This window comes from Lepidochelys kempii, chromosome 3 (assembly GCF_965140285.1).
Source record: "Lepidochelys kempii isolate rLepKem1 chromosome 3, rLepKem1.hap1, whole genome shotgun sequence".
NCBI classification, from domain to species: domain Eukaryota; kingdom Metazoa; phylum Chordata; order Testudines; family Cheloniidae; genus Lepidochelys; species Lepidochelys kempii.
Window position 1 is genome coordinate 31,740,178 of NC_136382.1, and position 113,215 is coordinate 31,853,392.

The 113,215-nt window shown below is 45.9% G+C and overlaps 2 protein-coding genes, 1 long non-coding RNA gene and 1 pseudogene across 17 annotated transcripts; 1 reads left to right on the top strand and 3 right to left on the bottom strand.

Moving 5' to 3' along the window:
• The first annotated feature begins 1,910 nt into the window (after positions 1 to 1,910).
• CYS1 (cystin 1) lies at positions 1,911 to 48,509 on the top strand. 13 transcript variants are annotated; one of them, XM_078852071.1, is made up of 5 exons: positions 1,911 to 2,808; positions 21,185 to 21,236; positions 42,635 to 42,723; positions 43,650 to 43,710; positions 47,017 to 47,094. In XM_078852071.1, exons 1-4 carry the CDS (start codon positions 2,413 to 2,415, stop codon positions 43,695 to 43,697), a joined length of 585 nt encoding a protein of 194 aa, XP_078708197.1. In that variant the 5' UTR covers positions 1,911 to 2,412; the 3' UTR covers positions 43,698 to 43,710; positions 47,017 to 47,094. The 13 variants fall into 13 exon arrangements, 12 of the variants coding, with proteins under 12 accessions (XP_078708197.1, XP_073192132.1, XP_073192135.1 ...); XM_078852067.1 differs by lacking the exons at positions 42,635 to 42,723; positions 43,650 to 43,710; positions 47,017 to 47,094 and adding exons at positions 19,543 to 19,656; positions 25,067 to 25,161; positions 27,049 to 28,925 and having other exon boundaries at positions 2,720 to 2,808; positions 21,185 to 21,240; XM_078852068.1 differs by lacking the exons at positions 42,635 to 42,723; positions 43,650 to 43,710; positions 47,017 to 47,094 and adding exons at positions 19,543 to 19,656; positions 25,067 to 25,161; positions 27,049 to 28,925 and having other exon boundaries at positions 2,720 to 2,808.
• Positions 48,510 to 59,192: 10,683 nt separating this feature from the next.
• KLF11 (KLF transcription factor 11) lies at positions 59,193 to 78,197 on the bottom strand. 3 transcript variants are annotated; one of them, XM_073336039.2, is made up of 4 exons: positions 77,937 to 78,197; positions 69,988 to 70,248; positions 66,684 to 67,680; positions 59,193 to 64,213 (listed from the first exon to the last, which is right to left on the bottom strand). In XM_073336039.2, the coding sequence occupies exons 2-4, from the start codon at positions 70,129 to 70,131 to the stop codon at positions 63,918 to 63,920; spliced, it is 1,437 nt and encodes a 478-aa protein (XP_073192140.1). In that variant the 5' UTR covers positions 70,132 to 70,248; positions 77,937 to 78,197; the 3' UTR covers positions 59,193 to 63,917. The 3 variants fall into 3 exon arrangements, with proteins under 3 accessions (XP_073192140.1, XP_073192141.1, XP_073192139.1); XM_073336040.2 differs by lacking the exon at positions 77,937 to 78,197 and adding an exon at positions 73,154 to 73,305 and having other exon boundaries at positions 67,053 to 67,680; XM_073336038.2 differs by lacking the exon at positions 77,937 to 78,197 and adding an exon at positions 73,154 to 73,303.
• On the bottom strand, positions 72,226 to 73,005 carry LOC140908189 (uncharacterized; annotated as a pseudogene).
• An 18,317-nt stretch (positions 78,198 to 96,514) lies between the features above and the next one.
• LOC140908592 (uncharacterized) lies at positions 96,515 to 108,291 on the bottom strand. The gene is made up of 3 exons (XR_012157925.2): positions 107,971 to 108,291; positions 104,505 to 104,780; positions 96,515 to 97,833 (listed from the first exon to the last, which is right to left on the bottom strand). It is a non-coding gene; the product is annotated as an uncharacterized LOC140908592 (long non-coding RNA).
• Positions 108,292 to 113,215: the final 4,924 nt, after the last annotated feature.

The following is a 113,215-nucleotide window of genomic DNA, read 5'->3' on the forward strand; positions in this document are numbered from 1 at the left end:
TTAGGGGTCTATTTCAGAAGTGGGGTGAGGTTCTGTGCAACGTGCAGGTCAGATTCACTAGATGATAATGATGATCCTTCTTACCTTAAAGTCTATGAGCAACACTCTTATGTGAGTCAATGGGTGTTTGGACAGAGAGAGAGAGCTATAGGATTTGGCCACATAAATAGAGGTCCACTTTCTACCCTTATAATTTATACATTGACACAAGTTAGATCTTTCATTCTACTTCTATATTCTAAATAGAGATTTTATCAATAGCGACTTTCTATATCATTATGTTTGATCTCATATAAGATCAGACTAAGGAGAGAGAAGGTAGGAAGGGCTGCCTAGCCTAAAGAAACTGACCCAACCCAGGCCTCTTGTGTCAGAACAGACTAAGCAGAGTGAGTTCTGGATTTTGTTGTTTTTCAAAGATTCTGTAACTCTCTCATGTGTTTTATTAAGGCTATGTCTACACTAGCACGTTTGTTGGTAAACCTTTTTTCGATCAGGAGTGTGTGAAAAAAATACACCCTGACCGACATAAGTTTCACCAAGAGAAGCGCAGGTGTGGACAGTGCCATGTCGGTGGGAGACGCTCTCCTGCTGACATTGTGACCACCACTCACTGGGGGTGGTTTAATTATGCCGACATGAGAGCTCTCTTCCGCCAGCATAGAGCATGTGCGTGGGAGAACTTACAGTGGGGCAGCTGCAGCGGTCCAGCTGTGCCGTTGTAAGGTCTGCAGTGTACACATAGCCTAAGAGTAAAGTGTCTGTGGTTAAGAAATTCCTTTGCTAGGCCTGTGTTCCCTTGCTTTCCTGCCATGTTGGCCCTGAAGGTTTTAACGAGAAATCAGAGTTCCCAGAGCCAGGTGATCAATGGAAGGGAACATATCTAAATAATTGGGGACTCAGGAGAGCTGGGTCATTGGCCTGGAGGACAGAGGTAGCTGAACTGTGGGATCCCACTGCTCTAAAAGGGTGTCAAACATGGGGTGTGCTCCTGGGAGTATGCCTGACAGACCCATAACTGGGAACCATACCAGTCACTACTCAGACTCAGAGGGGCTTAGAAGCACCTGGGGCAGGATTTGGGTCTGTTTATTATGGACTGGTGTCTATCCAAAAGTGAGAACGGGGCCAGGTTGTAATAGGATTAGACATTGTTTTGTGTAGTGTAAGCCCATTTTTTATACCAGTTCAGAGGAGCTGCTACTGAAAACCATTTTTCGTAATGGTCAATTTGCTAGGGCAGATCAGGCTTAAGAAGAATTTGTATGACTAGCCCGTACACTATCCATCTGGAGATCTATAACAGCCATATGAAGCCAAAGTATGAGGTTTTGGCTAGATCTGATGCATCTGGGGTGTGAAACACAGCACATATTTAAAAGGAGATAATATGAAACAATTTATTGTCCCCTGGAGAAATGTGAACCAAGAATCAATGCATATTTTGATTTGTAATTTATACTACACTCTTTTTATGAGTTACTGTGTGATCTTATTTTCTCAGTCTGTTTGGCTTTTTAGTAATTATCTGATTCACATTTTAGAAAGGGCAATTTCGAAAGAGCTCCTTTCTTACAGTCTAAAATCCATAATTATTCTGCAATTAATCTGACCAGTGTCCTGGTTATGTTCAAGAGTCCAAATATGTTGTATAGACAGCTTGATTTTTGTCCTGCCCTTAAAGTAACTGAAATTGAAAGCATCAGAGAATATGAAAACATTGTGCTGGGGGAAGAGTGAAGAGGAAAGGGCCATATTTCTCTGGACTAAGTTTAAGTTCGAATCTAAAGTTTTTGCTTTGAGTTCCTCTCTCCTTTCACTTTATAGTCCAGGCTCTCTCTCTCTCACTCACTCTCTCTCTCTCTCTCACACACACACACACAAATAAAAAAAAATCCATGTTTATTTGTCATGGTTTCCACAGACTAAGCTCAACAGCAGATTGAGGTTGTGAGCACTGCTTTGTGGTATTTCCTTTTTTGAGATTTTTTTTCCAGGATGTTTTTGAACTGGCTCCATGTTCACACACACACACACATTCACAGCGAGGTTACACCCAGTTGGTTCCTTCTTGAGGGTAAATTCTTGGGATTCGCAGCTTCCAAACAGCCGATTTCCTTTCCTCGCAGCTGGGAGGGCAGGTTCCCAGGCTGCTGCTCCTGTGCTCACTGACTGCCACTGCTGGACCGTCCCCAGGAGGAGTTAGTCGCTTCACTTCTAAGGTCCCTCAAAGCAAACAAGGGGGAGGCGGGGAGGGGAGAGAGGGGATCCGGGATCAGCCTCTCCTGCCCCAGCAGCAGCCAGGATGCTCCGAGGCAGCGGCAGCTGCTGGCTTCTGGAATCCCGGCCAGGCGAGTCACCCCGTTAGGAGGCCCCGCCAGCACCCCCCGCCCGGAGGGCAGCGGCGGCAGCATGGGCAGCGGCAGCAGCAGGAGGAAGCGGAGCTGCAGCCCCGCCGCGGATCGTCCTGGCAGGCGGGGCAGAAGCAGCAGCGCCCCCAGCGGGCAGGGCGAGGAGGCCAGGGGCAGCCAGGCGCCCGCCCCCACGGAGCTGCCCAGCACCAGCCTGCGGCGGCCGCAGCCGGGCGAACCGGCGGAGGACTCGGACTGGGAGCTGCTGGAGGAGGTGCTGGCTGAGTGCGAGGAGCCGGGCGCGCTGCCCCCCACGGCCCGGGGCCCGGCTGCCCCCATCCCGGGCCCGCCCCGCCGGGGGCCCGCCGGGGACTCCGGGGCCGGCCACGACCGGCACCCAGGGGCGGCGGCAGCAGGGAGCGGCCGGGGCAGCGGGGCCGCCGGAGGGGACCAGCCGGTAAGTGACACCCCCATCCCGACAGGGGGGCGGGAGCGGAGCGGAGCCCAGGCAGCAAGATGGAGGCGAGGCAGGGCCCGGCCCGGGGCCCAAGTAACCCGTCCCCCCCGCTCAGCGCCTTGCCCCCCGGCCAGCCCGTCCCCCCCCCGGGGGCCCATCGCCCTGGGATCCAGCCAGCCCGTCCCCCCCGGGGCCCATCGCCCTGGGATCCAGCCAGCCCGTCCCCCCCGGGGCCCATCGCCCTGGGATCCAGCCAGCCCGAATATCAGGGTTGGAAGGGACCTCAGGAGGCCATCTAGTCCAACCCCCTGCTCAAAGCAGGACCAGTCCCCAACTAAATCATCCCAGCCAGGGCTTTGTCAAGCCTGACCTTAAAAACGTCTAAGGAAGGAGATTCCACCACCTCCCTAGGTAACGCATTCCAGTGCTTCACCACCTTCCTTGTGAAATGTTTTTCCTAATATCCAACCTAAACCTCCCACACTGCAACTTCAGCCCATTATTCCTTGTTTTGTCATCTGGTACCACTGAGAACAGTCTAGAGCCATCCTCTTTGGAACCCCCTTTCAGGTAGTTGAAAGCAGCTATGGAATCCTCCCTCATTCTTCTCTTCTGCAGACTAAGTAATCCCAGTTCCCTCAGCCTCTCCTCATAAGTCATGTGCTCCAGTCCCCTAATCATTTTTGTTGCCCTCCACTGGACTCTCTCCAATTTATCCACATCCTTCTTGTAGTGTGGGGCCCAAAACTGGACACAGTACTCCAGATGAGGCCTCACCAATGTCGAATAGAGGGGAATGATCACATCCCTCGATCTGCTGGCAATGCTCCTACTTATACAGCCCAAAATGCTGTTAGCCTTCTTGGCAACAAGGGCATACTGTTGACTCATATCCAGCTTCTTGTCCACTGTAACCCCTAGGTCCTTTTCTGCAGAACTGCTGCCTAGCCACTGTGTCCCTAGTCTGTAGCAGTGCCTGGGATTCTTCCCTCCTAAGTGCAGGACTCTGCACTTGTCCTTGTTGAACCTCATCAGATTTCTTTTGGCCCAATCCTCCAATTTGTCTAAGTCCCTCTGTATCCTATCCCTATCCTCCAGCGTATCTACCACTCCCCCAGTTTTGCGTCATCTGCAAACTTGCTGAGGGTGCAATCCACGCCATCCTCCAGATCATTAATGAAGATATTGAACAAAACTGGCCCCAGGACCGACCCTTGGGGCACTCCGCTTGATACCGGCTGCCAACTAGACATGGAGCCATTGATCACTACCCGCTGAGCCCAACAATCTAGCCAGCTTTCTATCCACCTTACAGTCCATTCATCCAGCCCATACTTCTTTAACTTGCTGGCAAGAATACTGTGGGAGACCGTATCAAAAGCTTTGCTAAAGTCAAGGAATAACATGTTCACTACTTTCCCCTCATCCACAGAGCCAGTTATCTCATAGTAGAAGGCAATTAGGTTAGTCAGGTATGATTTGCCCTTGGTGAATCCATGCTGACTGTTCCCAATCACTTTCCTCTCCTCTAAGTGCTTGAGAATTGGTTCCTTGAGAACCTGCTTCATGATTTTTCCAGGGACTGAGGTGAGAGGCTGACTGGCCTGTAGTTCCTCAGATCTTCCTTCTTCCCTTTTTTAAAGATGGGCACTACATTAGCCTTTTTCCAGTCATCTGGGACCTCCCCCGATCACCATGAGTTTTCAAAGATAATGGCCGCTGGCTCTGCAATCACATCAGCCAACTCCTTTAGCACCCTCGGATGCAGCGCATCCGGCCCCATGGACTTGTGCACGTCCAGCTTTTCTAAATAGTCATGAACCACTTTTTTCTCCACAGAGGGCTGGTCACCTCCTCCCCTATACTGTGCTGCCCAGTGCAGTGAAGGTTCCAGACAGCTCATCCCACCCCTGGTGTCCCCTCTGGCCCACACCCTAGGGCCCAATGCCCTTGGGATCCAGTGAGCCCCATCCCTCCAGGATCCCATCTAGCCCATTGCCCTGAGGATCTACCTAGCCCCATCCGTCACTTGGACTCCCATTCTAACCCAATGCCCAGGGATCCAGCCAGCCTGATCCCCTTAGGACTTCCCCTATAACCTATCACTCAGCTAACCCATTTCCCTTGCAGGTCCCTTTCTATTTAATCCCTTCTGGGAGTCCCAGCTAGCCTGCCTCCTTGGGAGGGGTGTCCCAGCCCGCCCAGTTCTTTGAGTTCAATACAGAACTGGTTCCTATAACGTTTACAGATCAGCATCCCAACCTATAGAGCTCTCCCTTTTCTGTGGAGACAGTTGCATAGCTTAATTCGTCCTTTCTTTTAATTTTATCCTTTTACTCCTAGCTATAGCCCCTTCAGCTAAAGTTGTGGGGTAAGCCCTTGGATAGTTCTCTTTCCGTTGCCGGTTCTCGACCTAGGCCCTGTGTACGTTAGAAAAGTCTATCACTGTAATATCAATCTACGTAGCCAGTGGTTGCCAAGCTATAGCATAGTCAGTTCTTTTTATCTTTCCTGACAAATCATTCCCTGCAGCCCTTTTATCATTTCTGTTGCTCTTCCCCGAATTCCTTATCTCTTTTAGGGGAAATATAATCATGAAAGGGTCATGCGAGTCTCAGTTTTCTGTGCTCCATTAAAGGTTTTTTCCTCCTTCGATTAATTCCTTGTAAAAGTATCCCAGTGTCATTAAATAAAGCATCTGGCACAGCTCAAATTTTTTCCTTTGTTTAGTCATGTAAGCAATAGTTTGAAACCTGACCATATATATAGATACAGGACCTTTTAATGTTTGCCAGTTCACTGCAGTAACAATGGTGCCATCTGAAAAAAAAACAACCAACACCTCAGTTTTATTCTATACAGCAACTAATGACTTTTCCTGTGACTAGAACTGTAATTAGCAGGGCTTTCTTCCTATCCAACGAAGACAACATTAACTTCAACTTCTGTTTCACCTTAGTAGGATACCAAGGGCACCAAGAACAGTGATCTGTCTGTTAGATGCTGCTGCAGGAGGGACTACAAAAATTGTGGGAATACACTGATAGATTAAAAAATAGTAACAAATATTTAGAATTCAGAGGACTTTCCCCATCAGATGCCTAACAACTTTTAGGTTAGGTTAAATGGAAGCTTAAAGCCCTGACAGTCTCACTTTAAGATTATATTTGTATTTCCATTGTAAAACTCTGTTTTTGCAAGGGATAATGATAACTTTGATATAATTTCTTAACAGAGTAATTATTTTGTCAACGATCAGCATGGGCACATATAAAAAAACAAACCTCAAAGCGAAGTCGTATTTAGACATCATGAAAAAATAGAGGTTTAATATCTTTTCTTTGCTCTTATAACTCAAACACACTCACTTGATCCTAGAACTTTTACTCACCTAAGTAATTCTCACTCTTGAGCAATCCCACTGACTTCACTAGTTAATCTTTACTTATGTAAGGGCTAGAGGATACGACTCCACATTTTTGTTCCAACGTGCACTCAAATATTGATTGTGGTGTTTTTAAAAATAAGACAGCTCAGTTGAAATTTGGCTGCTATGTGTAGGGTTATTTTTAAGTAACTAAATTTTTAATATTCTGTATATTCTTATTGATAACATAAATTGGCAAACTACAGTAAGTCATGACAGGTGACAAACAGGGTTACTTTTTTAATAAAGATAAACCAGAGAAAGTTAATCCATAAGAGTAGATATTAAGAAAATGCTGAACTGACAAATCAATAAAGGTCCAAGAATTGAAGAATTAAGGTTGTAGCAGACATGTCTGAATTCATCTAACTAGGTCTAAGTGGATACAGCACATACTGATATGTGATACCATGCACTATTTTTAGCCTTTTACAAGATGCTGCTGAAACTCCTTGCAGGATTTATCTATCAAACCCAGTAGCTTTCTGCCCTCTCCAACCCACTTTTGCCAGTACACCTCTCCTTCACAGATATGTTCAAGTAAGGTGTATTCTAAAGGTATTAGCCTTTTTCATATCTTTTCTAGAATTTCTGATATCCAGCCCTAGTGGCTATTCATATCAATTGGATATTTCACTTAAATATTAGTGAAGAATGTTGACATCTACACTATCATCATTAGGCTTCAGGGTTAGCACCACACTGAGATAAATCAGGGTCAGTTCACATCTCTCAAAGCAATAGTTTCAGGTTAACTCTCTACAGACTCACAATAGGCAAGATTCTGATCCTCTGACTTATGATGAGACCTGCATGATGACAACACCTTGGAGAGTAAGGTGGTACTCAGGGTAGGAGAGGAGGGCACAGTCTAGCCCTAAGACAGATCTGCATTGGTTCAAACAGAACCAATTAAATTACAGCATACATTCTGCAGGAAGTGAGGAGCCACAAGAAACACCCCAGTCGGCTGGAGGCACCCATGAACAGAGGCTTGTGCACCATTGGCTTAGACTAGTCGGGAGGCTAGGATACAACATGATCAGCTACCAGGACTTCAAAGATGTCAGCTTGTATCTACACAGGTGGAAAGAAGGGTTTTCAATTATGTTAACCTAACTCAATTGAGCTAACACAATTGACAAAAGCACTCTCATCCCCTCCCAAGTCATTTGAAGAGAAACAAAATTACAGGGGCTTTGCAAAGAGAATTAACTCACAGGTTAGGTCAGGGTTTTTTTCCTTTGGAACCTGGAGCACGAAGCATTTTCATCTGAAATTTCAAAGCAGTTCTCATACATGGACTGGTATTATCCTGATTATACAGATGGAGAAACTGAGGCTAGCAGCAGAGTTAGGAATAGAACCCAAATCTCCTGAGTCTTATTCTTTTGGGACCCCTGGATCGCTCTGACAGCAGTCACCATTTCTTTTGAAACTTCCATTTAATTTCAGCCACCCACTCACCCATCTAGAGCCTGAGCAATCACTCTTGTTTTTCTGTCTCACTTTTCTTTGCTCAGCTCAAAAAGAATATTTGTGGTTTTACAAAAGATGCCATAGTACAGTACATGGTGGCCGCTCTCTATGGAAACCAGGAAGGACTGTGTTGCCGTGGCCTCATTCATCACGCTCCTGGCTTCCTAACATGGAAAAATGTGCAAGCAATCTGGTTTTTTAAATAGCTTTCAGCAGAGTTGTAGTAGCACCTACTTAGTAGAGACATAAAGTGATTACATTATAGCACTGCATATGGGATGGTATAGTTAATAGTAGTATACAATACTTAGTAGTTATAGTCCAATGGATTGTAATGTACTTTTAAAAATCTGATTTAGTCAGAAAGGTAGTGTATACTTTTTACATCCAGATAAGTGCCCTTTCTTTAAATTTGTGTGAAACAGTGTCACCTTGTGGCTGGTTAGCTGAATCTTATTTATGCTCCGTATTTCATATGGATAGTCCAAAGAGACATTTTTCATTGCACATGTATACACACACACACACTTTTTATAGATACTTTTACATTGGTACTAAATAGTGTTCTTTTTCTTGTTGAAATACTTTTTAAAGTGGAAATAAACAATGTCTTTTATTCAGGTTTCAGAGTAACAGCCGTGTTAGTCTGTCTTTGCAAAAAGAAAAGGAGTACTTGTGGCACCTTAGAGACTAACCAATTTATTTGAGCATGAGCTTTCGTGAGCTACAGCTCACTTCATCGGATGCATACCGTGGAAACTGCAGTAGACATTATATACACACAGAGATCATGAAACAATACCTCCTCCCACCCCACTGTCCTGCTGGTAATAGCTTATCAAAAGTGACCACTCTCCCTACAATGTGCATGATAATCAAGGTGGGCCATTTCCAGCACAAATCCAGGTTTTCTCACCCCCCCACCCCCATACACACACAAACTCACTCTCCTGCTGGTAATAGCTTATCTAAAGTGATCATTAAGTTGGGCCATTTCCAGCACAAATCCAGGTTTTCTCACCCTCCGCCCCCCACAGACTCACTCTCCTGCTGGTAATAGCCCATCCAAAGTGACCACTCTCTTCACAATGTGTATGATAATCAAGGTGGGCCATTTCGAGCACAAATCCAGGTTCTCTGTCTCACCCCCTCACCCCCCTCCAAAAACCACACACACAAACTCAATCTCCTGCTGGTAATAGCTTATCCAAAGTGACCACTCTCCCTCCAATGTGCATGATAATCAAGGTGGGCCATTTCCAGCATAAATCCAGGTTTTCTCACCCCCCCCCACCCCCATACACACACAAACTCACTCTCTCTCTCTGGTCACGCAATCACCGACATGAAGGTCACTATCTTACAACAAAAAAACTTCAAATCCAGACTCCAGCGAGAAACTGCTGAATTGGAATTCATTTGCAAATTGGATACTATTAATTTAGGCGTAAATAGAGACTGGGAGTGGCTAAGTCATTATGCAAGGTAACCTATTTCCCCTTGCTTTTTCCTACCCCCCACCCCCCCTACGTTCTGGTTAAACTTGGATTTAAACTTGGAGAGTGGTCAATTTGGATGAGCTATTGCCAGCAGGAGAGTGAGTTTATATGTGTGTGTGTGTTCCCGGGGGGGCTGGGGTGAGAAAGCCTGGATCTGTGCTGGAAATGACCCACCTTGATTACCATGCACATTGTAGGGAGAGTGGTCACTTTGGATAAGCTATTACCAGCAGGAGAATGAGTTTGTGTGTGTGGTTTTTGGAGGGGGGTGAGGGGGTGAGAGAGAGAACCTGGATTTGTGCAGGAAATGGCCCACCTTGATTATCATACACATTGTGAAGAGAGTGGTCACTTTGGATGGGCTATTACCAGCAGGAGAGTGAGTTTGTGTGTGGGGGGGCGGAGGGTGAGAAAACCTGGATTTGTGCTGGAAATGGCCCACCTTGATTATCATGCACATTGTAGGGAGAGTGGTCACTTTGGATAAGCTATTACCAGCAGGAGATTGAGTTTGTGTGTGTGGTTTTTGGAGGGGGGTGAGGGGGTGAGAGAGAGAACCTGGATTTGTGCAGGAAATGGCCCACCTTGATTATCATACACATTGTGAAGAGAGTGGTCACTTTGGATGGGCTATTACCAGCAGGAGAGTGAGTTTGTGTGGGGGGGGGCGGAGGGTGAGAAAACCTGGATTTGTGCTGGAAATGGCCCAACTTGATGATCACTTTAGATAAGCTATTACCAGCAGGACAGTGGGGTGGGAGGGGGTATTGTTTCATGGTCTCTGTGTGTATATAATGTCTACTGCAGTTTCCATGGTATGCATCCGATGAAGTGAGCTGTAGCTCACGAAAGCTCATGCTCAAATAAATTGGTTAGTCTCTAAGGTGCCACAAGTACTCCTTTTCTTTTTGTCTTTTATTCAACACTATTAAATATTATTTTCAACATTTAAAAATGATTGTTAATGGTCAAAAGTGCCCTCACGTCAAGTCCATTGTTGACCAAAAGACTAGAAAACATACTGAAGGGAACAATCCTGCGATGGCAGGGAAATGGACTAGATGACCTAATAAATAGATCTTTTCCAGCTCTAACATCTGTGAATCTATCAACTCCTAGCTACAGCTGGGGGAATGATTGGATGGAAAATCCAAACAAATTGAGATTTTGTCAAACTGTGCAACTCCCCTCATTAATTTCCAGAGTTGGATCTTGATGATCCCAAGCTGAACATTTCACTTTTTTTGTGTGTGGATCACAAGCCACTAAAATTTTAACACAAGTTTGCAGTTTGGCCAGTGGACGAACAAACCGGTAGTCGTGTTGTAATCTTAACTAAAAAGAATGACAAAGAGTTTATGTAATCACAGCACAGCTGTGCTGCACTCAAACTGACAACTGAACAGAATGGCCACCAGGACGCAGAGGTGTGTTTTCTACCAACATCACTTTCTGGTCTTTACAGAGAGTTTGGTTCACTTTGCTGCTTCTGTACTGTAAATGATTGCTGATCTAAAGCAAAAAAATGGAGCGTGGGGAGGAGGATGTTTACCAGAAAAAATTCTAGATCTCAAACATTTTAGAGAATCCTTCTTCTGGGAGCTCCCCATAGTCTTCTTCATTTCCTGAGCGACACTCCTGTCAGCATCTGTCGTAACACTCCTGGGTTGGCCACAGGATGCTGCTGCAGATTGGTGAGACATGCCCCTCTCCAGGCCTTGAGTGCCTTACTTATTGCCTAGGATTCCATTCCACAATGTCACATCTGGTTACATACTAGGCCAAATTCGCCCCTGCAGTAAGTATGCTGACTTTAGTGGAGTTTCACTGCAGGGATGGATCTGATCTGCTGAGTTCTAATGATTTGTATCCCCGCCAAACTCAGCACCATGTGCCAAAACCTTCTTCCCAACCTGGAAATAGGATGGAAAGAAAACAAGGAGGAGGCTCTGCAGTCTGGCTGAGAACTAGAAAGAGGCTGAAAGCTGCATCATAAGATGCTGACATGATTTAATTTTTCACTTCATTGTAATAGAAGAGGTACCAAACAACCCAGTGATTATTCATTTAGCTCCAGGACAGGGACCCACTGATATTCAAGCCTTGTGCATCACATTAACCCACATAAAACGTTAATGTAAGTTACCTGCTGCATGTGCACCATACAAATTACAACTAACATGAGCACACCAGGGTGGAGTTAGATTTCATTCTATGTCTATTCCATGCCATACTCGATGAGACATCTCATGCCATATGACCTGAACTGCTGCTAAGATCGTATCCTTCTCCTGGTCACTCTGACCATGTCATCTTGCCCGTCTGGGATGAATTGAGAGCAGACAGAAGTGTGGGGAGAGACCTGAAGGTGTAGACTATACCTTCCTCTCTTTTCAGTTTCCCAGAGCTTTTCTTGAGGCAGTAGATTACAGAGTAGTAGATACCTACATATACTAATACGCATTTCTCTTCGGAAACAAGTGTTGCTGCTGAAAGAGGTCCTTACAGAAGGTAGCATAGGTGCTGGGGGTGCTGTAGTACCCTCTGGCTTGAAGTGGTTTCCATCATATAAAGGGTTTACAGTTTGGTTCAGTGGCTCTCAGCACCCCCATTATACAAATTGTTCCAGCACCCCTGGAAGGCAGCAGCTAATTTTGCTTTGTGAAGCAGGTTTTACTAACCAGAGACAGTCCTGATGACTAATTAATTCTCTCTTCCGCCCACATAACATGTACAGCTCACAGTGTGGAGGAGTTAGCCACAGGGGGAAAAATCTGTTGTATAAGTTAAACACACCCTTAAAACATCCAGCATCCTCCTGCCTAGAAAAATGTTGGAAACTGGGAATGTTGGCTACATTCTCCCAGAGCTAAGAGCAGAGTCAAATGCCCCTAGAAGTGTATATTCCCATTCAGTGCTCATGATTAAGGCTATCCCTACACTGCAAACCTTACAGTGGCACAGCTGTTCCACTACGGCAGGGCCGCTGTAAGGCACTTGGTGTAACTGCTCTTTGCTGGCAAAAAAGAGCTCTCCTGCCGACAAAATAAAACCACCCCCCAACAAGGTGGGTGGTAGCTTTGTCAGCGGGAGAGCATCCCCCGCGGACAAAGTGCTGTCCAGACTGGCACTTTTCATCAGTAAAAGAAGTTATTTTTTTCACACCCAAGTGACAAAAGTTTTACCAATGAAAGTGCAGTGTAGACATGGCCTAATACTGTTGTTGGAATAAAGTGCTCATTGCAGCTTTACCACTGGGGGCGAGATTCATACCTGCTTGTGCAAGGAGCTGCACCCTCTCTGTCCACCAAGGGAGGGATTCAGCCTGAGGGAGAGCAGCCCGTGTTTTCAGTACTGCCTTCTCACAGGCGTTACTGCAGGGGATGCCAGCTTTGTGCTATTGTGGGGCAAGTCACAGGGCCCTTCTGCTCCCCATCCCTGAACAGTGCTGTCTATTCTTTGGGTGCTATTCTGGTCCTCTGTAGTGGAAGGGATGATGTGATGTGAGACTGTCTTCCTTCCGCGGCCCTGCACCAGGAGTTCAGCGGGGATGGCTATGGCCCTTTGTGTCTAATGAGAATCTCCTGCATGCTAAGATGGTATGTTCCACAGCAGCAGAGATAGGAAGGGTTACTCTGGTTCTCCACTCTGAGATACAGCTTCCTGTCAGACCATGGGTGCCGACTCCATGGGTGCTCCGGGCTCAAACATGCACTGAAAAAAAAAAGAAGGTTCTCAGCACCCGCAGGGCCAGATTAATCTTTTGTGGGCCCTGGTGCCTGGACTGTGGCCCCATCCCCAGCTCCGCCCATGCTCTGCCCTGAGCCCTGCTTCCATTTGCCCTCTTCCTTCCCCCCCCCCAGCCCAGAGGCCTTGCCTGTGCTCTGCCTGAGGCCACACCCCTGCTCGGCCTCTTCCACCCAAGGCACCACCCACCACTCAAACCAGCGGGGGAGAGGGGGAGGCAGAGAGGAGAACCCACCGGCAAAACCAAAAGTCAGCACCTGGGTGTCAGACTGCTCCTTACACCATTCCCACCAATACGTCGTCCCTTTGGAGAGTCAGGGGGGAGCAGGTTTCTCTTTTCTTCAATAAATTGTGTAGATGGTGCCAAAGTACCAGAGCAAATTCTCAATTTCTCCACACAACCCTGCCGATGGGCCTCTCGCTGACTCATGCGACTGCTTCGTATTAGTCTAGGAAGTCTTCTCAGTCATAGAATCATAGAATATGAGGGTTGGAAGGGACCTCAGGAGGTCATCTAGTCCAAACCCCTGCTCAAAGCAGGACCAATCCCCAACTAAATCATCCCAGCCAGGGCTTTGTCAAACCTGACCTTAAAAACTTCTAAGGAAGGAGATTCTACCACCTCCCAAGGTAACGCATTCCAGTGTTTCACCACCCTCCTAGTGAAAAAGTTTTTCCTAATATCCAACCTAAACCTCCCCCACTGCAACTTGAGACCATTACTCCTTGTCCTGTCATCTTCTACCACTGAGAATAGTCTAGAACCATCCTCTTTGGAACCACCTCTCAGGTAGTTGAAAGCAGCTATCAAATCCCCCCTCATTCTTCTCTTCTGCAGACTAAACAATCCCAGTTCTCTCAGCCTCTCCTCATAAGTCATGTGTTCCAGACCCCTAATCATTTTTGTTGCCCTTCGCTGGACTCTCTCCAATTTTTCCACATCCTTCTTGTAGTGTGGGGCCCAAAACTGGACACAGTACTCCAGATGAGGCCTCACCAATGGCGAATAGAGGGGAACGATCACGTCCCTCGATCTGCTGGCTATGCCCCTACTTATACATCCCAAAATGCCATTGGCCTTCTTGGCAACAAGGGCACACTGTTGACTCATATCCAGCTTCTCGTCCACTGTCACCCCTAGGTCCTTTTCCGCAGAACTGCTGCCTAGCCATTCGGTCCCTAGTCTGTAGCAGTGCATTGGATTCTTCCGTCCTAAGTGCAGGACCCTGCACTTATCCTTGTTGAACCTCATTAGATTTCTTTTGGCCCAATCCTCCAATTTGTCTAGGTCCCTCTGTATCCTATCCCTCCCCTCCAGCGTATCTACCACTCCTCCCAGTTTAGTATCATCCGCAAATTTGCTGAGAGTGCAATCCACACCATCCTCCAGATCATTTATGAAGATACTGAACAAAACCGACCCCAGGACCGACCCTTGGGGCACTCCACTTGATACCGGCTGCCATCTAGACATGGAGCCATTGATCCCTATCCATTGAGCCTGATAATCTAGCCAACTTTCTACCCACCTTATAGTGCATTCATCCAGCCCATACTTGTTTAACTTGCTGACAAGAATACTGTGGGAGACCGTGTCAAAAGCTTTGCTAAAGTCAAGAAACAATACATCCACTGCTTTCCCTTCATCCACAGAACCAGTAATCTCATCATAGAAGGCGATTAGATTAGTCAGGCATGACCTTCCCTTGGTGAATCCATGCTGACTGTTCCTGATCACTTTCCTCTCGTGTAAGTGCTTCAGGATTGATTCCTTGAGGACCTGCTCCATGATTTTTCCGGGGACTGAGGTGAGGCTGACTGGCCTGTAGTTCCCAGGATCCTCCTTCTTCCCTTTTTTAAAGATGGGCACCACATTAGCCTTTTTCCAGTCGTCCAGGACTTCCCCCGATCGCCATGAGTTTTCAAAGATAATGGCCAATGGCTCTGCAATCACAGCCGCCAACTCCTTTAGCACTCTCGGATGCAACGCATCCGGCCCCGTGGACTTGTGCACATCCAGCTTTTCCAAATAGTCCCTAACCACTTCTTTCTCCACAGAGAGCTGGCCACCTACTCCCCATGCTGTGTTGCCCAGTGCAGCAGTCTGGGAGCTGACCTTGTTAGTGAAGACAGAGGCAAAAAAAGCATTGAGTACATTAGCTTTTTCCACATCCTCTGTCACTAGGTTGCCTCCCTCATTCAGTAAGGGGCCCACACTTTCCTTGGCTTTCTTCTTGTTGCCAACATACCTGAAGAAACCCTTCTTGTTACTCTTAACATCTCTTGCTAGCTGCAGCTCCAGGTGCGATTTGGCCCTCCTGATTTCATTCCTACATGCCCAAGCAACATTTTTATACTCTTCCCTGGTCATTTGTCCAATCTTCCACTTCTTGTAAGCTTCTTTTTTATGTTTAAGATCCGCAAGGATTTCACTGTTAAGCCAAGCTGGTCGCCTGCCATATTTACTATTCTTTCAACACATCGGGATGGTTTGTCCCTGTAACCTCAATAGGGATTCTTTGAAATACAGCCAGCTCTCCTGGACTCCTTTCCCCCTCATGTTATTCCCCCAGGGGATGCTACCCAACAGTTCCCTGAGGGAGTCGAAGTCTGCTTTCCTGAAGTCCAGGGTCCGTATTCTGCTGCTTACCTTTCTTCCCTGTGTCAGAATCCTGAACTTGACCAACTCATGGTCACTGCCTCCCAGATACCCATCCACTTTTGCTTCCCCTACTAATTCTTCCCGGTTTGTGAGCAGCAGGTCAAGAGAAGCTCTCCCCCTAGTTGGCTTCTCCAGCACTTGCACCAGGAAATTGTCCCCTACATTTTCCAAAAACTTCCTGGATTGTCTGTGCACCGCTGTAGTGCTCTCCCAGTAGATATCAGGATGATTAAAGTCGCCCATGAGAACCAGGGCGTGCGATCTAGTAGCTTCTGCAAGTTGCCGGAAGAAAGCCTCATCCTCCTCATCCCCCTGGTCTGGTGGTCTATAGCAGACTCCTTCCACTACATCACTCTTGTTGCTCACACTTCTAAACTTAATCCAGAGACACTCAGGTTTTTCTGCAGTTTCGTACCGGAGCTCTGAGCAGTCATACCGCTCCCTTACATACAGTGCTACTCCCCCACCTTTTCTGCCCTGCCTGTCCTTCCTGAACAGTTTATAACCATCCATGACAGTACTCCAGTCATGTGAGTTATCCCACCACGTCTCTGTTATTCTAATCACGTCATAATTCCTTGCCTTCACCAGGACCTCCAGTTCTCCCTGCTTGTTTCCAAGGCTTTGTGCATTTGTATATAGGCACTTGAGATAACCTGCTGATCGCCCCTCATTCTCAGTATGAGGTAGGAGCCCTCCTCTCATAGACGTTCCTGCCTGTGCTTCCTCCCGGTATCCTGCTTGCCCACTTACCTCAGGGTTTTGGTCTCCTTCACCCGGTGAACCTAGTTTAAAGCCCTCCTCACTAGGTTAGCCAGCCTGCTCGCAAAGATGCTCTTCCCTCTCTTCGTTAGGTGGAGCCCATCTCTGCCCAGCACTCCTCCTTCATGGAACACCATCCCGTGGTCAAAGAATCCAAAGCCTTCTCTCCGACACCACCTGCGTAGCCATTCGTTGACTTCCACAATTCGACGGTCCCTACCCCGGCCTTTTCCTTCAATGGGGAGGATGGACGAGAACACCACTTGCGCCTCAAACTCCTTTATCCTTCTTCCCAGAGCCACGTAGTCCGCAGTGATCCGCTCAAGGTCATTCTTGGCAGTATCATTGGTGCCCACGTGGAGAAACAGGAAGGGGTAGCGATCCGAGGGCTTGATGAGTCTCGGCAGTCTCTCTGTCACATCGCGAATCTTAGCCCCTGGCAAGCAGCAGACTTCTCTGTTTTCCCGGTCAGGGCGGCAGATAGATGACTGAGTCCCCCTGAGGAGAGAGTCCCCGACCACCACCACCTGCCTCCTTCTCTTGGGAGTGGTGGTCGTGGAACCCCCAACCTCAGGACATCGCATCTCATGCCTTCCAACCAGCCGAGTCTCCTTCTGCTTTCTCCCCCGAGACGTATCATCTGGTCCACTCTCCGCAATGGTACCTGTGGAGAGAACATGAAAACGTTTACTTACCTGTGTCTGCGTTGCTGGTACCCGGACATTCCCCCTTCTTCTTCTGGAGGTCACATGTTGCCAAGCTTCTTCACTGGCCTCTTGGCTCTGCTGTGCAACCTGCTCTAAATCTTTAGAGCTTTGTGCCCGTAGAAGCATATCCTGACTTTTGTCCAGGAAATTCTCAGATTCTCGTATGCAACGCAGGGTCGATATCTGTTGCTCCAGACCTTCAATCTTCTCTTCCAATATGGATACTAGCTTGCACTTTGTACAGACAAAGTCGCGTCTGTCCTGTGGAAGAAAGACAAACATGGCACATCCAGTGCAGGTCACAATAGCTGAACACCCCCACTCCATATCATCTTTCTACTATGAGCTTCCTCAGAGAAGCTGGCAAGATGTAAGCCTCACTGGGCTCACCCCAGGCGAACTCCCAGGCAAACTCCTGCTGTGTGCTGCTCTGCTGTTCCCCGCTGCTCAGCTGGTCCGCCGCCGCTCAGCTGGTTCGCTGAGCTCTGGCTATTTTTAAACAGCCAGGCTTCCCTGAAACATACAAACAGACACTCCCAATACCCGCCACCCGGAGGCTACCACCCAATCAGGCACTCGCTCAGGCTTTCAAACTGCCCTCCCAGCAAACACACACTCGGATACTCACCAATCCCAGGCAAACTTCAAACAGAGCATTGCAAAACAAACAAAAAAACAAAACAAAAAACTTTAACTTTCCGGTGGCCTGTATGAAAGAAGCTGGGGCCGGATTTGTAAAGATCTTTAGACACCTAAAGATCTTTACAGGTCTGGCCCTTGGTTGCTAATGGACTAGTGCCACCATCACCAAAGCCACCATCACCCAACTGCCTACTTTGTAAACAGCTATAACAGAGAGGCCAAGGATTTGCAAAGTCACAGGTACCACACATCCGTCCCAGCCTCGAGGCAGCCATTACTCACAACTTATCTGCACACACTTTTTTCACTGGTGTAAGTAAATCAGTATAAAAAACAGCTGTAGTGAAGTCAGTGTAACCCCCTCGCATGGACTCAGCTATATCCACATGGAACTGCCTTCAGGCTAGGGGGTTGCACAGATATAACTGAATTGGGGTTGAGCTCAATTTAGTTAACTTGGTGGAAACCAGTATGTAGAGCAGCCCTTACTGGACTGGAATTAAACAGGTGGCTAAGGGTATGTGTGATTACACTATCAGGGTAGCCGTGTTAGTCTGTATCCACAAAAATAACAGGGAGTCCGGTGGTACCTTAAAGACTAACAGATTTATTTGGGCATAAGCTTTCGTGGGTAAAAAAAACCACTTCTTCAGATGCATTGGAGTAAAAATTACAGAAGCAGGTATTATACTGACACATGAAGAGAAGGGAGTTACCTCACAAGTGGAGAACCAGTGTTGACATTCCTGGACATTCTATAACAAATTTAAAAGTAGATTCCTGGACATTCTGTAACAGATTTAAAAGTAGCTATATTTGAACAAAAAAACTTTCAGAAACAGACTTCAAAGAGAAACTGCAGAACTAAAATTCATTTGCAAATTTAACACCATTAATTTGGGCTTGAATAGGGACTGAGAGTGGCTGGCTCACTACAAAAGCAGCTTTGCCTTTCCTGGAATTGACAGCTCCTCATCTATTGTTGGGAGTGGACTACATCCCTCCTGATCGAATTGGCCCTGTCAACACTGGTTCTCCACTTGTGAGGTAACTCCCTTCTCTTCATGTGTCAGTATAATAATACCTGCTTCTGTAATTTTCACTCCATGCATCTGAAGAAGTGGGTTTTTTTACCCATGAAAGCTTATGCCCAAATAAATCTGTTAGTCCTTAAGGTGCTACTGGACTCCCTGTTGTTTTTATGATTACACTGCAATCACGGCGTGTGAGTGTAGCTCAAATGGCCATAATGCTAGCTGGGCTAATCTAGCTAGCTTGGGCACCAGAACAGTTGTGCAGTGCCCGCTTCAGCGTGGGTTAGTCCTGTGAGTAAACTACCCACGCTTCTGGGCAGGTTTGTACAGCCCGTGCTTCTGCAGCTTCACTGTTCAGGTACCCAGGCTAGCTAGATTAAAGGTACAAGTGCTGCAGTGGCACAGTGTAGACACCTACTGCAGCGACAGAAAGGGTGGTTCCATTGCTGTAGGAGTGGAGGGGTGGGCTCCCCTCGATCTAGCGGCATCTACAGAGGGGGTGAGTCGCCCTGTGCCGCACAGGGCATGACATTTCTCACAGTCCTAGGTCAAGCTAACGTTTTAGCTGTAGACCAGGCCTAAAGGTAGCTCAGGTTTGTCTCCCTGAGCTGCAGTCCCACCCACTGTAGGCATACCCTCATGTAAGGTGCTGCACCCCATTGAGTAATCTCTCAAGCTATCTCGGCCTGAAAAAGCCAAGCAAAGCTGAATCACAGACTGTAAGCTGGGCAGGAGGCTTTAATGTTATGCTATATATTTTTTTTCCCCTTTGCAGTCTCATTTTTCCAAGGAAGGCCTTTTCTCTTTCTTTCTCTGGAGACAAAGCTACTTTTTCATTTTCCTGCAAAGAAAATAAAAGCCAAGGCCAAAGTCTGCTCACCTTATGCAGGTTTGTCCATTTCATGTCAGCTGGACCCTTCCCCTGAATCAGGGTAACTCCTGGGAAACAGGGTTGGCCGATTCAGGACCAATATTTAAAAAAATTAAATTAAAAATTCAAATTAGCCTGGCTGGGTGTGATTGTTATTGGAAGCCACCCTCCTGTGAGAGCAAAAAGACAGAAGGAATTGGGGTGAGGATCCCTCAAGGAGCAGGTGCTAGTTCTGGAAGCCCTGTGCATTGATTGAAGTGACAACAGGGCATGTGGGGAGGAATCACTAGAAACACAGGCAGCTCAGAGAGACAGGGCCTCTGCTTCAATGGTATTGATTCTCCCAGGATCCATTTAGATTCCTGGGGACCCCAGGATTTAGGCACTGGCCCTACAGCCTGTTCCATAGGGGAGCAAACCCTGGCCCCCCACAGAACAAGTGGGAACCTTGCAGAGATTTCCTTCCCTTTGTCCTTCCTTGTAGGTTTCCTGTGGAGGATGGGGCTCCAGTCTCTCTCTAATTAAAGAAAAGATGAACTGAGAATGGGAAACACTACCACCCCCATTTCGTTTCTTGTCTCACTGAAAACATGAACAGTCAGCGTAGCCTTCTTCCTGCAATCACTGTGCGACGAACACTCTGTAACAGCAAAAATGCATAGTCAGTAACACGGATGGAAGTGCTTCCATTTAAAAAAAAAATAAATGGAAATGCACTGTGAGACTGCAGCATTGCAGAGGGTGTTCTGTACTACTCCTGCATTCCTTGGTTCCACCCTACTCTCCACTTGCTCTTTGCAGTAACATCCCCAAAACGTATATTAACCAAAGCAGGAAAACAAGGAGAAAAAATATTTGTAAGTGGGATTTCCCCTCACTTGCATCCAGTGTCCTTTTAAATTGCTTTAATTTAAAAATTAAAGCTTTTCATGAAGATTTCTGTAAGCCAAGTTTCATGCTTTGACAGAAAATGAATGTTGGGCCTGGGCCAAGATTTCTAAGGGTCCCAGATAAAAGTCAGCTCTCACCAAGACAGTCGGTGCCAGCAAGGGGCACAGCGATACCAACTGTAATTACAAGTGCCAGTTGTAGGAGCAATTCCTGGTTTGTACGTGGTGGGAAGTGCTTCTCCTCAGGGATATGTTCAGACTAGTCAGATGAGAAGAATCAGGGCATCTTTCTTTTAACTTCTCTTTAATACATCACCACTCTAGGCCTCAATTTACTCATCTTTGAACTAGGCATTATAATGTTCACCTGCCTCACAGGGAAATTAGGAGGCTTAATTAGTTAATATTTAATGATTTCAGATCTGCAGATCAAAGACAGCCAGGCTCCTTAGATGCTGAAGGTGACCTAGCGAGGCTTTTATAACTAAAAAACAACAGGCCTGTTTCTTACATCTTGGGCACCTCGATTGCCTTCATTGAGGTTGCATAGAATGCTAAGGCAGAGCCAACGTGGCTCTGCACATGCAAAGGTAGCTATATATTTGCAAATGTTTTATTTCAAATATGACAGCACTGCTCCGTTTATTCTTTTCTAGGCCTCCTTAACAAGAAGTACACAGGACCCAGAGAACAACAACAACTCCGCGAGTGAGTAAGTAGCATTCAGTGTGACATTTGACAGAAAGGTACATCTTCCTTTCACATTACATCTTTAGCATCAGGGTGTGACAGTAGCAAATCATTTTATCACATATTGTGTGTCTCAGGGTAGAGAAGGCCCCTTCCTCTTCTGTACCCCACCACACGTCCCTTTGGAGCCCCCACACCCTCACTGCTGCTTCCCAAGTACCTCAGGTTAAAGCCCTAACTGAAGAAGGAAGGGGACAGTCTTGGTAAGTGATGAATTGTTGGCTAGTAAAGTTTGTGAAAATAAGCCTGAAAAAGGTAGAAATGATTTGTTTAAAGCAGCTCAGTGTAGCTTGCAAACTTAACACCATCAAATTAGGCCTGAATAAAGACTGGGAGTGGCTGGGTCACTACAAAAAGTAATTTTCCCTTTGTTGATACTCACCCCTTCTTGTCAACTGTTGAGAATGGGCCACATCCACCCTAATTTAATTGGCCTCGTTAGCATTGACCCCCCACTTGGTAAGGCAACTCCCTTTTTTTCATGTGCTGTGTATTTATACCTGCCTACTGTATTTTCCACTCCATGCATCTGATGAAGTGGGTTCTAGCCCACGAAAGCTTATGCTCAAATAAATTGGTTAGTCTCTAAGGTGCCACAAGTACTCCTTTTCTTTTTGCGGATACAGACTAACACGGCTGCTACTCTGAAAGATCTCAGAGAATTTAAGGCCAGAAGGATACCAGATCATCTAGTCTGACCTCCTGTATGTCACAGGCCACCAACACCAGACAGCACCTGCACACTAGATCCAACAAATGAAATGAGGTCGAAGTATCACAGCCCACCAGAGACTAGACTGTTGTGTGCCACAGGCAGAGAATAGGATGGACTGAGGTGCACCAGTGCACAAGGCCCTGCAATGGGAACTTCTGCAGGGAGGGCATAAGATGGGAGTAGAGGTTGTAATGGATGCATGTGGAAGGGAGCAGAGATCAGCAGGAAGAGAAGACTATCCCTGCACACCTCCTAGGTACACATGAGGAGGGCTCCTGTGCTGTGAATATCTGGAGGTCTGCAGGAAAGGGGAGTGGAGTCAGAAGAAATTCCACACACACACTCCCCTGCACCCCACAGGACATGTTCCCTTAGGAGAGCCAAGTTTCAGCTGGAGCACAGCACTGAGTTTCAGTCCTGGACACTCTGGGGTGCAGAAGAAGGGAGATGGGTCATGTGGCCTTTGGAAGGTCCTCATCCTTAGGACGAGCAATCCATTGGACCTTCCAGCGTCTGGACAGGGCCCTGGGGAGGAAGCGTGATATAGGGAGTAGTGCACTAGACCAGGGCACAGGAGACGTGATCAATTCCTGGCTCACTCACAGGCTTCCCGGGTAATCAGAAAAACCTCCAGTCTGTAAATGGGCTGATAACCTTTCCTCTGTAAAGCGGTGATAAAGCTTTGAGAACAGAGGCTGCTAATAAGGAGTTTCGAGAGGGAGTTTGGAAGGGGAGTGGAAAGGGTACGAGGTACACTTGCCATTCTTTAAAACCTTTAAACTAAACTATAATCAAAACTTCTTGATTTAAACAAAAAACCCTATCATTAACCTAGGTAGCTGTAGGAAAGAATGCAGGCAGAAGCCCAGCAGCAGAGTGGGGGCTATCCTGTTTATTGCACTCAGTGTAGCATGTATGATTACCTGCCTGTGGGCGGGTGGTGTATGTGTGCATTTGGTGCAAGGAGCTCCTGGTCCTCAGAGACTGTGTACGGGTTTTGGAGGCCAGGGTGGTGGAACTGGTGGAGCTAAGGGAGGCAGAGAAGTATGCTGATGAGGCTTTCCGGGACACTGTAGATTTGTCCCACCTCTGGTCAGACAGCCCCTGAGCTGTTAAGGAGGATGAAAGGCCCAGAGAAGGAGAGCAGTCAACTGGAACAGAGGGAAACCTTCCCATAGTTGGGACCCTCCTTCCAGATGATGTTGGGGTCTCCTCTCGCACTGAGGTTACCTCTCCGGGGGAGGGAACTCCAGTCATTAGGAAAAGACAGGTGTTAGTAATGGGAGATTTGATCATTAGAAACATAGCTGGCTGGGTTTGTGATGACTGGGAGAACCATATGGTGACTTGCCTGCCTGGTTTGAAGGTTGTGGATCTCTCGAGGCATCTAGATAGACTTATGTGTAGTGCTGGGGAGGAGCCGGTGGTCATGGTACATGTAGGTACCAATGACATAGGGAAGGGTAGGAGAGACGTCCTGGAGGCCAAATTTAGGCTGCTAGGAAAGAGACTGAAATCCAGGACCTCTATGGTGGCATTCTCAGAAATGCTTCCAGTTCCAGGCGCAGGGCCAGGTAGGCAGGCAGAGCTTCAGAGTCTCAATGCATGGATGAGACGATGGTGTAGAGGAGGGGTTTAGATTTATTAGGAACTGGGGAAACTTTTGGGATAGGGGGAGCCTATACAGGAAGGATGGGCTCCACCTAAACCAAAGTGGATCCAGACTGCTGGCACTTAACGTTAAAAAGGTTGCAGAGCAATTTTTAAACTAAGAGATGGGGGAAAGCCAGTTGCTGTAAAGGCGCACGCGGATCGGACAGAGACTTCTCTTAGAGGAGAGTCTATTGATAGAGATTTGCTAGGTTTTAGTCAGGAGGTGAGGATGGAAGAGGATAAAGTATGGGCCAGATCAGACGAGAAACATTCACATAAAGAATCTGACACCTCAGAAAAGGGCAGACAAATAAACAGTGACAAGTTTTTAAAGTGCTTGTACACAAGTGCTAGAAGTCTAAATAATAAGATGGGTGAACTAGAGTGCCTTGTGTTAAAGGAGGATATTGACATAATAGGCATCACAGAAACCTGGTGCAGTGAGGACAATCAATGGGACACAATCATTCCGGGGTACAAAATATATCAGAAGGACAGAACAGGTCGTGCGGGGGCGGGGGGGGGCGGGGGGGAGAGTGGCACTATATGTGAAAGAAAATGTAGAATCAAATGAAATAAAAATCTTAAATGAATCCACATTCTCCATAGAATCTCTATGGATAGTAATTCCATGCTCTAATAAGAATATAACAGTAGGGATCTACTATCGACCACCTGACCAGGACAGTGGTCGTGACGATGAAATGCTAAGGGAGATTAGAGAGGCTATCAAAATAAAAAACTCAATAATAGTGGGGGATTTCAGTTATCCCCATATTGACTGTGTACATGTCACCTCAGGACGGGATGCAGAGACAAAATTTCTCGATACTTTAAATGGCTGCTTCTTGGAGCAGCTGGTACAGGAACCCACAAGGGGAGAGGCAACTCTCGATCTAGTCCTGAGGGGAGCGCAGGATCTGGTCCAAGAGGTAACTATAACAGGATTGCTTGGAAATAGTGACCATAATATAATAACATTTAATATTCCTGTGATGGGAAGAACATGTCAACAGCCCAACACTGTGGCATTTAATTTCAGAACGGGGAACTATGCAAAAATGAGGACGTTAGTTAAACAAAAATTAAAAGGTACAGTGACTAGAGTGAAATCCCTGCAAGCTGCATGGACACTTTTCAAAAGCACCATAATAGAGGCTCAACTTAAATGTATACCCCAATTAAAAAACACAGTAAAAGAACTAAAAAAGAGCTACTGTGGCTTAACAACCATGTAAAAGAAGCAGTGAGAGATAAAAAGGCATCTTTTAAAAAGTGGAAGTCAAATCCTAGTGAGGTAACTAGAAAAGAGCATAAACACTGCCAAATTAAATGTAAAAATGTAATAAGAAAAGCCAAAAAGAAGTTTTAAGAACAGCTAGCCAAAAACTCAAAAGGTAATAACAAAATGTTTTTTAAGTACATCAGAAGCAGGAAGCCTGCTAAACAACCAGTGGGGCCCTGGATGATCGAGATACAAAAGGAGCACTTAAAGTCATCGCAGAGAAACTAAGGGTATGTCTACACTACGAAATTAGGTTGAATTTATAGAAGTCGGTTTTTTAGAAATCGGTTTTATATATTCGAGTGTGTGTGTCCCCACAGAAAATGCTCTAAGTGCATTAAGTGCATTAACTCGGCGGAGCGCTTCCACAGTACCGAGGCAAGCGTCGACTTCCGGAGCGTTGCACTGTGGGTAGCTATCCCACAGTTCCCGCAGTCTCCGCTGCCCATTGGAATTCTGGGTTGAGATCCCAATGCCTGATGGGGCTAAAACATTGTCGCGGGTGGTTCTGGGTACATATCGTCAGGCCCCCGTTCCCTCCCTCCCCCCGTGAAAGCAAGGGCAGACAATCATTTCGCGCCTTTTTTCCTGAGTTACCTGTGCAGACGCCATACCACGGCAAGCATGGAGCCCGCTCAGGTAACCGTCACCCTATGTCTCCTGGGTGCTGGCAGACGCGGTACGGCATTGCTACACAGTAGCAGCAACCCCTTGCCTTGTGGCAGCAGACGGTACAGTACGACTGGTAGCCGTCATCGTCATGTCTGAGGTGCTCCTGGTCGCCTCTGTGAGGTCGATCAGGAGCGCCTGGGCAGACATGGGCGCAGGGACTAAATTTGGAGTGACTTGAGCAGGTCATTCTCTTTAGTCCTGCAGTCAGTCCTATTGAACTGTCTTATGGTGAGCGGGCAGGCGATACGGACTGCTAGCAGTCGTACTGTACCATCTTCTGCCAAGCAGCCATGAGATGTGGATGGCATGCAGTCCTTCTGCACCGTCTGCTGCCAGCCAAAGATGTAAAAGATAGATGGAGTGGATCAAAACAAGAAATAGACCAGATTTGTTTTGTACTCATTTGCTTCCCCCACTCCCCTGTCTAGGGAACTCATTCTTCTAGATCACACTGCAGTCACTTACAGAGAAGGTGCAGCGAGGTAAATCTAGACATGTATCAATCAGAGGCCAGGCTAACCTTCTTGTTCCAATAAGGACAATAACTTAGGTGCACCATTTCTTATTGGAACCCTCCGTGAAGTCCTGCCTGAAATACTCCTTGATGTAAAGCCACCCCCTTTGTTGATTTTAGCTCCCTGAAGCCAACCCTGTAAGCGCCCCTCCCAGCGTCAGAGCAATGGCAAACAATCGGGCATCTGAGAGTGCTGTCCAGAGCACTCACAATGGAGCACTCTGATGGGGCTAAAACATTGTCGCAGGTGGTTCTGGGTACGTGTCGTCAGGCCCCCGTTCCCTCCCTCCCTCCGTGAAAGCAAGGGCAGACAATCGTTTCGCGCCTTTTTTCATGAGTTACCTGTGCAGACACCATACCACGGCAAGCATGGAGCCAGCTCAGGTAACCGTCACCCTATGTCTCCTGGGTGCTGGCAGACGCAGTACGGCTTTGCTGCACAGTAGCAGCAACCCATTGCCTTCTGGCAGCAGACGGTGCAATACGATTGGTAGTCGTCCTCGTCGTGTCCGAGGTGCTCCTGGCCACGTCGGCTGGGAGCGCCTGGGCAGACATGGGCGCAGGGACTAAATTTGGAGTGACTTGACCAGGTCATTCTCTTTAGTCCTGCAGTCCTATTGAACCGTCTTATGGTGAGCGGGCAGGCGATACGGACTGCTAGCAGTCGTACTGTACCATCTTCTGCCAGGCAGGCAAGAGATGAGGATTGCTAGCAGTCGTATTGTACCATCTTATGCCAGGCAGGCAAGAGATGAAGATGGCTAGCAGTCGTACTGTACCATCTTCTGCCAAGCAGCCATGAGATGTGGATGGCATGCAGTCCTTCTGCACCGTCTGCTGCCAGCCAAAGATGTAAAAGATAGATGGAGTGGGTCAGAACAAGAAATAGACCAGATTTGTTTTGTACTCATTTGCCTCCTCCCCTGTCTAGATCACACTGCAGTCACTCACAGAGAAGGCGCAGCGAGGTAAATCTAGCCATGTATCAATCAGAGGCCAGGCTAACCTCCTTGTTCCAATAACAACGATAACTTAGGTGCACCATTTCTTATTGGAACCCTCCGTGCAGTCCTGCCTGAAATACTCCTTGATGTACAGGCACACCCTTTGTTGATTTTAGCTCCCTGAAGCCAACCCTGTAAGCCGTGTCGTCAGTCACCCCTCCCTCCGTCAGAGCAACGGCAGACAATCGTTCCGCGCCTTTTTTCTGTGCGGACGCCATACCAAGGCAAGCATGGAGGCCGCTGAGCTCATTTTGGCAATTAGGAGCACATTAACCACCACACGCATTATCCAGCAGTATATGCAGCACCAGAACATGGCAACGCGATACTGGGCGAGGAGGCGACGTCAGCGCGGTCCCGTGAGTGATCAGGACATGGACACAGATTTCTCTGAAAGCATGGGCCCTGACAATGCATGCATCATGGTGCTAATGGGGCAGGCTCATGCTGTGGAACGCCGATTCTGGGCTCGGGAAACAAGCACAGACTGGTGGGACCGCATAGTGTTGCAGGTCTGGGACGATTCCCAGTGGCTGCGAAACTTTCGCATGCGTAAGGGCACTTTCATGGAACTTTGTGACTTGCTTTCCCCTGCTCTGAAGCGCATGAATACCAAGATGAGAGCAGCCCTCACAGTTGAGAAGCGAGTGGCGATAGCCCTGTGGAAGCTTGCAACGCCAGACAGCTACCGGTCAGTTGGGAATCAATTTGGAGTGGGCAAATCTACTGTGGGGGCTGCTGTGATGCAAGTAGCTCACACAATCAAAGATCTGCTGATATCAAGGGTAGTGACCCTGGGAAATGTGCAGGTCATAGTGGATGGCTTTGCTGCAATGGGATTCCCTAACTGTGGTGGGGCTATAGACGGAACCCATATCCCTATCTTGGCACCGGAGCACCAAGCCGGCGAGTACATAAACCGCAAGGGGTACTTTTCGATAGTGCTGCAAGCTCTGGTGGATCACAAGGGACGTTTCACCAACATCAACGTGGGATGGCCGGGAAAGGTGCATGATGCTCGCATCTTCAGGAACTCTGGTCTGTTTCAAAAGCTGCAGGAAGGGACTTTATTCCCAGACCAGAAAATAATTGTTGGGGATGTTGAAATGCCTATATGTATCCTTGGGGACCCAGCCTACCCCTTAATGCCATGGCTCATGAAGCCGTACACAGGCAGCCTGGACAGTAGTCAGGAGCTGTTCAACTACAGGCTGAGCAAGTGCAGAATGGTGGTAGAATGTGCATTTGGACGTTTAAAGGCGCGCTGGCGCAGTTTACTGACTCGCTTAGACCTCAGCGAAACCAATATTCCCACTGTTATTACTGCTTGCTGTGTGCTCCACAATATCTGTGAGAGTAAGGGGGAGACGCTTATGGCGGGGTGGGAGGTTGAGGCAAATCGCCTGGCTGCTGGTTACGCGCAGCCAGACACCAGGGCGGTTAGAAGAGCACAGGAGGGCGCGGTACGCATCAGAGAAGCTTTGAAAACCAGTTTCATGACTGGCCAGGCTACGGTGTGAAAGTTCTGTTTGTTTCTCCTTGATGAAACCCCCCGCCCCTTGGTTCACTCTACTTCTCTGTAAGCTAACCACCCTCCTCGCCTCCCTTTAATCATTGCTTGCAGAGGCAATAAAGTCATTGCTGCTTCACAGTCATGCATTCGTTATTCATTCATCACACAAATAGGGAGATGACTACCAAGGTATCCCAGGAGGGGTGGTGGAGGAGGGAAGGAAAATGCCACACAGCACTTTAAGCACAGCACTTTAAAAGTTTACAACTTTAAAATTTATTGAATGACAGCCTTCTTTTTTTTGGGCAATCCTCTGTGGTGGAGTGGCTGGTTGGCCGGAGGCCCCCCCACCGCGTTCTTGGGCGTCTGGGTGTGGAGGCTATGGAACTTGGGGAGGAGGGCGGTTGGTTACAGAGGGGCAGCAGTGGCAGTCTGTGCTCCAGCTGCCTTTGCTGCAGCTCAACCATACACTGGAGCATACTGGTTTGGTCCTGCAGCAGCCTCAGCATTGAATCCTGCCTCCTCTCATCACGCTGCCGCCACATTTGAGCTTCAGCCCTGTCTTCAGCCCGCCACTTACTCTCTTCAGCCCTCCACCTCTCCTCCCGGTCATTTTGTGCTTTCCTGCACTCTGACATTATTTGCCTCCACGCATTCGTCTGTGCTCTGTCAGTGTGGGAGGACAGCATGAGCTCGGAGAACATTTCATCGCGAGTGCGTTTTTTTTTCTTTCTAAGCTTCACTAGCCTCTGGGAAGGAGAAGATCCTGTGATCATTGAAACACATGCAGCTGGTGGAGAAAAAAAAAGGGACAGCGGTATTTAAAAAGACACATTTTATAAAACAGTCGCTACACTCTTTCAGGGTAAACCTTGCTGTTAACATTACATACATAGCACATGTGCTTTCGTTACAAGGTCGCATTTTGCCTCCTCCCACCGCGTGACTACCCCCTCAACCTTCCCCCCTCCCTGTGGCTAACAGCAGGGAACATTTCTGTTTAGCCACAGGCAAACAGCCCAGCAGGAATGGGCTCCTCTGAGTGTCCCCTGAAGAAAAGCACTCTATTTCAACCAGGTGACCATGAATTATATCTCACTCTCCTGAGGATAACACAGAGAGATAAAGAACGGATTTTGGTTGAATGCCAGCAAACATACACTGCAATGCTTTGTTCTACAGTGATTCCCGAGTACGTGTTACTGGCCTGGAGTGGTAAAGTGTCCTACCATGAAGGACGAAATAAGGCTGCCCTCCCCAGAAACCTTTTGCAAAGGCTTTAGGACTACATCTAGGAGAACCGCAAATGCCAGGGCAAAGTAATCCTTTCACATGCTTGCTTTTAAACCATGTATAGTATTTTAAAAGGTACACTCACCAGAGGTCCCTTCTCCGCCTGCTGGGTCCAGGAGGCAGCCTTGGGTGGGTTCGGGGGGTACTGGCTCCAGGTCTAGGGTGAGAAACAGTTCCTGGCTGTCGGGAAAACCGGTTTCTCCGCTTGCTTGCTGTGAGCTATCTACAACCTCCTCCTCATCATCATCTTCTTCGTCCCCAAAACCTACTTCCGTATTGCCTCCATCTCCATTGAAGGAGTCAAACAACACGGCTGGGGTAGTGGTGGCTGAACCCCCTAAAATGGCATGCAGCTCATCATAGAAGCGGCATGTTTGGGGCTCTGACCCAGAGCGGCTGTTCGCCTCTCTGGTTTTCTGGTAGGCTTGCCTCAGCTCCTTCAGTTTCACGCGGCACTGCTTCGGGTCCCTGTTATGGCCTCTGTCCTTCATGCCCTGGGAGATTTTGACAAAGGTTTTGGCATTTCGAAAACTGGAACGGAGTTCTGATAGCACGGATTCCTCTCCCCAAACAGCGATCAGATCCCGTACCTCCCGTTCGGTCCATGCTGGAGCTCTTTTGCGATTCTGGGACTCCATCATGGTCACCTGTGCTGATGAGCTCTGCATGGTCACCTGCAGCTTGCCACGCTGGCCAAACAGGAAATGAGATTCAAAAGTTTGCGGTTCTTTTCCTGTCTACCTGGCCAGTGCATCTGAGTTGAGAGTGCTGTCCAGAGCGGTCAGAATGGAGCACTCTGGGATAGCTCCCGGAGGCCAATACCATCGAATTGTGTCCACAGTACCCCAAATTCGAGCCGGCAATGTCGATTTAAGCGCTAATCCACTTGTCAGGGGTGGAGTAAGGAAATCGATTTTAAGAGCCCTTTAAGTCGAAATAAAGGGCTTCATTGTGTGGACGGGTGCAGGTTTAAATCGATTTAACGCTGCTAAATTCGACCTAAAGTCCTAGTGTAGACCAGGGCTAAATGAATTCTTTGCTTCAGTCTTCACGGCTGAAGATGTTAGGGAGATTCCCAAACCTGAGCCATCTGTTGTATGTGACAAATCTGAGGAATTGTCACAGATTGAAGTGTCACTAGGGGAGGTTTTGGAATTAATTGAGAAACTTAACAGTAACAAGTCACCGGGACCAGATGGCATTCACTCAAGAGTTCTGAAAGAACTCAAATGTGAAATTTCGGAACTATTAACTGTGGTTTGTAACCTGTCCTTTAAATCAGCTACTATACCCAATGACTGGAAGATAGCTAATGTAACACCAATATTTAAGAAGGGCTCTAGAGGTGATCCTGGCAATTACAGACAAGTAAGTCTAACGTCAGTACTGGGCAAATTAGTTGAAACAATAGTAAAGAATAAAATTGTCAGACACATAGGAGAACATAAATTGTTGCGCAAAAGTCAACATGGTTTCTGTAAAGGGAGATCATGTCTTACTAATCTATTAGAGTTCTTTGAGGGGGTCAACAAACATGTGGACAAGGGGGATCCAGTGGACATAGTGTACTTAAAAAGAAAAGGAGTACTTGTGGCACCTTAGAGACTAACCAATTTATTTGAGCATGAGCTTTCGTGTAGCACGAAAGCTCATGCTCAAATAAATTGGTTAGTCTCTAAGGTGCCACAAGTACTCCTTTTCTTTTTGCGAATACAGACTAACACAGCTGCTACTCTGAAACCTGTCATAGTGTACTTAGATTTCCAGAAAGCCTTTGTCAAGGTCCCTTACCAAAGGCTCTTACGTAAATTAAGTTGTCATGGGATAAGAGAATCATAGAATCATAGAATATCAGGGTTGGAAGGGACCTCAGGAGGTCATCTAGTCCAACCCCCTGCTCAAAGCAGGACCGATCCCCAATTAAATCATCCCAGCCAGGGCTTTGTGAAGCCTGACCTTAAAAACTTCTAAGGAAAGAGATTCTACCACCTCCCTAGGTAACGCATTCCAGTGTTTCACCACTCTCCTAGTGAAAAAGTTTTTCCTAATATCCAACCTAAACCTCCCCCACTGCAACTTGAGACCATTATTCCTTGTTCTGTCATCTCCTACCACTGAGAACAGTCTAGAGCCATCCTCTTTGGAACCCCCTTTCAGGTAGTTGAAAGCAGCTGTCAAATCCCCCCTCATTCTTCTCTTCCGTAGACTAAACATCCCCAGTTCCCTCAGCCTCTCCTCCTAACTCATGTGTTCCAGTCCCCTAATCATTTTTGTTGCCCTCCGCTGGACTCTTTCCAATTTTTCCACATCCTGCTTGTAGTGTGGGGCCCAAAACTGGACACAGTACTCCAGATGAGGCCTCACCAGTGTCGAATACAGGGGAACGATCATGTCCCTTGATCTGCTGGCAATGCCCCTACTTATACATCCCAAAATGCCATTGGCCTTCTTGGCAACAAGGGCACACTGTTGACTCATATCCAGCTTCTCGTCCATTGTAACCCCTAGGTCCTTTTCCGCAGAACTGCTGCCGAGCCATTCGGTTCCTAATCTGTAGCGGTGCATTGGATTCTTCCTTCCTAAGTGCAGGACTCTGCACTTGTCCTTGTTGAACCTCATCAGATTTCTTTTGGCCCAATCCTCTAATTTGTCTAGGGCCCTCTGTATCCTATCCCTACCCTCCAGCATATCTACCTCTCCTCCCAGTTTAGTGTCATCTGCAAACTTGCTGAGGGTGCAATCCACACCTTCCTCCAGATCATTTATGAAGATATTGAACAAAACCGGCCCCAGGACCGACCCTTGGGGCACTCCACTTGATACCAGCTGCCAACTAGACATGGAGCCATTGATCACTACCCGTTGAGCCCGACAATCTAGCCAGCTTTCTATCCACCAAGAGGGAAGATTCTTTCATGGATTGAGAACTGGTTAAAAGACAGGGAACAAAGGGTAGGAATAAATGGTTAATTTTCAGAAAGGAGAAGGGTAACTAGTGGTGTTCCTCAAAGGTCAGTCCTAGGACCAGTCCTATTCAACTTATTCTTAAATGATCTGGAGAAAGGGGTAAAGACTGAGGTGGCAAAGTTTCCAGATGATACTAAACTGCTCAAGATAGTTAAGACCAAAGCAGACTGTGAAGAACTTCAAAAAGATCTCACAAAACTAAGTGATTGGGCAACAAAATGGCAAATGAAATTTAATGTGGATAAATGTAAAGTAATGCACATTGGAAAAAATAACCCCAACTATACATACAATATGATGGGGGCTAATTTAGATATAACTAATCAGGAAAGAGATCTTGGAGTCATCGTGGATAGTTCTCTGAAGACGTCCCTGCAGTGTGCAGCGGCAGTCAAAAAAGCAAACAGAATGTTAGGAATCATTAAAAAAGGGATAGAGAATAAGACAGAGAAGATCTTATTGCCCTTATATAAATTCATGGTACGCCCACATATTGAATACTGCGTACAGATGTGGTCCCCTCATCTCAAAAAAGATATACTGGCATTGGAAAAGGTTCAGAAAAGGGCAAATAAAATGATTAGGGGGTTGGAATGGGTCCTGTAGGAGGAGAGATTAAAGAGGCTAGGACTTTTCAGCTTGGAAAAGAGGAGACTAAAGGGGGATATGATAGAGGTATATAAAATCATGAGTGGTGTGGAGAAAGTGAATAAGGAAAAGTTATTTACTTGTTCCCATAATATAAGAAGTAGGGGCCACCAAATTAAATGAATGGGTAGCAGGTTTAAAACAAATAAAGGGAAGTTCTTCTTCACTCAGTGCACAGTCAACCTGTGGAACTCCTTGCCTGAGGAGGTTGTGAAGGCTAGGACTATAACAGGGATTAAAAAGAACTAAATAAATTCATGGAGGTTAAGTCCATTAATGGCTATTAGCCAGGATGGGTAAGGAATGGTGTTGCTAGCTTCTGTTTGTCAGAGGGTGGAGATGGATGGCAGGAGAGATATCACTAGATCATTACCTGTTAGATTCACTCCTTCTGGGGCACCTGGCATTGGCCACTGTTGGTAGACAGGGTACTGGGCTGGATGGACCTTTGGTCTGACCCAGTATGGCCTTTCTTATGTTCTTATGTTTGATAATGCTTCCAGACTTCCTGGATAAATTCCACAAATGACTGGTTGTGAGGAGCTCAGATACTGCGATGACAAGACCATACCAGTATCTGGCTAGAACAGACCACAGAGAACTGTGGACTAGATCCCCACAACACAGGTGCAGGAATGCTGGGTGCTACCGTGCTACTCTGTTGTGCCCAGGGGAGATATGGCTACTTGCACCGGTGCAGTCACACAGGGGCAAACTGCAGTGGCCCAGCTCTCTTGGGTTGATAAGGCTTGTGAGATAAGTACCCTTTCAACTGCATTCAGGTGAGCCAAGCCGCCCTCCTCTTCTCGCTTCAGGGAGATTCCTTCCCTTTGGTTCACAGTCACACAGAGCAGACACAGGACACTGTGGCCCAATCAGCCTCTTCCGTGGTTTCGTGAAGGCTGGTTGGATTAAAATGGTGCGTGTTTGTATAGCAATAAAGGAAAGAAAATCTGAAACAGTATGTCCACTAGCACGAGCAATGGCTCCCAGACTGTTCTCCTATGACTGCCTACAGGAGGAGCACTGGGAGCAGTAAGATAGACGTGTGAATGGGGCACTGATGAAAGATTTTAAATATCATTTTCTTACGCCAAACAGTGACTCTCTTGATTTTAAGCAGCTTTGTCTCTCCAGAAGGAGGTGTAGATCAGTCTGAGTGAAAATTCTGGTTATCAGGCTGTGACCTATTAACCATAGACATCACTGATGGATATGACATGAAAGCACATGTTGGTGGCATAATCCTTGCTCCCTGCCAGCTCGCTCCTTTGCTTTTGAGCCAGTAGGGAATTGAAATTGACGAGAATCCCACTTTCTGAGCAAGCTTCTCGTCAGCTCCAGTCCCTTGACAGCTAACAAGGATGGTGGGCAGTGGTTAGGCAGAGTGGTCATACAGGCAGGCACTCTCAGTAAAAAAATCCACCCTCTTCTGATATTTCCCAGCACCCTCACTGGCCTTTGCACCATGATTACAGTTATTCTGTTTTGTCTGGAAAGGGTTGCTGCAGAGCCTTTTGGTGAATCTGATCATGCCAAAGAGTGAGTCAAAAGATTCCCAAACTAACCATAGCAGCTATAGGCTCTGGCTAATCTGTACCCCATCTTGCGCCTCTATGAGGAACTTGCTTATCTCTGCCACTTTGAAATGCAAAGGAAACAATTGTGATTCTAATATAGAAAGTGGGTCACCGCTGGAAAATTCATACTCTCAAAAGAAAATGTGGAGAATATTTGGAAGGACATCTGGATTAAGGAGAAAGCAAGCTGGAGACAGCTACAGGTCTATGATGAAGAAGCAGAACCTTAATCTCATTTACACTAAGGCCACTTTGCTCTGCCAGTTTTAAGAGGTTTTAAAATGGGAGTAAATATAGACTTACTCCCACTTTACACTGTCTAAAGTGACCTTAGTGTAAATAACAATCAGGACTATAGTCTTTAGCATCAAGAACTCTATGGGAACATCTGTTAAACTAATCATTCTGTCAACAGAATTTCAGTTTTTGGAAAAGTCAAACCAACTAAGTAACGTTTCGTTCCTAGAGTTGTCTCATCTTTCACTGGATCAGATTCTGCTCTGTCACACTGGTATAAATGGACATTTGTGGAGTTACTCTGGTGTGCCTGAGAGCAGAATCAGTCCCAGGTGGACCAAATCAGGTCCATCACTGATAGAGCCAATCACTGAAGAAATAACAAAACCAATAAAACAAAGGAAAAGAACGAAAAGAAGAAACAAGAAAAGTGGAAAAGCTTTAAAAAAAAAAAAAAGAAGAAGAAGATGCAGCCTCATTTGCTGTATTTCTTCCTGGAAAGCAGTTCCGCAAAGGCAGTAAATCTACTTTGAATCCTGTCCTGCATCAGTCTGTACCCCATAACCACAACTGTCGGAGATGAGATCCATCCAGATAGTGACACATCCACAAAATAATTAAGCGAGTTCTGAGAACTTTTAGCTTTGGAGGCTTGGTTTGACGTAGGATAATCACAGCTGCTTCTTAGCATTTTGGCGAAGATCCAATCTTAACAGGGCAGACAACACCATAAAGCAGTGGATGTTTCTTCTCCAGAGGGACAGCAATGAACTGGTGTACATCTCACTCAGGCAGGGTGGCACCAACATCCCTCAAATGGGTGATCTATATGACGTTGCGGTAATCACTCATGCCTTCCGACATGCCTGGACGCCTTGGTGAGGAACATCGCAGCGAGTGCTGTGCATGACGTCATCAGGAAGCGAATCGCCAGGACCTCTTCCAACCAAGATGTTGCCACCTACCTGAGCGGACCTCTGGAAAGCGACTTTGGAAGAGATGGGGGAGACTTTGCTTCACTTTGGACTCATGCCCGAAGTGCTACGCAACGGCTGGAGAAGCGTATTGGTTGCCACTGGACATGGTGTGAAGAACGTTAGGAACTGGGAGTCCTGGTGCCACAGGTGAAGAATACAGAGCACACAATCATCACTCTGAGAGCTAGAACTATGCTGGAGAGGATCTTGAAGGATGCCATCCACTGCCAGTATGTGGAAAACCTGAAACAGAAGCCGGACCAGGGCAAGGCCTTCAAAGTGACATGCAAGTGGGATGCCAGCAACCACTTCCTCCCCAGGGACAGGTTCACCCGATTTGCTGACTGGAGATTCATCCACAGGGCCTGGCTCAACTACCTCCCGCTGAACGGAGCTGTCCGTCCCGGAAATTGGGACAAGCGATGCAGAAAGTATGGCTATGCTAATGAGACGTTACCTCATGTCTTGTGTAGTTGCAAGCCCCATTCCAGAGCCTGGCAGCTGCGCTACAATTCCATCCAAGATCGCCTAGTCAGAGCCATCTCACCACCCATGGGGTAGGTTGCCGTGAACTCCGCTATCCCTGGAACGGACAGCCAATTGCAACCGGATGTCATCATCACTAACGAGAAACAGAAGAAGATTGTCGTGGTGGATGTCCCCAGTTTGAAAGGTGAAGAAATACACCTCTCTGTCTGATGCCTTGAGAATTAGGGGTTATGAAGTTCAAACACATGCATCGATCATTGGAGCCCTAGGCACATGGGATCCCAGTAACGAGCGAGTGGTGCAGGAATGTGGAATCAGTCAGTGCTACGCTCAGCTGATGCAGCAACTCATGGTATCAGATGCCATCAGGAGGTCAAAGGACATCTATTTAGAACACATTACCGGACATTGGCAATACCAGGAGAGATGAGCCAGAGTGCCACCGAGAAGTGAAGTTGGGAAGGTAACCAAAATACTTTTCTGATGGATTGTATTTACTGAGGGACAATCTATCCTAAATTCTCAATTATTAAGGGACACTATACACTCATTGCTGTGTTTGTTTTCCAGAAGCTATTCTTAATATCTTTTTATGAGTGATGTACCCAAATATTTGGATGCTAATATTTTATCTGTATTGTTAAATTTATTAACCTTAATTTGGGATATTGCATAGTATATACAATATGTATTTTATGACTTTTAAACCAAAATCTTTGTACTTTTGGATAATTTAAGCATTATGCCCAGATGTATAGGCACTCTTTCCTTAACCTGTGTATTAGATCATTTTAAAGTTAGCTTTAATAAAAATTTTAAATCAGTTTAGTATTTCAGACACCCTCTGTCAGGGCACTGTGACCTAGCAGCAGGATGGACCAGATGACCTAATATATCTTTTCCCTTTCTAATTACTGAGATCTTATGACCGCCCCTAAAGCTTGTATTTCTAGTACAGTGTTTAAGCAAGGCATTGATCTGGTCCTGAGTCAATAGTCACATTTGCTTTAAGAAGGAACGTTAACAATTTATTGTTTACTTTCCTATCCTCAGAAAAAGGATAAATCTGTCTTAAAAAATCCGACATTTCAATTCCAGATTTCCTGCTACGTCTTCTCTGCAGTGACCATCAACTACCCCACTGGACTGTGGCAAGGGTCATACAGCAGGCAGTAACCCTAGTAAAAAGGGGTCTCCTTAGTTCTGACAACACAAAGCAGAATCATGGACGTTAAGGAAAAGGCCTTGTGGAGCCTCTAGCCCATCCCTCTGCCAGGGCAGGATTTCCCATGTTGTACGTTGCCAAGTGTAAAAACAACGAGGAGTCCTTTCTCAAGCAAAGGAACTCCCACCATTGTTCCTTGTGGGAGATTAATTCACAGCCTAATGAGTCTTGATGACAAGAAATTTTCCTTGTATTTAGTTTAAATTGTCCCATCTCACATTGTATCCTATTTACTGTATCCTATGGCCTCTCCATAATTGTTTTCCCTCCTTGGCATTAACACCCTTAAAACAGATGTAGTCTCCTCTCCTGTTCCCCTTCCTCAGTTATATTAAATGTTTGCTTCTTTTCAGCTTCTCTTGCTTCGTCAGTCCACTCTGCCCTGTAAGCACTTTTGTTGCTGTTCTGTAAACTCCCTCCAAGCTGTTAATATTTTCCTAGTAATGAGGTGACTAGACATGAGCACAGTATTCCTGGTGGAGTTGCGCCTTTTTGTGCTGCTCTGCTCCACTGAAAACTCCTATCTTGTGTGTTGTACACTATTGGCCCTTTTCCGTTCTGCATTATTGCTTTCCAGATTTCTCACTCCCACTGAATAGCTGTGTTTTGAATTATTTTCCCCCAGAAGTGTTGATTTGCTATTTTCTAATTCAGTGGAGCCCACAGCGGTGTGTAAATTATCCACAGTGCATACCATTGGCAGGGGTGCCAATTGGGGAGTGGGGGCACGGCCCCATGGGAGGAGTGGAAAAGGGGCAGTTTGTCCCAGGGTGCCTGTTTGAGAGGGCCCCCAAAGTAAATGGCATTGTGATCTGGCAGGGTTGTGATGGAGAGCTGCAGGGCCAAGTTTCATTGAGCGGCTCCTGCCGGGCCAAAGCTGAGTGGGGCTGCGATCCCATTCACCAGATCACAATGCCTGGAGTCGTGAGCTGTGCCCGGCTCCATGGGACAGGAACCAAACAGTTGCTGAGGGGCAAATGTGGTTGTGCGTACCAGGTGAAAAATTTCTGGGGCTTCCCCGTTCCAAGTCAGGAGGAATATTGGTTATCACTGCAACGGAACAGGCTGAGCTCAGACAGTTACAATTCCTGATCCTCAGCCACCTAGCCCCAGGGTAAATTAGAGCAGCTGGGGACCTACTTTAACTCTGCACCACCAGTTACAGTGCGGGATCAGCATAGTAGAGCTCTGCTTCAGCAGACCCAGTCCCACCCATGCCCTGCCCCCCGAATTCCCCTGACACACCCCATCTCTTGCTTAACACTGGGACTGGCTGTTGCTAGAGCAGCCAGCTTTCTTACATCCAAGAGTTCTCCTATGCAAGGGGGATTCTCTACCAGCTATCTCTGGCTGTTTTAAGCATTACAAAGTGGCCTTAGGAGACCAGAGAACTCAGACATTTAGAGTCAAGTAATTTCTGAGGAACCATGTTCTGTTTCTCTAGGACAGTATAGGTTTCATCCCTGTTAAATTCTAGAGCATATTTCCATGAGGTTTACAGGAAGAAATGAAAGGCTATGGGGCTGTTTGCTTTTTTCCAGCCATTGTCCTAGCCCATTAGCGTTACGCGTCACCCTGTTCATTCATTCATTCATTCATTCATTATTGTTTAAAAAGAAAAAGTTGACAGCTGATGTATTTTGCAGTACGTTGGGTTTTTTATTTAGAGAGCGTCTCTCATCCTAAAGGTCACCATGAAGACTAAGGCCAGGTTACCCTACCACTTATGGCGGCAAAATGTATGTTGCTCAAGGGTGTGAAAAAACACACCCTGAGCAACATACATTTTGCTGGCATAAGTGGAAGCGTGCACAGCACTATGTCAACGAGAGAGCGTCTACCACCAACATAGCTACCGCCACTTGTTGGGAGTCGCTGGGCAAGCTCTCTCCCATTGGCATAGAGCAGTTATGTGAGAGACCTTCCAGCGGCTCAGCCTGCAGCGGTAGAGCTGTGTCACTGTAAGTTGTCTTGTGTCGACATAGCCTCAGCCGTCAGGAATAATTAGAAAAAATGGGTTGTGTAAGCGCCAATGGAAACAATTAATGTTTTGTAGATTTCGAAATGGAGTCTTGGAAATTTTGCCACGGGCTGTTTCTTATCCATCATTCAACATTCCTGTAAAACTAGCAGAGGGCTGGTCACATGATGAGCTATAATCAATAACTCACATGCCAGTTGTGAGTTTAAGTCATGTTTCTACATTTCCTTTTCCTATTATGAAGTATTTGGGCCCTACACCCTGCTTTTAAGTGTTACTCCCATCTCTTATTTACTATATGAAGAGAAAAAAATCATTTCCTCTCTGTCAAAAGAAGGAAACTGAATGAAGGAATCAAGTGAAGACTCATTTGCTAGATACCTCTTGGTGCCCATAGAACTTGCGGTTGAAGAAATTGTGCAAAGTAAATTAGCTGCCTCTCGGGTAGGAAATTCACATGACATCTGCCATGCCAGTTGGCCGGTTTGAAAAAAAAAGCCATTGTTGACATCTGCAGCTCCTGACATTTACGCAGACAGATCAGGATATTTTTTTTTCAAATGGGCAACTAGACAGATGAGAATGTTTTATATTATAAGGATTGACATACAATCAGTGCAATGCTGTGGGCAAAATTCTTCCAAAGCAATTACTGCAGGACTGTGATTGCCATCAGGTGTATGTCCCTTTCAGAGACACCAGGGATGAATTCTTGTACATATGAAGAATATTCACCTGCAGGTATTGTCAGAATTGGGAACTCTGGAAAATTTTAGTTTAGTTTATTGAGAACAAAGTCTCGTGTGGATTAAACCATTTTACTCGTGTAGTGACATTCTTTTGCAGCACAGCACTAGCGGTAACGTAGGGTCACAGAAATAGTCACTTCAGACAGCATTGTACAAACGTTTATGAACTAACGTCCCCAGCTCTGCTGTGGGCTAGATACATATTATCCCTCATTGACAAATGGGGAAACTGAGGCACAGAAGCAAATGGACTTGCCTGATGCCACAGAGGGAGATAATGCGAGAACAAGGATTAGAATACAGGATTTCTTGATTAATCCAGTATTGTTGACCCGAAGAGTTCAAAATCATGCGATTTTTTTCAGTCTTTTTATTTTACCACATGTGCACCAGCCCCCTGACAGCGTCCCACAGTATCCCCATGCCCCCAGAGCCCTAGAAGGTTCCTGTTTCTGGCTGCAGGGAGGGGGCTCCCTGCGCTCTGGTAGAGGGCTGAGGCCACTACTCAGATAAAGAGGGCATGGGGGAAGAAGTTGTTTCTGCTGTGCTGTACGTGATCCTAGGCTCTGCCCCAGACAAACACCTCCCTCCCCCACTGGACATAGGCATTGTGCCCCTGAATCACTGGGCTAACGCAGCATGCAATATTTGGGGAGACAGTTACTTCTGTATTTAATGATGTGTGTGCTGTTAACACTATTAGCAAGATGGAGCTAAAGTTGGCCCCATGTCCTCCTATGCTTTCTGGGGGCAAGAGGACACAGGGAGTGCAAGATTGTGAGCACTTAAGCGAACACAAGCCTAGAGACCCAGGGTCTTTGCCCTCCAGCTCTCCACAGCTTCAAAAGAGTGTGTAGACCTGCAGCCTGGAGAGGCTCCAAGCAACCCAACAGGCTGCTGTCTGCTTGGCGGAGTGGTAAAACAGACCTACCTGGTAGAGTTAACTGTTTGTGGTAACATTTGCAAGGTCAAAACCTCTCCGCTGCTCTCCCACCCCTCCTAGCTCAGGCAGGAAAGGGCAGGATTGAATTCTAGGCCCTGGTCTACACTATGAGTTTAGGTCAAATTTAGCAGCGTTAGATCCATTTAACCCTGCACCCATCCACATGATGAAGCCATTTACTTTGACTTAAAGGGCTCTTAAAATCAATTTCTGTACTCCTCCTCCGACGGGGGGATTAGTGCTGAAATCGACCTTGCCAGGTCGAATCTGGAGTACTGTAGTCGCAATTTGACGGTATTGGCCTGCGAGAGCTATCCCAAAGTGCTCCATTGTGACCACTCTGGACAGTTCTCTCAACTCAGATGCACTGGCCAGGTAGACAGGAAAAGGCCTGCGAACTTTTGAATCTCATTTCCTGTTTGGCCAGTATGGTGAGCTCATCAGCAGAGGTGACCATGATGGAGTCCCAGAATCGCAAAAGAGCTCCAGCATGGACCGAATGGGAGGTACGGGATCTGATCGCTGTATGGGGATATGAATCTGTGCTATCAGAACTCTGTTCCAAAAGACGAAATGCCCAAACATTTGAAAAAAATCTCCAAGGGCATGAAGGACAGAGGCTATAACAGGGACCTGCAGCAGTGCTGCGTGAAACGTAAGGCGCTCAGGCAAATCTACCAAAAAACCAGAGAGGCAAACGGCCGCTCTGGGTCAGAGCCCCAGACATGCCAGTTCTATGATGAGCTGCACGCCATTCTAGGGGGTGCAGCCACCACTATCCCACCCCTGTGCTTTGACTCCGTCAATGGATTATCACGCAACAGAGATGCGCATTTTGGGGATGAGGAAGATGAGGAGGAGGTTGAAGATAGCGCACAGCAAGTAAGCAGAGAAACCGTTTCCCCCGACAGCCAGGAACTGTTTATCACCCTGGAGCCAATACCCCCCGAACCCACCCAAGGCAGGCTCCCGGACCCACCAGGCGGAGAAGGGACCTCTGGTGAGTGTACCTTTGTAAATATAATACATGGTTTAAAAGCAAGTGTGTTTAATGATTAATTTGCGGCCAGTACCACTACTGGAAAAGTCTGTTAATGTGTCTGGGGAGGGAGTGGAAATCCTCCAGGGACATCTCCATAAAGCTCTCCTGGATGTACTCCCAAAGCCTTTGCAAAAGGTTTCTAGGGAGGGCAGCCTTATTCCGTCCTCCATGGTAGGACACTTTACCACGCCAGGCCAGTAGCACATAGTCTGGAATCATGGCATAACAAAGCATGGCAGCGTATGGTCCCGGTGTTTGCTGGCATTCAAGTAACATCCATTCTTTATCTCTCTGTGTTAGCCTCAGGAGAGTGATATCATCCATGGTCACCTGGTTGAAATAGGGTAATTTTATTAAGGGGACATTCAGAGGTGGCCATTCCTGCTGGGCTGTTTGCCTGTGGCTGAACAGAAACCTTCCCCGCTGTTAGCCACGCGGTGGGTGGAGGGGTGAAGCCATCATCCCAGAGAATTGTGGCGGGGAGCGGTTAGTTGAGTTTGTGCTGCACGTTAACCCGAAAACTGCAGCCCCTCCTTTTAAATTGCCAACCCATTTCAAATGGCCAACCCAATGGGTGCTTGGTATGTGAAATGAGGGTGCTGCTGTTTGAAACCATTCCCACATGTTATGAAGGTTAAAGAAGCCAAAAGACTGTGGCTTACCAGGGCTGTCTGCAAGCCAAATTCTGTTGCCCGCCAGCCCTGCGTGTGTGATCTCTCACACCAAACCTGCAGACCCTCAATATAAGAGGCAAAATGTGACCTTGTACTGAATGCACATGTGCTATGTAGTGTTAGCAGCAAGGTTCACCATGAAAGATGTACCCATTGTTCTCTAAAATGCATCTTTTTAACTACTACTCTCCCTTTTTTTTCCTCCTGCAGCTGCAAATGTTTCAACGCTTCCCCTATCATCTTCATCCCAGAGGCTAGCAAAGATTAGAAGGTGAAAAAAACACACTCGCGATGCAATGTTCTCTGAGCTCATGCAGTCCTCCCACACTGAAGGAGCCAGCAGAATGCGAGGGGGCAGACAATGTTAGAGTCCAGAAAAGCACAATATAAACACGAGGATAGGTGGCAGGTTGAAGATGATAGGTGGCATCAGCTTGCTGACATAAGGCAGGAGTCAATGCTGAGGTTCCTGGAGGATCAAACTGATATGCTCCGGCATATGGTTGAGGTGCAGGAAATGTACTCCCATTATCATGCTGGATAATGCAGTATGAGCACAGACCCCCACTTTAGCCCCTGTGTAACCAACCGCCCTCCTTTCCAAGATCCATAGCCTCCTCACCCAGACACTCAAGAACGCGGTGCGGGGGCCTCCGGGCACCCAACTACTCCACCCCAGAGGACTGCCCAAGCAACAGAAATCTGGCATTCAATAAGTTTTAAAGTACAGTGTGGCCTTGTCCTTCCTTCCTCCCCCATCCCTCCTGGGCTACCTTGGCAGTTATCGCCCTATTTGTGTGACGAATTAATAAAGAATGCATGAATTTGAAGCAACAATGACTTTATTGCCTCTGCAAGTGATGATCGAAGGGGGAAAGGAAGGGTGGTTAGCTTACAGGGAAGTAGAGTGAACCAAGAGGTGGGGGTTTTCATCAATGAGAAACAAACAGAACTTTCACACCGTAGCCTGGCCAGTCATGAAACTGGTTTTCAAAGCTTCTCTGATGCGCACCGCGCCCTCCTGTACTCTTCTAACTGCCCTGGTGTCTGGCTGCGCGTAATCAGCAGCCAGGCGATTTGCCTCAACCTCCCACCCCGCCATAAAGGTCTCCCCCTTACTCTCACAGAGATTGTGGAGTGCACAGCAAGCAGTAATAACAGTGGGAATATTGGTTTCACTGAGGTCTAAGCGAGTCAGTAAACTGCGCCAGCGTGCTTGTAAATGTCCAAATGCACATTCTACCACCATTCTGCACTTGCTCAGCCTATAGTTGAACAGCTCCTGACTACTGTCCAGGCTACCTGTATATGGCTTCATGAGCCATGGCATTAAGGGGTAGGCTGGGTCCCCGAGGATAACTATAGGCATTTCAACATCCCGAACGGTTATTTTCTGGTCTGGGAAGAAAGTCCCTTGCTGGAGCTATTGAAACAGACCAGAGTTCCTGAAGATGCGAGCGTCATGTACCTTTCCCAGCCATCCCACGTTGATGTTGGTGAAATGTTCCACCAGTGCTTGCAGCACCATTGAAAAGTACCCCTTTCGGTTTATGTACTTGCTGCCTTGGTGCTCCAGTGCCAAGATAGGGATATGGGTTCCGTCTATCAGCCCATCACAGTTAGGGAATCCTATTGCAGCAAAGCCATCCACTATGACCTGCACATTTCCCAGAGTCACTACCCTTGGTAGCAGCAGCTCAGTGATTGCATTGGCTACTTGCATCACAGCAGCCCTCACAGTAGATTTGCCCACTCCAAATTGATTCCCGACTGATCGGTAGCTGTCTGGCGTTGCAAGCTTCCACAGGGCTATCGCCACTCGCTTGTGAACTGTGAGGGCTGCTCTCATCTTGGTATTCTGGCGCTTCAGGGCAGGGGAAAGCAAGTCACAAAGTTCCATGAAAGTGCCCTTACACATGCGAAAGTTTCGCAGCCATTGGGAAGCATCCCAGACCTGCAACACTATGCGGTCCCACCAGTCTGTGCTTGTTTCCCGTGCCCAGAATCGGCGTTCCACCGCATGAGCCTGCCCCATTACCACCATGATGTCCACATTGCCAGGGCCCGTACTTTGAGAGAAGTCCGTGTCCATGTCCTCGTCACTCTCCTCACCGTGCTGCCATTGCCTACTCACCTGCTTTTGCTGGTTCTGGTTCTGCATATACTGCTGGATAATGCGCATGGTGTTTAGAATGGTCATAACTGTCGCAGTGATCTGAGTGGGCTCCATGCTTGCCGTGGTATGGTGTCTGCAGAAGAGCAGAGTGGCAGCGGAAGCGGAAGCGGCGGGTGGATGACGATGCTGACAGCAATATGGCGCCCGCATGGAAAAAGGCGTGAAACGATTGTTGGCCATTGCTTTCACGGAGGGAGGAGCAAGGGGTAGGCTGGCAGCAGATGGTGCAGTACGACTGCTAGCCGTCATCTTCTCTGGATGCTCGCGGTGCTGCTGGCTGGGAGAGCAGCCTGAGGCAGAATGGCCCCCCCCAAGGATTGAACTCACAACCCTGGATTTAGCAGGCCAATGCTTTAAACCACTGAGCTATCCCTCTGCCAATATTCTAGACAGGACTGAATCTCCATTAGACAAAACTTGAAGAAGAGAATGACCTGAGTCACTCCCCTTTATGTCCAGGCGCCCCGACAGACCTCACCAAGGTCTGCCAGGAGCACCCATGTCTGCCAAGGCACCCTGACCGACCAACCTCACCGAGGGCGGCCAAGAGCGCCCAGGAGATGACGAGGACGGTTACCAGTCATACTGCACCATCTGCTGCCACAAGGCAATGAGTTGCTGCTGTGTAGCAATGCAGTCCTGTGTCTGCCAGCACCTAGGAGACGTATGGTGATGGTGAGCTGAGTGGGCTCCATGCTTGCCATGGCATGGTGTCTGCATGGGTAACCCAGGAAAAAAGGTGCGACCCGATTGTCTGCCATTGCTTTTATGGGGGGTTGAGGGGGGGCCTGACAACATGTACCCAGAACCACGCGCAACAATGTTTTTTGCCCCATCAGGCATTGGGATCTCAAACCAGAATTCCAATGGGCAGCAGAGACTGCGGGAACTGTGGGATAGCTACCCACAGTGCAATGCTCTGGAAGTTGACGCTAGCCTCGGTACTGTGGACGCACTCCGCTGACTTAATTGTCTTAAGTGGGGACACACACAATCGACTGTATAAAATCGATTTCTAAAAAATTGACTTCTATAAATTCGACCTAATTTCATGCTGTAGACATAGCCTAGGATTGTCATGCGTAACATGACAATGCGTAACATGAACATTCCACTTCCGATTATACCAGCGAAAATCATTCCAGTTTCTTCTCGGTGCTTGCTTCAGAAATCACTGTTACCCAAAGATCACTAATGAGCACCACATGTCTTTTGGGTCGGAAAACTATGAGGCCTGCTATTAAGGAATCCATGATTCAGTAAGATCGGTGGGTTTGTTTTGACTTTTGCACACACAAATAATGCTGTTTCTCATTCCCTGTTGGAGATAAGGGGCTTACTATATCTCAGAGAGCTTGACTTTCTTTTACAGTAAAGATACTTGGTTGTCTCGTCCTCCAGGTTTCCAGTCAGAAGTAACAAGAAGCCTGAGATGCAATCCCCAATATCGTACGATTACGCTGAAGAAGAGCTCATGGCGAGTATTGAACAAGAGTACTGTCGCTGAGACCCAGTGCTGTATGATCATAGCTGACAGGGGCACATATGAGCAAGGGTTCTGTGAACAAAATAACCCCGCACACAGTGAGATTGTTCTGAAGAAATGGAAAAGACGAGAATGAAATGGGAGAGAATGTTACCACTCAGGAGGCTGTTAGTATTGTAGGACTTCGAAGAACTCCTCTTTGGCAAGTGCTGAGCAAGAGCACTGATTAACGAAGGAACCCTCGCTGAGCAGTGAACAAAAGCAATGCGGTGGAAAAAAATAAGATCTTATTACTTTCCTCTTGTAAATTAATATTTAAAAGCTAGTTTCTAAGTAATACTTGTGTATGAAGACTTAAATGTAGTGTAAGGTTGAGATGTGCCATTTTGACAGTGTGATTTCAGTCAGAGAAGTGCAGCAAATCATTTGAATAAATACTTACTTGAGAGGAGATATCCAAAATTTACCTTTCCTGGCACTTAGTTATGGGTCAAATTCAGACCTATGGTAAGCAGCTTGCAACTCTTTACACCAGATATGAATTTGCCCCCACATGTTTTTTTTAAATATTCCACAGCACAGAAAGAGGGAGGGAAGGGAGTCAATCATTCCAAACTTAGGCTGCAGGATCTAAGAGTTGAAATCCCAGTTCTCTATCAAACAACAGGTGTGGGATTTGTTCTGATTGTGCACATGGCTCTGTTCCTTCTAGCTCCCCTTTTCCAGAGAGGCAGGGGACTGAAATTGTCAAGAGTCCTGCTTCCTTAAAAGGCAAGATTCTCGTCTAGTTTCTTACCTGCTGGCTTACAGAAATGGAAGCTACAGGGAAATCAGAAGGACAGAATGACGTGCACATACCGGTCCAATGCCACATGTACGCGCCTGTTGGGTCACCCACTTTGAGATGGGCTTTAACATCATTGAAAAGCAGTAGTTCACAAATCAGCACTCCAGCACTGGAGTTAGATATAAATTGACACTTTGGGCTTACACAGGAATTTTCATTAGTGCTTAATTTAAAATTCACCACATTTATCACTAAGGTCAGAAAAGTAAAACAAAAAATCCTATAAGCGCAAAGACTCAGAGGTTTTCAGTATGATTGACAGTGAAGCCTTATACTTTTTAATTAAGGTTTCTGTGCGTTTGGTTGGTTGGTTGGTTGGTTTGGAGCCTGATATACTTGGAGTAGCTGCTTATCAGAATTAGAAAAAATAACTTCTTTCTGTCCTCTGATGGAACATAACACGTCAGATGAAATCTCAAGGGCAAATCAATGAGGCACATGTTAATGGAAACAGTGGGATACACCTTAAGATGTCAAGGTTTGACTTTCCCTTTGTATTTTGGTGTAGATTTCACAAATGTCTATGTTCCAGATAATTCTCAATAAAAGGCAAAAGTATCAGTTTGAGAGAGACTGGGTGATCAATCTTCTGTCCCTCCAACTGTTATTTTTTCATGGAAATATCCAGTAGGATTTTTAATGTGGTCTCACTGCATATGATTTTTTCTTCCTAATGAGGCATCTAGTTTTAGTTTTTCCTCCAGATTACATAATGAGGAACCTGTGGCTATCTCCAGGTTGTCATGTTCTCGTAGCCAATGTGACTGAGCACATACGTCTCCATGCTGGTTCATAGTCCTCCCCTACTCAGTGCTTCTTCAGCACACTGATAGCCTTTTAATGAATCTTCCAGGAATATGAAGATAGTAGAGACAAAGTGCATCTGTAAGGGGACGTGCACAATTCTAGAAGGATGGAGAGGATCATGCAGATAGCACAAAAAACCCTACTGACCAGTTTGGATAAGAAGCAGTGTTCCAAAAGATGTCCTGCTTATGTACTCAGATGGTGGGTATCATTGTGGTGTGAACTTTGCATAGAGAAGGACAGAAATGTTCCTGTTGGAGGTCTGGTGTGGTACCCAATGAGATGGAAGTTATACTTAGGGCATGTCTACATGGGGATGTTAGTGCTAATATGCTAAATAAGCTAAAATGTGACTTTAAAGTGTACTAGGTACTCAATTAGCTACTCCACACTAGCTCGCCATGTGGGGACACTGACTGCGCACTAAGAGAGCCTAGCTTGGTATATCCAGAAATATCCTGCTGTCAGTCAAAAGATATATGTGCAGTGGTTGGGGGAGGTAGCTTAACGTATCAGGAGTAGAACCACACACAAAAATAGAAAATATGGTAATAACTGGTTCTTGAGTAGAAACAACACGTTCAATAATATTACCATGTCTGAAAATTATACAAAAGTAATAACATGAATTTATATGGCCAAGGTCCATATTCTATTACATTGGCCAGAATTAAATTAAACGAAATTAATCTCCAATAACCTGCCATAATAGCAAGCAAAATTATATCAGTGTGAGCAGAATACATAGTGCATTTTTTGTAGAGAACATAAAAAATATCTGAAGATTTCTAAATCTAGTGGCTGTACCTACTCATGATGCTGCATGCATGGTGTGTCCCCTTTTTGTTCAGAAACTAGCCAACTTTTAGATTTCTACGCTATCCAGGTTTCTTCCTTTAGATTGAGCCTGTTCTTGGACACAGAGGGCCAGATTCTAAGGGGTGCCCAGTTTGTGTTAGGCACAGATGAGGGGAAGGAAGCCACAGAGGAACTGCTTGTGGCTCTCTGATTCTGGGGCCAGTTATGTGCTGGGGCCTGCCTACTTTAGGATGACAACCAAGATGCTTTAAAATATGGCAGCTGGCTGTGGCCTCCAGGGTTCATTTTACCAGCCATGAATAGATGGATGAAAGTACCCCTCTGGCCACACCCCAATGTAACACTAGGGAGGCTGGAGAAGGGTGGCACACATGTCAGTTGAGGACCGCTCAGCTGGAATCCCAGGCTGGAGAAATCTACCAACTTTCCAGACACTTTGAGCTGCCAGACCTTCCTGTTATAGTGTGTAGGCAGGGAGATCACAGCCTCCTTCAGTATCTGAGAGCTTCCCCTGCTCCAGGCTCTGCCTTCAGGGCCGTCCCTAGCCATTTTGGTGCCCTATGCAGCCCCCCAGGCCTCTGTGGTGGGGGGGGGGGGGACTGCCCCCGGCCCCAGCCCGCTCCACTCCCCTGGCTCCCAGCCTTGGGGGGCAGGGGAACCACCCCCCTGCACTCACCAGCGGCGCGGCTGGGAGCCAGAGGAGCGGAGCAGGCTGGGTCCGGGTTGTTCCACTTACCACACGGTGAGTGCACGCCCGACCCCTGTAGCAGTCCTCTGGGGAGTGGGGGCAGGGCAGGGGCAGAGGCTTGGGGAAGGGGTGGAGTGGAGGCGGGGCTGGGGCGGAGCAGGGGTTGGAGCAGCACGCAGCTGCGCAGGGCACCAGGAAATGTGGTGCCCCAAATGTCCTGGTGCCCTCCGCAGCTGCGTGCTTTGCGTATGGGTAAGGACAGCCCTGTCTGCCTTGCTGAGGTCAGAGTTCAGTTTCTCTCTCTGCAGCTGTATTCTATAACTGCTCCAGCTAAGAATGCTTTTCAGGTTGTCTTAAAGAAAAGACTGTGTTCTGGGAATTTTATAGAAAGAGAAAATATTAAAATAAAAAGCATGAAGAAATAGTCATCCCTGACTGATTATTAGGAAATGTACCTGGAGGTCGGCACTAGGCCTGAACATTGAAATCTAACCTGCCTGGCAAGATGATTTATTTTCTCCCCATTAGCATTTGGGGTGACATCATACTTTAGTCCTGTCTGTGATGGCCATTTCCCCTGTGTGACAGCCAGTTGTTCATAAGATGACAAAATTCATTCCTATTTTAAAAAAGCATCTCATCTAGCCTGTCCCTAAACATATGGGACTACACTGAGATACACCAGCTGGGTAGCTGGCCTGTCATTTCAGTCATTACCCTTCTACATGACATATACAGCCTAGTGTACTGGAGCAGGGCATGGTATTTAGTGCAAAAAACTTTCAGTCCTCTCCAAGTAAACAATAAAATATTTTCCACAATTTAGCATGGTATCTTCCCTTGTCTAGAAGCAGCACGTAAATACAAAATTATACAAATACAGTATGTTCTGAACTTTGCACAAACTAACTACCTTATGTTTAGTGCCGTGCTGGCTATTAACCATTCTACACACAGCCACTTCTTAAAAAACACCAAACCAAACCACCGTTGGTCAGAGGGTTAAGGAAAGGGTCACATTTTCCATGGTACCACTTAAATAGATTATCAGCTCCAGCCACTTACTTAGCTTTCACTGAGTGTAGTGTTTAAAACAAAAACAAACAAAAAGTGAGCTTTCAGAGCATGCCATGCAAACTAAAAAAACTAGATCATAAGAGATTTTTATATAAATATTAACCAAAAGGCAAATATCTTGGCTTCTGACTGACCATCTGTCTCGTGAAAAGCAGTCTTGTGCAGAGGACAGCAGGCCAAAAAAACTGAAGACCTGGCCAGCAGCATGACAACTTAGCAGAAGGCAATTTGGCGTTCATAAGATTTACTAGTTGGTCTGTAAAAAGATTAACATTGAAAGACTCTGTAATGGTAAGAAATTTAAGAGCCTGAAAAGAATTCTTAGAAGTTAGTTAACTAGGCCAAAATCTTCCAAAAACAGAACAAAAGCCACTTTTGTGCTTACGCCATTTGCATCTACTCAACTTCTGAGTTACATGCAAATTGGGGTTTTGCAAATGCAGAACTGCACCTTTGAAGATATAATACACAGAAGAATTTTTTCTTACCTGCGGATTGCTTTTCATGACATTACTACCATGATAGGCGCATGCCTTGCCACTGAACAAGGAAAACAAATAAAAAGGGTGTAGTCACTGTTGTAGCATTCTAGCCTTTCCTGGAGTATGTACATACCTGTACAGGAAGGAGCACAAAGACAGCAAGACCTTTAGAGAGGAAACCACTGGTTGCTTTGTCTCCTAAAAACAACTAGAAAAAGTGGTTACCTCTAGAGCAGTTTTAAGAAGGGAAATACCCTCTCATAGGCTGGCTATGGGCCAGCAGACCTTTTTACAGGGCTTTAAAAACTGGTCAGGGGACAAACTGAGCTAGAAATTGAAGACTCAAAATGGGAGGAGCTGTGACTTACTGTGTGGGCAGGTGATAGGAAAGATTAACATGGAAATTGCCAAAATCAAGCAATGAGGACTCGCTTGTTATAAGCAGCAATATTTGCTCTGTATTTATCTATATGCTTGGTGTGGTAATAAACAGTCTTTGTTGGCAAACTAAAGTGTGTCTTCTGTACTCTGTTAACCAATACTCACAGCTCTAATAATACAGCCTACTGTACAACCTCGCAGCTTTCACTCCGGTAGGTTACTCAGATGAAGGCTTTTCACAGCCAGTCTCACTCTCTTCCCATCACCTGGATTATAATACCTGAGACGACTTCCTGACTCCTCAGGTGTGCCTGTCTCCATCAGGGTGGAACTCTGTACTGGTGTTGCTATGTTACAGAAGACAACTAGAAAGTAGGAAAATTTTGTTTTCCACTGAAACCGCTGCCACCAGTGTAGATCCAGCTTGAGTAGTAGTGCCCTGCCCAGGGGTGGGCCCATAGGCGCTGACTGCATGGGTGCTCCAGCCCCACCAGCCACAGCTGTTTGGCAGCTCGCGGAGGGGCTTAGGAAAGGGCAGCGAATGGCGGGAAGGCAGGGGCCTTAGGGAGAGGGCAGAGTGGGGGCGGGCAGAGGCAGAGTGAGGGTGGGGCCTTGGGAGAAGGGGGTGTGTGGGGGCAGGGCCTTGGGGCAGAATTGGGGTGGAGCACCCCTGGGAAAAAGTAAAAGTCGGCACCTATGGTATGCTGTATGCATGTATACATGTATGCTGAAATGTAAAGAGGATGAACAATCCAGCCATGAAGGAAATGGAGTTGGGCTGGGAAAACAGCTCCCTCCTTCTAAAAAGATAGCAGCCCTCAAGCTGCTGAGCACAGTGGATCCTGACCTCTCCATTTGGCTGCTGCTGGAGTTGACTATGGTTCTTGGTACAAGTGGGGCAGCACACCAACCAGCTAGTATTGACTTAAGCCACTCTCTTTCGGACCTGCAGGTGGCAACTACTTCAATGGAGTTCAACTGGACAGAGACATCCTGCAGAAGAGTCAACAAAACTGGATACAAGAGAAGATCCCACGGGGAGAATAAAATCTAGAGCTTTATCTTCCTTTTGAGGTCCCTCTCTCAAAAAGCAAGGCAAGATCAGACTTCCTATTACCATTAGTACAAGCAAGATTCACTGAGAGCCCTTTGAGCACATCAAATGAGTGCTGAGGAACTTCCTCCTAAAGCTTCAGAGTAGCAGCCGCTTTAGTCTGTATTCGCAAAAAGAACAGGAGTTCTTGTGGCACCTTAGAGACTAACCAATTAATTTGAGCATAAGCTTTCGTGAGCTACAGCTCACTTCATCGGATGCATTCAGTGGGAAAAGGCTGCGGATCCAGGCAAAAGTTAGGAAGGGAGATGCCATGGCAGAGAAGGAAACTACATGGAGAAGAAAATTAAGATGAGTTTGGATCACTAGTTCATCTGGGATAGAGAATTGCAGGTAATGGCAATACTCGCTCCTTCTCTTTCCCCACCCAGGTGACTGTCATGAGTAGAGATGTTCAAGATTTTTTAAAATTTTCATTAAAAGATTTTGCTGCTTTTTTGACCCACTTGTAGAGATGATCAGATTTCTCCAAGTACTGACCTTTTTGTGAATTTTCTGTGTGTGTGTGTGTGTGTGCGCATGCCATTTTTGGACCAGACTCTGGCCACAAGTAAGGCTCCCTTCCAGGAGGGAAAGCAAAGGCCAATGAACATTAATGGCCCCAAAGATCAAACCTCAGAAATAAATTGAGGCTCCAGAGAGCAATGGGCGTCTTAACTAGGGGCTCGGGTAAGATGCTGGTTTAGAGTGCGGTTATACTTTGAAGAGTTCATATGTAAAAAGTGACACTTTTACTCAGCAGATCTGCTTCTTGGGAGCCTTTTCATCTCTACTGACTACAGTAACAAAAGTAAGTTCTAACTGCTTTTTATTGCTGCTATTCATAGAATCAACAGACCAGTACAGTGGGAGCTAAATTCTATTCCTTCTTGTGCAGCATCTCTGGAATTGCTGAGTAAACTTCCATCAGCTGCACTCTTATGGAAATCTATTTATGGCACAGGTGTCCTTGAAGGCATAGGTCAAAGACAGTGGCCTAGCATGCTGACCTAACCTGTGTAACAGGTGATTATGTATGAGATAGAAAAAGCTCAATCAGGCTGAGTTTGCAGTTAAGAAAAAATTATCATTCTACTTGTAAATTGAGCACATTTGATAGAGAGAAATTACTGATACACAACAAACATGGAAGGCCTCATGTAAAGAAAAAAAATGACCTCAGTTCATCTTAAAGAGTAAATTTGCACGTTCAGGAACATATTCCCTGATGGGCACTCCTCAAGTTGCAGCAGAGGGAGCCCGAGTTACTGAGGTCTGAAACCTGGACCGTTAGATAAGGGTCTAGATAAGAAAGTTGCAGATTTAATTAAATGTATGATTTTTAATTAGTCAAACTAATGCAAACCTTTTTTGCTTTAAAAGTCACTTATTCCAGTTTAAACTAATTCATTAACCGACTTAAACTAAACTAAAATAGGCCTGGTTTAAATCAAAGTAAGTGGCTGAGAGGGGTTTGCACCAGTTTAATTAAATCAGGAGGAGGATGACGAGGAGTTCTGTCAGTATAGGAACACCACCTCCCCCGAACGATGTGCTATACCCAGAAAAGCATTCTGTTGGTGCAGCTGCATTTACACTCGGAGTTTGGTTGGTACAGCTATGGCGTCAGGGGTGTATGTTTTTTCCCCCCACACCCCAAGCAATGTAGCTATGCCGCTATAGGCTTTATTTTTTAAACTTAGTATTTATTGTTTTTATATTAAATATAAACACATAATGAACCAAAATATATAAATACATGAAAAGGGAAATAGCATATAACTAACAAAATTCAAGGTTCATTATGACGCATGGCCAGAACGGGTTAAACATCCTGCAGGATGAATGACTCAAATTCAACTCTTAAAGACATATGGGGAGATGATGTTTGTGTTTCTGTGTATTTACATATATACGGGTAGTGGTCAACAATGTAATCAACAGTCCCCTATGCTGTATTCTGTTAATTCAGAAATCAAAAGAACATCCTAGCATTTAAATGAAGTATAAACACGGGATACCGCTGTATTCATCTCTTTGAAGTGTATAGCAAATCACCTGTAAATGGTGGAAAAACAGGCAATTGCCTTTTGTTAATCTGTGTGAACAATTAATGATGATGCTTAGGAAATGAGAGCCCATTGTTTCCCAAGGAACTCCAACCTGGCAAAGAAGGCTTGAAATTGTATAAAAAGATCCTTGGGTCCCAATCCTTTCTATCTCAGATCTGCTTAAGCTTCATCAGGGGATGTTTGAGTCGTGAGACTGAGGTCCCAGTTAAGCTGGAGACACCCTGAATATGATGTTGGACATTGGACTATAACCTATGGACTAAATTCTAAAAAAACTCATTGCAACTACAAAGCTCACCATCTCTGCTATATATCTGAACCTCAAGAACTGAACTCGTCTGTATATATAGTGATCTTTTAAACCATACTCTCTCTCTTTTCTCTTTTAATAAAATTTAGTTTAGTTAATAAGAATTGGCTGTAAGCGTGTATTTGGGTAAGATCTGGAATATTCATTAACCTGGGAGGTAATAGGTCTGATCCTTTGAGATTGGTAGAAGCTTTTCATTTATATGATGAAAAAGATTTTCAGTATTCTTCATCATTCTTGACTTGGGTATCTGGGGGGAGGCCTGAGGCTGGGTTACTTTAAGGGAACTGTGTTGTTGGCTTCTGGGCAACAAGTGAAGTAATAAAGAAGCTGTTTTGTGCTGGCTAGGTAACTCTAAGTATTGAAAATATCCACCAGCTTTGGGGATTGTCTGCCCCATTCTTCGCAGTTCACCCTAATTGAGTGACCTCAGCTGGCTCCCCCCCAGGAACCCCGGTCACAGTATTTGTAAAACCTGGGAAAAAACAAAAACAAATAATCAAACTAGAAAACCCTGAACCGATAGAGGTCATGCAGGGGGTCAATTAAAGTGACCAAAATGATAAATGAGAACATAACCTGAGAGTATTGGGGACGAATATATACTAAGCTGCAAAAGTTTGCAATGTATGAGCAGACAGCCTCATTTTTTTTCCCCCCAGTCATTTCTATTAGACAGTCATTTTTTCCATTAATGCAGCAGTAGAGAGCTCTCTAAGCCTATCTGTGTATGAGGGAGGGCTTGCAGATTTCTATTTTCTCAAAATAACTCTTTTGGCCACTAAAATAGTTACTGCAACCCCATTTTAGTCACTATAGGTTTTAAGTGTAGACTAGGCTTTAGTTAAACTAGAGCAACTTTATGTGAACATTTAAGATAATGAAGTCTGATTCTACACCAACATTGTGAATTACACAAGCCTGTCCCCTTGTTAGTAGGAGCAGGCTTAGGGCAAGCTGTTACAAAGTCTGAGGAAAGAGTGGGCAGGTAGCTTCTTAAGGTCTGACCTGCCATTAAGAGACTCCTGAAAGAGGTGGCACAACATTTGCCCAAGGGGTGGAGGGGTTAAAGTGGCTAGGCAGGCCAATTAACTGCCCAGGCTACACCCGAGGAAGGAAACAGGGCACAGGCCTCAAACTGGAAATGGGTGAAGCTGGGCAGGAACAGGAGGGGGCCTGTATAAAGCCCAGGAGCTGTGAGCAGCAAGAGGCTGCAAGGAAGTAGTCTGCAGCCACTCCCTGCGGGGAGGGAGCTTGTGCTGGCAGAAAGAGGGGGAAGCCAGATAAGTAGGAAGAAGCCCAGGAAAACAGCAGCAAGGGGTAGGACCATGCAGACCTGGGCTGCTTTTATAGGGTTACTGGGCTGGAACCCAGTGTAGAGGGCAGGTCTGGGTTCCCCTACCAGCCACTGGGAAGTGGTGCAGGGCATTGGAGACGCCTGCCGGACAGTTGATCCAGAAGGATTTTGACTTCCCTGTAAGGGGAGGATCTCAGTGACTCAGCCAGAGGGCCAAACCACGAACAGGAAGCTGCAGGTCTGGGAAAGAGAGGGGTCACAGAGTGAAAGAGATGACGGGTAGAGACACCACCAAAGGTGGGCAGCACCTGGCAAGATCTAATCCCCTGAGGTGCCAGGGGGAAGCACCATGTGCAATGGGTGGATCCCGTGACAGAAAGACTGAGAAAGGCATCAGGAAAAGCAGAAGAGTTCATGCACACAAGATGCTGAATTAATTACAGAGATGGAGCCCTTAATGCAGGAATCTCCTCCTCTCCTCTTCCATCGAGAAGACAGAGTTCTTGGGAGGGAACCCTATTTCCATGGATCTTTTCTTCTTCATGGTCTTCCTCCTCCAATGGCTTGTGAGGAAAATCTGCTTTTTGTTGTGGGAAGGGGTTGCTGTCAGGTGGTGCACATACGTAAGAACAGCCATACTGGGTCAGACCAATGGTCCATCTAGCCCAGTATCCCATCTTCCAACAGTGGGAGGTGCTAAATGCTTCAGAGGGAATGATCCAGCCCCTGTTGTCCAGTCCCAGCTTCTGGCAGTCAAAGGCTAATTGCCATTGATGGACCTATTCTCCATTAACTTATCTAATTCTTTTTTAAACTCAGGTTATATTTTTGGCCTTCACAATAACCCCTGCTGACAAGTTCCACACGTTGACTGTATGTTGTGTGAGGAAGTACTTCCTTATGTTTGTTTCAAACCAAGTGCCTATTAATTTCATTGGGTGACCCCGGGTTCTTGTTATGTGGGGGAAATAACACTTCCTTATTCACTTTCTCCACTTTATAGACTCATATTCCACCTTGTTCCTTTTCTAAGATGAAGTCTTTTTTAATCTCTCTTCATATAAAAGCTGTTCCATACTCCTAAATCATTTTTCTTGCCCTTCTCTGTACTTCTTTCAGGTTTTTTTGGGTTTTTTTTTTTGTTTGTTTGTTTTGAGATGGGGCAAGCAAAACAGCACACAGTATTCAAGGTGAAGGCGTATCATGGATTTATATAGGGGCATGATATTTGCTGTCTTATCTACCCACCCACCAGTACAGCTTTGCTCGTCTTCCCAAATTCAGGGCATGCTGCCAGTTGTAAGGGGCTAGGACGATGAGTACAGCCAGGTGTCACAGCAGAAGGCTGCAGTGAAGAGCTGAAGAACACTGCCTCTATTTTCTTGCTTTAAACTTATTTTGTTTGTTTCTACACTATTGTTCTCTAGTCCAAGACAAACCCAGACTTTTTAAAGTGACTCAGCTAGAAATAAGTGTTGCTGCAATTTGGTTGGTGGGAAGGGCACAGTAAAGAAATAGCAGAAATATTCTTCCATGTTATTGGACAACTCTTGCCTGACGGACCACTAAAGACGATATGCCCAGATTCTGTTCAAGTAGCATCCACATCACAGAATAAGTGCATAGGGGAAGGAGAAACCAGTTACACTTCTGTACAGTCTTGGGATACTGGTTTCTTCCACTGCTAGAGAAAATGGCACTGAAGTCCTTCTATTGGTTTAAATAGAAGAGCAACCTGCATCTGAATCTTTTGGACCAAATTTGGATATTTGCACCTAACAGCAGTGACCTCATGTGGAATTATGGAGGTGCACATTTTTTGTATCATTACAGATTATCAGCATGACCCACACAAAGAGAATTTATTTATAAAAATCTAAGGGCTCCTGTCAAAAGGTTGCAGAGGGTCTTTCAAAACCCAGACACAATGACTGATTATGAACTGCACACCACTATACCAAGTGCACGAGAATGGTTAACAAATGGATGAAGCGCTGGAAAAATCTAGAATAGGAAAAAATAATCCTGCATTTCCAGAGAAATGCACTAGATGAACCAACACATCATCTGTCTAAATGTCTGCCAGATACCATTTTATTTTTACACATTCTTGAACAAACTAAATGCTTTAAATACTTGTAAATCCCAAATATGTGTGATTTAAAAATAAAGCCACATTACAGTTTTATTAAATAAGTTAAGAACAGTTACAAAAATGTGAAAATTTTAAAATTTATTTTGAAATATACTTATAGGCTCACAGTAAAAAGACTGAACAAAACTGGGCAGGCATTAAAGTGCACTAGGACAGTTTACCTGGTCATGCTTAATCCACTAATAAGACTTCATTTTTCTGTTTCTACTCCCTTATACTGTGCAAGACAAAAAGTTTCAAATTTTGGCTTAGTTATTCATGCACCTTTACAAAAGTACTTTGCTTCCTTTGGGCCCAATGGTATGAGCGCCCTCAAAACACTTCACAGGATACGTTCAGCCCTAGCATTGGGTGAAAATTTTCAGCCAATAGAAATGTCACCAAAAAATGCCTTTTTCAGATCATCAAAAACTATTCCCGAATTTGGGTAAAATCTAACAGTTTCAGCCAAAACAACTTGAAATTTGTGTGTGGAAAAAGTCAAAACATTTCATTTCAAGCATTTAGAAACATTTCTTTCTGACATTTTTCTTCAAAATGGCATTTCATTATCAAATTTGGCCAATTTAAAAAAAAACAAAAGAACATCACTACAAAAGAGGGTGAAAAATACCACAAAACTGCCAAATCAAAACAAAAACACTCATAATGAATATAAACACGAAAAGACTATTTTGACTCTATCTGAAATGTTTCAGACAACTGGAAATGAAAGTTTTCCAAGTTTCTTGGTTTGATTAAAAATTTTTAAAAATTGGTTTTTTACAAATTTTTTTTTTTTTAAACTTTTCGGTTCAGCACCCAAACCAAAAAATCCATTATTTGCTCAGTTCTATTCGGCTCTTTGCAGGCTCAGGTTCTAAATAATCATGGGTCTAATGCTCACACACAGCTCCTGCTGACTTGTAAGTGCCCCTAACTTCTAAATAAATAGGAGATAGAGGTATTGCAAATAGGACGCGGGGACCAATGACAACTATGCTTGCACATTTATGAGCAGAATTTTATCCCATACTCTCCTGTGCATCTTCTTCTCCCTCTGACAACCAAAAGAACAAGATCATCTACAAAATTACTTACAGGGCATTTCCAAAACCGTTTTGCTACTGGGAAATATCAAAATATTTTGCCAAATTAAAAACAATTAGTTTCCCAAAATAGGTTTTGAAGTGGGTATGTCACATCTGGGTCAAGAAAAAAACCCACCCAGTTGCACTACAGTCCATAGGCAGATTTTTTTGCTCTTCTCTTCCCTAGAGTATGAAGACCAGGGCTAATCTTTTTTTGCAATGGAATTAAGCTTGCATCCTAACAGTCAGTACTCAAACACCACAAGAGTAACAGTCCAAGTATCCACTTTACCAAAGAGGGGAATTACAATATAGCCCTTTGAAAAATACAAACATTTGCATACATATAGCGATACACACAATTACTCCTGGGGGAATTCTGCAAAATTCTGCGTATTTTATTTGTCAAAATAACACAATATAATCATGCCAGTTTCAATTATTTTGGTAATTTATTTCAAAATAAATGTCAGCAACTATGTCTGTAACAATACAGACAACAAAAAAGATTCAGGAAATGTTTTTTTGACAAATAGATTCCTTACTAGGCACGTTACTACAGAACTCTGAGTAATAATTCATTTAAACTACAATACAGAAACGTATTTCCCACACCCCTCAGAAGCAGTGCAAAGGCCTGGGGGAATCAGGGGTGACTGAGGAGCTGAGGGAGGGGAAAGTAATTGCTGGGAAGGAGCCTAGGTGTGAACTTGGAGCATGTTGGGTGTGGATGGGAGAAGTACAAAACTGCATCTTTTTTGGGAAGGGAGGGATTGTTAGGGAGCCTCCACCATGCAGACGCTGACTGACCCCTAGCCCCTCTCAGTCAGGCAGGCACATCTGCCCCCATCCCCATGTGGCCCTGCACCCCCACTCAGCCACCCCACTACCCCATGTGGCCCTGCACCCCCACTCAGTCCTCGACCCAGTCTGTGCCCCACTAGCCCTTCTGAACCCCAGTCTGTGACCCTTTCCTCAGCAGCCCATGCTGTCCGTCCTCCCATATCACGTGCCTCCTGACCTGGCCCCACGGACAGGGTGCTGTGAGGGAGGCAGCCTCCCCTTCCCTATCCGCAGCTGGGGCTGCTCCCACCTAGGAGCAGCTGCTCTCTGTTCTGGCAACACAACAGCCCCTGGTGGGCAAAAGGAGTAACTGCAGCACCTTCCCAGCAGAATGTATTTTCTGCTGAAAAAAAATTCTGCGAAGCACATAAAGTCTGTGCATGCGTAGTTGGGCAGAATTCCCCTAGGAGTATACATGATCAGCTGTGTCATAATAAATGTCAAATGAACAAGAATTGGACATTTTAAAGGATATGCACAAAAATTTAGCACACTGAGCAAAATGTTTCAGTTTAGCATAATCTTAAAATTACCAATAACTGTAACCAGAGGCATAAAAACCTAAATTTAGGAGCATATTCTGCTGTTACACATGCGCTTCACTGACTGCAGATGAACTATAAACTGATTTCAGCATGTTTGCATCAGTTCATATGAGCGCAGAATCAGACCACATACTGCACAACAAAACAAAGTTTTTAGACTAATGAAGCAGTGCAACATGCAGCACATTCCCAATTATTGATGTTTTATTCATCTGGAAATTTAGATATCTTCTCAAAAGTTGAATATTACTAACAGTTTCAGTGTATTATTTGCTGGTAGTAGGAAAGTCCAATCATTTTACTTCAAATAACTGAAATACTGTTCCATATGGACACCAATGGATTTCAAAAAGTGTAACAGACCAAACTTCGTAAACCATTTTTTGCAAACAGGAAGAGAATCCAGCTCATGCTGCATTAGTTGTGTTGACTGTGTCAGGCTCATAAGAGCAAAGAGTAGTAAAAACATACTTTGTCAGTAAAGAGGCAGATGCAACTGAATGCACACAAAAGAAGCAGATGACCTGGAGTATGAAAATGCCATTTTTATATTGTTACTTTTCAGATTAGAACCACACTTTAAAGAGAAGGCTTTTCACGATAGAAAATTTAGACTCAAATTAAATAAATAAATAAGCTTAAGGCAAAGTCTGTATATGAAGTTGTTAATGTTAAAAGATGTTTGCAACAGAAGCAGCAAAGTTGCACAAGGAATCAACCTACAGAACAGAAATATCTGGATTAAGGAAGGTACCATGCTAGTCAAAAAGCTATTTTTAATCTGTTCTAGAACCAATGATTCTGGGTGCTAATGAAATGTCAGATGTTACACCAAGTCTGATCTCAGCACTACAGCAAACATCTTTGCTTGTTAATATGTGTGTTCTCTTCTTGACACAGAAGCTGAGTGATCTAGTTGTGCCACACACGTTTAATGTTGTTAATCATACTATGCTACTAAAGAAAGTTACAACAGAGTAGTCCTGCAGCTGGCAATTCTGTAATTCATCTTAGTCATAATGTATTTTGATGGAAAAGAAAGTCTATTCAACAGGAAGAGTGTTTCATTTAATAGAGAAGAGTGGTTCTGCACGCAAAATAGCATGGAGCATAAGGCCGTAAGAAGAGGCTCATCAGTTTAACAAAGTGGCTGTGTTTTGAATTAGACTTTGGGTGTGCGCTTTTGATACACAAACTGAAGTCCTGAATAGTTCATTACTAGGTGTACAAGAGTCTATCCTAAACACTATAAAAAAAACGCTATAATTTTAAAAACAAAGGAAATACAAATCAGAGATCCAGTTTACTACACGTGACATCTGTTTTGTCATCATCTACCTGTTTTGGGTTTACAGTAGTAGCATCAACAGGACTTAAGTAAAAATCCCTTAATAGTGGCAAAATTCTTCAGAAGTAGCTGCCTTTGTGCATCCACTTGAACAGTCTTGGCTCTCCAAAGTTTGCTCAGTTAGAACAAAATCTAATCAGGAGTGCACTGTCTTTCAAGCTTCCACCTGAAGTCACAAGGACTTCCCACAGCAAATTTTATGAAACATGCTCAGTGCAATTTTTTCCTTCAAGGAACCAATTTCAATTAATTGTTGTGGATTTCAAGAAGCAAATTTTATTCCTGGAGATTTTTTGTTTTGTAAATGGCAACAGGCTTTTAAGCCCCACTCCTGCAATCTCATTTGAATGAAGGCCCGACTGTGCAAACTGATTGCTGGATCAGGGTCTAAATGTGTAAAGTTCCAAAACATTCTGAGCTACAGTGTTATATGTTTATAAAATGTTTTAATTAAGTTTCTTGAGGCTTAGTGAAAAGCAGTTTCCAAACAAAGGGTCTGATTTTGCACACTTTTACTTATGCAAGTAGTTTCAATGACTGCAGGCCAAGCCCTAGCTGAACAAATATAAAATATATTTTGTATAGAAAATACTAGTATATAAAACATTAAAAATCACCTTGTTTCACTTTGTATCAAATATGAACAGCAACTGTTACTCAAGTGAGTTTTGCTTTTAATACTCTAGTACCCAAATTGTTTCCAAAGAGTTCTGCTTTCCTGAAGTGCCAGTAACTGGGGATGCCCAAATTTTGAGGAAAAGAGGGGGGAAAAAAAAGAGACACACACAATCGAGTTCTCATATGATATCATCAGAACAGAGCCTAAGCTGAAGAAAATAATTACATACCTTTTTTCCACCCTATTAAAGAGGCAAATATGAACAGAAATTAAGAAAACATTGTCAATTCGGTTTTAACCATTGTAGCTCTTTCCTGACTTTTAAAAAGTTCTGAGAGCAGATTTTTTGTCCAACTAGCCCACTTAGGCAGAGGTTGGCATGGGTACGAGCATGTTCAATGCACCACCACTTTTAGGTTTCTCTGCTGTAGCAATTCTGTTCAGTTTGTCAACCTGTGTCTGCCAACTGGGTATTTTCTTTGTAGTCATATGACGACGGGCGTGTTTTGTCAAGTGATCACTGCGCATGAAACGACGGTCACACACAGGACAAGCAAACTTTTTCTCTCCAGTATGAGTTCTTCGGTGGCGAGAAAGTTCATCTGAGCGGGCAAACTTTTTGTCACAGCCTTCCCAGTTACAGCTGAAAGGTTTTTCTCCTGAATGGATATGAGGGAAAACAAAACAAGGTTATTTTTACGATAAAAAAGAAAATGGCTTTAAGAACTAATAATTTAGACTCCAGCCTTTCAGACTCTTAAGCACATATATAAATTTATGCACACAAGTCCCATAAGATTAAGCATGTGCTTAAGTGGCTGCTATATCAGGGTCTTAGACAATAGTACATTTATTGCTTTTGTTAATTTTCTGATTTAACATTTTAAAAAAATGTTGCCAAACAATTCAGAGTTTAGGGGAGAATATTTTTGCATAAAGCTACAGTATCTTTTGACTGTGAACTTTGAGAAATGAACCCCTCTAGTAGGCTGTACTAGAAGTCAGAGGCTGTACCATGTCATTAGAAAGTACTGTAATCTCAAATAAAGTCTTGGATTTGATCTCAATGTCATAATAAAATGCTCAATTCTTCAAAAGAACACAGCAACTCAACTGCTAATAACAATTAAGAACATAATTACTAAGATTTTGGATCATTTACTGAGCTATATTTATCATTAGATTTGGGCAGTTCATCAATTCCACCAAAAAGAAGTTACATTTTATTACTCATGTGGTGTGAAACAGAAGTAATATAAGGGATCATCCTGCATTCCTTTCACAAACTAAAACTTCCATTGGCTTCATGAGCATTTTGGATGCTCAAGGAACATAAGTGTGAGCTGAGAGCTTTAACATCACCTTTACTAGTTTCTGATTACTATATGTGTGTAATACACAGTTGTGCAATTTTAGAGCTATTCTAATAGCAAGTGATCTAATACCCACTTTTACCCAGCGATAAACATTGACTATCCAAAATATACTTACAGATAAATCTGAAAACATGTGCTCCATTCCACAAGGAAGCACTAGAAAGAATTCTTACATATTAAGAGCTAAGTCCTTCCTCTATTGCACAAGATAATCTTCCTCTCTCTCAAAGCAGGAGTAACAGAGGGAAGGGTAGGTCAGCTATTGTTCCTCCTGGCCTTCTGCAAGCTCTGTTTGCTAGTTAAGAATCACAGTTAGGCCAGTGTGCTCCAGTTCCCCTATATACATGCTGCAGTCTTCATGTTAGAAGGGATGCACACAGCTTCTTTTCAAACCAGAGGAAAGATGTTCTGTAAGGCACACTGCCCTTATCCCTGGGCCATCCTGCACTGCACCAGGATAACTCAGGAACCCACTACGCCAGCCATAAAGGCTCTTCCACTCGCCCACGCACCCTAAAGGGCAACAAGGGGAATATTCTACCTCTGAGTCAGAGATCCCCAATCTGTGGGGCTCATTCCCCTAGGGGGCACCAAGAAACGTTTGGGGGAGCCACGGCTGGGGCCAGGGTCAGCCCTGATGGGGGGGGGAAGAGCACAACCCAGCTCCACTCTTGGGCCTGACCCCGGCTGCCAGCCCCATGCCTGGGGCTCCGCTCCCAGCCCCAGCTCCACAGACAGAGGTAAGGGCGGGTACGCGAGGTAAAAAGTTTGGGGACCAATGCTCAATTTTCTTGTTTAGGGGAATATCGACTCCCTGAATTTAAAAAGATAAATTGTCAGATTAAGTGGCAATTAAAACAAGATTATGTGCTGAATGTCCATAGAGTTAGACCAAACTCAGGGGAAAACCAGGGAAGAAATACATCTTAAAATAATCTCCCCTGCCCCCTCCCTCCAAAATAAACAAATATAGCACTCTGGCACCCTTTTAATGAGAACCCAGCATGCATGACTTGCAACAGACCAGGATTTCAGAAGGGAGAGAGGAATTATTAAAACATACTTGGTAAAAATATATTTCTGCTCTGACTGCTCCCCAAAAAACAGTCCACAGGTATTTGTTATGTTCAATTTTCATTTCAGTTTAACAATTCTGTGCACACAGTGGTCACAAACTAAAGCTGATCAGTTTTATTTAACCAACAGTTCTATTACCCAGCACAGTGGAATTCACTACAGCTCAGGACCTGGTGCTCATTCTTTTAGTGAAGTCAGAATGCTAAAAAACTGGAAAAAAATACATAATTCCCTATTATCTTAAACAGGTGTATAGAGTGGATTCTGTTACGTATAGCCTGATGAACCATAAAAAGACAGACACAAAAACTACCTGTAGGATGATGTGTCACAACACCCCCTCTCCAAGAAAACTGGTTTATGTAATTCCTTCAGATCATATTAAATATAACACAACTCAAGTTTTAAAAAAAAAAAAACATTTTGGACCAAGTTTTGTTTTAATTTACACTCTGAAATTCTACTGATGTCAGTGGAGTTAATCTGGGATTAAATTACAGAAAAAAAATTGTCCCTTTTTTGTCTGTCCTTGAAGAATGTCCTCTACTCTCCCACAATATATGGGAAGGTTTCTATGCCACCCACTTACCCCTCTCAGAATTAAAATGCAGAATAACATTCTTCCAACAATACAAGTGAATATTCTTGTAACAAAGGACTTGCCCTCCATACGCACCAGTGTGAGTACGAAGATGGGCTTTGAGGTGGGAACTTTTGAAGTAAGTTTTCCTACAGCCTGGGAAGTTGCAAACGTAATTTCTCCTCCTTGAGAAGTCCATTTGAGATGCACAGCTTTGACCAGAAGCAATAAAAACTGGTGCAGGAGCAAGAGGCAATAACTTGGTGTTTCCAACAGTCATTAGAGTTTGTTGGCACTGAGGTGTCTGTGCAACAGCAGTCTGTGGAAGAACCAACATAACAGTCCCCTGAGGCACAGAAGATCCCATGAGAACAGGCTGAGAAACTGGGGCTGTTTGGGGTAAAATAGGTTGGACAGTAGTTGCGACTGTCTGTGTAGGGGGTTTTATAAAGGCAGAAATCATACCTCTTTGCCTGCTAAAAGGGATCATTTGGCAGATGACTTGGGGGTTTGAAACAGGGGTAGGTAGCAGCTGGGTGGCTTTTTTCTGTAGGTAGTTGTCACAATTCTTTGGTAAACAAGTCCGCGGTGAAACAGGCCTTATTGGCTGTTGCCCTTTATTGGTAGTGTTACAACTGGAATTGTGCAAATAAGGCTGATGTACTGATGAAGTATCACTAATTAAACCATCAGCAGTATCCATGTCCTGTGAAACTCTGGAATGTCTTCGGTCTTGTGCTTCAGACCAGTCTGTGGAAGTGCTGCAATTGCCTGAAGTTACCTTTGTTTTAACTTGCACAGCAGGAATGTGTGGGTAAGCAGAACTATCGCCTGTATGACGTATAACACTGGTTGCCATGGCCCTGCAAGGCTGAGGGGCAGGTGGCTCAGATATTGCTGACTTCTGACTGGACTGCCTCTCCACGTTTATGACAGATGGTTTGGCTATGGCAGATGCACAGTTTGTAGCGGTGACTACGCAAACAGATGTATTTGCCATGACTGTCCTTGGTTTGGAATAAGTGACTTGTGAAGAAAGGAGCATTGTAGTCGATGGCTCAACAAAATCAGGGCTGTGGGGTGGGGTCATACACTAGAAAAATAAAACAAAAGTATACAAACATAAAAACAGTCATGTGTTTTCATAGTGGTTATCAACCTTACTTTAAAAATAAAGAACACACAATGAAGATCTAGAGCATAATGAAGAGTCTAAAGACCCATATTTTAGGAAGCTATGACTAAAACATTAACTTCTTATAGAGTGGCTCTTCTGGAAAGTTCAAAAGCCTGCTCGTATCAAGTAAACAGTGATGCAGCCACAATACTGCAGGCATCAGCTCTTTAGGCTCCAACGCCCATTTTCACCCCTCAGATAATGGATGCATCTATTTAAATACTGTTCACTGTGCGCTGTTCTTAGAAAACAGGATAGCAATTCATAGTGACATTATACCTGTTTAATTGCAGGTTTGCAATGACCTAAATCTTTTATTAATTATTATTCTGTCAGTTGGAAGCTCATCTTGGAATAGATATGTTTGGAACTGCTCTCCCCTCTCTTCTTGAGCCACTTCTCCCTCTTCCCTCCACTGCTGCTGAGAATTTATGCCTCTTCCCAACACTGCTGCAGAAGAGACCAGCCACTGTTAGGAGATGAGAATGTGACCTATGAGGTCTATCAGCCAGTCATCACCTCCTCTCAATCTTCCTCCTCCTTTTTCCTAGACTTTTATTATGCAAATGAACTATCAGGTAAAATGAATTTCTTAACATTCTGAAAGATTAAAACGAATTAGCTTTTTTTCCAAGTTCTTCTTGGATATCACCTACAACAATACCTACATAAAAAACACAAGAGAAGCTATACTGGGTCAGACCAAAGGTTCATCTAGCCCAGTATCCTGTCTTCTGACTGCAGCCAATGCCAGGTGCTTCAGAGAGAACGAACAGAACAGGTAATCATCAAGTGATCCATCCCCTGTTGCCCATTCCTAGCGATCTGAGAATCAACTGTCATCTGAAGTGGACCAGAACTTTGGAGAAATAATCAGGTGCATGTACAAACGCACAGGCTATGGAAGTATCACGATGAAGTGGCAAGTTTAATTTCAACTTGCTTTCATGCTTTATCATAGCGTTTAACAACATTTCTCCTGCATTCCAAGAATTCTTTTTTGTATTATCTTTGCAGGTAAATCTATACAGAGTCTACTCCTGGGGGAATTCTGCAACATTGTGCAATGCAGAATTTTGCAGAAATTAATGCTCTGTGCACAGAATTTCCTTTCCCCACCACAGAAATGGGCTGTAATGCTGCTGCCTGCCACTAGGGGCCACTGGACCCGGCAGAGCCCACCTCACCTACAGAAAACACTGCCAGGGGAAGGGACCAAGAGAGCTACAGGGTTGGGGGGGGGGGGGGGGGGCGCCAGGAGGGGGAGGAGAGAGAGAGAGAGTGTGAGAGAGGGAGAGAAGAAACTCCACACAAGCTGGGGACTGAGCATCAGGCTCTTTCTCCCTCTGGATCCCTGGGCTCTGATGGGTAGTGGGGTGGCTGTCTGGGCTGGGGGAAGTCCGCAGCTGAGGTCTGTGGGGGAAAGGGATGGGTTTCTGGGCAAGGGGAGGCCCCGCAGTTGGTCTCTGGGGGGTAGGGGATTTGGGTGTATTGGCTGTGGGGGGCCCAGAGCGGGGCTCCGAGTGGGAGGGGTTGTGGGTGTCTGGCCCCCTGGCGGGGGGGGGGGGGGGGGAAGAGGGGGCAGAGAAACAGGAAATGGTTTTGTCACAGGGGTTTCTTTTAACTCTCTACTGCTGGGGGAATTGTGTGTGTTTCTCTGTCTGTATTGTTGCAGACATACTTGCTGACAGGTAATTTGAAATAAATTACAAAAGTACCTGCAACTGGTGTGATTATGTGGTGTTATTTTTGCCAAAATTGGAAGAATTCTGAAGAATTTTAAAATATTGTGTGCAGAATTTTTATATTTTTGGTGCAGAATTCCCCCAGTGTCCTCTTACTCAAAGTACTAAAGAGAAACCTACAATAAACTATCCAAATAAGCTTGCCCAGGACATCAGTTAAAATGAACACTTGATCAATGTTTTTCTACTTGGCTTTAAACAGGAGCTCAAAACATTTTGTTTGTATCATCACATCTATTACTGAAGAAATGACGGAATTATCCAAACTGAGAAATGTATACTTTACATGAAAATAGTAATTACATATACAGACAAGTTAGGGGGTAAACATCACTTTTGACAATAATCAGCATTTAAAAAACAAAGATACGGCTCTCTCCCCAAAGACAACAAAATTATTCAGTATAATGGGGATATAATATTAATAATATGTTATCTGTGGTCATGCATATTCATTTTGAATTTGTTTTTTTCTTACCAGAGTAGACAAAAAGTGATAATCCTTTGGTAATTCAGAGGCTGCTTCAGCATGCATTGTGAAGTCACCTGAATCTGAGATGGGCGTAAGTGGCCTTATCTTTAATAGGTCACCTTTCTGTGATCTTTGACCCCAGGAGCTCATACAAACAAGCGCCTCGACTGCTTCTATGTCATTCTGCTCTAAGGTGCTGCACGTAGACCTTTCACTGTCATGACGCTGTCTTTCACGTATAGATTCATATATGTCCACAATGTCAACCTAAAGGCAATCAGATCATTAGTTGTTAGGACAAGTCAGAAAAAAAAGTTACCACCACCCACATATTGTTTGCTTATAATGAAGGTCACTTGAAACTCATTGTATGCCCAATGCAAGATTTTTTTTTAAAACCAACTCAGTTATTCAATATGCAAACCTTTCCCCTCCCACTCCTACCAGAGTACATCTTATCTCCCCACTCCCACCCCAACTAGCCTTGCAGAAGAATGACTCACTAGAAAGGAATTGACCCACGTAGCTCAAATTTCCAGACTAACGTTCTTGGATTATTGTTGCTCTGAGTAAACATGTTCTGCACATGCACACACACATACACAAAGTGACTCCATCCCCTGCTTTGTGTAGGGAGGGCCATTTTCTGACTTGTCATGAGGGTTTTATTTAGCATCAGTCTAATATTTACTGCTGTTTAGAAGAATGAGATACGGGCAGAGAATCAAGGGCTCCCAAGTTCCAAGCACAGGTCTGCTGCTTACTCAAGCTACGTCTACACTACAGCATACGTAGGCATAATTTATGAAGCTCAGGGGTGTGAATGAATCACCCACCTGAGCGACATAAGCTACACCAACGTAAGCACCAGTGTGGAGTTTCTCCCACTGACATAGCTTCTGCTGCTCGCAGGAGGGCTGGAGTAGTTAAGCCAAGTGCAGAGTTCTTTCATGTTGGCTTAGAGCTATACCTGTCTGCGCCGTTCTAAACTCTCTAGTGTAGCCGTGCCCTCTCAGTGTATAAATTTGGCAAGTCATTTATCCCCCATATTATAGATGGAGGAAATTGAGGCAGAAAGATGCACACATAGGAGGGCACTATGATAACTGGATGTGCGTATGGTGCTCTATGGTAAAGCACTATGTAAGAGGTAGATATTATTATTAGGGCACTTGGGGATGGGAGAGGAACCCAAACATCAATTTGTTTACATAAGCAAATACTGCATTAGTGTACTTTTTGGGGGGTTAAAAATCCTGATCTTTCCTTCAGTGAAAACATATACAAGTTTTGCAAATGCTCACTGTGTGTGCTGTAATGACTCAAGTAGCCACATGTTGTTGCTCTAACACTTATAGTCACTTTTCCCCACATAAAATGAGTGATAACAAAAGGGTCCACTCCACCACTTCTTGCACACCCAAAACTCTAAACAAAATCAACTATAATTCTGAGTGTGTGAGGACAGCAGAATCAGGCCTTTCTTTAGATTATAAACTAATCTAGGGATTAGTTAGGGACAATGCTTAGATACTGCAATGATAGGTCCTACTTGAAAAAAAAAACTCAAGCAGATTAGATGGCATTGGGTGAAATTATGCCCCCACTGAAGGTCAATGAAACCGTGCCATTGACTTCACTAGATCCATAGTGCCATGCAGATACACATGTGTAATAAATACTATGTATTATGTACACAGTTGTGTGGCAGATACATTCAGCGCAATGGATCTAAAAAGCAGGCATTTATCAAATCCATAGAGTACTCATCCACCTGACAAATCATCCCAGATTTAAAGGAAGCCTCAAGGTTCAAAAAAAAAAAAAATTCCAATTTAAAGAGTCCTTAAACAGACTAACTGCTCTGAAAATTTTAGAAAAATTTCCCACAGCTCTTGAAAAATCATCTAATTACTTTATATAATTCTTTGATTACAACATGAACAGTAGAAACCACCAATCAGGACCAGGTCTCCACTGTGCCGGGCACTAGGCAAACTCATGAAGACACAGGAGCTGTCATTCTTTGCAAGTCTCCGCCCTCCAGGCAAGAAATAGCTTTCCAAAGCCCTCCATCCACACCACAAAGAGGTTACGCTCCACGCGGGGGATTTCCTTTAGACGGGCTGCGTTCGTGAAATAAAGGCGGTAACCAAACTCACAGCCGGCGCCGAGAGGAGCCCGACAGCTTGTCCCGAACTCACCCCGCGCGCAGGCACTGTCTGCAGGGGAAGTCGGCGCCTGCAAACAGCGGGCGAGCTGGCAGCGGCCCCAGCTGCTGGGCGTCTGCCGGAGCAGCAGCAGCGCCACGGGCCGGGAGATTCCCGGGAGATGAATGTTTGTTTTCAGAGGGGGCCGATCCTCACCGGTCTCGTTTGCCCGCTCAAGAGGGGGAGGCCGGGCTCCCAGGCAAACCTGACGGAGCCCCGGAGCCGAGCCCAGCGGGCTGGAAGGAGGGAAAGCCCCACCCCCAGAGGGGAGGGGACGGCGGGGTTTCTCCCCACCCCGCGGGGCCCGCCGCCGCCGCCCACTCCGAATATAACTCCGGGGCAACGTGATGTAACAAAATACCCTGCGGACGGCGCGCGGGCTCCGGCTAGCGAGCGCCAAGCTGCAGCGGAGCCCGGGCTGGGCGGGTGCCCGGGGAGGAGGAGGCTGAGGGGGTGCAGCGCGGCGCGGCTGTGCTGCCCGCCCCGCCCTGGGCAGCTGCAGCGCCCCCCCCCCGGGTGCACGGACCGCGCCGGGGGTCAGCCTCGCCCTCTGCCCCACGCCGACGGCAGCGGTGCGACCACGGGGGGCGGCCCCCGCCCGGCCAGGGCGCTGGGAGGGGAGGCCGGGCTCACAGGCAAACCACGCGGGCGCTCGCCCCCGTGTTCCTCCCGGGGCCAGCGGCGCGGGCCACAGACGCCCCCACCCCAGGGCATGCCCGGGGCCGGGGGCAGGGCCACGGGGAGCGGGCTTGGCAGCGCCCCTGGCAGGAGGTGGCCGGCTTGCTGCCTCCGGCGCCCCACGAGGAGCCCCGCATCTCGGGCGAGCGCGACGCGCCCATCACCCTGGCATCTGGGCACGGGCGAGCCCTGGGGGAGAGCGAACCCGCAAGGGAGAGCGGCTGGGCAGCCGTTCCCCCAGTGCCCCCCTCCAGCCCAGGGCAGCGCCGGCCGCGGGTACTCACAGCGGGGGCTTCTCCCATCTCCGAGCCGGGCATGGCGAGGCTCCTGCAGGCAGCAGCGATGTGACAAAGGCAGCAGCCAGCGCCGCCTCCGCTTTCACCTCCCCCGCCCGCGGGGCCGGCCGCGCAGCAGCCCAGGCTGGGGTGGGGGTGGGGGGGGCACACTAGCTACTCCGTGCACTAGGCGTGAAGGGGGAGGAAGGAGCGGGCAGCCCCCGCACCAATCGCGGCCTGGCCTGGCCCGCGCCGGACCAATAGGCAGCCTCGGCCGGCGTGATCGGGGCGTGCAGCCTGCCTGATAGCAGGAAGGACTCAGCGTGGGCATGTTCGCGGCGGCGGCGGCGGCTCACTCGGAGCCACCCGCTGGAAACTAGGGGAAAGGTCAGCACGGGGAAAGGGGGGCGGGGCTGTTTGTCGCTGAGCGGCGGCCAGCCCGGGAATGCCTGCGCGCGCGCGCGGGGTGTGGGAGAGCTGCTGCGAGCTGCAAATCCCTCCCGTCCCAGCGAGGGAGCCCGGCTCCGGCTCCAGCCCGTGAACGTGAAAGGGGCTATGCCCCCCCCAGCCAGCACAGAACGCACCCCCCCCTACACAACTCTTGTTTTTAGAAACAAGAGCTCTGTCTGTGTAAGCTCCAAAGCTTGTCGCTCACCAACAGAAGTTGGTCCAATAACAGATATTACCTCACCCCCTTTGCGTCTCTAACATTCTTGGATCAGCTACAACAACAGTGCATACAAACAGTAGTATTAACTCTTTCGCAGCTGAGCAAAGCATGTAAGAAAGGAGAGGGCGGGTCCTTTTCAGAACTGCCCTGTCTGCACCGGCGCCAGGGACAGCACTACTAATTTGTAACCCTTCCCAGTGGGGGCTGGATGGCAACCACCGTGTCTCGCAGCCCCTTGTTCCCGGAGGACAGCCAGGGCTCCCACTTTCCCCGGCACCCCAGAGGAAGTAGCAGTGCTGGCCTGGCAAGGGACCACCCCGTGGAGCTGGAAAGCTTTCTTCCCCCTGGACTGATGGTAGAGATTCCAGCACCTCTACTGTGGGGTTTGGGACACATGAGGGGACACCTAGCTCCAAGGTCAGGTACGAGTTTGGCTCAGCCACATCGATATCACTACGGTATTGCCAACCCCAAATGTTCAAAAATCGGGAGTCAGGCCCCACAGAAATCATGACATTAGCTCAGAAATCATGAGATTAGTACAGCGAGGGGTTTTCTTGACCTTCAGATTTTTGAGCCCTTAGCTCTACACTGCCCTTTGAGCCCTTAGGTCTACACTGCAGTTACACAGCCGCAGCTGGCCCATGCCAGCTGACTCTGGCTAAGGGGCTTGAGCTAAGGAGTTGTTTAATTGTGGTATAGATGCTCCCTCTTGGGCTGCAGCCCACGCTCTGGGGCTCTCACACCTCACACAGTTCTTGAGCCCAAGGCCCCAGCCTGAGCCCAAACATATACACTGCAATTGTCCCCACAGCCCGAGCCCCCCGAGCCCAAGTCAGCTGGATGTCTAATTGCTGTGTAGGTATACACACAGGGTACATTTAGTCACATTTTCAATCTTTTCTTCACAGCCAAGAGGGCTAGAAACTTCACTTTTTTTAACCTGATTTTTCTATCATAACCTTTCAGAAATCCGGCCTTTTTTCTCCAAATGGTTTAAATGCTTGTCCACACCTTGGCCTCCAGTCTTGATTACTGCAACCTCCTTCTCTCAAGCTTACTTGATATCAATATCTCTTCCTTCCAATCCAGCCAAAATACAAGTTAAAAAGATTTTCCTAACCAGTCTATGAGACACACTACTTTCCTCTTTGAATCTCTCCCCACTGCCTGCTACATCAAATGCTCCTCATTCTCATCTGGAGAATCTGTACAACTTTGCCCCAGCCTACACCTCAGATCTGATTACAGGTTATATGTTTCCCCTTGTTTCCTTCTCTCTACCAATGATTTCAGCTCTGTCATCCTTTCATTTCCTTCCCATCTCCATATCTTCTTCTCTGCCACTTCATATGTAAGGAACAACCTCCTAGTCCCTGTGCATCAGCCTCTACATTTGCATTCATATGCCTCATGTCTTGGTTACAGGGCTAATTGTACCTCTGACCCCTTCTCTGATCTTCCTGAGGTATCCCCTCAGGTGTCAGGGCAAGTAAGTCTTTACCTCTCCTGGGGAGGAATCCTGCAATTCTCCCACTCTCAGACTGGATCCTGAGCCACAGTACCTTGTGGATCAACCCTGATTACCAAGTCCAGCTGAGTTTGGCACCTGCAGTTTTTCCCCTCAGGAGCTTGTAACCAACAGTAAATAGTGACCAGCGTGCCTTCTCAGACCACTTATTGTTTAATCATAACAGTAAGAACAAAGCATAACATGGATGAAAAAGGGTTTTAAAATAACCAGAGGTCTATATACACATGTATGTTGCCTGGGGAAGTTCTATGGCCTGTGTTATACAGGAGGTCAGAAAGGGCGTCTCGCACTCCCCGGTCCCTACCCATACGCAAAGTACGCAGCTGCATAGGGTACCAGGAAACTTGGGGCTGTGTGCTGCTCCAGCCCCTGCTCCGCCTCTTCCCCATGGCCCCCTCTCCTGCTCCGCCCCAGCCCCGCCCCCACGCCAGGCCTTCCTCTGAGGACTGCAGCAGGGATTGGGCCCACCCTGCACTCACTGGTGGCGGTAAGTGGAGTGACCCACTCACAGCCTGCTCCACGCCGCTGGCTCCCAGTGGTGCTGCCAGTAAGTGCTGTGGGGCAGTTCCTCCTGTTCCCCAAGCCCCAAGGCTGGGAGCCGGGGGAACAGAGAAGAATGGGCTGGGGCCGGGTCACTCTACTTCCCACCGCCCCGTGAGTGCAGGGTCGGGCCTGCCCTGCACTCACCGGGTGGCAGGAAGTGGAGCAACCCAGCCCCAGCCCGCTCTGATAGTTGTCATACATTTTAATAGAGCAGCTCCACATCCTTCACACCTCAAAAAGACTTGTTTCTTCTGTGAAGCCCACCTTTGCTAACTCATGTCAGCCATCTCCACCAGTTAAAAAAATGATTGTCAGAGACCAAGATAAAACTAAATAATAATAATAATAATAAAATTATAATAATTTAAAAAAAATTGCCACCTTCCTCTGAGTTTCCCAATGCACTGAGTCTTACTTGTGCCTCTTGAACTAAAAATGCCTTTGGTCAAGAACTGTCTTTTTATTTATATTTTGTACAGGGCCAAATACATCAACCATGCTTAAAAATAATAAGAACATCAGAATGGCCCTACTGGGTCAGACCAAGGGTTCATCTAGCCCAGTATCATGTCTTCCAGCAGTGGTTAGTGCCAGGTGCCCTAGAGGGAATGAACAGAACAGGTAATCATCAAGTGATCTATTCGCTGTCGCTCATTCCCAGCTTCTGGCAAACAGAGGCTAGGGACACCATTCCTGCCTATCCTGGCTAATAGCCATTGATGGACCTATCCTCCATGAATTTATCTAGTTCTTTTTTGAACCCTGCTATGGTCTTGGCCTTCACAACATCCTCTGGCAAGGAGTTCCACAGGTTGACTGTATGTTGTGTGAAGAAATACTTTCTTTTATTTGCTTTAAACCTGCTGCCTATTAATTTCATTTAGTGACCCCTAGTTGTATTATGAGAAGTAGTAAACCACACTTCCTTATCTACTTTCTCTATACAAGTCATGATTTTATAGACCTCAATCATATCTCCTCTTAGCCGTCTTTTTTCCAAGCTGAAAAGTCCCAGTCTTATTAATCTCTCCTCATACGGAAGCCGTTCCGTACCCCTAATCATTTTTGTTGCCCTTTTCTGAACCTTTTCCAATTCCAATATATCATTTTTTGAGATGGGGCAACCACATCTGCACACAGTATTCAAGATATGGGTATACCATGGATTTATATAGAGGCAACATGATATTTTCTGTCCTATTATCTATCTCCTTCTTAATTATTCCCATCATTCTGTTCACTTTTTTGACTGCCGCTGCACATTGAGTGGATGTTTTCAGAGAACTATCCACAATGACACCAAGATCTCTTTCTTGAGTGGTAATAGCTAATTTAGACCCCATCTTTTTATATGTATAGTTGGGATTATACTTTCCAATGTGCATTACTTTGCATTTATCAACATTAAATTTCATCTGCCATTTTGTTGCCCAGTCAGCCAGTTTTGAGAGATCCCTTTGTAGCTCTTCGCTGTCTGCCTGGGTCTTAACTATCTTTAGTAATTTTGTATCATCTGCAAATTTTGCCACTCCTTTTTCCAGATCATTTATGAACATGTTGAATAGGACTAGTTCCAGAACAGACCCCTGGGGGACACCACTATTTACCTCTCCACTTTGAAAACTGACCATTTATACCTACCTTTTGTTTCCTATCTTTTAACCAGTTACCAATCCCATAATAGTATTATAATAATTATATAATAAAAATAATAATAACACTAATATTAATAAACAATAACATTAATACACACAAAAACTAAATTAAAAGACCATTATTAAGATTTCAAAGTCAAGCACTCGAAAGTTAGGACATGCCAAAATTAAAGCTGACTGTACAATCTTAATTTAGCTCTCTGTGAAATTTTCCAAAAAAAAAAAAAAAAAAAGACAGTCTGAGGCAGATAGCTGGCATGGATAATTTCAGCCCAAATTGTTAAAGTTTGGCAAAGTTATAAGCAACTGAAAATAGAGTCTTATAATGGGCAGTGTTAGGCAATCTTAATAATAGTGTCTCTACCAGTCCCACCTATTATAAATACTCACCCAATGAGATTTTGCAGGTTAAGTAGATTGGCAAAGTATATCAAATGTCCTAAGAAAGACAGCAGAGGGAAGAATTTTGAGGCCAACAGACCATTAGGAAACAATACACAGGTACAGAGCTGAATCTGTTTTTATGCCCTCTGGGCAATAAGCAACACAGTATCCACCAGCCAGTATCCACACAGTAACTCCGTTTTCACGACTGCCATTAACTGCTGACTCTTCTAATGCATAGCCCAAGGAGAAACAAGTGAGAAATATTGGGAAAGTAAACCAAAAAGAAGTCTTTTAAAAAAAAGAGAAAGAGAACAATCTGCTGCACTTTTGGATAAGTGTGGGTGGAACGCAATTAGAACTTATTTGGGGCTCTGATAACGCAATCACTAGTTTTAAAGCCATTGTGGGGGTGGGGGGAGGGAGTTAGCTATTAGGATATTTTACCTGGAATTTTGTACATTAGTTTTATAATGTTTTATCTTCAGTGGTTCATCACCACCATTTGGATGTGTTCACCCTGGTATAAGCACAGCTGTACGGTGTAATAGTACACCATACAGCTGTGCTTATACCTGCAGATTCTGGGACTTCTGAAGCATCTATTCCATAATGCTCAGCATTATTGCTGGAAGCAGGGTCTTTCGGGTAATTTTTAGCTGCAAAGTATTGCATTTTGAGTGATGGAATTAGGAACCAGGATAGCTGGTCTGTGTCTTTCTACACTGTGGAGAAATTGTTGATTGCACTGGCTGTGCTAGAGATGATCTAAAGATGTTGGCTGAGATTTTCAAAGCTGCCTAAAGAATTGCTATTAAAACTGATGGGAATTTCATGTCCAAATCCTTTAGGTGGCTTTGTTATAACTAGCTGAGCCAACAAATGCTGAAAAACACCTGACCGGCTGTTTTGTGTGGATACTAGGAATGCATGTTGTGTTCTCAGCAATGCTTTGTTGCAACACCTCTTCACCTAGAACAAACATATCCAGAGATCTATAAGTGCAGTGGCAAAGACATATATAATAAATGTACCTTAAAGGAACTCCTTGAACTTGAAATCTAGTCATTTAAAAAAAATAGTTAAAAGTCATTTCAGGAACACTTGGTTCTGAGCCCTCCCCTGCCCCTGGCCAATTTTTGTGGGTTTAAATTTCAACCTACCCATTTTTAAAAGAACATTTCTGTATCCCCTGGTGTTGTCTGAAAAATCCACACAAACAAAAAGGGGGAAATAACTGAATAACTACATAGAGGATTGAGTGAAAAGTCCATAATGCAAAAAATAAACTGGAAAAATAAAGAAAATAATTTCTCTAATGACTTTCATTTATAGTGAAATAGATTCAAACAGCAGTAGAGAAACATTTCAGATAAAAGTCTGATTAAGTTGACAGCGTTATTTAAATATGTTTTTGTGGTTTAATCATTAAGTCTTTTATTCTATTTGGCCAATATCTTTACTTTTTACTCAATAGCTTTTACCTAAATACATTTTAGGCATTTTACATGGGAGGGATCATTCAAGTAACATCTTATCAAAGGTTTGACTCAAAGATACTAGTTGGGAATCAGCTAGTGGTGGCTTAAATGACATTAATGTGAGCCTTGGAGGGAGAGGGAAATGGGGAGTTGGCAGCAGTTGTTGAGCAGCATCATTTCTTCCAACATCTGTTATTGTAAGGGCTGGCGAAGGGAATTGGCAAAATGGTTAGATATGACTGGAACAAAGATAATTACATTGATTTTGAGCTGAATACAAGATGTGTTTCTCAAAGGTAAACCTAATAGTATCTGTATACTGAACAGAGCTTGAGGGAATCCCCAAATGTTCATGGAGACTTTTGACACTTGGGGTGAAATCCTGGCCCCACTGAAGTGTGGCTGGGGTTTCACTCTTAGATTTCAAATGAAAAAGTGTTAGGACCCACTGAGAGTGACACCAGCCCTGTGGGAGTAACCTGGGTGCAGTGGTCCACTGTCAGAAATTCCACTCCGGGAGGCAGGGGCAACGCCAGCCTCTTCATAGTGGGTGGCTGAGGTGAGCTAGACAGAAAATTGGGGGGTCTGCAGCCCCTTCAGCATGAGGCCCCACCCCCTCAATGGCCCTGGCCCCTGCTCCTCCTCAGGTAAGTTCCAGCCCCATCTCCTTCCCCCCCACCCCGAGGCTCTACCCCAGGCTTGGCTGGCTGCTCCTCAGCTCCTCCCCACCTTCTGATTGCTCATAGCCGGTACAGCCACCAGGGTGGGGGGACCCACCTGCGGGGCTGGCAGAGCCCTTGGGGAGCAGCGACCATGGGCGTAGGGCCCAGAAGCCCGGGCAGGAGCAGGTCAGTTCAGGCGAAGCCCCTGGACAGGGAGGGGATGGAGGTGGGGCAGGGACTTTGGGGAAGGGGTTTGAATGGGGGCGGGGTGGGGGGAGGAGGCGGGACCGGGTTGGAGTCAGGGCGGGGCCGGGGGCAGACGGAGAGTTGAGCACCTGCCGGCGCCCGCAGAAGTCGGCGCCTATGGCTCTTGAACCCTCCGCCTGGGCTTACTCCTGTGCTGCTTCTGGCAGCAGGACTGTCACCTTCAGAGCTGGACACCCCGCCAGCAGCCACCACTTTCTCTGCTCTGCCTTCACAGCTGGGTGGCCGGAGCATGGTGGCTGCTACCAGGTGGCTACGGGCAGGCTAAGGTAATTTTTGGGGTGGCTATAGCCCCCGCAAGCCCCCTCCAGTGCCGTCCCTGAAGGTAGGAGACTGAAGTGGAGCTAAGTGGCTGCAATCCCCCCTCTACTGGAGGAGTGTAGCTGGGTACATGACTACCTAACACAATTTGAAACCACATCTATAGTCAGTGCTGTGTGTAGCTGCAGAACATGCCAACTAACCTCATTGAAAAATAAAGCATCACTTTTTTCCTAGACTGGACAAGGCCTTAGAGGGGCGTGGAACCCACTACTCTGCGGATGATACTAAACTGGGAGGAGTGGTAGATACACTGGAGGGCAGGGATAGGATACAGAGGGACCTAGACAAATTGGAGGATTGGGCCAAAAGAAATCTGATGAGGTTCAATAAGGATAAGTGCAGGGTCCTGCACTTAGGACGGAAGAACCCAATGCACAGCTACAGACTAGGGACCGAATGGCTAGGCAGCAGTTCTGTGGAAAAGGACCTAGGGGTGACAGTGGATGAGAAGCTGGATATGAGTCAGCAGTGTGCCCTTGTTGCCAAGAAGGCCAATGGCATTTTGGGATGTATAAGTAGGGGCATAGCGAGTAGATCGAGGGACGTGATCGTTCCCCTCTATTCGACATTGGTGAGGCCTCATCTGGAATACTGTGTCCAGTTTTGGGCCCTACACTACAAGAAGGATGTGGATAAATTGGAGAGAGTCCAGCGAAGGGCAACAAAAATTATTAGGGGTCTGGAACACATGACTTATGAGGAGAGGCTGAGGGAACTGGGATTGTTTAGCCTGCAGAAGAGAAGAATGAGGGGGGATTTGATAGCTGCTTTCAACTACCTGAGAGGTGGTTCCAGAGAGGATGGTTCTAGACTATTCTCAGTGGTAGAAGAGGACAGGACAAGGAGTAATGGTCTCAAGTTGCAGTGGGGGAGGTTTAGGTTGGATATTAGGAAAACTTTTTCACTAGGAGGGTGGTGAAACACTGGAATGCGTTACCTGGGGAGGTGGTAGAATCTCCTTCCTTAGAAGTTTTTAAGGTCAGGCTTGACAAAGCCCTGGCTGGGATGATTTAATTGGGGATTGGTCCTGCTTTGAGCAGGGGGTTGGACTAGATGACCTCCTGAGGTCCCTTCCAACCCTGATATTCTATGATTCTATGTAGCTGGAGTGGCTAAGGGACTGCTGATACTGTGTAGCCCCTCATCAGCCACTACCAGTGGGACAGCCTGTGAAGCCCCTGAATGTTGAGTGGCAAACAGGGGATAGTCTTATTCATACATGAACTGCCTTTTTCACACAGATTTTTGGAAGAAAACAGCCATTCTTCAAGTTTTTGTGTGAACCTAAGCCCCATTGCTCAAATGTTCATGCATGGTCTGGGTACTGTGAGCCTCATTTTCAACCCTATAGTGCAGAAAAGGCAGATATGTTCAATAAATGTCTCCATTCTGTATTTGGGGGGAAAAAACAGATGGTGCAGTCTCATCATATGGGCATGAGAGCACTCTTTCCATTCCACTAGTACCTCTAGAGGATGTTAAACAGAAGTTACAGAAGTTGTCATGGGATAAGAGGGAAGATCCTTTCATGGATTGAGAACTGGTTAAAAGACAGGGAATAAAGGGTAGGATTAAATGGTAAATTTTCAGAATGGAGAGGGCTAACGTGGTGTTCCCCAAGGATCAATCTTAGGACCTGCGCACCATAGAGGCTGCCACACCATAAAATGACAGGGAAAAAAAGGACAAAAGAAGGGGCCTGGAGGGGAAGTCTGTAGTCACTTCCTGGGAGATGGGAGGTGTCTGGCAAGAAGACAAAGAAAGGAGTAATCTATGTTTACTCCCTGGGAAGAGAGAGTTTGGGTTGTTAAACCCAGAGAAGGGGGGCAGAGAATAGAGCAGGGGAATAGGAAGGAGTCCAGGGAAATAGCAGCAGGGTCTGTGAGCAAGCAGACCACAGTTCCTAGACAAAGTCCCTGGACTGGAACCCAGAGTAGTGGGTGTGCCCGGGTTCTCCTATCAGTTGCTTGGGATGTGGCATAGAACCTGGCCTTGGTGCAGAAGACTGTCTGGAACTGCATGTGGACAGCTGACCCAGTGGGACTTTGATACCCCAGAAAGAGAGGACTGTACAGTGACGTGGCTGGAGGTCTGAGGAGAAACGTGGTGTGAGCAACCACCAGTAGGGGGTATCAGACTTGAATGGAGCTACTCCCCACACATGGTCACAAGGAGGTGCCACAGTGGTGACTGGACCTCATTACACATCCTTTTCAGAAAGCAAAGGTTGAGATCTCTTTGGAAACCTTCCAATAAACTTCACCCTTGCTAGAGGGAGGGAGTCATAGAAACTGCAAGTTTCAGAGTAGCAGCCATGTCAGTCTGTATCCGCAAAAAGAAAAGGAGTACTTGTGGCACCTTAGAGACTAACAAATTTAGATTCTAAGATGCCACAAGTACTCCTTTTCTTTTTATAGAAACTGCAAGAAAGTGAGTGGTGGAGCGAAGATGGCTTTTAGGACACGGCAGCATCAGAGTAGAAAGGGAAGCTGGTTGTCGAAAAGAGTGAGAGGTGCAGGCGTTAGGGCTGCAGAATGGGCTTGGCATGGTGAGAAGGCTAAGGAAGCAGCTCAGAGAATCCATGAGAAATATCAGAGAAGATCATGGGAGTAGTTGGGAAGGGATTGGGGGAGCATCCCAGCTCTCCAGGGAATATCCAGCATCAGAGAAGTCTCTGAATTTAAAACCAGAGCACAAGCCACAGAGTTCTGGTCTAACTTGAAGGTAAGGCCCTGTGTGGGCACAGCTCTGAGGGTTAATAAAGATAGATCCCAAAGGACCACTTTGCCTTCCCCTGTTCCTTAAATGTTCCTCTGTTTATATATACTATTCTACCCAGCAACATCCCAGAGAGGGAAATGCCATAGAAGTGCTGAAAGAGAGAAATGGAGCAGCTGAAAATAAATAAGAGGGAAAAGGAATTCAAACAATGTACACTCCACCCTCATTGTCATGTCATCTTTCAGAGCCCAGCTGAAAGGGAGCCCTTATTTATTATTTGGGGACATCAAATAACATAGTGGATGTTTCTGAATCCCAAGTCTGGCCTCCAGACTACTAACCTCCCCACCTTTGTGAGACATATGTATGCCAGTTCCTTAGGAGGAGAGTAGGGGTGGACAGTGATGAATTAATCCTTTCTGATGCCCTAGGACAAGAATGCTGTCCTTTCATCCCACCCCTCCCAAAATTAGAAAGTAAAAAAATTGCCCCTCTTTTCCCTTCGCTATGGCCTCTGTCGGGCGGAAGCATTGAATTCAACAAACCAGCAAAATGGCAAGAACAAATGAATTGGACACAGTGTCCAAGTGATCAGAATACAACCGATGTGTCATTGTGAAATATATGTCCAAGTCTCATAAAAATTCAAAGAGAAAAATGTTTTTAAAAGTCACCTGTATACCTCTGCTCCAGTTTATTTTGACCACTGGATTCTAGCAAAATAAACCTGTGCCACCATTTTTTTTCTTTTGTCCCCGCAGACATGTTTCTTCTAACACCTGGAAAAGAAAGAGTGATGTAATTCAAAACCTTTCTGAGAAGTAGGAATATCCAATGGCATCATTGCTCTTTACATGCGCCAATGAGTCTTTGATGGCTGCTGAGTCTGATCTGTGAGTGACAGTCCCGTCCTGCAGGTAGGGCACACCCACAAACTAGCAATGCTCCATGTGACACCCTGGCACCCCAATATTCACCACTGTCATGTAATTAGGATATGTTTTGTAGAAAGTATGTTATGTGAGGTATCATAGAATATCAGGGTTGGAAGGGACTAAGGAGGTCATCTAGTCCAACCCCCTGCTCAAAGCAGGACCAATCCCCAATTTTTGTCCCAGATCCCTAAATGGCCCCCCTAAGGATTGAACTCACAATCCTGGGTTTAGCAGGCCAATACTCAAACCACTGAGCTATCCCTCCCCCCATTCTAAAAGTCTTGATCTGCTAGACATTAATATCTCGTTGGACTGTGTGTTATCATCATATGTGAAGTGATGAAGTTTGGTTATGTATGTGTTACTGAAACATGTTGTGAGGTTGAAAACACCCACAAGCAGCCTTTCAGGTACAACAGTAAAAAGGCCAAACAATGTTAATTGCTTAATGAGGAAATGCACACAAGCACAAGGATTACCCCAGGAACTGTATACAATAGTATACTGTATACAATACTCAGAGATAGCACTACACAATGGGAATTGTTTGACCCAGGTCACAGAAAAAGAGCTTTCCAGCAAGTGGGAAGAAGATTTAAAAGGGGGACAATGACATCATGAGGATACCTCTCTTTCCCTGCAAAAACACACCTGGAAACACCTGAGGGGCAAGGACTGAACTGTGGGAAGTGATGGTCCCAGGGTAGAAGGATCTTTAGCCTGTGTATGAAAACCTGGGAAAGCCAAGGCAGCTTGTGCCTTAAGAGTCTGCCAGCCTGTTTATCACTCAAGGTGTGAATTGCTAATTTATATCTTACCTCTCTAGTGTGTTAAGCTCAGTTTGTGGTTTTTGTTTATTTACTAAGATAATCTGCTTTGATCTGTTTCCTATCACTTAAAATCTATCTTTTGTAATTAATAAACTTGTTTTTGTTTTCTCTAAAACCAGTTTGTGGAATTCATAACTGGGAGGCATAAAGCTGTGCATATCTTCCTCCACATTGAGAGAGAGGGCGGATTTCATGAGCTAACGCTGTATAGTTCTCTGTGCAGCGCAAGATAACACAACTTGGGGTTTACACTCCAGACAGGTGTGCACTTGGGTGCTGGGCAACTCTCTAGCTGAAGCCTTCCCATGTGGTGCTGATTTCAGTGTCTGTCTTTTTGCAGCTGGGTGTGTCCCTACCTGTGTGTATGCTACAGGAGGCTTGAGGGCCTGGCTCAGCAAGACAGTGTAAGGGAGCCCAGGCTGGTGGAACAGGCAGGCTCACTGGTACCTCAGTACGTCAGGTGGCACCCTTTGGGGGGGGGGGGGGGGCGGGGAGGTAATCTATCACACTCTGAATCCAAACAGCAGATTCTTTCCTCCTCTGACGCCGGACATAACAAAGCTTGATCTAGTCCACCATACAATGCCTCAGTCCATCTACAAGTCTGCTCCTCTGGTTGGAGGAGTATTCTGCACTCCTTTCCCAATCATCCACAGAGATTCCAAAGGATGCTAAATCATCTTTGCAAACATCCTGAAATCTGCACAGCAGTCTGCCTCTCTTTCTAGACCCTTCACGAGCTTCAGAGTACAGCACACTTTTTGGGATCCTGTAGTCCAGCATTCGATTGACATGTTCAAGCCACCTTTTCTTCCCATGAACGTTCCCATGAATGACATACCAGCACAATTTAACACTTCCACATTTGTCACCCTGTCTTGCCATATTATTCAAAGAATTTTATGCAAGCATCTGATATGAAAAGTATTTAGTCTTTTGGTATGTTTGGCATAAGTCATCCATGTTTCTGAGCCATATAGAAGAGTGGATAAAACACTTCTCATAAATATGTATTTTCACTTTAGTTGACAATTTGTTATTGTTCCAGGCTCTGTCTTGCAAAAGACCAAAGTTCCTGGTTGCTTTGCCAATTCTACTAGTAAGCTCAGCATCAAGAGCTATATCGCTGGTAACAGTAGAGCTAAGGTAGCAAAATTAGTCGACAACATCTAGATGAATACCATATAAGGTGATATCTGGAACTGGTTCTGAAGAGTCTTGGTGCATGATAATAGACTTCTTCAAGCATATTGCTAGCCCAAATATTTTGCATGAATCAGAGAACTTGGTAATAAGATGTTGTAGGGCATCAACACTAAGAGCCACAAGGGCTGCATCATCTGCAAACAAGAGGTCCCTCATGATGATCTCCTTCACCTTCGTCTTAGCTCTGAACCTTCCAATGTTAAGCAAAACTCCAGCATGTCTAGTGCTAAAATAGACACCATTTCGAACATCACAGAACGCATATTGAAGCAGGAATGAGAAATAAATATTAAACAATGTAGAAGACAGTCCACAACCCTGCTTCACTCCATTGTTGATGTTACATGAGTCAGACTCTTGGTTTTCATACATTACAGTTGCCTTTATGCTATCGTGTAAGCATTTCACAAGCCTCTTCAGAACAATGTAAAGCCCTGACTGACGAACCACGTCAAAGGCTTTTGTTAAATCTATAAAAGCCATGTACAGTGGAATACGCTTCTCTCTGCACTTTTCCTGCAATTGTCTTACAGAGAAGACCATGTCTATGGTGGACTTTCCCAAGCAGAAGCCACACTGACTCTTGGGATATATTCTCTCAGCTAAAGTTTGAAGTCTAGCTAAAGATTTTTCCCACTATGTGAAGAAGAGATATACCTCTGTGGTTATTACAATAATTTCTGTCTCCTTTGTTTTAATAGAGTAGGATGAAACAAGCATCCTTAAAATCTTGCAGAACAGTTTTTTCCTTCCAACAGAGTAGCAACACTTCATGCAGTCTTTGCACATTTGTAGATTTCAGCAGGTAAACAGTCAGTCCTAAAGCTTTGTTGTTGGGAATCTTTTTGATGCTTTGTTCAAGTTCCTCCAGTGTAGGTTTGGCATCCAGCGAAGTCATAACTTCAAACCCAGGCAATTTGTCTAACACTCGGTCTACTACAGGCTCCCTTGAGTATATCATTCCATAGTGTTCAATCCACCTCTCCAGTTGCTTCCCTTTATCAGTTATAATATTGCCATCCAGATCTTTCAGTGGAGCTGTTTTGTTCTTTATCAGCCCAATGGCTGTTCTAATGCCCTCACACAACCGTCTACTGTCACCTGCATCAGCCGCCTGTTGCATGCTGTCACAGAGACACAACCAAAATTCTTGAGCACACCTCCTGGAAGCTATTTGAACAAACAAACAAACCAAACTATAGACTTTGATTTCTTGATCAGAAAGCATGTGTATCTCATTGCTCAAAGAAGGATCAGAAAACTCTAAAAATATTGATTCATCAAGGTAAGAATCTATAGATGGGACCACTGTTAGAATAGGCGAGTTAGCCACAATTAACCCATAACCTCCAAATGTTCGAAGATGGTTGTCTCTAAAAAGCAACACCTGAATATAAAGTACTTCTGTCTTGTTTTACCTGTTTGCCTCGCTCATTACACTTTAATTGTCCTTAATGTTGACAATATAAACAGAAATCCATTCATTAGTGCAACCATCTGTTAAATTGTTTCTCTCAAGGCAGAAATTATTATTCAGTTTCTCAGCCCAAAATGAATTTCTCTTGAAAAGTTTCCCCCACACATAAAAATTAAACTTGTATGTAGATATATGTTGTAAGTGAATACTAGTGCATATGAAAAGCACAGTAATGAGACTTCTGAAGGCTGAAGTTACTGTTGGCTGAACCAGAGAAGTAACAATGTAATCTTCCACCTGCTGTCCTAACAATAGGCCTCAACCTCATTCTGACCAGATGGTATTTCATTCTCCAAACAAATTCAGTTCTTGGCCTTTCAGGTTCCACTGCCAAAGCGGTTGTGATGCCAAAAGTCATCGGGTGGGTGTTTTTAAATGCGGACTTGTTTTCTAGGACTTGATCTGAAGCCACCAATTAATTTCACGTAGCCCACCTAACAGCCACAATTATGGCAACTAGCTTCTTGGGTTGTATTCAAACCAGTGATCTCGGAGTGAAAAACCCTGAAATCCAGTATCAATTCCTTGCGTCATCCAAGAAACTAACATTACATTTTCATATGGATGTGGACATCATACAAATATTATGTTGTTATTTTTCATTTGTTGCATATTATGTGTTTATATGGTCCCTAGCACAATGGGGTTATGATCTTTGGTTGGCATTCCAGGTGCTGCCACAATACAAATAAATAATAAATAAAATAATAATAATTAATAATGAGACAAGGTGGGTGAGGTAGTATCTTCTATTTGACCAACTTCTGTTGTTGAAAGACGAGTTTTCGAGCTACACAGAGTTCTTCTTCAGTTATCACCTTGTCTCTCTAATATCTTGGGACTGACATGGCTACAACCACACTGAATACAATAATAATAATAATAACAATCATACTAATAATAACGATCACTTGTCTGCCCCTGCTACTTTCCCCACAGTTACTCCTTCTCTTATCTCTTATTGATTTAGTGACAATGGAACATGGATGCCAATACAAACATCTTAAAGTTTAACAAGAATAAAAAAGAATATTTACTGTCCTGCTCAAATGCAGCTGTCTTCATCTTTTTCAGTTACTCTGGATGGTACTGATATTACTTTTGTTTATCCTAGCTAAAACCTGAGCATATTTTACCCCATATGCTGTATTAAATCTTAAACAAACAACACTGACAGATTTCCTCTCTCTTTTTGGCTATCTCAGGACTTGCTCGGGCACGTTTCAGGCTACATACAAAGACACTGATTCATCCCAATTTGTCCTTCACTGCTTACTACCAATTTTTGATGTACACTTTATGCAGTTCTCCTTTAGGTAGGGTCAGAATTGTGTCCTGTGTCGCTGCAGCTGAGGCCTGGTACAAGGGTTGTCCATTAAAACTTTACATCTGAAGGGATTCTGGTAACACAGAAGCTTTTATCTGAAACATAAGAAGATACCAGGATTACTGAAGACTGCTGGGGCAGTGAAGGTTGAGTTTTAAATGTTCCTGCTGCCCCACTACCCCTAAGTCTACCACTGTCTTTTATATCAACATTGAACCCAGTAGTTTGGACAACTTGTTGTCACTCATGGAGCCCAATACATGCTCAGGAAAATCTAAGAATATCCCTAGCTCACAGTGTACTGGAATTAGTGCTCTGCTCTGAACTCCTACCTGAAGAGAGACTAAAAGCGTAACGCTCTGCCCCTTCCATTCTGATGTGTGGCAAATGCTCTAGGATTGATATGATGCCACTTGCATGGTCTCTTGTAGGCTGGCTGACAGGAAATGCATTCCCAACTCCCATTTTACAGCTGCCTGGTGAGGACTTGGTTGCAGTTTGAGAAACAGGGCTAAAATGAGTTTGAGCTGGGTTGTTCAGTAAGGTAGCTGCTACAGTGTAGATGGGACTTCAACACTAGAGTTCAAACCATATTAGTCAAAGCCATATTGAAAAATGGTTCTTGCTTGAAAGGCACTAGCACTATTTCAAACCCTAGGGTAAGGTTGTGTCTACACAAAGAGATTTTATCAAATTGAGTTGTATTGGTTCTACACTCCTAGCATTTGTTGCATATTATCTCACAGTAGATTGAAAGCTATTTTAGGGCACAGACTGTGTCCTCCTGTATGTTGGTACAGCACTTAGCGCAACGAGGTCCCAAACCTCTGGGTGTTAATAGAATACAATTAATAAGTAAAATACTAATAGAAGTATATGGAAACAATCATATGTCCATGGAAATGGCTGGTGGGGGTAGGCTCCATTGTTGGCCATGAGATACTGTCGACAGCCATCCCATCCCATCCCTTCCTTCAACAGGAGGGCATCAGATTTATTTTAAGGAGCCCAGGATTAAATCAGTGTCTCTCAACCGCTTTCATGAAGTGAATTTACGCTACAACAAAAACAAATTCCTTCCCTATCTACTTCTCTTCCCCAACTGAAATCAACACAAACAAAGGGAGTCTGTGAGAAATCATGGATCAGGTCACCTCCCCTTTCCACACAATCCAAGTTGCAGCCGTTACCCTCCCTCAATGTATGTTCTCCCTTTGAACAGAACTTCCATTCTCCACTGACCCAGCACAACTTAAAGTAGGAATAGCTAATGAGACATTTAGGTGTGCGCCAGGGGAGAATGGATGTACGGGTCACAACCCAGGCTGATAGCACGTCATCAATAAAAGTGTTGTCATAGAGACAGAATGGCTCAGAGCATTGATATACCTCGCATGGTGGCTCAGAGCCCCCACCTAGATCAGCAGTGGTTGTAAAGAGTAATCCTCTGGTAACTGTTTGGTGGCAGCTGTGAAATGAGTTTGGAGAGCTCAGTTCTCAGGGAATCAGCCACTTCCCAAAAGCCGCCACCAAAGCCATTGTTACTAATTGGCAATTGTGTTATCAGAGAGAATGTGGATGGCGCTGTAGGCTAACCCACGCCAGCTCCTGCGGGGAGGGGCAGGGGCTCTCCAGCTCAATGTTGAGTCACCCTGATGGGGTAGGGTTGCTCCTGCCAGTTGTACACAGGCAAGGATTTATATAAATGCTAAGGATATACCTTGCTGCTTCTGCAACAGGCTCCAGGTTACTTTCTCTGTGATTCAATTTTAGTGACTGTTGTGGGATGCCAATTCAAACACCACAGGGCCAAAATCATCCTTGGTGTAAAGGGTGCAACTCTGCCGAGGACAGTTGCTTATTGGAGGGCTGAATTTGGTCCCTCATCTTGTTTGGTCTGTTTGGCTGTCACTGAGCTCACGGCTCTCTAAAACGTGGGCGTGTTTGATCCCAGGCTCTTATCTGCTTTTTGTTTAGTTGTCGTTGGCCTGTTTCTTGATCAAGGTTCATATGTACTCAAATAGCTAGGCAATTCATCCTTCCCACATGAGTTATTGCAAGGAAACTTACACAGGCCATTTGTTTTGACACCCTGTTTAGTTTGTTCCAAATGCCAAGTCCTGCTCTCTCACATTACACAGAATACCTGTGGATCACTGCATGGTGGGGTCAGCACCCAGACTCTGTGCACAGGTAAAAACACACAGCATTCTCCCCACTTCCCAGTTTTTCCCACAGCATTAAACAACCTCAGACAATGGTAGTAAGCGCACTCAGGGAGGCCACCCTCCTTAGAAAGGGGCTCTTCTTGGCTGAACAAGGAGGTTGCTCAACCTGTTCCAAGAACCACAATGGAAAATTGCCCTTCTTGTTCTTTTGGGTCAGTTCTAGGACACCGAGACCTTTTAAAGCCTTGTGTCCCTCTTTCCATCTCTCGCATCCTGTTGGGTGATGCTTGGCTACCTACTACCTCACTGGTATTCTGATCCTGTTGTCTGCCCCTGCCACCCCACTAATGACTCCTTCCCCCTTCTCCTCCTGTCCATGTGTGACCCAGGTCCCAGTGAGGGCCAGCTGTGGTCACTCAATTAGGGTGAACTGCAAAGAATGGAGCCATCCCCAAAAAACTGGTCGCTATTCCAAAACTTAGATTTACCAAGCCAGCATAAAACAGCTTCTTTATTACCTTACTGATTACTCAGAAGTCCAAACAACACAGTTCCCTTAAAGTGATCCAGCCTCAGGACTCCATCCAGGTACCTGTAGTAAGATGAGGCCCTGAAACATAAACCCTTGGTATCAGAGGCCTGGTATGAGACCTAAGGCCTGAGTTAAAGTAATGGTCAAGACTTTGCTAACATAAAGCAAAGTTAAGCTGAGAGCCAGAGGCAGGCCCTGCTCACAGAAGCTGGCAAGGAAAGGGCTGATGTTGCCTAAATATATGCTGTTGCACAAACATATATCTAAAGTGTATTGGATATCAGAGCCATACACAAATGGTACAAGAACATTCTTATACCGTCCACATAGATAACAAGGACAGGGGCAAAAGGCTAGTATGATGGATAGAGTTGTTTTGTTCGAACCAACATGTACAATGTGAGAGGCGGCACCTTACTGCATAGAAGGGTGGTGCATTGTTACGTAAAGGGGTTGCACCTCAAGATGTCAGGAGTGTTATGTAACTTGTTTGTACCTGTGTATAAGAATACATCCCTAGGGCGGTGTCTCTGTCCAGCCTAGGGGGCAGTGGAAAGTCCTGCCACTGACTGAGCTGTGTCCATTGTCAGGGAGCACATAGGGACTAGCAACAAACTGTAGATATATAATCCGGGGAGCTAGAGATTGTGTTTCTCTTCAACAATAAACCAGGCCGACGTGCCTTCGTACCTTACTGGAGTCTGGGGTCATTGGGGGTTCTCTAGGGGTCTGCTGTGCCAGCAATCTGCAAGGCCGGGGCAGCACAGAGAGGGGACACACGCACACACACAGCCGACTTATATCAACATAGAGCAAGAGCAAAGCACCACACCGGTGGCATCTGACAACAGTGCCCATGTCAAATATGATGATTTCTGAAAATCTTATTTCATCATATAAAATAAAAGGTTCTACCAGTCTCAAAGGATCGGACACATTACCTCCCAGGTTATTGAATATTCCAGATCTTACCCAAATACATGCTATAGCCAATTCTTATTAACTAAACTAAATTTTATTAAAAAACAAAAGAGAAAGTATGGTTAAAAGATCAATATACATACAGACATGAGTGCAAATTCTTAAGATTCAGATTCATAGCAGAGATGGTGACCTTTGTAGTAGCAAAGAGTTCTTTCAGAAATAGTCCACAGGTTATAGTCCAATGTTTATGTTTCAGGGCGATCCAATTAGAACTGGGATCTCAGTCCTTATGGCTTAGGCTTCACATGCATGAAACCTTAAGCAGATCTAAGATGAAAAGGATCAGGACTGAAGGATCTTTTATACAAGTTCAGGTCCTCTTTGACAAGCTGGAATTCCTCTGGGAACTAAAGGTAATTAGGATGACTTTGAAGGAGGTCCATCACCCATACTTAGCTATATGAATTAACATAAGGCAATTGGCTTGTTCCTCCACCATTCACAGATGCAAAAAGAAAAGGAGTACTTGTGGCACCTTAGAGACTAACCAATTTATTTGAGCATGAGCTTTTGTGAGCTACAGCTCACTCCGATGAAGTGAGCTGTAGCTCACGAAAGCTCATGCTCAAATAAATTGGTTAGTCTCTAAGGTGCCACAAGTACTCCTTTTCTTTTTGCAAAGACAGACTAACACAGCTGTTACTCTGAAACCATTCACAGATGATTTGCTATACATTTCAAAGAGAGATGAATACAAAGATAGTCCGTGTTTACAATTCATTTAAATGCTAGGATGTTATTTTGATCTCTGAATTATCAGAATACAGCATAGACAGGGACGGTTGATTATATCATTTACCATTACCCATATACACATGTAAATATGCAAAAACACAAACATTATCTCCCCACAGGTATTTAAGGGTTGAATTTGAGCCATTTATTTTGCAGGATGTTTAACACTTTCTAGCCATGCGTCACACCGTGAATGCCTCAGCCTCTGTTCTGTGTCCCTTTTTCTCCCTACAAAATCCGAGTTGTCTTGCTTTCCCCTGCTCCACTTTCCCTAGCCTTCAAGCTTCCCATTATTCTCTCTCTTCTGCTCTCCTCGTTCTTTGGGGGTAGAGAAATTAACATCACTTTGCTCTTCCATTTCTCCCCCAGCCCTAGGAATGTTTCCCCCTCCATCTCAGCTTTCTTGTAGCAGAAATTTAAAGCTAAGAAGGAGCCACACCAAAAATAATCATCTTCCACTGCAGCTGAAAAGGACAATGGCAAGCATGAAGGGAGCTGAAAACCCCCAAGGAGGCACTATGCCAGGGAAGTCCCTTTGGAGAATGCCAGAGCAAAGAGCCTATGCTGAGGACAGCGGGGACAGGACAGAAAGTCTGAGAAAAACTCTGTCCTTGGAACCCCATGGTAAACGTCAACTCCAACATGTGTCCTCCTCCTTCATGGAGATCTCCCTTCCATTGAGATGAGAACATGACTGTAAGATCTACAACTGTAGGGAGAGCACACTGTTGACACTAAGATCTACCATGTGACTCTAAAGCAGAATTATGCTTAGTGTTTATTAAAAAGGCCTTGAGTCCATTTGAGCTTGTGTTTCTTAAGTCACCCTTGCAGTGCACAAGACAGTGGTGATTATAAGGTGATCTGGTTCCTTCCACACAGACAATACCACAAACTGTTCATTGACCGGGTGAATTTTGGCCCTTAACATTCTATGAGCATTAACTAATTTTCAGTTCCTTGTTTTAGTGACAACCAAACCTGCTTGCTAAGACTGATGTGTTACAGTTTAAAAATAATAAACTCTGTGACTATTTACCACTTCTGGTGCACGGCTGCATTAATTTCGGAGTCCCTTTGGATAGCATTGAGACTACTCCTGCCTGTACAACCTGCCCCCTGGGCACATTTACTTCATTGTTACATCTCCAATAAACAACTCTGTCAGATTTTTCTTAGGACTGCTTGTGGGGCAAAATCCAGATGTGCTCAAAAACATGCTGATTTATCCCAATTCAAACTTCACATCTACTACATCACAGTAGTGCAGTGCAAGCTTGCTGTGGCCATATTTCACCTCTCCCCCCACCCCACTAACAGAGGTTTCACCTGGCTTGTTCAAAACACGGGGGTTGAGATTGTAATGCTGGGGAGGAGGGTAGGGGAAATCACACTGCCTCATTGAAGCTGTTGGGAATGATAGGCACCTTCCATTCAGGCTAAAATGAGGGAATAATTAAGTGCCCCATTGTTTAGGGAAAGCTAACACAATGGAAAACCACCACCTAATGACTAGAGCACAAGCAAGCCTGGGTAATGGCATTTCCCAGGCATCTGATAAAAAACATAGATGCAGGGGATTTGATTTGATTGCGGGGGTGTGTGACAGGGAGAGCGAGAGAGAGCAGAAACACCACAGAAGCACACACAGGAGGCAGCAAGGAAGCCTGACACACAGCCAGAGAAGCACTTGTAATGTGACTCTGCAAGAAAGCTATGAGAGAGAGCTTTTGGGAAGAGTGCTGACTGGAAAGAGACATGGAACTGTGAGCAAAGAAACTGTCTCTTGTTTGAGTCCTACTGTGTTCAGGTGAACAAGACTTTGATGCAATCCTGTTTATTTACATAGAATTTACATAAAAACATACCTTAACTCCATTATAATTTTTCTCCTCTTAAAAGATATAACCCACAAGACCCCAAATTTTGGCTAACTACATGGGTCAAAAGGGGTAACAATTTCTTTATACGAACCAAAAGATCCACTTCAGCTTGGTTCTCAGAAACCTTAGTGAAGAGATGGCAAAATTCTTCTTATTGCCTGAAAGCACTGGGCCTGGATAATTTGTAGAGGGGGTCATTACATACCGTAAAACCATAAGTGGTGCTTTTGCACTACCTTCCTGTACAACGCTATTTTTAATATGCACTAACTCATGATAGACAGAGATTCTGACAGATTTCCCAGCTTCTGATTCCACACCAGCACCCTGGCAACTGTTGGTTACATGAAAACATGATACAAGGACAATATTACAAAAGGACACATTTTAAAAAAAAACAACAATACAGTTTAATACGATGGGTTACATCCACCTCACTTCATAGCTGTGCAGTTCATTTCCTCTCCCCGGGTACAGGACTTGACATAGGTAAGCACTGTGTCTCCCTTTGTTGCATGTAGTTCCCTCCACCCTAATGCCTCAGGGTGGAGGGAATTCTATCTTTTTGGGTGTTTGTGGGTCCTACCCACACCCAATTTTAAAGTGAGAAATGTAATCATGGTTGAATTTACATCAAACCACCTAACATATAGCCAAATGAGATGGGCAGCAACCAAGCAGGATGGTCAGATTTTGATATTCTTACTCATAAGTTCCTTACTTTACTAGTGTCCTGTCAAGGTTCCTTCCCCACTCTGAACTCTAGGGTACAGGTGTGGGGACCTGCATGAAAACCTCCTAAGCTTATTTTTACCAGCTTAGGTTAAAACTTCCCCAAAGTACAAACTATTTTCCTTTTTCCCTTGGACTTTATTGCTCCCACCACCAAGCGTCTAACAGATATATAACCGGGAAAGAGTCCGCTTGGAAACTTCTTTCCCCCCCAAAATCCTCCCATACCATACACCCCCTTTCCTGGGGAAGGTTTGATAAAAATCCTCACCAGTTTGCATAGGTGAATACAGACCCAAACCCTTGGATCTTAAGAACAATGAAAAAGCAATCAGGTTCTTAAAAGAAGAAGTTTAATAGAAGAAAAAGTAAAAGAATCACCTCTGTAAAATCTGGTAAATACCTTACAGGATAATTAGATTCAAAACATAGAGAATCCCTCTAGGCAAAACCTTAAGTTACAAAAAGACACAAAAACAGGAATATCCATTCCATTCAGCACAGCTATTTTATCAGCCATTTAAACAAAACAGAATCTAACGCATATCTAGCTAGATTACTTACTAAGTTCTAAGACTCCATTCCTGTTCTGTTCCCGGCAAATGCATCACACAGACAGAGAGAGCCTTTGTTTCTCCCCCGCTTCAGCTTTTGAAAGTATCTTGTCTCCTCATTGGTCATTTTGGTCAGGTTCCAGCGAGGTTATCCTAGCTTCTTAACCCTTTACAGGTGAAAGGGTTTTTCCTCTGGCCAGGAGGGATTTTAAAGGTGTTCACCCTTCCCTTTATATTTATGACATGTCCCCTTATCAATGAGATCACTTGTGGAGTAAAGGGTTTCTGAATGTGAGTGACATTATCGGAAGCAGGCTCTCAGAGCTTTGGACTAGGCTACAGCTAGTACAAAGAGTCACTTTGAAAAATAAGAACTGTGACAGAGACAACTCTGCGCACCACATGGGAGTGCTCTGTGGAATATAGTTTGAGAATCCCTGCTGCAGGCCACACAATGTCTTTCTACTGATCTCAGTGAGAACAAGATGTAGGAACCACTGAGCGAAATCTATGGCTTTATGCAGTTGGTCGGCCCCCATAATAAGAATGGCCCCTTCTGGCCTTCACATCCATGAAGACTGCACAGAGCAAAAGCGGTATGTGGCCTCCGAGTCACAAGATGGGCTACTATTTGACAGCCCAAAACAGCTTGCAAAATAGTCCAGAAGAAATAATAAAACATAACGAGCTGGGTGGAGCTCCCCTGGGGATCACCGGTGATCACGGGCAGGACTCAACATGGTAGTGATACGCCTCACACCTAGTTTGCACTGTTGGATTTTCTGTGCCCTTTGCTTTTTCCTCCACCTTGAAGTGGTTAACATTTTCTCCAGGATCCTCCCTTTCTCCTTGTAACCAGGGGGCATAGTAAAAGCTGTAGGGAAACATGTTCGGGAAACATGGCTTCCCCTTAGTGCAGCACTGTTAGCTCCATTATGTCACACACTTGCAAGGTGCTGGGCATCAGGATGGGATTGTTCATGACATCATCCATTCACTGACCACACAACCTGATGCCATCAAATGTGGATTTTTTGCATGGTGCCTCCAGCTCCAACATGAGGTGTATGTGGGGTTTCACATCATTTCTGAAAATAAAGCACAGAAATTAATCAAGGTGGGAAGAGGTGGGGCCGTGGCAGAAGGGGTGGATGGGGGCAGGACAGTGCCTGGGGCTGAGTGGAGGTTGAGTACCCCCGAGGAAAATTAGAAGCCGGCTTGGGGGGTCCACAAATGGGATTTAAAAACTTTTAAATCAAAATGGGGGTCCTTGGGTTGCTAGGGTTTGAGAACCGCTGCTGTAATCCATTATTCTGAACAGCAACCAGTGCGATATTTATTACCTTGGCTCGACTTCGCATTTTGCTTGGTGACTTCAAGTTATGTCCCAAAACCAATGAGCAGCATATTCAAGAATGATCCTACTATTTTCATAACATAGTTACAGGAAATATGGAGTGAATTACTCTGCAGGCTGAAATAGGAAAACTATCCTGGGTGGCAGATCTGTTGGATAGCTCAGGCACTCCAAGCTAAGCTTTCCAGATGCAGAGACATGAGTTACAACAGATGTGACATGCGACTCCTGTAAATGCTACCAAAGCAAACGTTCAGAGTCTACAGCTTGAAAGTAGGGGAAAGGTCAAAGCAAAGAGCGGGGCGGCCATGCTGTCTCAATAGCTGCCAAGTAGAAATGAACCTGAGAACAGGGCAGGCTGTCTCTTAACAAAGGGGAGGTGGTTTTGAAGGATAACTGGCAGGCTTTGGAAGTGAAGACAGCAGCTCGGTGTTCTCAGGCTCAGCACTGCAAATACGTGCTGTACGTTTTATATGGGGTTGTCCTGAAAAACGGGTCAAGCGTACAGCCCAGCATGTGGATACTTAATGTAAACATAAAAGGGGATACATTCCGCCTCTGCTGGGGCGTGAGTAAATTTATCCCCTGCAGCACTGGGACTCCAGTGACATGAACAAAACAGGAATTTAATTTTTCCACCACCACCACTTAAAAAGGGGGTTTGGTTTCAAAAGGCCTGTTTGTTCTATCAGATTGCAGGAGTGTTATTTCTGATGCAGTGTAAGCATTATACGCCTACCTGATGTCACCCAGGGATGTGTGCCAGAGCAGAGATTTCCTGCTGTTTAGAAACTGGAATTGCAGGCTTTTGTGGCTGATTCACTAGGCCAGGGGTGGCCAACCTGTGGCTCCGGAGCCATGTGCGGCTCTTCAGAAGTTAACATGCGGCTCCTTGTATAGGCACCGACTCCGGGGCTGGAGCTACAGGCCCCAACTTTCCAACGTGCCGGGGGGTGCTCCCTGCTCCACCCCTGGCTCTGCCACAGGCCCTGCCCCCACTTCATCCCTCCCTGCTCCCTCCTCTGAGCCTGTAGTGCCCTTGCTCCTCCCCCTTTCCCCCCAGAGCCTCCTGCACGCCACGAAACAGCTGATCGGGAGATGCGGGGAGGGAGGGGGAGGCGCTGATCAGTGAGGCTGCCACTGGGCGGGAGGTGCTGGGAGCATGGGTGCAGGAGCTGGTGGGGGGATGCCGATGTCTTACTGTGGCTCTTTGGCAACGTACATTGGTAAATTCTGGCTCCTTCTCAGGCTCAGGTTGGCCACCCCTGCACTAGGCAGTTTCTCTCCCCTACCAAAATGGTGAGTCTTGGCCCTGGGCCCTTGTGCCCCACCACTGCATGCCTCCCATTCAGTGAACGATCTAATTCACAGCAGAGCACAAACCGATCCCAGGCTGAGGTTTGGAACAGCTCATACGCCACTGATAGGAACTGAATGGTGGGCACTGGCTGGTACCTCTTACAAATTGGGCCGGATCATCAACTGATTGCAGTGAAGCTATGCTGAGGAACAGCCCCATTGACTTCAGTATCACTGTGCCAATGTACACCAGCTTGGGATCTGCCCCATTTAATTCAGAGGAGCAATGCCAATTTCTGCCGGTTTGGGATCTGGCCAGTGGATTCAGCAGAGAGGCAGCACATACAATTGGATTGTGCATGGGACTAGGTACCTCAAGCCCCTGCCCTGGTCACCGACTCACCGCTGGCCTAGAACGAGTCACCTAAGCCAAAATTTTCAAGCACAGGGGCCTAAAGATAGTCCCCTAAATCCGTATTGAAGCCTTGAGCACCCAAAGTCAACAGCAGCTGTGGGTGCTCAGCATGTCAAAATCAGGCAATTTAGGACCCCACATTGGAAAAGTTTAGCCTTCTTCCCACAGGGGAAATACATCTTACTTCCGTCTCACATAGGGCTGTTGTGAAGGCTTGCTTGGTTGATGCTTTTACAGGGCTTTGAAGATCTAGAAGTAAACTGTCTTCTCAGTTACACCCCTTCAGTACCATGGAAGTGAACATAATTGCATTGGTGTGGCCAGACTGTACAGTGGTATGTAAATGATAAGAGATTCTCATGGCTACCCCCTAAAGGCTGGGAACCACCGTGCTAGAAGAGATAAGGGAAAGAAGGACTATGTTATAATGACAGGTTTCAGAGTAGCAGCCGTGTTAGTCTGCACTCGATTAGAGACCTAAAAGTGACAATTCTTCAACAAAAAAACTTCAAAAACAGACTCCAACGAGAGACTGCTGAATTGGAATTAATTTGCAAACTGGATACAATTAACTTAGGCTTGAATAAAGACTGGGAGTGGATGGGTCATTACACAACGTAAAACTATTTCCCCATGTTCATTTCCTCCCTCCCACTATTCCTCAGACGTTCTTGTCAACTGCTGGAAATGGCCCACCTTGATTATCCTCCCTACAAAAGGTTTTCTCCCCCCCCCGCTCCTGCTGGTATTGGCTCATCTTAAGTGATCACTCTCCTTACAGCATGTATGGTAACACCCATTGTTTCATGTTCTCTGTGTATATAAATCTCCCCCTGTATTTTCCACTGAATGCATCCGATGAAGTGAGCTGTAGCTCACGAAAGCTTATGCTCAAATAAATTGGTTAGTCTCTAAGGTGCCACAAGTACTCCTTTTCTTTATGTTATAATGCTGCCTTCTGTGATATGCCCACTCCCCAGACTAACGAGTAACTGGAGTGTGGGATTCTCAGGGAAGGTTGAGTTTGGTCTGGGATGTGGTTTGTGTTAAATTAAGTTGGTTTGATTTTACAGGTGCTACAATAAACCCCCTTGGGAGCACGTTGAATCTTCCTGCAGCTTTTGGCAGTTATTTGTTTGTTGGGGAGGGGAGTGGAAATTGTGAGCATTTGGGATTTTTTTGACAGCCTGGGGCACCTACCTTACAAAGTGCCTGGCATAGGCAGAGGCTCAATGGTGCCAGTGGGGCTCAGTACATACATAGGAGTCTATTTGTATGTGCACATTGCACGGTTGGGGTCTAGGCCAAGTACAAAAACTCAGCAATAGTTAAGAATATAGAATTTCTCTTAAAGCCCAATTTTCTGCCATTTTGGCTTTCTTGTGGGCTGTGTTCTTCATAGCAAAATGTGACTCTCTGTTCTCATTACAGAAAAAGCCTCTCAATCCCAGCAATATGTCCAAAATCCTCCTTACTATATGTTGCATGAGATGCTAATTACTTTGGTATGCAGCCAGGAGAAAAGTGCAATAGCTTGAAAGAGTTCCCAGGAGTAAAAGAAGCTGTTTTCCACCAGATGGCTTACCCTAGTCACATACCGTTACTTGAGCTGCTTCTCACTCCCTGGTTGTTTTCTTTTCCCTCGTTGGTTTGGTTTGGTTTGAATCAAATCTGTACGTAAAACTAGTTGATAGATAAAAAACTCACTTTCTTTCCTGGCACTTTGTGTTTCTACCTAATACATAGAAATTTGGAAGGGGGGAAAAAGGAAGGAACAACAGAGATGGGCCCAAATTAAAACCCTGGATCCAAACTCTCTTGGACTTTGGAATCAGACTTTGTGGCTTGGACCCATTTCTAATTAATATCCTGGGTGGCAGGAGCTGGGAATTCTTCCAAGTTCTTGGGGAAATGGCTCTGCCCTGAAAGCAAGGGAGGAAATGTGTCATATTCTCCAACAGTGAATCCTCTGGCAGAGTAAAGCCATGTTGATGGGCTCAAAAGAGAGCCTTAGGCAGTCCTCTTAGGCTGCCTAGAAACTGGGAGTGTGTTTGGATGCATCTTTATGGCTCAGCCAGGCCACCAGTTTAATATCTGTGCATTAAAACATAATATCAATAACTCTATAATTTCAGTGCTCTGATTTAAATCTACAAATTCAAGTAAATTCAGAGGTAAACCAAGACCACCACCCTTCCTCCAAATCTTTTCACAGTCTCTTTTTCTGCATCATGTTCAAGCTCACCAGTCTCATCTTCCCAGCACCACCCCTACCCCTGTTTCTTTCTTCATCCCATTTCCACCCACTCTTACTCCTTATGCTCAGACTCTCTCCTGACTGCTCTGTTTGTCTCTTTCTTTGACTCCCAGCCTTTCATCTTCTTTAGTACCCTGCACCATGTTTGGAACAACCTCCCAACCACCCCCACCCCCTATCAAATACTGCCTTAAAACCACATTTGGCCGAGCTGCGCTCTCTCTCTCTCGTGCATGTTGGGTCTTGGTTTTGGTTTTTCTGCACCCACGTAGCTGCACTGGTGCAAGGCTCTTGCATAGTGCTGATGAGCTGCACCGGTATAAAAAATGCCTTATGCCAGTGTAATGCATCTACTAAAAGTTTGCACCAAGTCAGCTGCATCCATGTAGCTGAAAAAGCCCCAATGTAGACAAGGGGTAACATTTCAAAAGCAGCCAACCTTAATTCTGCCATTGCCTAATTTTTGAGTGCTTGATGTCGCAACCTTAATAGGGCACTTGTAACATAATTGTTTGTGTATCGAGCTATGGCCACATAACATTCTGCAGTTGTAGTGTATTGTACTGTACTGTACTTCCTCTGCCCCCTAGAGCTTCCTATCTAGAGGCACAACTAGGTCCAATACAAACACAGAGATCGGTTGTGCTCATTGTAGGAGGAAGACATCATGAAAGAGTTGAGCTAGCTCTGTTCAGATCGAGACTCAGGAATCTTGGGTTCCCTTCCAGGCTCTGGAGGGACGTGTGCTCTAATGGCTCAGACTCTTCTGCCTGCTTCCACCCAAGTTTGACTTCTTTGGCCCCATCCCTTCCAACCTGTCCCCATTCCCGTCCTGTCTCTTCCTAATCCCTGGTTCCTCATGCCAGCTACATTCTCCTTGCTTATTGATCCTAATCTCCACTCCTCAAGCTTTGCATCCCAGTCCCACTGTCCTGGCCCAGCCACTCCCAAGTGCTCCCTCCCAGCTCCACATCTGATTGCTCTCTCCCCTCCCCAGGTTACTAAGGAGTGACCACATCCTGAGAAACAACGGTTTTACCCATCCCCTCGGAGTGGGGTGTAGTTTTCGGCACAGTGGAAAGTTACCAAACATAGAATAAAGAAAGCAGCCAGATGACCAGGAGGGGTTTAACTAAGGAAACACTGGAACAGAGGATTGTAGCTAGAGGGCGTGGTCTCCCTCCGTGGCGGTCGGAGGTGGGACCGCGAGCGTCCCATGGATATCTGCAGCCACCATGCCTGAAGCAGAAGGGTGGGACAGGAACCGGATCTATAAAAGGCTGGCCTTGTAGCTCAGTTGGAGTAGAGCTGCCATACGAGCAGGGCATCTCTTCCCCCTGCCCCATTGCTGACAGAGGCCGCAATACTGCCAGAGAACTGGAGAGACTGCCAGAGCTGCCAGACACCGAGAAGCTGTTGGGGCTGCCATGCACCGTTTATCCCAGCCAGACCGATGCCAACCCCGGAACCCAGGTACTCCTGGACTGGGAGCATAGGAAGGAGGCCAGGGAAGCTGAATAGTGCTTTGCTGTGTTACTCACTGCAAGCTGGCCAGCGTGTTGCAGACCGATTTCCCTGCTGACCTAGTGGTGGACCACTCTGCCACTGTTAGAGCCCTTAGCTGGTCTGTGTCCCCCTACCCCCTCTTGCCACCCCACCACCAGGAGTGGCAGCCTCCCCATCTTTAGGCCAAGAGGCCTGCATTGCTCTGATGGCCGCCTGAGCTAGGACACCAGATGGTTTAGCTGGCTCTCTCGCCAGAGAGCTAATCCCCACCCCCCGTAGACTGCTGTGTTGCTCTGCCTGACTGTAGGCTGGAGCCATTACATGAACCGATTGCTGCTCCAGGCAGACAGACTCCCTACTGTTCTGCCTGTCTACAGGCCAGAGCCCTTAACTGATTGCTGCCTGTCCTGATTAAGGGACTGGCGCCTATAGACTTCTTGCTACCCTGCCCGACTGTGGGCCAGAAGCATTAACAGTGTGCTGTCTTGCCAGGGCTCTCAGACCCAGTTGTTGCCTGGCCTGGACTGCAGGCTTGGACCTATTGATCACTAACAGTCAGCTAATTCCCCCCATGAAGAGAGTCACTCTAGGAGCATTGCAGTGAGAGGGTATGGCCTCCCTCTCTGATGGACAGGGAGGGGACCGCGACTCTTTTACAAGGACCGTGAGCAGAGCTTGAGCTAGCGGTTGTATGTCTAACCGGGCTGGGAACCCCCCCCCCCCCCCCCCCGGTTGCAGCATGGACACTCTGGGAGAGGGTGTGTTTAAGGAGCAGGGAGTCTGAAGGGTCCAACTAAGCAGCTGGATAGTGAGCTCAAGTGCTCAGGGTGGAGTGCGCAACAAAGTGTCTGCCCCCTGAGAGTGCACCTAGGAACCTCCAAGACTGAGGCAGTGGCTGGACTCCATTCAGGCTCTGACGACTTACAACATCCAGGGACCAAGGTTTGGGTCCCCCTCACAGCAGTCTGCAGGAGGCACCCAGCCATATCTCCGACATGGGTCAGTGGAAGAATCTGGCTCACAGCTGAACACAGGGTCACGCTGAGGCACCTGCACTGTAACTCCCATGAGGCACTGCAGCTGTTCAGGTGAATGCAGATGAGCGTCAAACTGAGCCAAAATAAAGCGTCGCAACAGCTCAGCAACGTCTCCACTCGGAACGTTCCATGGCACAAAAGAGTCACTGCTTGAACTTTTTGCCCTGATTGAGGATGAAAACAAATGTTGAAATTCCAGTTTTCAACCATCTCTTGTAATAAACTGTTGCATTTGGCTTTGGTACATTGCCCTATTGTAAATGTATTTCAATAGTGCCAAGATTTCACCAGACCCAGAATACCCTTTGTGGCATGCACTCACATGCACCCTACACCTTTCACGCATATAATTAAACTGGTTCTCATTTGGCACCCTCTCTGCCTGCCTCTCATTAGGTTCTTTTATATGGGATACTGATGCTGCCTTGTACCGGTCATGTCACTGGCATCCACTGATACAAGCAGTATGCATGCCAGGTTTGGGGCTCTCCCAAGATCAGAAGTCCATGAGAACAAGCCCTAACTTCTGCTTTTGGAAGCTGTTCCACCTACGCCCTGCTGTGACCTCACCTACCATGCCCCACTGACCATGCTCTCCCCTGACCCATTCCCTCACCATTAGGCCTTTATCTTCTTCCTCTGGGTCTTCTTGGGACTAGCTCCTGCAATATTTCCCCTCCCCTAGCACCAGGGAGCAGAGACCCTTGCAAAGGTTTCCGGGATTCATTGCGTAGAAGGCAGCAGGAGAGGCTGAAGAACGGGAATGGCACAGTTCACTCGTGGGGCCGGGTGCTTGTGGGACTCTTGCAGCTTCCTCCCCCACCACCAAAAATCTCCTTAGGGAAAGAGAAGCCTTACCTAGCAACCCCAAGAAGATGGCCACAGGGGAAATGGCCAGTGAAAAGCCTAGGACAAAGGGGAGATGTTGGAGATCTTAATGCATACCCTGAAGAAATGTAGGGCCAAGTGAGTGGTGGGGCCAGGTCCTAACAGTCCTGACCATTATTTGTATTGCAGGACTATGCTGGGCCTGAAGTACCAGGTCTCTTAGCTCCTCACAGTCTCTGTGCCAGTCTCTGAAACACTTGCTCCTGCCTGTTCTGAAAAGCTTTATCTATACAGCCAGTTCTCCAAGCAGTAGCATCTCATCCATCCGCCATCCCCCTCCTCCTTCTCATTCGCATTTGCAAATACAGGTTGCACATTTCTCCTAACAACCTATCTAAATATAGTGCGCAGGGGCTGGGCTTAGCACAACTAGACACCTACGTCCAAGTCAGGGACTCCCAAAAGGCGCACTGCGCTGCAGGTAAGAGGTTTGCCTGCTTGACCCTCTCTGACATGCCTGTGGATTAGCAATCATGTGCAAGAGACACCCTGGTCAGCCAGCACCGAGACCTCTGCAGCTAAAGGCACAACCTGCTTGAGGTTAAGCTAAAGAACCGGGCTCTGCAGCTAGGGGCTCTAACTGACTCATCCCCTCTGTGCATCAGGCACGGTGGGTCCCACAGACTTAAGCATGATCCAATATGCCCTTTGGAACATGGCATCTATACAGAATCACTGGGTAAGGCAACTCCCATCTTTTCATATGCTGTGTATTTATACCTCCCTACTTTATGTTCCACTCCATGCATCTGATGAAGTGGGTTTTAGCCCACGAAAGCTTATGTCCAAATAAATTTGTTAGTCTCTAAAGTGCCACAGGAACTCCTCGTTGTTTTTATAGAATCATAGATGGTTAGGATTGGAAGGGACCTCAGAAGGTCATCTAGTCCAATCCCCTGCTCAAAGTAGGACCCCAAACTAAATCATCCCATACAGCTCATCTGTGCCTTCCCTTGCATGAACGCTCCCATATCTTCTGGCAGTGCCTAGGGCCAGCCTTTGAAAAAGCTGGCCAGAACTAAGTGACATTGCAAGAGAGGGCTGAGGGATAAACAACCCTTCGCCTCAGAAAGGAGCGGAGAAAACAAAAAAACAGCAACAGAGAACATTATTGTGTATGGCAGCTGCAAGCCCCACTCCAGAGCCTGGCAGCTGCGCCACAACACCATCCAGAACCACTTAGTGAAAGCCATTGCACCACGCCTGGGGGAGGTCGCCGTGAACTGCGCCATCCCCGGTACTGACAGCCAGTTGCGACCTGACGTGGTAGTCACCGACGAGACCCAGAAAAAGATCATCCTTGTCGACATCACGGTCTCCTTCGAGAACAGGACCCCGGCCTTCCACGAAGCCCGAGCTCGTAAGCTGGAAAAATACGCCCTTCTGGCCGACACCCTGAGAGCGAAGGGCTATGAGGTGCAGATGGATGCCCTGATCGTCAGAGCCCTGGGCACTTGGGACCCCTGCAACGAGCGTGTGCTGCCGACCTGTGGGATCGGTCGATGCCACACAAGGCTCATGCGGTGCCTCGTGGTCTCGGACACCATCCCATGGTCCAGGGACATCTACATCAAACACATCACCGGCCACCGACAGTACCAGGAGGTGTGAGCTGGTACGACATCGTGCACCAACTATGGGAAAGGGACTGAGAGACTTTTTCCATTGGACCATATGAACTGGAACCATACACTCACTGAACATTAAATCCCACCAAATAAGGGTAGATCCATCCCCATCATTGTATCCACTCATTATACTCCACACTGAACATAGCCATTATATGGACAACATACCCCCACATCTCAATGTCTGTACTTTGACCGGTTAAACTTTTACCCCCAATCAGAGAGATTGCAGGTTATGTATTCCTTACGCCACCAGTTCCTAAACCAAATTTTGCACCCCTTGATAATCTGTACCTTATTCCCTGATAACCAGAAACTTCTATGCTTAAACTCTGTACCATTTTCTTTTTACTTCAACATTATCTTAATAAAATTTATCCACAGCTGGGCGCTCTGCAGTGCCAAAGAGACACATTCCCTGCCCTAAAGAGTTTGGAGTCTGGGTTTAGACATAACCTGGTAAATGACAACTGACAAAGGGAGAGCAGAGGGAAGGGAGAGCAAGGGCTGCAGTTAAGATCATGGGATTGCTTGTTTATTTATGTGCTTGTTTTGCTGGCAAAAGCAGGGTTGAGGGAGTGACCTTTGCAGTGAGCACTGAAGTTGATCCAGGGCAGGAAATCAAATGGGTAGGTTTGTGAGAGAAAGAAAGATGCAAGTGCGTGCATCAGCATAGAAGTCAAAGTCCCCAAGGATGAGGGGGGCGGGGAGGAGAGCCATCAGTGAAGGGGGGGGGGGAAGCTGGGTAGTGGCAGACAACAGTAATGCTAGGAGACAGGAGAAGTGACAGCAGGTAGCTCTAAGGAGGAATTAAATACACACAAGAGACTCTTCATACCTGGTTATTAGATCACTTGAGTTTTTCTTTTCATCAGATCAAAGAGTCTGATCTCTGCAGTCAAAGCAGCAGAATAAGGGGAACAAAGAGTCTGCATGAAAAGAGGGTGACTGGGGATTTAAAAAGAGGGAAGAAAACCACATTGCCGCTATGTCACACAGCCTCTCACCTCTCACCCCAACTTGTGGCCAAACACTGAATCATCAGCTTTCAACCCTAACAACAGGCAACCAGCCAATCCATTCATGCCATCCCTCCAACCCACAGGAGAACATGCACCTGCTGCATGATCAGGCAGGGTGGCAATCAACAGCCAGCTGGGCCACCTGACCCTCCCCGCAAAGCACAACAGGTACAGCCTAATGCTGGGAAAGCAGAAACAGCTCAAGCCAGGAGCCAGCTCTGAATTTGAATAGCTCAGAAGTGTTTGGCTAAAACCACAATACATGAAACACATACAGCTCTTTAAACCACTACGAACAAGGAGCCATGCTAGAGGGTGTTTCATCCCTTGGAGCTCCCCTCGGAGAAAGCATGTTGACTCAGGCCCCTGTTCGCACATTGCCGCTAAGCAGCTGGCTGTTGACAAAGCTGAACAGCAGGAACACAGATGGAGCTGTCCCACAGGGGGGAAATAAACCAAGCACCTGATAAATCTGATGTTACCAGGGCTAAGGTAAAAGGCAATAGCTTTTCAGCATTTGTTCTCATTGCTGTTTTAATGATTTACTTTTGGTCTTGGGACACTGACCTTACCTTGGTCCTGGCAGGGGCTTTTGGAACAGCATGTCTAAATCAGTCCTCCTTCCCCATGGCAGATATGTACATTTCCTGTTACTTGTACGGAATGTGAACAACAGTGGAAGTGGGGTCAAATAGTCTGAGAAAGGGGCTGGGGCTTTGTCACTTGCTTGCTGTCACGTCTATCACCTGCAAAATGGGGATAATGATCCAGTCCTTTGTAAAGAGCTTTGAGACAGTGGCGTAGCTAGGAGAGGAAATTTGGGTGGGCCCAGACTGTTGGGTGGACAGACAGTGACAGACTCTGCTAGCTCAGCTACTCCCCCATCGTCATGCCCTCTGCCTAGCCCTGGTGCCTGCAGACACAGGGCTTCACCTGCCAAGCTGGGCACACGCACTGGGCGGTGCAGAAAATGGCATAATAGAGCTGCCGGAGCATAGCTTTCTGAAGGGCGGGTGCATAGCTCCCTCCTGGATTTCTGCTGCCTGAGTGATGTTCTGAGCCACTGTGGCAACAGTACACCCCTGCTCACCTTTCGGGGGGCCTGGATGCTAAGCTGATGCTAAGCTGCTGTCCACCCTGGCCCACCCGTAGCTACGTCCCTGCTTTGAGAAGTTTGGAGTTAAGACATCACCACACCTGTTAGCACAAAGAATTATTACAGTGTCATTGAAGGAAAGTTAAGCCATGAAGAGCCTAGAGACCTGCCTGGCCCCAGAAGTGATCTACTGGACTATTTATTATTGTTTGCAAAGTCTATGCCTTTTTTTAAAAAAGAATAAAGAGTAAAATTAAAGGTGGCATCTTGCTGGGAAAATCCCAACAGTATCCTTGTCTGGCCTTTTGAGCCAGAGCCCAAGGTAGTACTCCTAGCTCTGTGGTGACAAATAGGTGAGCCACCCAATTCTTGGGCACTTAAACGCCCCCCCCTCCCCCGCTGCACCCCCAGAGGTGACCACAATCCAAGGGCTCAGGTAACTCTCTTGGGTAGCTGTGGCTGGAGATATGTATGGGCTTTGTCAGTGTCTCTCTTTGAGCGCTCCCTTTGTCTCCATCCATTCCACTTGCACCTTCTTTCCCGCCACCCCACCTACTTGGAACAACCTCCCCGGGAACGTACACGCAGTCCCACTACTCTCCTCACTCAGATGCCTGAACCCCTACCGTTTCCATGGAGCGTTCGAGCTGCAGGGACTGGGAACTCCCTGTACTTCCTGGGGTAGCACTCCGGTTTGCATGGAGTTCTCTTGCCTTTATACATCGGGGGCTAGAATTACTACTGGCACAAGTGGATGCAACCCTGCTGAAATGTCTGGAGTCAGATCCCCCAGCCAACTTGGCTCATTGTGCCAGACTCAGGGCAGCTCTCGGGGCAGCTAACTGTTGGGCACACAGTGTTGCACCCTCCACCCCCAGCTGTGCTGACAGTGCTATGGAGTTAGTCTTAGACCATGCATGACACCTGCTATTCAAAGCCAGCACTGGCTTCCAGGTGCAAATCAAGATGCCTAAACCCCATATGGTTTGGGTCCTGGATTCCTTTCAGATTGCCTTTCCCTTCCATCATGGCAGTGAAGAACTTCACTTCAAGCTCAGTGCAGGACCCTCTACTCTATAGTAGTAGGTTTTTTTTCTCCACGTTGGTCGCACAAAAGGCTAAGTTCATTGACCTACATGGCAGAGCACAGTTCATCTGTTGATTCAGGCTATTGCCCGAAAAGACCGATGATAGAGGTGGTGTATTAGAGTTCAGTACAGTTGACATTAGGCACTGGATTGTTTTCTTTGGTATATTTGTACGTGCACCCAGAGACTGTGTGATGGGCATATTTTACATATTGCAAAATAAATCAAGCTTAATCTACTGAGCGTGCCATCAATTCCCAAACTGTGTGCACAGGCAATCAGACAATGGAAATATAGCTTTGTACAAATAAGAAACCACAAAAAACACTGACAAATATTTAAATTACCCAAAATAAATTATAAAAGACCTGAAATACCTTTCACTGCACCATAAGTGATGCATCTAACGACAAGGCCAGGGAAAGAGCTGTCACTGTGACCTTTCTGAAAAGAGGCTGACAGCCTCTGGCGCAGATTTAGAATTCAGATTTCACATTAAAAAAAAAAAAGATTGAAGTCAAAGCAGCATCCAACCCTCTGTTATAAAGCTCAAGCTCACCTCTCTGAGAGGTAACTTGGATCCTGCTGTAGGGTGGCTGGTTTAAAAGTACACGTTCTGAAACTCTAGGAGTTGATTTACCTTCAGCTCCATCATGCCTCTCCTTTGCAGATAAGAGGATTACCCCCCCAACCAAACTCCCCCCTCCTCCCCCCCCCACCCCCAGAGAGAGAGAGAGAGAGAGAGAGAGAGAGTCAGTGAGTAAACTCTGGAGAATGCTATGACACACAAAGAGCACAGGCAAGAGCAGTGCCAGCTTTTCCATAACAATCTCAAGAATTGGCTTGTTAACAGCTCCAACTGTGCTTTGGGCCCTGAGATCAAACCAATTTCATGAAGGCCAAAAAGCCATTAGGTTGTAAGTTTTGGACACCACCACCACAGGCTGAATTTGATCTAGCCACCTTAGATGAAAGGCTCTGCATCCATTAGCAATCCACTGAACTGCTCAGTTCCCCCACCCATAGCAGTTGTCGTTTCAGTCTTTGCAACCGGGCAAATCACAGCGCAAGCCTATCCTTCTGCCACCGGGGGCTGCTTGCAATGGAACCAGTGCAAGTCGGCTCAAAGGTGCGTGCAGGGCTTCATGATTCTGCACCCCCCAACATGCTTGTACACACACACTAGGGTCTTACTATGCCCCAGAATGCAGTAGGTCAGGGCCAGGGATGCTGATCCACTGGCCCTTGAGGGGACAGGGATACAAGTGCTACAGACACTGCTGTAGCTGAGCCATTCTGCCAGCTATGCTGCTCCTCCCCAAGGGGAGCCTCCTTTCCACTAGGAGAAAGTGCCGAGCTCCAGTTCTGCTAAGGCTGTACTTAACCTAGTAGCCATGGGGAAGAGGGGCCCTGGCTGTAAAAAAGTAAAATGTCTTCCAAACAAACTGGGTACCAGAGAAAAGTCAGCGGCCTCCCCAAGAGCTACAGAAGCACCAGCAGCATTCCAGCTTCTCTCAAAGCTGCTGTTTGTTTCTTTTAAAAATTAGTAATTTCACAAGGCCCACCCAATGCTACACAGAGAAACAGGAGCATTCTTCACAAATAGCCTTCACTGCAGCATCCCGGGGCGGAAACACACAGCAAGGTATTTCTGAGTCCACAGTTGCAGACAAGAGCCGGAGACACTGCAAGAGTCTAATAGGAGAGACTGGGGGAGTGGCAGTGGGTTATAGATCCTTTTGCCTGTACGCTCACCTTGTCTGAAACAAGCACTGAGCAGGTTTGTATTGACCACAGCAGCTTGTGATAGGAACTTGGTGCTCATGTCACAACAACCAAATGCCCCCCACCTACCGGCACCCTCATGAGTAGAATCAGCAGTCACTATCGGCCAGTGGTTCCCAAACTTTAACAGCCTGTGAACCCCTTTCACTAAAATGTCAAGTCTCACGAACCCCCTCCTAAAAATGAATATTTCCAGGGATTTTCTCCTTTACCTGAGTATAAATTATAAAAGCAGTGATCTTGGAAATATTAAATTTGTTTTTACGACATTACACATTATTATTAATTATTTATTATAGTATTTTTATTACATTACGAAAACAGCAAACACTCTTCCCAGATCTCACTTTTGTAGCTTGTATCACTTTGAATAAGCCTGTTATAAGAAAAGGCTCCTATATTTCATCAAGGAGTATCAAATGTGAAACAGCATGAAGGTATTCAAGAAGCCAACTCAGAGTTCCTCCTACATAGCATTCAGGTCTGGAGCAGTCCAGGCAAACAACACATGTTACAATAAAGCTTAAACTTGTTCACAATTTTAAAAACACTAGCTGCCTACTTAATTTTAAAAACAGCAAAAAATATCCACCTCCCTTTCCATTTCTTATAAGGAGTCTTGAAATTTCAATCTCCTCAGTGTGATAGATATGCTTGCTTTGATCTGCATAGCTCTTGGAAGTCCAGGGGCTCCGGGCTGCTGGCCCCATGTTGCCTGGGGTCCCTAGAGACAGCTCTGTCTACCATTAGGAAATCCCCCCCCCTCCCCAAGAACCCCCTGTAACATTTCACAAACCCCGTTTGAGAACCACTGCTATAGGCTGAGACGTGCAGCAGGTCAAGGTACGGGAGCTTGTGCTGCCATCCCCTCAACTGTACCTACTCTGTGGCTAAACAGAGATCTTCACGCTCCAGCCCACAGTCTGGCACTTCTCATCCCGGACAAGATAAGGAAAGATCCATTCATTCAGCTACTTAACTGTAGTTCTACACAGGCTTCTGTCAGCTCCCCTAGGAAAGCCAATGGTACCCAGTTTCAGCTAAAAGCAGGGAGAGGCTGATCCCTTGAGAAATGGCATGACTGGTAATGTC

What these genes read in the sequence shown, in the direction of transcription:
- CYS1 (XM_078852067.1), top strand. Translation starts at nt 27,352, where the DNA reads ATGGAGGCCGCTGAGCTCATTTTGGCAATTAGGAGCACATTAACCACC.
- KLF11 (XM_073336038.2), bottom strand. Translation starts at nt 73,186, where the DNA reads ATGCCCGGCTCGGAGATGGGAGAAGCCCCCGCT. An exon ending in AGATGGGAGAAGCCCCCGCT is followed by an intron (nt 70,249 to 73,153) that starts GTGAGTACCCGC and finishes GATTGCCTTTAG; the next exon opens with GTTGACATTGTGGACATATA. An exon ending in CCATCTTCGTACTCACACTG is followed by an intron (nt 64,214 to 66,683) that starts GTGCGTATGGAG and finishes ATATCCATTCAG; the next exon opens with GAGAAAAACCTTTCAGCTGT.